General features: G+C 50.2%; 1 protein-coding gene across 1 annotated transcript; it reads left to right on the forward strand.

The window, feature by feature from the left end:
* Window positions 1-22,413: 22,413 nt before the first annotated feature.
* Ltbp2 (latent transforming growth factor beta binding protein 2) lies at window positions 22,414-107,716 on the forward strand. The gene is made up of 36 exons (XM_038336584.1): window positions 22,414-23,042; window positions 29,669-29,739; window positions 44,741-44,987; window positions 62,655-62,845; window positions 63,774-63,944; window positions 64,385-64,591; window positions 65,265-65,551; window positions 66,084-66,186; window positions 77,700-77,774; window positions 78,610-78,732; window positions 81,605-81,769; window positions 82,022-82,237; window positions 82,981-83,000; window positions 84,164-84,203; window positions 84,922-85,035; window positions 87,134-87,262; window positions 87,917-88,045; window positions 92,205-92,324; window positions 95,448-95,567; window positions 96,516-96,638; window positions 96,858-96,983; window positions 97,527-97,652; window positions 98,782-98,904; window positions 99,004-99,129; window positions 99,563-99,685; window positions 100,294-100,425; window positions 100,777-100,902; window positions 101,450-101,593; window positions 102,397-102,588; window positions 102,849-102,932; window positions 103,706-103,834; window positions 104,077-104,214; window positions 104,294-104,461; window positions 104,709-104,990; window positions 105,819-105,968; window positions 106,308-107,716. Exons 1-36 carry the CDS (start codon window positions 22,561-22,563, stop codon window positions 106,457-106,459), a joined length of 5,454 nt encoding a protein of 1,817 aa, XP_038192512.1. The 5' UTR covers window positions 22,414-22,560; the 3' UTR covers window positions 106,460-107,716.
* Window positions 107,717-111,352: the final 3,636 nt, after the last annotated feature.

Raw genomic sequence — 111,352 nt, forward strand, 5'->3', positions numbered from 1 at the left:
GCTGGGCTCTTGAACATCTGCAGGCTGGGAAGGGGTCCGCAATGCCTATTCCAGCTGTCTCCAGTCTGGGGCTCCGTACCTTGCTTTCTCCAGGCTCCTGCCCCAGGAGCTGCAGACAAGCCAGTTAGGGGTCTCCAGAGAGGCCAGACCCTAGGCTAGTTACAAGAGGACCGCCTGGGCTTGGGTCCGAAGATTCCAGTCTCTTCTGAAAGCTGACAGAGCTTTAGCTCAGCCTCCTGCCTTGATCGCTCCTTCTCGCCAGTAGATTTCTACTTCCTGGGACTGAAGTTGTTGATATATCCCAGGCCCTCCTCCAGGCCCCTTTCCCTTGCACCCTGGCTTTGAGGTCCAGCTGACTACTCTGTTCTCCAGCCTGGCTGTCCTGATAGCCAAGTAGTAGCTGCCGTTATCAGGAGGCGCCTCAGTTCCTTGAAGCTTGGGAAAATACCCTGCTCTTGACCTTGACCCCTGGGTGAAGAAGAACGCCGAGGCTCGAGCTTGAATAGGGTCTGCGGTCCTGGCAGGCTGCCTGTCTATGCCTTGGGGTGAGTGGCTGGGACAGGCGGGGTGGAGGAGGTCAGCGATTCTCCCAGCATAGGACTTCAGGGGGTAACATCTCATCCTGGTGTCTCCCCGCCCCTTCCCTGCTCGGTGCCACAGCTTTGGGGTTGTTGAGACTGTTCCTGTCATTCACGAACTGCTAAGATGTGCCGTGTCCTGGGAACTTGTCCTGATATCACATTATCTCTGACGAGGCTGGTGAGCTGCCCAGAGTTAACGGAGCAGCCCTGGGGGTGGACCGCTGGTGAAGTCCAGGCATCTTGTCTTGGAAATGGCAAGCGTGGACTGGAAAGACAGTGCCGACAGTTAAAAGCGGTTGTTATTCTTGCAGAGAATCCAGATTCCATTTCCAGCGTCTACATGGTGGCTCACAACCACCTGTGACTCCAGTTTCAGGGATCCAGCCCCCATTTCTGACCTCCTTGGGCACCAGGCACATAGCACAGGCATGTGTGCAGACAAAACAATTATAAGCATAAAATAAAATAAATATCTGAAAATAAATTTAATGGCCAGCAGGGCTGGCTGGGACAGTGGTTTTCAGTTTTTCTTGGTTGGGTTATTCTTGAGACAGAGACTTGGTCTACAGCTCAGGTTGTCCTCAAATTTGTTACCTCCTGCCTTAGCATCCCAAGCATGTTCCTCACAAGGTCTAGCTTTGGAATAGGGATTTTTAAAGCTATATTCCATGAAGCCTATGGCTCCACCAAAGTGCCTCAAAAACTTCTGGGTGGTAAAGGGTGAGTAGGTCATGGTGGCTCCCTTTTCAACCTCAAGAGTTTCCACGTTTCCTGCTCACTTTCTTGATCTGGGCTCTAAGGCCCTGGTAGTCTGGTCCCTGTGTCCCCCTAGCCTCACCCCACACTGTCTGCTTGTTTTGGCCGGGGCAGCTGCTTACCACAGTGCCTTCCTACCAGAGATTTTCCTTAGTCTCTCTTGCCTGGCTCATTTAACTCCCTGTCTTTTTTCTTCTTTGGATTTTCGCTCAGATGTCTCTCTTAGCCTTTGCTAACCCTATATCTATTCTGAGTCACGTAGCTGCACAAGTCTCTTTCCTACCTCTACTTCCCTAGAAAGCTGAACTAGTTGTCTGAGTACTTCCCCCCATCTGTTACCTCTACTGGATTGTAAGTGAACTCCTGAGGGCAGGGGTTGGGTCTGGAATGTATGCTATTGTACCTTCCAACACAACCCCTGACATACGACAGGCACTTCATAAATATTGGTTGAGGAAGGTGGTGGTGGTGGTGGTGCACGCCTTTAATCCCAGCACTTTGGGGGCAGAGGCAGGCGAATCTATGAGTTCAAGGCCAGCCTGATCTACAGAATGAGCTCCAGGACAGCCAAGGCTACATAGAGAAACCCTGTCTCAAAAAACAAAAATAAGAAACAAAACAAAACAAAATGTTGGTTGACTGCTAGAACATTGAACAAAGTTTTTTTGCTGCCAAAGTAAAAGGACCTGAAATCAATGACTGAGAAACTCTCAGCTCTCAGGTCCATTCTGGTTCTGCATTCATTAAAAAACAAACAAACAAAAAACAAAACCAGCCAGACGGTGGTGGCGCACGCCTCTAATCCCAGCATTTGGGAGGCAGAGGCAGGCGGATCTCAGTGAGTTTGAGGCCAGCCTGGTCTACAGAGTGAGTTTCAGGACAGCCAGGAGTGTTACATAGAGAAATCCTTCTCGAAAACAAAACAAAATGAAACAAAACCCAAAAAAACAGTTGCTCCTACCACCAACAAATTGCTGGTGTGCACCCCCCAGGCCCCACTAAAATTACTCCAGGTCTTTTCTTGTTGTTTTGAGTTTTGAGACAGGGCCTCTTTATATAGTTCTGGCTGTCCTGGAACTAGCTCTTGTAGACCAGGCTGGCCTTGAACTCACAGAGATCCACCTGCCTCTGCCTCCCGAGTGCTGAGATTAAAGGCATATGCCATCACTGGTCTTCATTTCTGAGATGCTTAGAAGAGAATGACATGCACAGTAATAGGAAGAAAAACGTCAAAACATCTCCTAAAAGACCACCCAGCCCCCCTTCCACACCTGGAGAAAGGGTGTACTGGGGGAGCAGGGCAGGGCCCACCCCCACCCTTCAGACCTCCTCTGAGTCTCAGAGGTTTTTCTGGCCACAGGACACACCAATCCTACATCCACTGAGCTACCTTGCAGGCAATGGGTGGGCAATTGTCAGGCCCAGTGACCATGGCTCTCAGGCCAGCTGTTTCCCTGCTTTCGAATCAGTGGCTGACCCTGTGTTGTCCCCAGCCTGTTCCAAGCAGCCTGGGAGACTTCCAAGCGTGTCTTTTACAGGCCAGATGTGCATCCACTGGCTGTGAATTCTCGTCTGCAGAACAGGTGGGTGGTAATTATTCTAGCAGAAGCTGACCGTGACTGGAAGCTAACGGGACAATTCTATCAAGCTGTCAAGAATAAAAACAGTGTTCTTTTTTTCTGAGCTTGCTCTTTTAGAGGGAAAGAGCGACACAATCCAAGGCTAGAGCAAGAGTCTTGGCCCCTGTGGCAGATTCTGGAGAGTCCTGGAAATTCTCAGACCCCACCCCTCTCATCTCCCTCCTCGCTCAATTGACATCCCATGTGCAGTGAACATCTGCTGTGTGCATATGCCCAGGACTCCTTCTTCTTTGGGGAACAGAAAACCAGTTTTCCTTTGGGGAACTTCCCCTCCCCAATTCCATACATTCCTAGTGGTGTTGCAGGCCATGGGATGCTCCCGTCCCTCCATCCTCGAAGGGTGGACCCTGCACCCATCAGACTTCCCTGAGAACTTTGGATGTGGGTGGGAGTCACTCCGAACCATCAAGGCTCAGAACCATCCAAAGACAGATGGCCTATGGGCAGCTGCCACCAGAGTCCCGGAGCCGCCCTGGTGTCCGCGTTCCCAGGCCTTGAGGAGCGCCTCCTTCAGCCAATTCCTATCCCTCTATGTAGCCTGCTAGAGCCAAGTTCTGTAACTTGCAGCCAAAGCCACCAGGCACCGCACTCCCTTGTGTCCCAGCATCCGTGCCCTGCTCTTCTTTTTTCTCACAGTTTCTCTGTAAATCATTTGACTTTCTGGGCCTCTAAACACTCCAACTGTCTGCCCATTATCCTCCCTGCCTGACGCACTGTGCTTGTGTCCAGTGGGAATTGCGTGGTCCCAGAGCAGGGTCTGCAGAGCTGTTTGTGTCTTTCCTTCAGGTGGCATCCCCTGATACTTGTTAAGCTTTTCTCTCAGTGGAGTTGTTGGCTTCAACATTCTGATCCAGAGGGCTGAGGAGATTGCTCACTGGTTAAGATCACTGGTTCTGCTGGGCAGTCATGGTGCACACCTTTAATCCCAGCACTCGGGAGGCAGAGGCAGGAAGATCTCTGAGCTCAAGGTCAGCTTGCTCTATAGATAGAGTTCCAGGACAGCCAGGGCTACACAGAAAACCCTGTCTTGAAACAAAAAGACTTTTTAAGAGCACTGGTACCAGAGAACTTGGGTTTGATTTCTAGCACCCATATGATAGTTGGCAACCATCTATAACTTTAATTTCAGGGGTTCTGATGCCCTTCTTCTGACCACCAGGCATGCACCTGGTACACCAACATACATAGTCAAAATGCCCATACACATAAAATAAAAGTAAGTAAATAAATAAACAAAAGGGGGGGTGGATCTGATTTCATGCAATGGAATACCTACAATTTATAACGTCCTAAGCCAGGTGTCTGAGATAACTGATATGATTTGAATTCTAGTTCAGTCCTTTTTTTTTTTCCTTGGGAAAACTCAGGGCCTCATCATGGCTGAGCACACACCCTGCTATGGAGTTACCCCCTAGTCTTGTTGAATAAACAGATCCTCCCTGCCATGCCTCCTACTTCTACTGGTAGCTATGGGAAGACTAAGCCATCCTTCAGCCCTAAAGGAGGGAGGAAGGGCCTGCAGTCACATCTATGACCTGCAGAGGTAGGGTTCAAGAGAGCTAGGAATTTAGACAGCAGCTGTGCTCAGTCCCAGAGACTCCTTAGGTCATGTCTTTCTGGGGGAGCTGCAAATTGGATGGTGCCATGAAAATGTTTATCTGCCGCAGGGTCAGATCATGGGAGAGAATCTAATTGGGCCAGTTTAGGCTGTGTGCCTCGTGGCAAATACAGTAATTGGCCATTCATCAAAAGACCTAGAAAACAGTGGGGCAGTTTGCTGAAGGAAAAGGAAGGGTTGCGTGAGAATGAAAGGAGGGATGGTAAAGGGACTAACACAGTCTAAGAGAGTCATGGGATAAGAGGAACACCCAAGCCTCCTGAGTACTTTAGTGCCTGTACGGGACTATTCTCATAGCAATCACAGGCTGAGCCAAGGGCTGTAATCAATGAAATCTGTGATTGCCAGAGAGCTAAATCCCCTCGTGTTACAGCTGGGTGAACTGAGGCCCCAGGTAGGGAGGCAGTCCTATCCTAGGTCCTTTGTATCTCTGGTCACAGTCTCTATTCTAACCCACATCTGGTCGGAATACCTCACTATCCTAGTGCTGGACAGAAGGGGAGACTGTATCCATAGACTCTGCTTCTGGCAGGAATTTTCCATACAGGAAAGGAGAGTGGAGGGGTGAAAGTCCATATGGAAGCCATTGGGAGGGTCACCCCACATGTGAGAGGGTAATGGGCATGCACCATAAATAGTTATTGAACTGCCCTAGCTGAACCCTGGTGCTGGGAGGTAAAGCCAGCTCCCCTATATGTCTCTAGAACCCTGTCCATCCAAACAGAAACACCGTCTGAGTCTTTGAGCTCCAAAGGGAGAAAATACTTGTAGGTGACCAACTCCTATATAAACATAAGCTGGTCCCAGATCTTTATTTGGGGTGGTGTCCAGCTCTTGGCACTGTGAGGTTTTCTGGATGATCCATGGGTCTCCCAGAGTTTCTCCCATGGTCTGGAGCGGTCATCATAAAGGATGCCAGGCTCTGGCTTCCTCCCTACCCTGGGCTCTTTTCCATCAGTCCTAGCCAGAGCCCTGTAGATCCAGACAAGCCTTGTCCCTCTTAGTGTTTACAGTCTGCAAATACTTGTGGCCATTTGTGCTGCCCTGGTGGGGCAGGGAGGACCAGCCCCTTCTGCCTGTCACTAAGCCCAGCCTTTGCCTCTGTTCAGCATCTCTCCTCATGGCCTGTCCAGGGCTGCAGCTGACAGCTTCCCTGGGGGCTTCTCCTCTCCCTAAGTGTGCCCAGTGTCATTGCAACTCCTGGGCCCTTAGGACTGCAACAGAATCTCTTGACATCTAAATCCTACTCCCAGGGGGTCTATCTCTGCTGCCTCTGAGCAACCCTCACCTCCTGAATTCCAGCTTCTGCTGATATGGGGAGGAGGATGAGCCCTGTTGACACTCTGCTCAGTTTTCTCCTGTCCTGCTGGAACAGGGAATAGCTTTGCTGGCTTTCACATGCCGGGAAGTTTCCTCCTGCTTTCAGCACATCACTGCAGAGGTGACAGGGGCTAGACCTGCCTCTTTCCTGACGCTAAGCTCATAACTCTGCTCTACTTGGGTAGTCACTTACCATGGCTTGCCCACCTCAGCACACAGATGCCGCCTCCTAACCTCACTAGCCCCGCTTTACTGAAATCTCTCTTTTCCCCAGCCTTGGACCCTCTGTCTCTCTGTCTGGGAGTCTTTCTGCTTGGGCGCTCTTCGCTAACATGAGCCAGGATGAAGGTCTCCAGGCAGGCTACGGGTGGGGTAAGCTGAAAGCGCTCATGAACCCCCAAACTCTGGACAAGTTCTGCTCAAGCCATCACACCTGTCTTTTGTCTCTTGGAAAAACATTAAAATCATCCCCGATTAGCAAGAGTTCACCCAGGGCTTTTACCTACATCTGCCTTTACCTTGCGGTGAACAAGGGGAATGTTCCTGAACCTTTTTATCATGAACACTCTGACTGCCCCTACTCCCCTCACACACTCAGCTGCCAGTCCCCTATGAACTGAAATCTCTTCTGCTGAGTTTCAGTCAACCCCCTTAGCACTACCCTCAGTGAACACAGGAAAACCACAGAGAGACAACGTCTTGGTAAAAATGGAAATCTGGTAAGGTGCCCGGGTGCCTCCTTTTTCTCTGGGTTGAGGGACTTCCGGGGCCTTTCTTCTTGGGTCCTATGCATTGTCCATGCTGGCTGCTGCTTCACACCTTGCCTTTGGGCTTGTTCCAAGTTTCCTGACTCCTGTCTGGAACTCCGGGGCTGAGCCGAGCCTTGCAGTCCATCTGTGGGCTGTGAAATCACTGAAGTGAGTCATGACCAGCATTAAAATGCAAAACAGAAGAGAGGCAACCGAAACCATGAGAACGCCTCCTAGTGAACAGGGATGTCTCATTTCAGTGATTATATGTCCCTGGGTAGCCAGTCATGTTGTAAGATGGGCTTCCTGCTGTGAGTTATGGTTAGAAGTTTGAAAAACACTCTTCCAGCTGGCCTGGGCCACTGGTGATGTTTGCGTTTAGGAGGGTTAATGCAGACTTGTCAATCTGACAAGGTCTGGAATCAACCTCGGAGGGAAGACTGCAGGCACACCACTTCAGGATTAGTTAGATTAGCTTTGGTTTGGAGAACCCCTGCTGCGGATTATCTCAATTAGGTTGCTGGAGGTGGGAGGAACTGCCTTAAAGGAGGTCAGCATTATTCCATTGGCTTGGTTTTTGGACCGCACAGAATGGATGATGAACACAGGCATTCTTCGGCCCTTGCTCCCTGACTTCAGATGCACAAGTGACGCAAGTTCCTGTCACCAGGACTCTTCCACCTTCAAGCCATGAGCCAAAAGCAATCCTTTCTTCAAGTTGCCTTTGTCTAAATCTGTGGTCACAGCAGGGGAAGAATAGCTAGGACGTGTGGCAGTGGCGATGCTGTCATCTCTGGCTTGTTGGGCCTCAGAGGAGAAAGCAGAGAAGGCAGAATGGAATACCCCATCCACTGGTAGCATTGGTGGAAAGGCTGCTGCTTCCACGACTCCTGAAGTCATTCTTCATTATAAGAATGCTGAGGCTCCACCTTTACGCTGATGGAGGAAGAATCTATAAAATACTAGAACACCGTAAATGGGAGGAGCCAGGTCCCTGAAGCTTGTATGGAACACAAGCAAGAACAAACTTGTAAGTTCTGGGGATTGAACCCTGGCCTCAAGCGTGCTAGACAAGGGTTCTGCCACTAAGCTGCACACCTAGTCCTGGTTTGTTTTTTTGTTGTGTTTTATTTTATTTTATTGTTTTTGTTTGTTTTTACATGGGTCTCACTATAGCACTGGCTGGCTTGGAATTCACTATGTCAACCAGGCTAGCTTCAAACTCTCAAAGATGAACCTTCCCTTTCCTCCTGCGTGCTGGAAGTAAAGGTATGTGACACCACACTTGGCCTTAGAGGTTGTCAAACTGCTCTGACTAATGTAAACACAGACCAGCGGAGTCCCAAGCCCCTCTCTTGCCCTGTAGTCCTACAAACACTTGTGTATAGTCAAAATCTGCTAACAGTTTTCTTCTCTGGCCTCTCACTCCTTCCGCTGGGTTGCATTTATCTCCATTTGGCCACCTCCCCTTAGACATGTCTCGGGGTTATAATATGACATTATCATTGTCTAGTAGTGTAAAGCTTCCATTGCATCCAAATAGTTTGGAGAACACCATTACTCTCTGGGTTCTTAGGCCTGACGGCAATAAAAGAAGGTACTAGATCCATTAGAAAGTGTCACTGTTATTTTTTTTTTTCAAGAGACAAGATCTCACTATATTAGACCAGATCTGCCTGCTACTGCCTCTGGAGTCCTGAAGATGAGAGGCATGTGCCACCATGCCCAGCTGCTAGTTTACTTTTTAACCACTGGTTAACTAGGCTGTTCCTTTTCAACAGTCTCTGTAACCCCTGCCATGACCCCCCTGTCCACTCCACCAATTTCAGGTCATTTTAGATGACTGACTGTCAGAGTCAGCATCTCCCATTCTTCACTTAATTACTGACCTCTCTGGACCAAGATGCAAGGCTTTTTCCCTTATCTCTATTGACTCTCCATTTATCTAGTTCAATTCAGATCTTATTTCTAGCATCCAATTTTATCATTTATTGTTTCAGTTCTATGGCATGTGAAAATCTGAGAAAAATGTTTTTCCCGCTCCCCAATTGTGAGAAGCCTTCTGCTGGTCCCTGCCCCATCTCACAGTTCACGGTGACCTCTGCCCACCCATTACTGTGGGGGAAGGGCATAGGACAGCGATGCATCTTCTGACTGCATTACCAAGGGCCTCGCATTTCTTCAGACTGCCCATGTCACGTAGCATCCGAATATCAATTTGCTGACCAGGAACCCTGCTGAAAAAGGAAATGATGGCTCTGGGAAGATGGCTCAGTGGATAAAAATGCTTGCTTCACAGCGTAAGTCCCTAAGTTTGATCCCCAGCAGTCACGTTAAGAAGCTAGGTGTGGCCGGGCGGTGGTGGCGCACGCCTTTAATCCCAGCACTTGGGAGGCAGAGGCAGGCGGATCTCTGTGAGTTCGAGACCAGCCTGGTCTACAAGAGCTAGTTCCAGGACAGGCTCCAAAGCCACAGAGAAACCCTGTCTCGAAAAACCAAAAAAAAATTTGAAAAAAAAAAAAAAAGAAGCTAGGTGTGGAGGTATGAGCTGGTGCTCCCAGAGTGGAGGAGGAGACAGGAGGACCCTCAGGCTTGCTGCCAGCCAGTCTAGCCAAGTGAAAATAAAAGAAACAGGATAGGGTGTGGTGTCGATTTCCACAAGCCTGGCTCTGGTGGTCATTGGATGCTTCTTCCTCACCCTCGTCCATCTTCTCCTGGCCAAGACCTCCCGACCCATCTTAGAGACTTCACCAGAGTCCAGTCATCCCATCGTTCCAGCCACAAATGAGCGCTTTATCCTTGAACTCATGTACTAAGCAGTTGCTGCCTTTCTTCTTCCTGCAAGCATGGCGGGGGGAGAGGGGATTGGGACACACGGGACATGGCAGGTATCCTCAACCTGATTCTTCAACATGCCCACTGAAAGGGTGCTCAAGAAATGAGGGCTTGGGGTATATCTGTGCTGCCCATGGGCTGTCAAGCTTATCTATCTATGGAGTGAGGCAGTGACGAAAGCTGCACTGTGGATGTTGCCAAAGGCCTGACACAATGGCGAGATCGTGAGATTGCAGAGGGACCTGCAGCCAAACCAGGGTCCCATTGTGAGATTGCAGAGGGACCTGCAGCCAAACCAGGGTCCCATTGTGAGATTGCAGAGGGACCTGCAGCCAAACCAGGGTGAGGCTTGCTTGGGCATAAGAGTCTGAGGCTGAGCCCCCAGATGGGTCAAGTGCGGAAGTAAAGCATTCAGACTGGGTTTAGAAGGGAGAGGTATCTGGGAACAGGCTGAAGAAGAAAGGGATACTCTGGGTGTTGGGTCACCATTGTAAGAGCCAGAGGCCAGGCCACCCCACAGCATTGGCAGCTCTCCCCATTTCTGTAAAACTGGGAAGTTCTCTGTAAGGCAGGCTGGTCAGAAACAGTGTTGGGGGATTTCCTTAAGCCTAGCAAGCTCCCTGGCTTTGTGTTCACTGATGTTTATTTGGGTAACTCTGAGCTGATGGAGATTCCCTCTAGTCCTGACTCTACTATTGACTGGAGACATCAAGAGACTAAGAATCCAGATTGATAGTCCGTACACTCCATCACTAATTATCAGTTATGAATGCTTGGCCTTATCTTATGCTCTTACAACTTAACCTGTTTCTCTTCATCTACATTTTGCCTGGGACTTTTAACTTTTCTTTCTTTTTGTATATCTTACTTTCACTGCTTTTGGTGTCTGGCTGCCAGCTGCCTGGCTTCTGGCCCCAGGCATGTCCCTCTTTCTCCCTTGTTCCCTCCTTCTTCTTCTCTTTCCTTTCCCTGAGCCTAGATTTCTCCTCCTACTTACTCTGTCTGCCCATCAGCCTTGTTTATCCCTCTCCTGCCTAGCTATTGGCCATTCAGCTTTTTATTAGACCAACCAGGCACCTTAGGCAGGCAAGGTGAAACAAATGGGATACATCTTTACATAGTTAAACAAATGCAGGACAAACAAATGTCACACATCTTTACCTTGTTAACAAAGGCAGCAGAAACAAATGTAACACACCTTTACACAGTTAAAGTAATATTCTCTAACATAAACAAATGTAACACACCTTTACACAGTTAAAGTAATATTCTCTAACATAAACAAATGTAACACACCTTTACACAGTTAAAGTAATATTCTCTAACATAAACAAATGTAACACACCTTTACACAGTTAAAGTAATATTCTCTAACATAAACAAATGTAACACACCTTTACACAGTTAAAGTAATATTCTCTAACATAAACAAATGTAACACACCTTTACACAGTTAAAATAATATTCTCTAACATAAACAAATGTAACACACCTTTACACAGTTAAAGTAATATTCTCTAACATAAACAAATGTAACACACCTTTACACAGTTAAAGTAATATTCTCTAACATAAACAAATGTAACACACCTTTACACAGTTAAAGTAATATTCTCTAACATAAACAAATGTAACACACCTTTACACAGTTAAAATAATATTCTTTAACATAAACAAATGTAACACACCTTTACACAGTTAAAGTAATATTCTATAACATAAACACATGTAACACATCATTACATAGTTAAACATTTCACAAAGGAGATCATTAGAGTTAAGACCTCTATTCATTGACCCAAGCTTACCAGAAACACTCTCATTAACCCCAGTTAAAAATGTTTTAAGAGCTTAAGACTTTTTATGGCAATGAGACATAGCTGCTCCTGGCAGCACCAATAACTTCAAGAGGAAGATGGGCATTGAAGAGGCTCCGTATGGAGTTTGCTAGCTACTTGGGCAAGAAACTGCTCTTGACTGGACTGCTTGATGTTATGCTGTATGAACTGGACATGCAGGACTCACAGAAAAATGACTGCTGAATTTATGTAAAGGTGAGACTGTCCTTCAGGGTTCCTGCTTCATCAAAGAGCCTGCCAGACATTCTACAGGACACAGAAGAAAGCAACTGATGGACTTTGCCAATACAAGGCAGAACAGGTCTTCAAATTTCCTGCTTTGTGGTAAAGTCTGTTGGATGCTATGGGCCTGTAGGCTGAATATGGATGCTCCAGCGGTATAGAAGAACTTTGGGTGACTGTCCAGGCAGCAAGATGTCTCTGTCAATTCTTGCCAGCAAGCCACAGCCACAGCCACAGCCACATGGCAACATACAGATTAATAGAAATGGGTTAAATTAAGATGTAAGAGCTAGCCAATAAGAAGCTAGAGCTAATAGTCCAAGTGTTGATTTAATTAATACAGTTTCTGTGTGGTGATTTCGAGTCCGGGCAGCTGAGAACAAACAATCGGTCTCTCACAACAATCGTGGTGGCTGGAACATATGACAGAAGAGGTTCATCACCTCATGGTGGGTCAGAAGCCAAAAGAAAAGGGTGGAATTGGAAGGGACCAGGAGTAATAGGTATACTCTTCAAAGGCCTGCTTCTAGGAACCTACTTCCAGCTAACGAACTCCTAAAGTTTCCAGGACCTTCCCAAATAGTACCACCTGGGGACCAGGTGCCCAGCACATGCGCCTATGGGGAAAATTCATATTCAAACTGTAACACTTACCGTTGCACAGGGAGTGAGGATGCCCTAGCTGTCTATCCCCGGTGCCTAGCCTGTGGAGTGAGAGGGAGAGTATTGTGAGCTTCGTCGAATGAGTGGACCTCCAGATAGAAGCAGGTGTGCAGGGACATCTCAGCGTGCCGGAGGGAACTTCTATACTTTAAGAGATGAGGCTGTAGACAGTTTTCAGCAGCGAGACAGTGGGCGCTGCCAGTGGGGAAGCTCTCCATGGAGAGCCAGGAAGGGGGCTGTTGTTCCTCTGTCACCATGGACGCTTGACGACGAGAAGAATGGGATACTGACAACTTATCTCTTTGGTATCCCCCTGCCCTTCACCCCTCTTCTCCTCCAGCAGCTTTGGCACATGCACTCTCCCTCAGAGAGATTCCCAGGCCCCAAGGCCCCGCTCTGACGTGCTCAGCGACTCCTGGCCTCGCGTGCCCAGACGGTCAAATCGCTCCCAGCTTTCCATGGGAGTTGAAAGAGAAAGAGCTGAAAGGCTTGGGAGTCAGGAGACCCTAATTCAAGGGCTGGGTGATGCCAAAATCAATCATGGGACCTTGGACAAGCTTGTTTCCCTCTTTGGGGCCTCAGTTTCCTGAACTGTTAAGTTAACAGCATTGACTGCTTGGTCCCCTAAGGAAGTTCCCTCCTGCAGGCACGTTCGCTGGACCCTACAGCTCTTGGCTCCATAGCCCTTGTCTGTCTGCTCCCTAAATATAAATTTTAGTGTTGACAGTTATTTGAATTTGTATATCCATAAAAAGCTGAGTCCCGGGGAAGAGGGAGGGCAGGTCAGTGAGTCCCATTAGAGGCAGATGCAGACCAAGGATGTTTGCTTCCTGTCGCCATCTGACTTTGGCCTGAACTACATGGAAGAGCCCTATGCTCCCAAGCGGCCTAAGTGCTCTTCGTGGTTGGCACGGGGTGTGGTGGCCTTTAGTCTTCTACAGAGCATCAGTTCAGGGCTGTGTACTTCATTGGCTACAGCAAGGGCCAACTAGTCAAGACCAAACCCAAGCCTGGAGACCCACACTCCAGACTTCTCTGTGCCACTGACTACCCAGTCTGGCTTCGTCATTCTCTGGTTCTATGACCGTGGCTAGAATGTGACCTCTAGAGAGCAGAGACTTGCCCGCTGTGTTTGAATTCCAGGTCTGGATTTTCAAAGCCTGGACTGCTAACTGCTAATTCAGAGAGAATATATGATTCATCCCATGATGTCTGTATTTGAATCAGACCATAGAAGTCTTAGGTCACCAATCAATAAAGCGGCTGCTTTCAGAGTCCTGCCTTAGACCTGGTCCAGGCACGTGTGCCCTGGGCTGTGGTATCACTGGCAATATATAGTTGATTTTTCTAGAAGCTATGTATAGAAAGACATCCAATTAGTTCACTGGCGAGGAATCTGACTCAGAGTCCCTTAGCTCATGCTGTGGAGCTGGTAAAGGACTGTGTTGAGGTTAGCTCCGTGTTCTTCCTCTCTGCCAGTGCCACCAGCTGTGGCCTGGAACACACAGGGTGTCGTGGAGAACACTGAGAGCCCCAGAGGTCTGATGGAGGCAGCAAGCTTTCTAGACGGAAGGAGTAATCTAGGAATTTCCTGGAAGAGGTGGCCTTTGAAATTGAGAGCAGGGATGGTGAAGAACGTTCAAGGTGAAGGAAATTACGTGTGCGAAGGTATCTGGGTTAGAGCAAGCCGCGGGAAAGAGAAAGGGGATGGGGAGGAGATGTTGAGTGAGCGAATGTGCTGAGCATCAGCAGAAATAGCGAAGGGTCTGACGTGAGGCAAGCTTAGGGGCCAGCCCCAGAGAAAGGTTTGGCTTGATTAATGAAGTAGTGGGGAGCCACGGAAGGTTGTTGAGCAAGGGGAGTGACAGAGTCGGAACTGTGCCTCAAGAAATGGATGGAGAGCTAATTACAAGTCTGTTTCTCTTGGAAGACATGGAGTGTTGTCTTCAGGGAGAGGTGGGAAGGGTCAAGGAGGAGGAACCTGAGGAAACACTGGTTGGCACTGCCACCTGCAGACTGGGACCAGAGGGGGAGCGAGAGGGGAGCGAACAGGGCCTTGGGTTTCAGGGCTGGACTCTTGGGGTGCAGAGGAGGGGGTGGAGCCAAAGACTTTTCCCTCCTCCTTGGCAACCAGCATCAGCTGGCCTGAAGTCTGGTCTCTGAGGCAGCCCTGCACCGAGCATGTCTTTGCTGTCTGTGTGAGTTCCTGAGGGGTGAGATCTTTAATTTTTGTCTGCTGAGCCCAGATGGGCAAGAGGCCAGCCTGTGTTACAACCTCCTCAAGGCCCCTCGGCCAAGACGCTCAGACCAGAGTGGACAGAAACAGGGGATGAGTCATGGGGACTGGCTGGGCTGGTGGACTCTGGCTGCACCTCGCCCCTCCCCCCTCAGCTTGGTGTCTGTGGTCTTTCCTGGGGACTTTTGGGATCCAGGTCTGGTCCTAAGGGCTTGAGGCTCTAGAGACAGAGCCAACTTCATGAATGTCCCCACTCTTGACCTGTGTCTCACCTCATGGGAGCAGGCAGCATCCTCTTCCCTAGGCTAGGAGAATAGAATAAATGGTGAGCCTCCTGGCAGCCTCCACAGAGAAAGAGCCATAGCTGTCTCTTTGCTTGTTCCAACAAGCCAGCCTCACCCCTCAGGGTGTGTGAGTGTCGCTGTCCCAGCAGGAGGCCAAGATGTGAATAGGCTGGGAGAACTTACTGACAGCCAAGGACAGCTGCTCCCTCCCAGTCTTGCCCTCAGATTCCTCCACAGCCACCTCAGAATTCTGCATAGGTTTGTCCCTCTCCCCAAAGGCCTTAGAATTTCTTCCTGGAGATTTAGCATCTTTTATTCTCGCTCTCACCTCACCCTAGGGGAGCACACAAGTCCCCCGGATAAAAAAGGCCTCCTGATGCCCATGTGATTCAGGTCTTTGGAGCCTCTGCCGAAGAAATAGTACTTCAGCAGGGTATGGTGGTGTGTGAGGTTAATCATAGCCCTTGAGAGGCAGAGGCAACTAGAGCTCTCTAAGTTTGAGGCCAGCCTGGTCTATAATGGTAAGTTCCAGGCCAGTCAGGGGTAGGGACACAGTGAAACCCTGTCTCAAACTAACTAACAAACAACAACAAAAACACCAAGAAGGAGGAGACATTGTTGTGCTCCAGATTCCAGGAGTTCTAGAAGATTCTACTCTAGTTAGAGACTGGAAGAAATGTGCAAGTAAGTTGGAAATGACATCTTGGCTTTAAATGCAGAGACTTCAGACCAGTTCACCCCTATGCCAGAGCCTGGGAACAAAGGGAACAGAGTGGAGTCAGTTATGTTGAAGAGCGGCCCATCTCACATCTTTGCAGGGTACCCTGGAGCAAGCACAGTGTGCTATAAGGGAAAAATTCTGGACTTTGGAGCCGGTCAGACTTCCTAGATGAATCCTGGCTGGACTCCTAGCCCGTGTGACCTTGAACAAGATACTGTACCCTTCTGGGTTTGTGAGCTGCAGATTGCAATGCCTGCCTCGTGGCTGCACAGGGGTTCATGTTTGTATCTCTCCTGTCCCGTCCTCAAAGAGAAAAGCTGAGGGCAAGATGAGCCTCAGCCAGTAATGGCAAGCCGCTCAACGGAAGCTGAATGTGACCCCCTTCCTTCTCCTTAGTGGGTGGAGTCAGGGTTTCTGAAACTCACCATGGTGGTTTTGGTCTGCTTGGACACAAGGTGTCCTAGCTGACCAACAGGCCTGACAGGGGACCTTGCTTGACAGGGATTAACAGAAGTTCTGGGGCCATCAGTATCTTTACTGTAGCCCAAATGCTGAGGGTTTCTATCTCCCAGAGAGTGTGGCTGGAGATAGTCTCCCTGCCCTTGGAAGCTGGTGTGGATTTAGTGTCTGTAGCTAGATAAACCAGGAGAGCGAAGCTTTGTAGCTGCTCATAGCTGGATAAGTCATTTCGCCTCCCTGCGTCTTCACTCCCTCACCCGCGACACGGGGAAACGCAACACGTCCTTCACAGAATTATTGTGAGAACTGGATGAGAAAATGAACGTGGGGGGCTGGAGAGATGGCTCAGCGGTTAAGAGCATTGCCTGCTCTCCCAAAGGTCCTGAGTTCAATTCCCAGCAACCACATGGTGGCTCACAACCATCTGTAATGGGGTCTGGTGTCCTCTTCTGGCCTGCAGGCATACACACAGACAGAATATTGTATACATAATAAATAAGTAAATAAATTTAAAAAAAAAAGAGAAAATGAACGTGGGGGGCTGAGCCCAGAGCCAGGTAGTTTTTCAGTGCTAGTGCAGGTCCCGGCAGTAATCAGTCCCCTCCCAATGACAGAGCATGGTTTGCCCTGGAGGAGGGAACCAGGAAAGGGCATCATTAGCTCCCTTTTTAGATGAGAAAATAGAGGCCAGGGGGAGCTCTGAACTGAGCTCCAGTCGCAGAAGGCCCCTCATCCAGAACATTTGACAGTGTTAGGCCAGACTGCTTGACCTCTGCGTGGATATTTACTCTGTGGCTGCCACCACTAAGCCAGCATCCATACTCACTGGGAGGGACAGACATCAGCAGATCAGACCCAGTGGTTGTGGATTTGTGGGGATAACAGGCTATGACGTATGAGTCAGAGTTATCCTGGCAACCTACCGCTATGGGCATAGAAGTCATGAGAGAGAGGGGGGTCATCCTGTACCACCTCTGTACCATCTTCAGAACTTGAGATGGAGGCTGTACCACGCTGTAGTCCCAGCTGCCCGGTGTCTGTAGGACACTGAGCCCACGAGCTGACTTCTCTGGAAGACTGGGGCCCCAATCACCCTTCTTCAAGCTCTCCTGACTTCCAATTAACCAGGAAATATGTTATTTGTTCTGAGTAGGGGAACAGGCTCTCCTGGGGAGAGGAATTCAGGGCTGGAGGTCCAGTGACTTCCAAAGAAGAAAAATCTCTGGAATTCTGTGGGGAGTCTGGGTCTCAGCAAAGGAAGCAGAAATGCGGTCGTTGTTTTTGGTCCTTATTTACCGAATTAGTTCAGGTTCTGGTAGCTCTCTAGCTGCCAGCACCACTCCAGCAAGACATGGGAAAGCAATTAGGTTGCCCGTGTGTCCAGCAGACTGCTCTCCCCTTGGTGGGGCAGGGTCCTGACCAATGTTGACCCTTTAAAAGTAACTCTTCAGGGCTTTCCAGAAATGCTCTCCCTCCAGACTCCACGAATGTGTGAGGGGGCTTAATAGCATTCTCCTGCCTCATCAGTGACAGGGAAGTGACACATGGTGAGTCAGGGGCCATGCTGGGAACAGTTAACCCCTTCTCGAACTGTGCAGATGGGGCTCAGGGGAGCAGAATGTTCTGATCACCCCAGTCATTTAGGGAATTAAATTGTGAACTGGCAGGCACGGGTGAGACATTTGAGACTATTCATGGTCACAACAGTGGGGGTCCTGCTTGGTTGTGATGGGAGTTCTGGATGATATGGCCTTAAAAGCTTGGGCTTCAGTGAGCCAGGTTCAAATCTTGTATCTGCTGCTTATCAACAAGTTGTGTGGTCTCAGACAAGCCAGTAGCTGTCCCCAGCCTCACGCTCTTCTTTATGGAAATTGCAGTCACGATGCTCTATAGGCTGGCTGCATGAGCCATCTGCATGGCATGATTAACACAGTGCCTGGGCCACACTAAGGGTCACAAATTTCGACAGCTTAAGACAGCAAAATGAAGTAAAACTCTACCAGAACTCGAGTGCTAATGGGAGAAGGGATTTTGAAAAGCTATGTCATGAGGTGCCAATAATTATGGGGGTGGGGGTAGGCGTGTGGAAGACAAAAGAGGTGAGACAGGAGGATGGAGCTCAGACAGGCAGCAGATGCCAAGCTTTGGAGTAGATTATTGGGGCTCTGGGCCCCAGGAGTACAGGGTGGGGATTTCCAAGGACCACTTGTACTCACTGAGGAGTGGGAGGGGCGCCGGGTGGTGAGGGAAGCATGTCTGCTGAGGCTTTTGGCTGAGGCCGGCAGCAAGAGGCTGAATGGGCGGCAGACTTCCAGAAATTCAGGCTGGGGAGACGGAGCAGTAATAATGACTTGGACACACAGGAGGAAAAAATAGCTCAGGGAGAAGATGACGCCAAGGTTTCTGGCCTTGAGGAGCCCTTGGGGTTGTGAGGTGAGCACTGGTGGCTGGGGAAGAGGGCCCCTGAAGGCACTGGACAAGTAGAAGGGGGAGGCCTGGACTGCAGAGATGGACACCCACTCCAAGCAGGAAGAGTCAGCATGGCTGAGGCTTGCGTCAGTGTGAAGGGATAGGATGGAGCATCCTGGGGATGGAGGTAGCATTCGTCCCCAAGGACAGCAAGCATGAGAGTTTGGACAGGAATTGCTACCCAGGGCTCAAGTTTTTCCTCTCTTCAAACAGGCTTAGCGATACCAGTCCTTCCTGGTCGGTGGAGCATTCTGTCATTCATTCCTGAGCCACAGCTGAGGTGTATTCCAGATTCTAGCCCTGTTCTACGTTCTGGGGAGACAGTGAGCAACACATCGGCTCATTTAGAGATCCAGTAGCTAGGGAGTTAAGACGACAATTAATTGTATAGTTTGTTGGACAGGACTCCTCCTGTGGCTTTAGCAGGTCGGCTGAAGCTGGGCTGGGGAGATGGCTCAGCTGGTAAAGTGCTTGCCTGCAAGCAGAGCCCCAAGTTTGATCCTTACAAGCCAGGTTAAAATAAAAAACCAAAAAACCAGGCCTGGTAGCATGTGCTTGTTAATCCCAGTGCTGGGAAGGCCAAGACTGATGACTGTGTGGGGCTTCTTAGATAGCCAGCCCAGCCAATCAGCAAGCAAGCCGAGGCCAGTGAGAGTTTTTTTTTTTTTTTAAATCACAAAACAAAACAAAACAACCCAAGATGGATGACACCCGAGGTTGATGACACCTCTAGCCACTATGCATATGTGTACCCCTGCACGTACATGTACACACACACACACAGAGAGAGAGAGAGAGAGAGAGAGAGAGAGAGAGAGAGAGAGAGAGAGAGAGAGAGAGAGAGAGAGAGAAAGGGAGGGAGGGAGGGAGGGAGAGAGAGAGAGAATGCCCGCTGAAATGGCAGAGCATAGAACAGGGCATTCTAAAGAGAAGTACAGGATACCTTTAAGTAGAACAGGTTTGTACAAACTACCTGGACTCTTGTCTATAGAGCAAAGGATACAGTTAGTTCCTGGGGAGAGAACACACTGGCTACCTTTGTAGACAGGGTTGAGGTTTCCCTGAGGACACCTTAATGGAAACTGAGTGGAGGGAGGCATCACCTGCCAGAAGAGGAGACCACTGTGACTCCTCCCAGGTGTCCTTCCTCTGGGACCTGGACAATCGCTGGCGGTTACAGATACTCCCATGTGTCAAGGCACAGCACAGAGTTCTTGGAGACCCCAGCATCCATCTTTAGGAACTGAGCAAGTACATATATGACGAGACTCTCGTGCAGTTGCTGATGAAGGATCGTGGCTGTGAGGCTAGGGTGGTCTCCATGGTGGGGAAGTAAGTGGCCTTCTTACCACTGCTTGGCCTGGCAGGCACTGGAGTGTCTCTTGGGCAAGGGATACAGGATCTTCAGGAGGTTGGTTAGAGACTATTGGGCTATGACAGCACAGAGTGGAAGCCCCACCCACTGCCACATGTAAATAGAGCTGACCAATGCTTGGGCACCTACTGAACATGACTCTTGCTCTTTCTCTGACGCTTCCTGTGGAAACTTGACCCAGCAGAACCACAGTGGGAAAGGAGAGTCTGAAACAGACCCCATCCCGTCTCCCTACCCCTCTCTCCCCGCTATAGGGCCTGCAGGTGGGAGAAGCAGAGGAGAGAGGAAGAGGATTAAATTGAATATGATATTGATTAAATCAAATGAGCCTTTGACCTGAACAAGAGTAGGCTCTTTAGTGTCTAAAAGTTGATCTCAGTTACAGACTGTTCCTGTATCCAGTAGGAATGGGCAAAGCCAAGGACCATGTGTCAGAGGTGTGTCAGGAGTAGAGAAGAATGGGCTGAAGAGGTGACTCAGAGATGAAGAGCACTTGCTGCTCTTCCAGAGGACCAGAGTTCAGTTCCCAGAGCCACATCAGGTGGCTCTAGCTCCAGGGAACCCCATACCCCAGGCCTCCAATGGCCCCTGCACACATGTGCACACACTCATATGTAGACACACACAGCTACACATCTTACATGGTGGGAGGCAGAGAAGTATAGCTGACCGTCCTCCAAAGAACCAGCTGCACAAGTCACCAGAGAGTAAGATAATTTCAGCTCACTAGAGCCATGCCGATCGAGCAGGGTGATGTGTGAGGCAGTGGTGACTTGGGGGTGCAAGGGCTGTTCTAGACTAGGGGTTCAGGGATGTTACAGTTTGGTGCTCAAGTTTCTCCCCAGAGGAGATGTGTCGACAGCTTGATGACTAGTTTGTAACACTGTTGGGAGGTGAGGGACCTTGGAGAGGTGGAGAGCAGGGGAAGGAACTTAGATATTGGGGACATGTTCTCCAAGGGACAGTGGGGACTTCGGCCCCCTGTTTCTCTCTTTGCTTCCAGGCTGCCATGAGGTTCCCCTCTTCCTTTGCCTTCCTTCAGTACAGAACCCAAAGCAAGGGAGCCAATGAGCTGAGGGCGCAAAACATGAGCCGAAAGAAACAATTTTTCTTTATAAGGGGCTAACCTTGGGGGAAGCTGAGTGGCACACAGGGCCACTCTAGCGGGTGATGTTTGCACTGTGAGGTGAAATGAAGGTTCTGTCCTGAAGACCTCTTGGAGGTGCACACTCCAGGGGAGGGAAGTGGGCACCGTGGTGGACTATGGAGAGAGCCAGTGCAGAGGCTGTGGACCGTATAGTGAGCAAGAATAAGCTCATCTAGGCCAGAGAGCCTGCCGGGCATGGACAATTCTGTAGGCCGATGTCAAGTACTGAGGCTTTCTTCTCCAACGAAGTATACCTCGGCTTCTGGAAGGGAGAGGCTGGTACGGGAAGTTGTCAGGGGTGTCCTCCACCCGCGCTTTTTTTTTTTTTTTTTTACTCTGCCTCCCTAAGAGATAGTAAGCTGTGAAAACATTTCCAGGAAAGCCTTATTTGCCCCTGCCAAAGGCCTTCAGGCTTTGGGGCAGGAGACATGGGTGAGAAAGATGGCAGATTTGAAAAGGTGCTCAGATGGGAGGCAACCGACATCCCTGTACCCTTCAATATAAGATGTAAGAACCAGGCCTGTCAGGGACCAATCAGAGGTTCATCTAGTCTCCCTAGGGGGAATCCCCCCGCCCCCAGGAATGAGGGGCTGTGACAGGAGTCCAGGGAGTGGGCCATGAGCCCACAGGCCATAGGCCTGCTTCTTATTTCCCTCTTTGGCAATGCCCTTCTTTGGTCACCGTATTCAAGAGGCTCCATGTCTAAATACCTCTTCCAGGGGCAGCCATTCTCACCACAGGTCCAGGCCAAGCTTTGACGCTCCAGGAAGCTGATTAAGATCGAGGAGCTGAGGCCGCTGGCAGAGAGCATGCCCGACTGCCAAGCGTGCGGCTAGCTCCACTAGGGGGCGCGCGCCCCCAGTTAACCTTCCCCATAGGTGTCCGGCTCCTAGCTGCTGCCCCAGGGACACCTGCATTCTCGCCTAGCGCCCCCAGCGGCCAGGGGCGGAAGCGACGGGATCAGGCGCGCATGCCTCAGACTCTGTCCCCATTACTCCATTCTGGGTACCTTCTCAGCCTCCTTCAGGCCTGAAAAGTAGCCTTGTTCCAAATCTGAGTCCGTGAGGTCAGGATCAGGAAATACATTCAGGACAGGTGGACAATTTGAGCTTGCTCAAGACCGGAGATCAGCGGCTCAGGTGCACTTGTCCAGGCAGACGTCATGGTCCTTCCAGTTCCCGGGTCTGCCCTGAGTCACCCGCAGCTCCTCACGGGTTAATCCCCTCGCCGCCCGCTGGCTTCTCGGTGCCAAAGTGGGTGTTGCTGGAATTCCTGTCTCCCGTAATAAGGGGGCCGAGCTGTCCCTCCAAGGAGGGGGCATGGCGTGGATAAAAGAGACGAAAAAGCAGGGGGCGGTTTCCAAAAATAAAACCCTCCGGTTTCCCTTCAGACGGCTGCAGTGCGGGGAGCCGGCGTGGAGGTGCAGTGGACTCAGGTTCGGTGCGCAGCCCAGGCAACTCACGCCATACAGTCCTTGTCGGGGAACTCCCTGGCCCCCCAGTCGGCTCCTTCAGAGCCCCCCTAGACGGGTGGGGCAAGCCGCCAGGCAAGTTCACGGAGCGAACGATAGAGAGCATCTCCCCGCGAGGTCTCCGGTGCCCGCAGCTCCGCAGCCTCTCTGGCGCCATGAGGGCTCCGATCACCGCCCGCTGCTCCGGACGCATCCTCAGGATGCGTTGGAGGAGTTTTCTGCCATTTGTTCTGGCTCTCTTGATGGGGACAGGTCATGCCCAAAGGGACTCCGTGGGGAGATACGAACCAGCTAGCAGGGATGCGAATCGGTTGTGGCGCCCCGTGGGCAGCCACCCCGTAGCGGCTGCAGCCAAGGTGTACAGTCTATTTCGGGAGCCTGATGCTCCGGTGTCTGGCTTGTCGCCCTCGGAGTGGAACCAGCCGGGCCAGCGGGGCCCCAGGAGGCCCGCTGAGGCGGAGGCCGAGGCCAGGAGGCCATCCCGTGCCCAACAGCTGCGTCGAGTCCAGCCACCTGTCCAGACCCGAAGAAGCAGTCCCCGGGGCCAGCCGCATCCAGCAGCCCGGGCTGCGCCTTCTGTCGCGCGCCCGGTGACCCCGCAGCGACCTGCGGCTGCACGGCAAGGGCGGCTCACCGGGTGAGCACTGGAGAGGGAATGGGGAGGGGGCGAATAAGGGATGCGCGCGGCGGGAGGGGGGGGGGGTGTCGGACGGTCATGCCTTCACTGGCGTTAGGGACCAGAGGAAACTGTGCCCCTTTGTCCTCAGTACTGTAGAGAAACCGCTCCGAGGTTCCAAAGCCGGGGCTCGGAACCAGCTTTCAAAAAGTTTTGGGGAAAAAAAAATAAATCTACTATCCTTTCCCTTGGACACCAGCTCGTCCGGAGCCCCGACGTTAAATTCTTGTGCGTTTCTAGCTCATTCTGTGCTGGGCTAATCCAGCTCCGTGACAGGCAACATTGCCAAGAGCGGCCGTTGGGGAGCAGGCAGCTGGGTGGGCGCTCTGGGTTCTGGAGGCCCAGAGAAGGTTAAACTGGCTCAGGGAGCCAGTAGGTGGAGGATCTGGGCGGGGAAATGGGGACACCAGGGCGCGAAGACAGATGCTTCTCCAGGAAGGGATTGACAGAGAGCCGGCGCGCCAAGACAAGTGTATGGTCCGGGCTCAGGGGCTGCTGGGACTCGCAGAGGGCTTAGGCATGGGCTTAGGAGTTCTTTGGAGGGAAAGGCTGCCCCGACGCTGTGTGAGGGACTGGGTTTGTGTGCCAGTGAGTCTCTGTGTCAGCACTATTTGTACACTTTTTAATGTACAAGTCTCTCTCCAACTCTTCAAATAATTATTTTTCCACCACCCACTCGCCGGGGACCTTGGACTCTATTACCACAGAAGGAGGCTCCCCCTCCTCCGCCCCAACAACACCCTGCCCAGAATTACAATGGTCGGGGATCTTACCTGAGGATCCAGGTGTCTCTGGAATGAAGGCACTGTAGCCTGGCAGTGCCGGACTGGGCAGGGTGCCATTGGTAAGGCTAAGAGGGGCTTTGGCAGCCATTGGCTTGAGCCTCATTTACCTGTTGGTTTTAGTCCCAGGTAGTGGTCCGGATGCTTCGGCCCCTAGTTCCACTCTGGGGAGTTTCTGCTTTCTGGACCTTGCACACACTGTTCTCCTTGGATGCAGCGCTCTTCCTCTATACTTCCTCAGAATTCACTGGGTCTCGTCCCTTCTCTGCCCTCACCGTACGCTTCCTTAGAGCCCCCATTTATACATTTCTATTTCTGCCTATGTGCTCACTTCTACGGGTTCTATGAAAGCAGGGTTGTGTTCCCAGCAGATCAGCGCCTGCACATAGTTGGCCTTCCCTGAGTGTAAATGGACTGACTCCCTTGCTGCCCTTCGGAGGCCTAGCCCAAAGTCTGCAGGGCACAGATCTGCATGCTGCCAAGTGGCTCCGGCATAGGACCCTTCAAGGAGAGTTAATGGGACATCTGCCCTGTTTCTGCTTTCTCCACTTTCCTGACTTGTGCCAACAACTGCCTGATTACATATTGCTGAACCTGGGAAAGGAGGCGGGGACCCACAGAATCCAATGCCGTTCCTCAGATACTTAAAATCATGAACAGTATGTGCCGGTGAGCACATCTCTAAAAGCACTGGAAGGGTTTGCTAAGAGCAATGGAGCAGTACAATGTAGTGGAGAGGCTCAGAGAAGAGACACTGTGACCGGGGACCCCTGGGAGTCAGTAGAAAACACGAGGAAGGAGTTGGCCAGAGTGACACCTGTAGATGGCATGTCAGACTGACTTAACACTGCCTTAGAACAAGACTTTTCACCGTTGGCATTTGCCCAGGGGTATAGGGATGAAGTTTGGGTTGTCATAGGGGAGTTTATACTGCAAGCGTTATGTGTGTGTGTGTGTGTGTGTGTGTGTGTTGGAAAGTTGCTGTTAGAAGTCATAAAGTTAAGCAAAGCAGACTGTCACCAAGACAAAGCTGGTGGATGGGCACAGGTATGTAAGCAGCTAGGTGCCACCTACAGGCACCTGCTGTATCCACAGACACACACCTGTGCTGGAGTTGGCTCCTCAGTTTTGTCTCCTGCACATTTAGTAGATAATGAGTTCTTTTGGAATACCATTAAACCCCTGGGGAGGGGCTGAATGACAAAATTATTCCTTAACTTCCTCAATCCATGTCTGTTCTGGCCATTGTGTAAAAGTCAGAGCTAGGGACCAAGTGCCATCTGCTGGTGGAATGTAGAACTGCATACCATCGCTACTTGAGACTTTTTTTTTTTTTAACTCCTTCAATATGCTCTATGTTGGACCCTGGGGGTATAACAATGGACAAGACAGATAAACCCTGTCCTTATGGAATTTTTGATGTAGTGGGTATTTTCTAAAAAAAATATGTGCTATAATCCAATAAAAAATGGAGTACAGACCTAAATAGAGAATGCTCAACAGAGGAATCTAAAATGGCTGAAAGACACTTAAGGAAATGTTCAACATCCTTAGTCATCAGAGAAATGCAAATCAAAACAACTCTGAGATTCCATCTTACACTTGTAAGAATGGCCAAGATCAAAAACACTGATGACAACTTATGCTAGAGAGGTTGTGGGGAAAAGGGAACACTTCTGCATTGCTGGTGGGAATGCAAGCTGGTATAGGCCCTTTGGATGTCAGTGTGGCAATTTCTCAGAAAATTAGGAAACAACCTTCCTCAAGACCCAGTAATACCATTTTTGGGTATATATCCAATGCTCAATCGTGCCACAAGGACATGTGCTCAACTATGTTCATAGCAGCTTTGTTTGTCATAGCCAGAACCTGGAAACAACCTAAATGCCCCTCAACTGAAGAATGTATAAGAAAAATGTGGTACATTTACACAATGGAGTACTACACAGCAGAAAAAATAAAGACCGCTTGAATTTTGCAGGAAAATGGATGGAACTAGAAAACATTATTTTGAGTGAGGTAACCCAGACACAGAAAGACAATTATCACATGTACTCACTCATAGGTGGTTTTTAAACATAAAGCAAAGAAAGTCAGCCTACAAACCACAATCCCAGAGAACTTAGACAACAATGAGGACACTAAGAGAGACTTACATAGATCTAATCTACATGGGAAGTAGAAAGTAGAAAAAGACAAGATCTCCTGAGTAAACTGGGAGCATGGGACCTTGGGGAAGGATTGAAGGGGGAAAAATGTAGAGCTCAATAAATATCAATAAAAATATGTGCTAGACACTGTGCTAAATGTCTGAGGTACAGTGGTGAGCAGTATGGCTATGCCATACAGTCTACAGGAGACTCACTAAGCCATTATTTCCCAGTGCTCAGTGCTTTTTGGACCAGCCTCATAGTAGATCATCTTTGTATTTCCTCCGTATTCTTTTATTTTATCTCCTTCCACCAAGTGGGTTCCAGGGCTTGAACTCAGGATGTCAGGCTTGACAGCAAGTGCTTTGACCCAGTGAACCATCTCACCAGCTTTTTATTCCTCAATATATTATTAAAGTAACAGAATTCCATGTTATATATTTTGAAGTAAATTATGAAGTTTTAGATGAATACTAAAAGACATTAAAAATAACAGAACTCACAAGTTATTTTATTTTTAGTTTTTTAAATTAAATTTCCTCTATAAATTTGCCTCCCTCTTTCTGCAGTTAAATTTGGATTTAAATATTTCCAGTGTGTGCTTCATACTATTATAGCAGATGTAACTATCCATAAAATACACAGTATTGCATATTTTAAACTTAGATAAATGATAGCATATTGTATTCTCCTACAATGTTTTTCCTTCCTCATTAGCCTTTCGAGACTTAACTATGATAATATACAGCTCAAGTTTATTCATTTTAACTGTTGTATATTGTTCCTTTGTCTAAATATACCACAGTTTATTTATTCATCCTCCTGTTTCTGGATGTTTAGATGAATTACATTTTTTTGCCATTACAAACAGAGCCTGACTCATTTTTCTGCATAAATAAATCCATAATTAAAAGAAAACTTTGTATCATTATTGCAAGTTAAAAGCAGTACTATTTGCAAAAAGAGAAAAGAAATGTAGGAAAATTTGAAATAAAAAAAGAAGCTTTCCAGTTTTTGGTCAGGCACCAGCTGTTGTTCTGGAAGCTGAATCCCAAGGCTTCTACTCTCTATGGAGAAGTGGACTGGCTGTGCCCAGGGACAGGATCCAGCTTGAGGACCTAGATGGAGACCTGCTCCCTGCCTAAGTAGGTTAGAAAAATCATGGAACAGGAAATCACTTCCTTGCCGTGGGAGTCAGTACTGCTAAGTTTCCTGGTCATAGAAACCTAACATCCTCTTTCCTACCCTTGGCATTGCTCAGCCCACTTCTGAGGGAGCCCGGGACCCAGTGACTAAAAGAAGTATTTAATGTATACCATGTGTTAGGCACTGTGTCAGCCTGCAGAGGCAAAGAGAAAAAGGAAAGAACCTTTGAGGATAGAGGTGTACACTAGTGCCATGAGCCACCGCTACTAAATGATGGCAGTGAGAACAGGGAAACCAGACACTGGTCAGAGGAGCCTTGTACAGGAGGATAATCACCTCCAAGCTGCTCTCCTGGTTGGACCTGTGAGATCCTCGCAGATGTCCATTGAGATTCTGAATCTCCTTTCAGTACCCTCCCAGGGCCACCCTGACCCTGCTGCTGACGGCCTTTGATTCCGGCCAGTCTCTGCTCTGCTCCTGACATCCCTTAGGACTCCTCCGTAGGCTGGCAAGGCAGACCTGACTGCTGACTTCCTACTCTTAGCTGTGAAGCCATCCTGAGAGCATCTGGGGTGATGCGTGGCTCAGGGGGCCTCTTGGCAGGATTTATTCCCAGCCAAGTAGACTCCTTGGTTTGTGCTGGGTTCCCACAGGCGCTGGTTTTTAGAAAACTCCCAGGGCACGCAGCCTGTTTTCTCTCAAAGACCTCCCAAGCCGCAAAGATGCTTGTCACTACTTCCAAATAAGTGGACTGTTTTTCCGCTTCTACCTGGGTATATACCGGAAAGCACTAGGTCTGGGGGCGGGGCTGGGGACTGGGCAGCTCTCTCCTTGGGGCCCAGAGGCTTGGGCCTTGATTGGGAGGAGAGCCTTGTGGAACCAGGACCGTGCCGGAAGAGGTAGCCAGCACGACAAAGCTCTTGGCCAGCGGGACATTCTGAAAGCTCCCTGGGAGGCCGTGCCCCACAAGATTGGGCCCAAGGGCCAGGAATGGGCCTCAGCCTTTGCAGTCTTTAGGAATTTATTTTGAATTCTTTGTATTACTCTCACAACCGCACAAGCTTTGGGGTCCACTCAAATGTCAAACAATTTCCTAAGCGGCACCAGATGCTCGTCATCTTGGCCCCAAGGATCCCAGGAATGACCACCCACTCCAGCCTTTGGCCCCCCAGCCTCTCCCTCCCACTCAGCCCTGGTTCATTTCTGCTTCTTATGACTGGGCCCCGGGAGTCAGAGTCAGCTTCGCCTGTCCTGTCCAAAGAAGTCTTCCCTGGGGCACTCCCTCTTGGGGGCGTTTCCCTTGTCTGGGGGCACTCCCTCTTGGGGGCGTTTCCCTTGTCTGGTTATGGCAGATCTACAGATGGAGATCTCAGGCTGGAGAATCTTCTGCTACTGGTGGCTCTCACCAGACTCCTGAGGCCAACGTTTGCACAACTAGAGTGAGTGTCCCACCAGGACCCAAAGTTAAGGTCTCATGAAGGTGTCAGGGCCATTGTCGTTCCCAAGTGAAAACTGTTCTGGTTGGACAGAGGTGGCTTCGTTACGTCCCTTCTCCTACCAGCTAGCACGCTGGAAGCCTTTCTTAAACAGTGACCCAAGAGCCCTGTTTCTTTAGTCTCCCTTTTTAGCCCTCAGTCTGATCGCATCTGGGCCTGCCCAGGTCTCTACTCCTCCTGGTTTGGATTCGCGGGACGGTGATACGCATCCATATCCTTAAGACTGTTGATACATGACTTCCTTGTCAGCACTGGCAGGCACAGAGCACAGAGTGTGGCTTTTGGTGAGAGGCATTGTTGACTTGGAGCCTGGTTTAGAGTTCGACCAACTCAGAGGTTTTGGTTTTGGTGTTCTGGATAGAACCCAGGGCCTCCAACCTAGCTAGGCAGGCTCTCTCTCACCGAGTTACCCACTAGCCTGCAAGGCTAGATTTGAACTGGGCTCTGGTACTCGACGATCACATGGCTTTGGCAAATGACTGAATCTCTCTGGACTTGTTTACCATCTTGTCCTTGTTACTGTGTGCGTGTGTGCATGCATGTGTGTGCATGTGCATGTGCGCGCACACGCGTGTGTGTGCATGTTTGTGTGTGTGCACACGTGTGCGCTTGTGTGTGTGTTGATTGTTTGAGATGAGGTCTTGCCCAGTCCCAGGCTGGCCTAGAACTCCTGTCAGGGTACCACCATGCTCTGCTCTGTGTTGACTTCTGGGTACTGGGTGCTAGACACTTCTTCTCACTCCTCATAGTCACTCAGCGAGGCAGGTATTGTCTCCATTGCGCAGATGGAGAGACTGAGGCTTCCCAGAGGTACACAGGGAATGGCAGGGCAAGACGCGACTTTGGTCTTTGTCACGCCATAGTGGTTGTTCCTGGACCAGGTGGCCTCCCCGTGGAATGGGGACAGTCTTCCCAGCCTCTAACTACTCCCCCAAGTCCTGCCTAAAGGGGGCTGTGTGAAAAGTCCCAACTCTGAGCATCCTTGTGTTAACTTTGCTCTGGCGACTCCACAGGAGACATGTCTGCGGGGGACAGTGCTGCCCAGGATGGACGACATCAAACAGCACCAACCACTGCATCAAACGTGAGTATCTCCCGTCCCATCCACCTGTCTTGCTCTTGAGGTGGAAGTGGATGAGAACTCCAGGACCTGGACCAGACGGGTCTTCCTTGGCTTCCTTCTGAGGGTGCAGCGGGTCTTCAGAGTGGAGGCGGTGCTCCGGAGACTTAGAGTTTCCAGACAGAAACTTCCTTGAAGCAGATTCTCGCTCATGTTTTAAACTTCCTACATTTCCTTCTTCTGCCCCACTGTGTTGCTACCCGTGTTTGTGGTCTGCAGAAAATACCTCTGTCGGGGGAGGGGCTTCATTCTCACTGTGGGCTGTGGGAAGCCACCTCTGCCCTGACCCCTGGCCCACAATCCTGGCCTATATCAGGCAGACCTGGTACTAGGATGATCAAATTAGGTTGAGTCAGTTTTTGGAACAGCCTTCTCTCAGATTACTCTGAAACCTGCCAAGCTGTCTTAAATGTTGAGAAAGAAAAAAAAAATCCTCTTAGCTGTGTGGAGACCAAGGATGGAGGCAGGAGGAGTCAGCACTTCTAGGCCGACCCTTCACTTAAGGGTGGGAGAGCCATGACCCATGCCGCCATTAATGTCAGAGGCAGTGGCAAGAGCCAATACTTTTACAGTATCCATTTTACACAGACTGTGCTGAACCTTCCCCCTTGGTGGATGAGGAAAGTCGGGCGGTGGCAGAAGTAGAACGGAGCTCAGGTAACTCCTGACTCAAGGCAGCGACTTACGCCCTGCTACCAGGTACCTGCCCTGGGCCTCCCTCTACATCGGAGTGCTGGGGAGGGTAGCGTAGTCCCTGGGGACTCTGGCGATGTCTGAAGTTCAAGGTTGGAGGAGGAGATTGGTATGTTCCAGAGGGCTCAATCTATGCAGGCAGCCTTTGGCTGGTAGAGTGAGGCTTGGGTTGACTGGAACAGGCAGCCTCACAGGGAGTGGGCTTCTGCCCAGATGCCTGAGGGGTCTGGGCCTGGTCGTTTTCAACCCTGCAGGCCTACAGGCTGTTTCTAACTCACTTGTGATTTTCCAGTATTTTTCTTTGCCAAACTGTAGTTTCAACATTGGAAACTTGAGGTTGGGTGAGTGCAAAGTGTCTAGGACCAAGCGTGTGTGCACCCTCATGTCTCAGAGGGTGCTGCTGGAGGACGTGTAGGTACCTATACCCCCATTATTTCTCCGTCCAGCTTGGTTAGGCCACACACACTCCCAAACCTGTCCTCTAATTCTCAGACCAGGCTATAGGCTGGCAGCTCTTCCCTACTTGAAGAGGGCTTCCCACTGAAGAGCGGTATGGTAATTAGTTGGTCCCTATGCTATTTGCTTGTTGCTATTTTGCTGCTAATGAGCCTAATAAAAACCACGTGAGCAACAGGGTGTTGGCCCTGGATAACCGGGCCCAGGGCTGTGTAGAATACAGCGCTCTTAGCTCTAAACTCTGACAGCTGGCTCTGTACTTCCCCAGTGGCTTCTTATTGCTCCCTCCCCTCTAAGCAGCTGCCCTTAGGGATGGGGAGAGGCCATGCCAGAGAATGTTCAGGATTCTGTACTAGCAATTTCGTCCACATGGGGTGCCCTTCAGGCAGGTGGGAGATGAGAGAAGAAAAGGAGGAGTGTTTGACATAACCCCATTTCAGTGTTGGACCCCAAACCATGTGGAGAACTTGGATTCTCTTCTGGCTCCCCAGATATATTATATCTGGCTCCTCGATATAATGTATCAAGAGAACTCAATTTATTCTGTTTTTAGAAGTGTTGGTTCTGGCTCAGCTGCCACCTCTTCCTGGCCCCTCTCTTCACTCACGGAAGCAACGCTAAGTCCTAACACACTATGCCACCACCCTGGCTAGTCTGTTCCCTTCTCCCAGAGTCATTGGAACCTGGGGGCTGCTGTGTCTCTGGCTACCACATTGTTGCGTCCCAAGTTCCTCTCTCTACCTTGGTGGGGTCTGGAATTGGGCCACCGTTTCCTCCCTTGGTTTTGGTATCTGCCTTTTTTCTGTGGCCTTGCCAGTTCTTCTGCATGATTCATGTGTTTACGTGTCTGTGGAAGCAGCTGACTGAGGGCAAGGGCAGCAGGATGTGAGGTGACTGTCCTGTTTACAGCCGCTGGTTTGAGGAGAGTCTTCGGTTTTCTCACACTAGCTCACCTGTCTCCACACAACTGGGGAAGGGGCTCAGAGCCTGCCCCAGCCTTCCTATCTTGACTTGAATACACAGTGTCTGGGGCCGCTCTGGGGAGGACCCTACAGTGACTGAGGAGTGGCCTGCCCATCTCTAGACACCATCTCTAGACCCCAACTCTTGTAATAAGGTTCAGAGTTAAGGTTAAGAGTCTATGCTTTAGATTCCGGTATCAGGTCTAAGGAGATGGATGTTCAAACCCTAGTGTTAGATCCTTGGGCAAGTCACCAGGTCCCTTTTTAGTTGAGTCTTAGTCATACAGTGTATAACAACTTACACAGGTTTGTCTTTGGTATTAACAGCAATACAATCTATAATTCTCACAGTGCGCCAGGTCACCATAAGTCCTTTATATTTCTGTTTTTTTGTGTGTTTTTTAAATTTTATTTATTTATTATGTACACAGTGCTCTGCCTACATTTATCCCTGCAGCCAGAAGAGGGTACCAAATCTCATTGCAGATGGTTGCTGGGAATTGAACTCAGGACCTTTGGAAGAGCAGGCAGAGCTCTTAACCACTGAGCCATCTTATTCCTGGTTTTTTGTTTGTTTGTTGAGATAGAGTTTCTCTGTGTAGCCTTAGCTGTCCTTGGCTGTCCTGGAACTCTCTCTATAGACCAGGCTGGTTTCAAACTCACAGAGATTTGTATATGACTGCATTTTAATACAATGACTCATGAGGCTGGGTTTGATTCCCACCCCCGCGTATGCAGATGAATGTGGATAGTTGTCCAAGCAAGGGAGTGGGGGTTCAGCAGTCTCCAGCTCTTACCCCCATTCTTTCTGCTAAATGAGCAGCTGTGCAGACAGCCCGGCACATGGCTAGACATATGGTGTTTGGAACACAGTCAGCAGAGCCTATGCTAGAGACCCACTCGGTGGGTGTATGGCTCTGGACCAGCTGCTCAGACTGTGTCTCGGTGTCCTCTTCTGCGCTCCGCAACCAACAATAACTGCTCCCTTCCGGAGTTGTAAGGACAAACGAAGTAACTTAGGTCAAACATTTCATTCATGGTCTGTTGTGTTCTCTGGGTTCTATACACAGAGCTGTCATTTTGACTTTGATTTCTAAGGACAGGGCTTATCTCACTGTCCCCAGCATGGTGTACCTCTGTGTGGCACAATGCCTTTCCTGGGCTAAGCTGAGAAATCCCTTTCTGTTGTCAAACTTCTGTCCCCTCTCCCAGACACCCTCCCTGCTGCTCAGGGGACCTGGTGCTGGAGGCCTGGTGTGCATTTGCTCCCGACTTCTTGGTCTGGAGCCTCTGCATTGTGTGGTAGGCACTGGGACACTATTCCTTCTGGTTCTTATCCCAGTCCTACAAGGACCCTCTTTCTCTTTTTCTGGGTTCCCCTTGGCTTCCCTCAGGGTGCTCGTCTGATTCCACCCATCTCCCACCTGCAGAAAACTTACACATGGGAAGGACAGCTACACAGAAGTTGTTAGGGAATGGTGGAGAGGAAGATAGGAGGAGACAAAAGATATCATGGGAGCTCAATGGAGACCCAAGTAGGAAGAAATGCATATCCCCACATGATGTCATATAGGGTACTGTGTACTCTTCGTGTCGAGTATGTATTTCCCATGAGGCTTTTTGCATTATGAGATGTCCTCAGCCAGGAGCTTCCTGAAGCCAGGCGCTGGCTCCCTCTGCACCCACAATCCTCTGCATGCATGCCGCTGACTGCAGCTTCTGCACCTGATACTAAACGACAGGTTTCCCAGGACTGTCCCAGCCCTCCTCTTTTCTTTCTGGCTGCACTGCCCCGGAGCAGTCTGCTTCCTCATAGATGTAGACACTGTCTTGGGGCCACTAGCCCATGTGTATAGACAGTCCCGGCCAGACTTCTCTCTTGGTCCCAGGCTCCTGACTCTGCTGCCTGCTCAGTGTCTGTCGTGGTTGCCTCCCTGACATCCCAACCTCTCTTTGTGCAAAGGAGCTCACGCGTTCTCTCCCCCGAGTCAGTTTTTGCTCCCCTTTGAAATGGCATCCCAGACAGCTAGGGGCACATGGGCCACCTTCTTGCTCATGCTCGTCATCATTCCTTGACACACACTGCTTGTCTTTGCTTCTCAAGTCCTATGTGGACTGTGCATGCCTCACTATGATGCCTCCCAGGTCCTGGGTGTCTGCGGTGATCCGCTCTGGATGTCTGCAGAAGTCCTCTGGCTGGTCTTTCCGTTACCCCTGAATGCATCAGCTGGCCTTCTGCTCTGGGGGTCCCTAAGCCAGAGTCCCTTCCAGCCTGGCTCTTAGCCCTTACTCTGTCTCGCTCACATCATCTAGCCTGGCTGCTGGGACCGTGCCTCCTCTACTCCAGAGCAAATGCCGCTCCCGGCTCTGCCTCCACCCACTGCCTGTGTGCTTGGCCTCGGGTCTCACCAGACTCTGCACCATGCTCTCCTACTCAGAGGGGCAGCCTCCAGCCACCCTGCTCAGACTCACTCCTCATCAGTCTTGCTTTTCCCTGGACCTTGGCCCCTTGAACTGTTGCCTCCATGTCTTCTTCACATCCTGGTTTCTGGTCTTCCATCCCTTTGTTATGTGTTTTCTGATACCCTTCTGATAAATGTGGGGGGTTCCATGAAGGAACGGACAGAGTTTATCTTCTTCATCCCTCTGTGCAGCCATAAATATTGGATGCACAGATGCACAGCCACACTCTAGATAAGGACACAGTCTGCCAGTGGGAGTGGCTCCTGCCTTCATGTGGTTAGTATTCAGACAGTCCATGATGGCAAGGTGGCACTTTCCTGTATGCTCTGCCCTGGGCCGGGGGTAGGAAGGGTAGACGGCTACATGTCAGCCATAGCGCTGTCTTCTATGCCCTTGATGCTGCTCTCCAGGAAGAGGCTCATCACAGGCTTGCCCCTGATAGTGCCTGTCCTGTTCCTCATTGCTGGGAGCCCCTGCTGGAACTAGAACCACCAAAACCCTGGCCTCTCACAACCAAGTCAAGGTTGCAGGGTGGATATGCCATGAAGTCTCCTTCCTTGTGCCTGCCGTGGCTGGTGGGAATTGGGGCTGCTTTTTGCCCCAATCCCTGGCCATCAGCCTCCAAGTGGCCTAGCATCTCAGCGTTTGTTAAAGCAATTAACAGGGCGGTCCAGGCCTAGAGGCTGGGGCCAAAGTCTGACTCACACCTTCCCTTCCTCCCCTCAGACCGCCAAACAGTAGAGGCCCACTTGGCCTGCCAGACAGCATCTGCAGAGAGTGTGCAAAGGGCCAAAAATGGCATCTTTCTCTCATTAGAGGCTTTTATGTGAATACAGCTGCTATTTTGGAGCTGGGCGCTTGGCGGGTCTGAGCCCCAGTGCTGTTTGCCACAGTCCGGAGAGCAGTGGCCCTGCACAGCTGTGGTGGGAGTGGGGCAAGGCCATGGAGCCTGGAGCCCTGACTTCTCCATAGCCTGGAGGCCCAGGCCCAAGATTCTGACAGAATGCCCTCCTCACAGGGCTTCGGTGGAAAGAATAAGTACACAGAGGGTTCTGAGGGTCTCTGCCTTTAGGGCCAAAGCATTGTCCTTATAAACAGATCCTAAAGGTGAGGTGCTCATGGAGGGCCTGGGACAAGTGTTGTGGGTGGTTGGAAATGGTCAGATCTGTAAAGGGTTAGGCTGAGAAAGAGAGTCACAGAGTAGGGGACAGGTTGTTAGGTCCCTGGAGGCAGAATATAGGGCAATCAGGGAGCTTGGTAGGGGTGGGATATCTTAAAGCCAACATCTTACCTCACAGACTGTAGAGAGAAAAGGATGATGTCTTTGGGTCCCAGAAGAAAGAAATGGTGGCACAAACGTATCTGGAGAGAAAGAAGGGGCCGTCTGTCTGTACTGTGGTACTTCCTTCTGCACACTCGCCTAGGCCTGGCTAAGGGGAACGGGGCATGGCTAAGAAATTCAAAAGCCATCCAGCCCCCACCCACTGCTGTTTTTTAGCTTTGTGGGTTGACTACTAGAATGTTGGGCGTGATGGAACTGTTCTATATTTTGCTGTCCAATATGGTCACCACAAGCCACATGTGACTAGTAAACACTTGAATGTGGCAAATGAGAATGAGGAATTGAGTTTTAAATTTTATGACATCTCAATCTAACCCATTTACACTTAAATAACCACAAACAACTTGTGGCTGCCGTGTTGGATGGGCAGTTCTAGAAAGCGCAGCTGGTGTCCTCTGCCAGGATCTGCAGAGAGCAGATCAGCAGTCTGCTTCCGGAACAAGCCTAAGTAGGGAGCGAAGCATCTCGGAGAGGCGAGAAGCACCATAGTCACACAGCCGGGGTGGTTGAGCTGGCTCAGACCATATCCTGCTAGCCCCGGCCCCCTACCTCCTGACCGGTCTATTAACAAGCAGACAATCTTCATGGATCTGAAGCAGGGAGGGTAGCATCTGTTTACACAGTGGGCGCTGTTTCTAGAACCTTCTCCCCCCAGGCCTTCCCATTCTGACCTTGGTCTCCTCCCAAAAGTATGTGTTTTTGTGTGGAAAGTCAGAGTATACCTTTGCTCGACTTTTGGAGCTGAGTGAAGGTAGTAGGGGCGCACCCAAAAAGGTGAGGGTGTCTGGGAATAATGTTTCCATCCATTGCCTGCTTTCAAAGCAGTTTCGGGAGTTTTTGTTTCTTCCTATCATTTGACATCCTGCTGACTCTGTAGAGCTGAACTCTCCACATACCTAATGTTCAGTGAAGAAGAGGAGGGTGGAGAAGGCAGGGTTCCAGAAAATCCAAATTATGAATGGACGGAAAACAGCACAGCCTCTGGCTACACAAGGGTGCTGTCCTCCAATAAGGAGAGGCTAGCTGTGCACCTTCTGGTGAACCAACCTCAGAGGACTGACAGAGGCTCTACAGTGCTATGCTGATAATTCTCCAGCAACAATCAACCGAAGATCCGTTAGAGCCTAAAACACCCACTGAGTTAATTTCTTAAATGCAAAGAGTAATCTCTCCTCAATAAGAAAAATAGGATGTTTGAGCTGGGTATAAAAGTTCACCTCTAGCCGGGCGGTGGTGGCGCACGCCTTTAATCCCAGCACTCAGGAGGCAGAGGCAGGCGGATTTCTGTGAGTTCGAGACCAGCCTGGTCTACAAGAGCTAGTTCCAGGACAGGCTCTAAAGCTGCAGAGAAACCCTGTCTTCAGAAACAAAAACAAAAACAAAACAAAATAAAAGTTCACCTCTAGACAGTGGTGGCACATGCCTTTAATCCCAGCACTCAGGAGGCAGAGTCAGGCAGATCTCTGTGAGTTCAAGGCCAGCCTGGTCTACAGGGTGAGTTCCAGGACAGCCAGAGCTACACAGAGAAACCCTGTCTGGGGAGAAAAAGTCCACCAAGCTTGGAGTTTCTCTCTTCAGATGGCACAGCCTGTTGGAGCTGCCTTTCCTTGGGTGCCTTGTTTTGGTGCCTTAGAAAGTCCCTGCTATGAGCAATTTTGAGATGGTCAGTTTGCTTTTGATACATTTTTAAAATTTGAGCTATATATTTTTCTTTGCTTCCTTCACTTCCTCTCCCTTCCCCTTCTCTATTTCGTGATCCACATGCTCCCAGTTTACTCAGGGATCTTGTTTTTTTCTACTTCCCATATAGATTAGATCCATGTATGTCTCTCTTAGGGTCCTCTTTGTTGTCTAGGTTCTCTGGGGTTGTGAATTGTAGGCTGGTTTTTCTTTGCTTTATGTCTAAAAGCCACTTATGAGTGAGTACATATGATATTTGTCTTTCTGGGTCTGGGTTACCTCACTCAATATGATGTTTTCTAGATCCATCCATTTGCCTGCAAATTTCAAGGTGTCATTATTTTCTTCTGTGGCGTAGTACTCCATTGTGTAAATGTACCACATTTTCCTTATCCATTCTTTGGTTGAGGGGCATTTAGGTTGTGTCCAGGTTCTGGCTATGACAAACAATGCTGCTATGAACATAGTTGAGCACATGTCCTCGTGACATGGTTGAGCATTCTTTAGATATATAACCAAAAGTGGTATTGCTGGGTCTTGAGGAAGGTTGTTTCCTAATTTTCTGAGAAAGCTTTTGATACATTTTGAGATCTGTGCTCATTTGTTTCCATGGGTCTCCTTTAAACACAGTCATTCTTGCTCCCTCTCACACTGTCACTAGATTTCCTGCATCAGTACAATTTCAAGAAACAAAACAAGGGGCTGGAGAGATGGCTCAGTGGTTAAGAGCATTGCCTGCTCTTCCAAAGGTCAATTCCGGGAAACCACATGGTGGCTCACAGCTATCTGTAATGAGGTCTGGTGCCCTCTTCTGGCCTGCAGACATACACACAGACAAAATATTGTATACATAATAAATAAATAAATAAATAAATAAATATTTTAAAGAAGAAACAAAAGAAACCACCTGCGCGATGACTCCGCTAGTAAAAGCACCTGCCACACAGGCCTAATAACCTGATTGACCCCAGAACCCAAGTAAAGGCAGAGGAGTAAACTGGCCCTGCAGAGTTGCCCTTTGACCTCCATGCTTGCACCCATTCTGTACCACAAAGCACACACATGAGCATAAATAAAAGCAAGAGGAGCCAGTGTACAGAGACTAGCTTTTCAGGGTTCCCAAGTGGAGGGAACTGAGTGAATTTAAACCAACTGCCATACACAGCCACCTTCAATTGCAAAACACCGTTTTCGGGGCTGGAGCAATGACTTGAGGACAATAAAATTCTTGATGTGTAACACGAGGACCAGTCCTCAGCACCCACACAAATGCAGGATGGCCGTGACAGCCTCTATGTAGTCCCGTGAGTCAGGCACATGGGATATCTGGAAGAAACTGGCTAGCTAGCCTAGCCAAATGGTGAAACTCTAGGTTTGAGTGGAAACCCTGCTTCAGTCTCAGACGCTTCCTAGCATCCAGCTTCACTCTAACCAGCCTGAGCTAAAGGCTCTGGTCAGCATAACAGTTGCCCCATGGACCTGTGTGACCTTTCTGGATAAGTGTACTCGAAGCTTTTTCTATCACATCCCAGACCTCGTGAGTGCTCTAAGAATACTAAGTGCAGAAGCATGAGCTGGCACACATCTCCCCTTATAATTTGAAATGGACCATGTGGCTTTAGAAGGGTCAGGGAAAACAGCCATTGCCCACCTCTGGCCTCCATGTACACACATGTACATAGTACCAGTACACACTTGTGCACCCGCCCACATGTTAACACATGTATACACGCCAAAAGAAAGTTTAAAAGGGCATTTAACACAAGGACATAAAGTGAAAAAACTTTCAGAATTTTCCTTTTCTTAGGCAATTGGAGCCACCATTGTGAGCCTTTTAGGGGTGCGTTTGTAGGGAAGAAAAGAGGAGCTCATGATCCAGTCCTATAATACATTATACGACTGGCTCAGAACAAACCAGTAATGGAAACCATACAAGCCAGACCTCTAGGAAGCCAGTGAGAGCTGGTTCAAACCTCAGACCCTCCCAACATGGAAGGTTGCCTCAGCAAACTGGGAAAGGTCACTTTCCCAGGAGGGTGTTTATCTCTCAACACAGCTGGCTGCTCTGGAAGTCTTAAGACTTTTATTTATGATGATACAAAGGACAGAGAAAAATGATAGATCCAGTTTTTCTCCTGAGCACTCATTCCCTGTGAGCTGTTCATTGGACCAACCGAAGTCCTCCCTGAGAACGGGATTCCTGGTTGAGCAAAGACTTTCTGGAAGTGTCAGGACCCCACTTTGGAGGGGTGGAGAGATGTGAGGCCACTTTTGGGGGGCTAGAGAGATGGCTCAGCTCTTAAGAGCACTGACTGCTCTTATAGAGGATTCAGGCTCAATTCCCAGCATCCACATGGCAGCTCACCACTGTCTGTAACTCCAGTTCCAAGGGATCCGATGCCCTTACCCAAACATAAAGACAAAACACCAATGCACATAAAATAAAAAAAAGAACAAAATATTTTTTTAAAAGCTGCCTTTGAGGCAAGTATCACTTGCTCAGAGGTGGGAGTTGCATGACCCACCTCTCATGCACGCCAGGTTTGGGGTCTCTGCTGGGTGAGAGGTGTGAGTCCATGTGATCTCTCCAATCCTAAAAGAAAACCAGGCTCTATATGTGCCCAGGGCACATCTGCATTCCTCAGTGTTTGCTTGCTAAGCTGTTCTCAGTAGACAGTGTCTACTGAGAGGTAGACTGGTACTGGCCGAGGTGGTGGTGACAGGGGCCTGGGCAGGTGGGCAGGTGGTAGCTAGTTATATTTGGGCAGACAAAATTATGTCTAGGCATTGGCTAAAATCTTGGGGTGGCAGTTTGTGTCTTGGAAAGGGTTTTACTTGCAAGTCTCTGGAATTATCTGCTCAATGGGGACCAGGGACCTGTTAGAGAGGGGCATGGAGGCACCAAGGAAGACATCATGGCCTTTGGGTCTAGCTCATGGTTAGACTCCTTCAGCTGTCTTCCTGCTCCTCCCCTTACCACCTACGGACTGGGTAGCCTGGCCCTTGAATATCCCTGCTGGCAGACTTGCCCATGTTCTCGTCTTTAGGATGGCTGGTCAGCATCTCTTACTCCAGGAAACTTTCCTGTTCTGGGACTTTTTACTCTTTTGGCTTTTTGAGGGGTATACCACTCAGCTCCCTAATAAATCCCACATGGAGGCTTATTCTTAATTATAAATGCCCAGTCTTAGCTTGACTTGTTTCTTGCCAGCTTTTCTTAAATTATCCCATCTACCTTTTGCCCCTGGGCTTTTCCTTTTCTTACTTCTGTACATCTGACTTTCACTCTTACTCCGTGACTGTCTGTGAGGCTGGGTGGCTGGGTGGCTGGGTGGCTGGGTGGCTGGGTGGCTGGGTGGCTGGGTGGCTGGGTGGCTGGCCCCTGACATCCTCCTCCTCTTTTTCTCTCTTTGTGCCTTTTGAGCCTTGTTTTGCCTTCTGTTTATACTTTATGCCTGTCAGCCCCGCCTATCCTTGCTCCTGCCTCGCTATTGGCCATTCAGCTCTTTCTTAGACCATCAGGTGTTTTAGACAGGCACAGTAACACAGCTTCACAGAGTTAAACAAAAGTCACACACCTGAAAATAACATCCCCAAACATTTTCCTTAACTATCACTCTAACCAGTCTGAGAGCTCTGGCCAACCCAACACTGGCCCCATGGACCTGCGTGTCCTTTCTCTATAATTGTCCTCGAGACTTTTTATATCACAGCTCAGACCCTGTGAGTGCCCTAAGAATATTCATCAAAACAGATGAATGAGCTGGCACTTTTCTTCCCTCATAATTAGAAATTTACCATGTGGCCTTCTTTAGAAGGGCAAATGGGCCTAAAGCCTCCATTGCGTATCAGGCCAACCTGGGATGGGGCAGCTTCCCCAGGACTGGACTTACAGTGTGGCCCCTTTGGTGCATAATTTAAAGCCAACACATCCTTTTTGTCTCACCATCAGCTCCAAGCCAGGGCTCAGAGGTTGTAGGAGAAAAAGATCCATGTGAGTCATGCTGGGAGTTGGCGGACAAGAGTAAGGATGGGCTATTTAGTCAAAGATGCGAATGGTGGCTCCATTATCTGCTAGGTGACCCTAGGCAAGTCTCTTAACCTCCTTGACTTTCATGGGTGTTATGGGTAAAATAGGACTCGTAATCATACCCGCTGCAGAGGGTTGTAGAGAGGATTAAATGAGATTCTATATCGCAAGGTATATTGTCAGCACCCACTGGGGAGTAACTGCCAGCGTGAAGAAGATGGCTGTGCTATTGTATGCTAGGAGCTGAAGATGACGGTACTCCTAGGGGCTAACTGTATAGACGGGGGCACTGAGACACAACACAAAAACCCATCCACTGGATGAGCTCAGTCAGGGCCATGCCGAGGAAGTGCTTTTGCTTTTTCTTCAAAAGAGGAGGCAGCCACTGGAAGATGTATCCTCAGGGATGGGGAGGTGACTTTGAGGGAATAGTAGCTCTTAGACAAGTGGCCAAGTTAGGAAGCCAGAGAGCAAGCTCAGCTGGAGTGGGTTGACTTAGAGTATTGTTAAAGGTGGGAGTTAGGAGGTCATCAACGCTAGTGTGTACCTGTATGCTAAAGAAACGGAAGGTTCCCAAAGGGGAGATGGCATGGGCTAGAATTTTGGAGAGTCTATTAGCCAGGGTTCTCTAGAAGAGCAGAACCAATAGAATGAATATGCATTAAAAGGGCTTGTTAAATTAGCTTGTATGATACTGTCTGGGTAGGCTAACAAGCTGCCTTCATACTGGAGAGACTGACAGCCCAGCAGCTGCTCAGTCCACGAGGCCAAGTGCCTCAGTGGTCCCCATTTAATGGTGATGGTCTGGAGAATTCCTGGAGAACCACTGATCTTCAGTCCACACCGGGCTCTGACTCTCTTGAAGAATGGAAGCAGCAGCTCAAGACACAGCTGAGTAGATGAACCTACAAGTAAGACAACGGGAAGGCAAGCAGGCAAAAGACAAAGCTATCTGCCTGCCACTGGACGATGCCACCCACATTTCAGGTCTCCTCACTTCAGATGACTCGAGCAAGAAAATGTCTTACAAATGTGCTCAGTAGCTTATCTCCCTCCGACCCAGGAGGAGACTTACGTAGCTGGTAGCAGCGGACCGCCTTATAATTGACCAGATCCAGTCAAGATAACACCCAAAACTTACCACCGCAGAGATTCCTCTAAACTGGTCTGTTTTGTTAGAATGCGGAATTCCTTTCAGAGTGATTTCTTGTGAACCCCTCCCCTGGGGCATGTGGTCTGAGTAGTGCATGGTACATCTGATGGTTCCCAAAAATGTACTTAAAATAACGGAGGCAACAAGGTCTCTGTTTCCTCCATGACCTTGAATGACCTTGCTTACTCGCTTCTCCCCACCACAGTGGCCTCCATGGATCCTTGGTGCCTTCCCCAACATGCTCCGTTCTTTCTAGCCACCAGGACTTTGTACTTGCTTCTGGAAGTCTGCTCAAATCCTTCCAGTCCACTCCCTACTGCTCCCTCTTCGGTGACGTGTGGGACGACCTCTCCCAGATGGCCTGGAACACTGTGTTACCCTTCTGTCTGCCCGACGCTGTCACGCTGTTCTTCTTTAGCTTCCTGCTTCTCCCTCACTTGATTGCAAACCCCACATGAAAGATGACTTTAGTCTTCACGATGGAGCCCTCAGCAGAGCTCAGCAACTGCTTCCTGAGTGAATGAAGGCAGGCAGAGGAGACGTTGCTTTAGAATACTCAGAATGACCTGGGCCATGGTGTCACACCTGTCCTCCAGGGAGGTAGTGGCAGAGAGAGGCCTGGCTTTCCATCCCAGTGTGGACCTCTGCAGGGGATTCCGGGTAGCTGCAGATCATTGGGTTTGTCTCTGGTCTTTATAAGGAGGGAAAGGCCAGGAAAGAGAGAAGTTATGTCCTAAAGGGCTAGTAGCTGCTCATAGTGAAGGCTTAGCACAGTGGCTCTTAACCTTCCTAACGCTGCAAGCCTTTATGCTGTGGTGACCCCCCTCCAACTATAAAATTGGTTTCTTTGCTACTTCATAACTATAATTTTGCTGCTGTTGTGAGTCATAATGTAAAGATCTGACATGCAGGGTGGTCTTAGGTAATTCTTGTGAAAGGGTCGTTTGACCCGCAGGTTGAGAACCAGTTTACAGAACAACACCCAGTTTCAGCCTCCACCCTATTTCTGGGCTGGATTAGGACTCACTGGGCCGAATCATCCCAGTGCCCAAAACAGGTTTCTATCTCACTGAGTCACAGATTGAGGGCAGGGCTTGCAGAGGATACAGACAGATTGGGAGTGGTGTCTTAGAGGCCCTTAGATTCTCCTGGCCTCCTCAGCCCACCCTCGTGATTCACCAGAAAACAGGCTCAGTGGGTCTAGGTTACATAGCTCATATGTGACAGCCAGGAGGCAAGCATCAGCAAACAACTGGCTCTTAAGCTAATGCCTGACCTTTCCCACAAAGACATTCATTCATTCATTCATAATATTTATTGATAATCTACTCAGTAACAAACTCCCAAGGTCCACTTGAAGAGCAGAAGGAGGGAGAATATATCCAAGGAAGTCAGGACCACGAGGGGTTGATCCACCCACTGAGACAGTGTGCCTGAACTAATGGGAGCTCACCAAAGCCAGCTGGACTGGGACTGAACGAGCATGGGATCAAACTGGACCCTCTGAATGTGGCTGACAATTGGGGCAGACTGAGAAGCCAATGATAAGGGCACTGGGATTTGTCTCTACTGCATGCACTGGCTTTTTGGGATCCTAGTCTATTTGGACACATACCTTCCTAAGCCTGGATGGAGGGGGGAGGGCCTTGGACTTCCCACAGGGCAGGGTACCCTGCCCTCTCTTAGGACTGGAGGGGGAGGGGAGAGGGTGAGTGGGGGAGTGGGAGGGAAGTGGGAGGAGGGGAGGAAGTGGAAATTTTGATTCCTATTATTTATAAAGTAATAATAATAAAAAAGAAAAAAAATCTACTCTGTAACAATATTTATTTTTAAGTTCTGAAGCTACCAGAAGACAGGAAATAAAATGTCTGTATTAGGTGTTTCTGTAGCCCAATAGAATTGGCTATCTAAGCATAAATAGGGTGTCAGGTGGTCCTTTTCCCTTCAGGGCATCCTTGCGGTGGGGTGAGAGCCCACCCCACAACTCTTGTCCAAAACTCAAAGCCATACTCATCTTGGAGACCTGTGGGTAGCAGGGTTAGAAATGGTTCCAGAAGCTTCCCCAAGGCTTCCCATGTCTGCAAGGGGCCCGGCGAGGTTCAGCCCCTAGAATGTAAGATTGGTGGCTGGCCCATGGCCTCACGGTACCTGGCCCTGCTGTCATCACCTCCTTCCTGTCTCCTCAGCTGTGTGCCAGCCTCCCTGTCAGAACCGGGGCTCCTGCAGCAGGCCCCAGCTCTGTGTCTGCCGCTCTGGCTTCCGTGGGGCACGCTGTGAGGAGGTCATCCCTGAGGAGGAATTTGACCCCCAGAATGCCAGGCCGGTGCCAAGACGCTCAGTGGAGGGGGCGCCCGGCCCTCACAGGAGCAGCGAGGCCAGAGGAAGTCTTGTGACCAGAATACAGCCGCTGGCACCACCACTCCTACCAGCCAGGTAAGTCTCTTTCTGGGGTTGGGGGTCGGGGCCAGTGGGACAGATGCTCATCAGTAAGGAGGCAACAACGCTAACAATTATGTCATAGGTTTGTGAGATTGAAGCAGTGTGCTCGGACAGCACTGAGTGCATGTGTTCTTTCCAAATCCCTCCCCGCTTTATCCTTACTGCATCACCTCCTCCATTTCCTCTTACTCCTCGCCCCGCACAGCGATATCTCAATGGTGATATGTTCCTTCATCTAAAATAAAGAGACCCCATTCTGCTCATTCCACCAAACTTCTCCCCTTGGAGGAGGAGGTGCATGTGGGGGAATGCGTAGACTAAAAGGAGGAGGGGAGTTGATGGGCCGCATCCCTGCCCTCCTTGCCCTCGGACTAGAAATCTGAACTTTGTAAACCGGTCCCTTTCTAGGATACTGTTTGCTTTGAGCTTTTTGGGTTGGTTTTTCCATTCACATCCACTTAGGGAGTTCTTTCTGAAATGCTGCAACCGACCTTGTCTTGCTGAACCAAGGGGAAAACAGATTTGCCGTCTCAGAGCCAAGAGAACCAAGGGGAGGGAAGATGGATGTTGAGGTCAGGTCCTTAGCAGCCAGGTTGAGAGAGATCTACTGAGTGGCAGGAAGAGGAGGAAGGACAGGCGGGAGCTATGAAATAACTCTGAGAGCAGGAGGCACAGGTTCTGAGGCAAGGTGCAGGGTAGGCGTGGGGAGCCTGAGTGCCCAGACATGTGCTTTCCAAGGGCCGTCAGAAACAGGGAGAAAGAGTAGGTGAGCTCAGGTTGAGGCTTAGGGAGCTCCAAGATCAAAACAGAAGCTTACGGCCATTGCCTGCAAATGTTAGGGCAGAACCAAGGGTCTCGGTGCTCAACACAAAGGGCCTGGGATAGGTTATGAGCTGGTGGGCGGGGCCTGGCCCTTGCACTGATGTTACAGGTTGTGAACCCACAGATGACCTGAGGTTAGCTATAAGCTGGTGGGCAGGGCCTAGGTCTTGCCCTGATTGTTATAGATATATAACATAGTATATGATATATATACATACACACACACGCACACACACACACACACACACACACAGTGAGCCCCAAGCAAACAGGCCTATGTCAAGGCACATGCCAGATGCCAGCTTGAGGCCATGTTTCCCTCTATAGTGCTTTCACACTCCTCCAGATAGGCCATTCGTTACACTTGTTCCTGCTTGTCCATGAACGTACTGTCCCTGACATCTAACACGGTGCCTGATCCGGTACAGGTGCTCAACCCATTTGTAAAAGAATGACTGCAAGGTGAGAAGTCTAGGTTGTGTGTGTTTTGTATCTTAGGGATATTGTCTAAGGTCTGAGAGAAGTCTTTGGCCCACAGTAGGGCCATGCTCGACTTCCAGAGGCTTTCAGGCCAGAGGCTACCGTGGTGTCCTTAAGGGACAGCAGCCTCCAGGTCAGTCCCATCCCTTTCTGCCCTGAGACCTCCAAGCATGAAATCCGGGCAAGTCTAAGTGCCCCACTGTCGGCTGCTGTCCACCCAGCTGTGTTTTGCTTTGTGAGGCCAAATCCCGCATGCCTGGTCGTGCTAAACATTTCCTGTGAGCCGAGCCAGGTTTCCCAAGCAGCTGCTGGCCTCTGTCCTGAGAGCAGTTTGGACAGGCCAGTCCTGTCCAGACAAAGGAGAGACGTGACACGGAGGACAGTCTAGGAGTGGGAAGGAGGGTGAGATGTCTGGGAGGAGCAACCCCGCAAGAAGTGTGATGGCCAAAGCCCTTTCAGAAGAGCGCTAGGTAGAGGCCAGGGCCTGTGCACCATTTCGAGGTACATTTAAAGGGAGATGAGAGAGGGAGTCCTGGCAAGTCACAGCAGCAGGCAGGATGCCCATGGAGGCCAAGGTACCCTGCTGTCCCTGGATGGGCAGAGGGCCTGCCCACCTATGAAACAACTGAGCAATGGCTTTGGGAGATGGGGCTGGTTCCAGGAGACAAGGGGGCCATGGGAAACTGCTTTAGACCAGGGTCTAACCTCGAAGCTGATTTCTGGGAACTTGTCAACACACAGCTTTTGATTCCACGGTCTGGAGTAAGCAAGCATCTCTGATGTGGTCCCAGGGATGTTAGCCAAGGCGCTGCTGGTCTGTGGACCACATTTCAGGTTAGCGCGTGGGTCTGGGGTTCAGATAAGCCTTGGCCCTTGTTCAGAGTTTGCACTCACCATCTGTGTGACATTAGGCACACACCCTAATCTCTCAGGGCCAACAGTCTCCATCTGATAGGATTGCGGGGAGGGTGAAATGACACCAGCTGAGTAGGGCGCTTTGCATGGTATCTGACTCTAGTGTTTTCGTATGGTAGCCATCGGTGGGCAGGTTCTTTTTGCCACGAAGACTTGAGAACAGAAAAACGTGTGTGTGTGTGTGTGTGTGTGTGTGTGTGTGAGAGAGAGAGAGAGAGAGAGAGAGAGAGAGAGAGAGAGAGAGAGAGCTTGTATAGACTTGTTCTGGAACAAAGGAGGGGCTCAGATTCATCTCACGGGGAGGTACGACAAACATATCCACTAGGGGTAGCTTTAGCTGACTTGGGGTATGATGATTACACCAGGATCATTGTTACCACCTGCATGAGAGAACGCAAATCAGTGGAAAGGTTCTAAACCAGGCACAAGTACTTACTGCTCTGGAGAAGGTCTCTCTCTCTCTCTCTCTCTCTCTCTCTCTTTCTCTTTCTCTTTCTCTTTCCTTCCCTCTCTCCCTCCATCTCTCCCTCCCTCCCCAACCCCATCCCTTTTTTCTCTCTCTTAAATCTCAACTGAGAACTTCCTTTACCTCCTACGTCCGCTTCCTTGCTGTTAGCAGAGGCAGTTGTACAGTGTGGAGAGGACACCTGGAGGTTTACCTGGCAGGCGTCCTTTGACTCCCCACTGCTGCCCAACAGAGGAGCCCAGAGTGACTGGGTGGTTGCAAACACTGTTCTCGCCCAGAGAGTCATACAGCCTGTGGCCCAGTGAAACTAATGAGTGATTTCAGTCTTGGCTTCCTCCCAGGAGAGGTGAGAGGGGGGCTGTTATCTCCCACTTCCCTCACAAAGCTGCTTCAAGCTAGTCTTCTCCAGCTGGGCTTGACCACTGAGTTTCTCTTTACACTCCCTGAAAGGTGGAAGGATCTCTGGGCCTTTGTAATGTTAGCATCTACCCAACCAACAGAGATATCTGAGACTTATAGAGTCGGGCCCTGGTTAAGACAGGGCTGGCCCTGGGGTGCATTTGCGTAAATCTAAAAAGACTGGGCTTGTCAGGTGTGGCACACCCTTGATCACTGTGCTCGGGAGGTAGAGGCAGGTGGGTCTCTGTGAATTTCAGGCCAGCTCGGTCTACAGAACGAGTTCCAGATCATCAATTACATAGTGAAGCCCAGATGTAGCCCAGGGCGCGTAATCCAGCTTTGACCCTGGGGATAGGGATTCAGGGAGCAGTGTTGAGGAGGGTAGAGGCCTTCTCAAATGTGGCATGGCCAGGGAATCTCCTCCTGCTATGCTTGGCTCAAAGCAGGCATGTCTAGGTTGCTGAGGCAAGCCTCAGCTTGCTCAGGGGAACAGCAACCAGGAGTCTTTCGGAATCCATCTGCTACCGTCAGGGATCAGACAGTCCCCAAATCCCCAAATCCCCAAATCCCCTCTTCCTTTCCCCCACCTGTAAGTCTGAATGAGGCCATCTGGTCCAAAGAGCCCCCCACCAAACTCTGGTGAAATCTGAGTATTTCTCCTTTCTAAAAACCTCTTGGAGCTGAGGACTATCAGGCTGCTGCCATGGCTTTGGTTTTAGAACAGAACCGCATTAGCATTCCATCCGTGGAACAAAGTACCCGAGTGTTTGACTTATAAGAAGAAATGGTTTGTTTTTGACTCAGTTTTGTAAGTTCTAGTACAAGATTGAGCAGACCCATTGCTTCAGACCTCTGGTGGCCAAGCCAGAGAGAGGGTGTGGTAAAACAAGACGCTCATTTCATGGCTAGAAAGCAAGAGATGACGAGGAAGATGCTGGGGTCCCAAGTCCCCCTTGATGCTATGTTCCTCCTCACCAGTGGCTGAAGGACCTCCCGCTAGTCCTTCACTCCACCCACATCTCCCTAAAAATCCTACCAACTTCAAATAACATCACTCTGGGGATCAAGCCTCTCACACACAGTCTAGTTGCAAACTATTACAAGGATTCTTCAAGGCTCGGCCCCAGCTCTTTACAAACGCTGAGAGTTAAGCTACTGGTCTTCTACTGGCCCACAACCTGCAGGTCAGTGATGACGGCCACAGATTACCGCTGCCACGGCCACGATTCCCCACGTCCCTACTGTTGACCCTCCTTGAGATGAGCCTGCGTGAAAGTCTCCACCTTAGTGTTAGGTAGGAAGTGGATGCTGTTAATCATTGTCCTTGAAGTATAAATGGGGACAGGGCAGGCGGCTCCTCAGAGCGGAGTAGAGGGGGTCCCTAGAGTTCCTTGCTCTTTAATAGTGGGTCTAGATTTCCAGCTATCGTGGTGGATCGTTCAGGCTGAGATTGGGGGAACTGGTGCTGTGGTTAAGGTGATGTTATTTCAGTTGAACCGTGGCGTGGTGGTTACAGTGAGATTGGCAATGCGCCTTTAGTGCGGCGTGAGGAGAAGGCTGAACCTTAGGGCTGCGGTAACGCAGAGCTTAGACTGTCGGTCTTTTGAATGGAGTATGGTTGTTGTTTTAATCTAACCTCCGTCGGAGTCTTAATGAGGAAGCTGGGGTGTTTTATGGGTTCCTCCTAACCCCAAACTGGGGACGAGAAGGCGCAGGGGTTGAGAGGGTGGCTCCTAAGTCACACAGACCACAGTTTCATATGATTCTGCTCGCCAGCTGTGGGATGTGGTGGGTCCTTTTTCACTTCTGGGAGGCTCAGTGTATAGGGCGCCTGCTAATGCTTGACCACACACGGCACGCTTGACCGCTCACGGCTATGGGTTGAATGATGACAGACCTAGGAGAAAGTGCTGAGTCACCCAGTTCAGCGTGCAGTACCCCACAGTGAGGAGTGTTTCTTGTTTGGATCTGAGTTCCAGCAGGAAAGCAGAGGGACTCTGGGGGGACAATTTAATAAAAGGTCTGTTTAACAGGGTGCGGGCAGGAGAGGAGAAAACGAGGGCCCATGGAGCTTGCTAGCAACATCAAATCTCCTTTTAAGGAACAAGAGGCAGTTTGCTAGGATCCAGAGCAACACAGCCACAGGACCAGGCTGCTTGTCTAGAGGCTAAGGATGGGACCTCCGTTCATTTTCTTCCTCCCTCTGATCTCTTCCTGGAATTCCCCACTGGGGTAATATCCAGGGTGAAGAAGCCTCCCAGGGCCTAGTGTGACCTGAGATGGATGTCAGGGGGCCGCCAGGCAGGTAGAAGGGCCTCCAGCTCCTGAGCATCCTCACAGTGTCCTGTGAGCAGGCTTTTCTGTCACGGTCACTCTGCGATGAGGACACCGAGGACACCCTGTGTCAACCCGAAACACACTTGTACTTGGTGGACTTAGGCCTCTAGGATTTTCATTTGGAAGGAAGAGGTTAAGGATCAAAGACGCAAGAGGAGAGAAAAGGCGAGCAAAGCCCTAGGGGTGTGAACAAGGCCTGGACGAAGAGAAACAGGGAGCTGGTGCCCCCATAGTCCCGGTGGAGGTTTCCCAGGCTCCAAGAACCTTTCGAGCTGAAGGCTTTCACATCTATATCAGGTTTCACCCCTTGCCAGGCATGTGGAGGAAGTTTCTGATTTATGGGCCCAGTAGTTTTTCCAGTTACTCAATCTGTAAATCTGCCATCAGTTAGTTCACTGGGCACTGCCAGAAAAGCCAATGAGTGCTTCCCAGGTGAAAACTGCTTCAGCAAAGTCCAGTAGTGTTAGGATAACAGAGAGAGAGAGAGAGAGAGAGAGAGAGAGAGAGAGAGAGAGAGAGAGAGAGAGAGAGAGAGAGAGAGAGAGAGAGAGAGAGAGAGAAGAGATTTTAAAATATATACTCATCTCTATGTGTGGCATTCATGGGGTCAGCACACACACAGACACACACTCCCTTAGGGGGTGTCTAAGGGAGAGAGGGAGAGACTTAAGTTGAGCTGGGCAATTTTCTAGAAACAGGTTAGGAAGAGAGAATGGGAGATATGCAAACCCAGGACTCCCTGCCTTCCAGACCCAGAGGGATGTCTGTGTCTGCGTGTCCACCTGTCTGTCTGCAGATGACACTGACAGTTGCTAAATGCTTCCTGGTAACGCACTGTGAAAACGCCTAGTTCCCCTGTGAGCCCCAGAACTGTGGTTTTGGGCTTCTGATTCATGGTGGAAGTGAGTAGCCGCGGCAGGCATTTGGGGGCGGCTTTTCTTCTTCTCATTTCTCCTAAAACAATATTTGTGGAAGGTCTAAAATTCAAGGAAGCTGAGTACTTCTTGAAGGGAAAAATCCCCGACTCTTGCAAAACAAAGATTATAAATCAAAACCTCTAACGCTCCCAGCCGATTGCCCACACAGCGCTTTCCTCCTGGCGCCTCAGCTCTGACCACGGCCTCGCTTGTCCACCCATGTGTGCTGGGTTACATCAGAGCTACTTGTCGGAATCTGGATCCAAGTCGCCAGTGAGACGGTACCCTTCCAGGGCTCCTTCTTTGGAGAAAGAAGGCTATGCCCTTTGCAGTCTGAGAGGTGACGGCAAAAAATGGGGCAAATACTTATTTCCCTCTTTGTAATCCTGTGGATAGATGCCTTGTAGATCCTAGCAACTTCAGCAAAAACCTCTTTATTCTCATTAAACCAAGAGTGTTCACGGTTCACTCAGTGGCACCTATGGCTTCCCCCTGTTATATTTTTCTGTATGTGTGTGCCTAGGGGTATGTGTACACTTATGTGCTTGGGTTTGTGGATGCCAGAAGTCAACCTTGAGTGCCGCATCTCAGGAGCCATCCTCCTTGTGTTTTGAGACAGTCTTTTGCTAGCACACAGAGCTCACCCATGTGACCTTTGACCATTGGGTTCAGCATTCCCACGAGTCTGCTTTACAACAACCCATCTTAAGAGAGAGTTGCTGTGTAATTAGCTTCCACAGCCTCATCTCCCTAAAGAGAGTCCAAACTAAATAAGCCCTGGCGTGAGGGTTCAGTCTCTATTCACCCCTCTGCCACGCGTTCTGTGTGTCCCAAGTGAATTTTCAGGCCAGTTGGAGGAAATGTTTGAAAGGGGATGAGCTTTGAGCAGACACTGGCAGGGTTTTGTCCAGGCACAGCCTACTTGCATGTCTGCCTTCTGTGAACTAGGCAGAAGATCTGTGTCCTAACTTTAATGGTTACTAAAGGAATGAATGGGAAATGCTCAGCACAGCCTAGCAGAGCCCAGAGGAAGCCAGTTTTTTTTTTTTTTCTAGGAGAGGACATGATCCCTCCTGTTTCCCCTTGACTGTGTAGTCCTTGTTCCTCACTGGGCATCACCACCTGCACATTCTGCATCTGTCTCTTTGTGATCAGTGTTTTCTCTGTCCTTCCCACTCCCTATTCCAGCTCACATTCCACATCTCTAAAAGCTCCAGCCTCAGGACCACACATGCTTAGGAGGCCTGGAGTACTTGGGTTGGACAACTTACTTGGCCATGACTTTCCTGACCCCTGTAACATCCTTCTTCTCTTCTTTTGGGCTCTTCTGACATGCTCACATGCAGGACCTAGTTCCTGGGCTTCTGGGTGTGGACGTTTGTGTTGGTCACTGCACCAAACGTAACAGGATAAACAGGGCTAAAATCTAGCCTGTATTCTGGTCATCCTACCTTGGTACTGTGCTGCAGCTTCCTGAAGGAAGTAGAGTGTAAACAGAGGTAGAGCTTTTTTTGTCCTGACCACTTAGTACCAAATAATCACTCAGAGGCTTATATTAATTGTAAATTCTTGGCCAATATCTCAGGCTCATTACTAACTAGCTCTTACATTTTAAGTTAACCCATATTCCTTATTTATGCTCTGCCACATGGCAGTACCTTTATTAACATGGCACATTCCTCTCCTTCTCCCTCTATGTCCACCTGAAAACTCCTGACTCCACCCTTCTCCTTCCCATCATCCTTAATTTGGTCACCCCACCTATACATCCTGCCTTGCTACTAGTCAGTGTTTTATTAAACCAATTCGAGTAACAAATCTTCACAGTGGACAAGAGGATTAGTCCACAGTAGTGAGACGACTTCAGTTATGGCTATGGGTTTACTAGGTCTGCTGCCTCCCCGTCTCAGAGGGCAAGGTGCCCTTCCCATAGTGCCCAGTGGGATTGCACACCTTCCAAGGGCATCAAAAGCACACCTTAGCCAGATTGAACTACGAATTCATGAAATCAAGATTCCCTATGAGCTGAGAAGTCTTCCAGGTGACACTGGCCCAGTCTTGGAAACAAGGCCTTTCCAGGGATGGGTACATGACTCCAACAGAGAGAGAGAGAGAGAGCTAGAGAAATCATGAAGAAGTTTAAAGTGCAATGTAATCAATATTTGGGGCAGCAACTGGGTTCCCAGTAATGTTCTAAGTCTATGTAGGATATAGAGGGTAAGACTCAGTCCCTTCTCTTCTGGAGAGTCAGTGTCCCTGGCTCAGTTCCAGGATGGTCCTGCTGGGCCCAGAGGAGGCTGGCTGAAAGCTCTTGGAGGAGAATGGAATGCCCATCGCCTGAAAAGTTTGTCACCTGGGCATGCTGGGTAGAAAGTGAAGAGCTTTTCCTGGGTACTGGACAGCCCCCTCCAGCTACCTTTTTTTCCTACCTCTGTGCTGAGGCACCCGGGGTAAGCCTGGTTTCCAGGCAGCAGAAGAGAGTAAAGGTGATCCACATGCTGAGGGCCTGGCCTACAACATAGACCTGCTTTGGGATTGTCCTGGGGGTAGGGATGTGGCCTCAGTGAGGAGTTGGGCGTCCCCTTCCCCAGCATTCCCTAGGACACACAGAACTGCTACCTCCCTTTGGCACTGGTGGACCTTTCTGGAAATGTGTTCTCCGCCAACTGCCGGGGAAGCCAAGCAGGAGTGGTTCTGGCTAGGAAAGACTGCCCTGCTTGGTGCACCTCTAACCCGAGTCTTGGCAGGGGCATCCCATGGGGTCTGTGAGCCAGACCTGTAGTCCTCTCAGACCCGGGTGTGGCCGTGGAAAGAACTAGAGGCCCAGAGCCTCAGAGCAGGGAGTGTGACTCACTGGCAGCCAAGTTCCGCTGAGTAGGGTTGACCAGAGGGGCTGAAGGCTTGGGTGAATGGGCACACACCGTGCAGCCACGGAAGCGATCTTGAGACACCCAGGAAGACACATCTGGGGGAGGGGCTCTTGGCCTCTCAGGATCAGGGATAGCAATGACAGCGCCAGTGTACGCCATGCAGCAACAGGTGCTGGTCCCCACCTAAGAGCTGCCCACTGAGAAAACCGCCCCTGAGTGTCTACCATAGGTCCCTGGAGGCATGGCAAGGGGCCATCTGATCTTGGTGCAGGTGTGAGGCCTGCCTGGCCATCCAGTAGGGGACTGGATAACAATCTGCCAGATTTGCCCTTTGGGACTTTTGAGGTTCCAGATGCTCTGGAAGCAGGAGCCAATGGGGAGGAGCCAGGGATGCTGACCTGCAAGGAACTGTGCCTGCAGTCACGAAGCAGAATATTGTGACCGCCTCCTCTCTGTTGCTTTCTCCTTGACCCCTCCTCTGGCATCACCAGCGGCATAGCCTCTTCTCCTGCTTCGCCTTTAAGCTAGGCCATGTTCCCTGCACCCCACCCCCAACCTTTCTATATTCTCTCCTCACTCTTACGTTTCTCAACATGTTTAGGTGTCAGAGCAAGCGGAAGTCTCAAGGAATACCACGAGCTACCAGGGCAGTTAATCCCATGATGGTAATTAGCTAGAAGCAGTTTTATTAGCAGAAGCTAAGACGATTGCCTGTGTGTCTATGAAAAAGAAAAAGCCCACACACCAAAAAAAAAAAAAAAAACAAAAAACAAAAAACAAAAAGCCCGAACCCACCCAGCTTTAGGCACACACACACACACACACACACACACGCCCATGGAAAGAGTGAACGGGACTACTGAGTGAAGCGTGACGATCTGTTGCTGCATTTTTCCGTTGATATTAATTTATTGCTTGATCATTTGTTCAACCGTGTACTAGCGGACAAGTGGCAGCAGGCGCCGGAGGCTGGAGGATTTATGGAATGCAACTTAAAACTGAGGCCATGCTCATTAGCAGATTTTCCCCCTTCAGTCAGGAGGTGTTTGCAGAGTTGGGCCTGAGCTTAGCAGGGGTCCCTGAGAGATCAGCTCCCCTCCCCGCCCCCCCAGCACCCCGCCCTCCTCCCCAACCCCCCAACTGTGGCTGCAGCACTGACTGGCCTCTTGGGTTTCTGCCAACTTGAGGCATTAACCACACATCACGCTACAAAGCAGAGCCCTGCTACCCATTTCTCTTGGGTTGCAACCTGAGCTCCTAATCTGCAACGCTAGCGTTTGAGAACTGGAGACTGGAGAGTCAGAAGTTCAAGATCATCCTCAGCAGCATAACAAGTTCAAGGTCAGCCTAGACACGCGAGTCTCTGCTTCCAAAAACAGGGCACGTTCCCATCCCAGACGCGCATGTGCAAGCCTCTGCTAGGGATTTTCTCCATCTCTGCTTCTGAAATAGCTCTAGAACCCATACCTTCTTCTTGGTTCCATCCTTGGTCACTCGCTGCCCAGACCACAGCCAAAGCCTTCTATTTGGCCTCTAGCCCTCCCCTCTCTACCACTACCCTTAGTGCCTTGAGAATAATCTTGGCTCTCCTCATCTTTGCTGGGTGCTAGTCACTTGGCCCAGTGTCCAGTAGATCCGAGAGGGAAGAAAGTGTTTGCTGGAGTTACATGTGGTCGTGAGTCACCTGGTATGAACGTTAGGACAGAAGAGCAGCCAGCATGCTCTTTTGACCACTGAGCCATCTCTCCAGCCCCGTAAGTGCTTCCTGAATGCCTAAAGGAGGTATAAGAGGCCCCCAAAATATGGATCCAAGCCTGTTCTATATCTCTCAAAGCCTCAGTGTCCTCATCTGTAAAATAGAAATAATCAGCAAAGGAGAGGGGATTCAGGATAAAGTGAGCCTGGTTTAGTAACCTGGCTTCTATGCGTCATGAACTCTGCAACCTTCCGCAGTCGTGAACCTTTCATACATCCCCGTGTGTTTGTCTTGTTTGTTTGTAGGGATTGTGTGTATACACTGGGGACCAGGTTATAGAGAGGCCTACATGAGAGGGTGCGTATGACGGATATCACTGGTACAGAACCCTGCACAGAGTAAAGTGTTCTTTAAACCTTCATATCAGGAGGCTGGAGGGATGGCTCAGGAGTTAAGAGCACTGGCTCCTCTTCCAGAGAACCCAGGTTCATTCCCAGCACCCATACGGCAGCTCACAAGTGTCTGTAACTCTAGTTCCAGAGGATTTGACACCCTCACACCAACGCTCATAACATAAATTAAAAGAAAACAAAACAAAAGGTCTTCATACCAGGTGACCTGAGTTTCCACTTCCTGCTCCTCCCACATAAGCAGCCACTATTATCAATTTCCCAGGTTTCCCTCTGAGATTACTTTATGTATATGCACAACATGCATCCGTATTTTCAGTATTTTTTTTTACAACTTTACATGTCCCTTACACCAGAAGTCAGCAAACTTCTTCCATAAAAGGCCACGTGGTAAATATTTTCAGCTTCCTGTGACATATGGCTTCTGCAGCTACCCAGTCGGGTGGCTGAGGAGCAAGAGCAGCCATAGACGGTGCGTGGCCGCGCTCCAGGGACGCTTTATTTATGGAAACTTACATTTGAATTTTATATCACTTTCTCATGTCAAGAAACAGTCTTTTAACTGTTTTTCCAGCTGTTTGAAAATGTAAAGACCATTGTTAGGTCACAGCCTGTACAAAACAGCCAGGAGGTTGGATCTGGGCTGTTTTGTTTCCACACTTCAGTGTGTCTTGGAGAGTGTTCCTTCCTGATACGAAAGAGCTGTTAAGACACCTGGCTCCGTCCTGCGGCCGTCTCTGCTTTAACCGCTCCTCTGCTGGAGGCCACTCGGTTGCTTCTATTCCGTACAAAACATACTTATTGCTAATTCAAAACAAGGCTGCTCTGGAAGGCGGGTGTTTGCGTCATTCTAGACATGAACACATGTTTTGGGACTGGTCCTTTAGAGTGAGGAAGTGGTCCAAGGACAGTAAAGACAGCCAAGCAGGGACAGGAGTCCCCAGGACATCAAGCTTTGTTTGAGGATGGAGTGTTCGAAATTGTTCTACCTTGAGAGAAAGGGGCTGTGGCCGTCATCAGCTGTGTACTCACAGTGAGGAGACCCTCTCAGGTAGTTCCCACTGGCCAGAAACGGGACTGGGAAATCACGGATAAGTGATTGGCCACCACCCTTACAGTTCAGGGGAAGCAGCAGCCTCCATAGGGGCAGGAAAACAGCAGCACCGCGAAGCAGGTTCATCCGCACTCCAGCCTCGAAGGTGGACCATAGGACTCAAAGTCTTCCCGCATTGTGCCAAAAGAGCCAGCACCATCAGGCCGCTCTCTGAGAGCTCTCTCAGCTCAGTTCCTGCCAGCGACAGCTGAGAGTGCCTGTTTCTCAGTCTCAACAACACGTATGTTATTAAACTTTGGGAGTTTGGCTAGTCTGGTAGATTAAAACATGCTGTGGTGGGGTCGTTTTTCATTTGTCCATCTCCTAAGCAGAAAGGCTGAGCGCTTTCACATCACTGAAGCCTTAGTGTGGGGAGCAGGGTCTGAAGACACCCTGCACATTTCACTGAATGGCCTCATTATATGCCTGCAGGTCCCAACTATCTGATGTGGGAACACTTTTCTCATTAAGCTTGTTGAAAGATTTCCAGCATTAGAAGTCAGAAGGTTCTCCTGGCAGATCCAGGGGCACCCCTGGTGCCAGCCTGTGGCAGACTTTCCATTGTCTGTGAAATGATAAAGAAAATAAAGTATTAGTAGTGAGATTTTCATAAAGTTAAGCCTATGAAAATATTGATGTTTAGAACTGAAAGTCTTTTCCTTATGAAGTTGTGGTGGTAATGACCAGTATGCATTCCTGCGTGTGTTAGCATCATATCCATCCATGCTGGTTGATTTTGTTGTTGTTGTTCAAAATACCTGACAGAGGCAACACATAGGGGGAATTGTTTATTTTGGCTCACGGTTTCAGAAAACTCATCCTCAGTCACTGGTCTTTGTGTTTCGTTGGTTGTTGGGCAGAATGCTCCTGCGCCCTGGTTCACGCGCTTTGAAAATCCCAATCCCGTCATGCTTTCCCTCTTATGAGCGCTCACTTGGCTTAGTAAAGCAATTGCATGGCCTCCCTAGTCTCTCAGCCCTCTCCCACAGCTTGGTGAGGTAGCTATTCTAACCCTGCTGCTGCTGAGGACGATGGGCTCAGAGGAGCTAAGCAATGTGCTAAGGTTACCCTGCCGCGAGAGGCCATATTCGTCCTTCTGTTCAAACCCCTTCCTCTCTCCTCTGAGCATCCAGGTTCTCTCTATGACTAAGGGAGTCAGGCTTGCTTGCCCAGTGTTCTTCTCTGAGAAGTAATTCAGCTGGCCCTGAAGATCTTTGATAGAGATCTCTTGGGCAGTCTCTCGGAAGCACTGGAAGGACTTTGCTTTTGATGTAGCAGGTGGTGCTGATCTTCTCCTGAGAGGAGTGGGCCTGAGGTTTAGATCTCAATTCCGGGCCACTATCACCCTTAGAACTTCCGCATGGCTAACAGGATCTCACCTACTCCAACCCCTGATCTCTGGAAACAGGAAGAGGATTTGCTGCGGAGGTTTCTAGAGGAAGCAGCAGTGAGGTTCCCAGGAGCCAAGGCCTGCGCCATGAGGCCTGGGGTAGATGAAGTAACCAGCTCTGTTATTGTCCAAGTCTAGCTTCTGTCCGCAGAGTGCCCATGGTTTGAGCACATGGAAGCAACCATTCTGGAGTAGGAGGGGGCAAGGGCCCCAGACTGTATCCTGTTAGGACACAGAATGCAGCGGGGAGAAAGAGGGAGGGATCTGACAGGTGCAGAGAGCCCTAAGTCCAGGCTGGCTTCCACTGGCGTCTGGGCTGACACAGAACACGGGCCCTGGAGTCAGGGTGGCCCATCTGGAATCCCAGTGTCTTGGTTTAGTAATGATATAATGTTGGGTGAGTCTTTGGCCCCTCTCAGCTTCCCTGTTCACATGGCCTCACACCCACCATGGTCCAGATGTTGTATATACAGTGGCTCATGCCACTGTCAGAATGCTAGAGTATTTACAATAGAGGCCGTCCAATAACAAACATGCAGAAGAGCCGCTCGAGTGTATAAGACAAACAACTCAGACGGTTGTCAAAGAACAAGCAACAAACACATCCATGAGCAACAGTTCAACGTCAGAAGTATTTGTTTTTTTGTTTTTTGGAAGGGAGGGCTGGAGAAATGGCTCAGCTGTTAAGAGCACAGACTGTTCTTACAGAGGGCACAAGTTCAGTTTCCAGCACCACAGCTGCCAGTCACCTGTAACTTCAGCCCCAGGGGATATGATGGCTCGTCTCAGCAGGTAGCTGTACCCACCTGGATATACCCATACAGAGCCACACACTTATGCACACAAAAATCATCTTTTGTTGTTGGTTTTCGAGACAGGGTTTCTTTGTGAAGCCCTGGCTTTCCTGGAAATAGCTTTGTAGACCAGGCTGGCCTTGTGCTCACAGAGATCCACCTGCCTCTGCCTCCCGAGTGATGGAATTAAAGGCGTGTGCCACCACCACCTGACACAGAATAATTTTTTTAATTAAAATTTTAAAAGGAGAGAAAAGCAACATTGAAGTGCCATTATTATGCTTATTTAGTTAATGTATTGCGGGTTGGGCGGTGGTGGCGCACGCCTTTAATCCCAGCACTCGGGAGGCAGAGGCAGGCGGATCTCTGTGAGTTCAAGACCAGCCTGGTCTACAAGAGCTAGCTCCAGGACAGGCTCTAAAGCTGCAGAGAATCCCTGTCTCGAAAAACCAAAAAAAAAAAAAATAGTTAATGTATGCTATAAAGTCCCAAATGGTGGTAGCAGGCCATGTGGCGGCAGACAGCGGGCCCTGCGAGCAGCCAGTCCCAAGCAGAGAAGGCTGCCGGTCTTAGAGCGGTGGCCTGAGCAGTGGTGGTGGGTCATGTGGCGGCAGACAGTGGGCTCTGGGAGCAGCCAGTCCCAGGCAGAGATGGGTGCCGGTCCCGAGCAGTGGCTGGTCCCAGGCAGGGAGACACATGGCGGGCGGGCAGAAGACAGAGACATGCGTTGACATGACTTACAGAGTGAGGTTGAATATTTATTCAGGGGGTTATGAAGGGGGAAGGGAGAAGAGGGGAAGAAAGAGAGAGAGAGAGACAGAGAGACAGACAGAGAAGGGGAAGCAGAGAAGTGGGGAGAGAGGCAGAAGCGAAGCTGCCTTTCTGAGAGGAAGATGGAAAAGAGAGCAAGCTCAGGCCAGAAGCTGAAGATCAGCCTGCCTCAGCAGATGGGGAGGGAATGGGCGTGGCTTGTCTCTTAAAGGGACAGGGACCAAAACCATAACAATGTATTGCAAAATTTAACAATAAAGCTGGGAGTAATAGGCAGTACATGCCTGTAAAACCAGTTCTCAAAAGGAAAAATATAAGTATGAGGCTAGCCTGAGCTACACAACAAACTCTCAATAATGATGATCATGACAACAATAATTACTGTTATAGGCTATGCTAGCGAGTGTGTGCTCTGTGTGGTACACTTATGTGCTTTATTAAGTTTTAAATCCACTTTTAAATCTTTGCTGATACATAAAACTCATAAAATTATGTATATTAGTGGGGTTCTATGTAATGTTTGATACATGTATACACTGTGACACTTACGTGTTTTGATGGGACCCCTTCAGAAAACAAGGCACCGAAATATATTAAAGCTGAAGATGTTTGTAATCTTTGATAGTCTTGGTAGCCTGAGGAATTGAGTCAATCCTAACGTCATAACTGTTCTCAAAATGTTTATTATTAAAAGCTTTTCAAACACATAAATTACAATGGCTAAATAGAAGTTGTTATTAAAAACTTCAAGGGCTGGGGAAATGGTTCAGTGGCTGAAGGGCTTACTAACACAAGCGAGAGAAGCTGAGCTCAATCCCAAGCATCGTGCTGGGATAGAGGGGGACATGGCCAGGTATGGGCTCGCACACCTGCAGTTCCAGCCCTAGGGAGGCGGAGACGGAGCTCCCGGTCCAGAGCATCATCGTCATCACCATCTGCACGTGTGCGTTTGCTCTGCATGGTACACTGGGCTCCCTGGACCCACGCCAGCCCGGCTGGTGAGTTCTAGGTTCAGGGAGAGAAGCTACCTCAAAAGAGTGAGGTGTAAAGTAATTGAGGAAGCCGCCCGGTGTCAAACTCCGACAGCCGCACACATTCGCACACGTGTGCATATGCACCTGCACACAATTTATTTATTCACTTGTGTGGGGGTGTGGTGTGCACGTGGAGACCAGAGGACAACTTGCAGCGGTCTGTTCTCCCACCACGTGTGTTGCAGGGATTGAACTTAGGTGGTCAGGTTTGGTGGCAGGTGCCTTTGCCCACGGAGCCATCTCCTGGCCCTAGAGGACTATTTTAACAGGAGAAAATATATCACACGTGGAAGATTTTCCACAGTGAAGACCAGCCATCTGAAAATGCAATAGGAGTATGTCTCTCAAGCTGTGAATCAAATCAACTGCCACAGGCCAGGGAAAATGATAAATAAGGGGGAGATGTGTGATTGTATAAAATAGGGTATAATGGTAAGTAAAAATATTGTATCTACAGCTGATGATAATCTTATAAAATCATATATGTGAACAAAGGTTGGAAAAATAGGCAAAAGTATCTGCTGTGTTAGGATGGAAGATGATGAATTATTTTTTCTCTTTCAATATGGTTGTTCCATTGTTTTTATATTAATTAATTAATTGGGAGATTATCCTAGGCTCTGCCCCTGAATGACCTATGCATGTGTATTTGATATTCACCAATTCCACATAGTAATTTACATAGAGGGTTATCAGGGAAAGTGGCCGGGCTGGGTGTGGGGAGGCACCTGTCATCCCAGGACTGGGGAGGCAAGAGGACAGTGAACTTGAGGCTGACCCTGGACAAGCTTCAAAGGAAAACTTTTTAAATAGGGCTAGACACATAACAGTGATAGAGTGCTTGCCTAGCATGCGCATGTTCCTGGGATTTATCTTCCGCACTGTGGATAAAAATAGCAGGGTTTTGGCACACACCATGGTTTCAGTACTGGGCTGACCCTTGAGTGGCCAAAGACTCCCAGAATGCCAGAGCTACACAGGGAAGTCTGATGCTTCATGTTGTAGACAAGGTCCCGAGGCGCAGAGAGGCTGGGTTTCCTAAATATTCCAATAGGAGTAGGTCCTCCCTCTTAGAAGCCTGGCCACCCTTAGGTTTTTATCTGGGCACTTATACATCCAGGAGTCAGCCGTGTATGCGTCGGGGGAAGGCATCTTAATGGAGAGCATTCTTCTCGCGTAAGTGCTGGGCTGAGGGCGGTCAGACGACAGAGGGCCGAGACATGCTGTTCCTGGAATGCAAACCCCCAGGTCATGGTCCTCTCCACAGGACCCTGAATGGCCTCAGCCAGACCCGGCCCTTGCAGCAGCACACGGGGCTGTCCAGGACTGTCCGGCGTTATCCAGCCACCGGGGCCAACGGCCAGCTGACTTCCAACGCCTTGCCTTCGGGACCAGGACTGGAGCTGAGAGATGGCATCCAACCGGGATCCCATGTGAACCACCTCTCACCCTCTTGGGGTAAGGTCACCCTGCGTCTGGACCTAGGAGAACAGAGCATCTAAATCTGACCCATTCTTCCCCCACCGCTGCTCGCTCTCAAAGGACAATGCTGTCATTTTGTCCTTCGCTTTTTTCAGCCGACCGACAGACAGTGTTGATGCACTTGCTTTGTGCCAAGTTCCAGAGCGTCAAACTAATCCATCTGAACCCTAGGACTTTGACAGCAGTCTGCCATCTCCTGCTCTGTCACCTCTGCCTGCCTTTGCTTCCTCCATATCCGGCTGGGGGCCTCAATTCCCTGACTCAGGCATTTCCACATTATCCTTTCTGCAAACGCCAGTCCTGGACCAGTGCAGCCAGCTGCTTCTTCCAGGAAACCCCCAGCGTTTCTGACACAAACCACCACACACACAGCCATCGTCTGCAGCCCTCACTTCCTCCTTGATGTTTTGCTGACATCCTCAACCCCTGCTAATGAAGCTCGTAACCGAATCTCCCAAACCTGATTCTAGCCATGCCTCGGGCCTTCTCTGCCTCTATGTCCCCTAGGGACCCCTTCTCTGTCCGGAGCTATGTTCCCCTCCCTGTCGTTGTGCTCAAGGCTTGGGGCTGCATTTTTCGGCTGTGTAATGAGGGTGCCCTGAATATCACTCCACCTAGGTCCAACCGTGAAATGAAATATTCGGTAGACATGTGAGAACTGCCCTGCAGTTTTGAGTGGCTCCTCTGGTTGCAGTACATCACACCGTGCACACAGCACGAGCTTACGGGGGCATCTCTGGGCACTTCCCGACACGCTCACCCTACTGTGACTGCAGGCCTGTTGTCCGGGTCTTAGCAGGTGCTGCATGCAGGATGCGCTCTCACTTGAAGGGTCTTTTGCGCCAGGCTTGGAGATCAGGGTTATGCTCTGGCTCTGTCCAGGACCCAAGCCCTCTCTCTGCAGGGCTGAACCTCACCGAGAAAATCAAGAAGATCAAAGTCGTCTTCACTCCCACCATCTGCAAGCAGACCTGTGCCCGCGGGCGCTGTGCCAACAGCTGCGAGAAGGGCGACACCACCACCCTGTACAGCCAGGGTGGCCACGGGCATGACCCCAAGTCTGGCTTCCGTATCTGTGAGTCCCCTTCCCGCAGGTGGTCTTGGCGTGGTGGGGGTGGTGGGGGCGGGGCTGCCTCTCGGGGACTCCTTGGTGTGGAACCTCTTGTCCTGTAGCTCTGATGGTTATTATATATATCATGGCAGTGAGTGAATGTTATCCCAGCTCTGTCCCAGCCTGGCTGTGTGACTCCAGGCAAGTCACACAACCTCTCTGAGTCCAAGTTGCTTTGATAGGGAAGAACCAAGCCCCTGCCAGTGCTCTAGGTTACTTTAACGGGCAGGAGAGACATGAGGAGGCTTCTCTGAAAGGCTAGTTATTAATTGTTTATTTTTACTCCAGGGCTTCAAGGAAAGGCCCCGCATTTTAAGGGGTTCTACACCCTGCAAGCCCCCACCTCCCTGCTTACTTGTCACCAACTGGAGGTCAGCTGTCAATCACCTAGAGTGTCATTGTAGATTTCTGCCAGATCCCCTGCCTGAATGGAGGACGCTGCATTGGCCGGGACGAGTGCTGGTGTCCAGCCAACTCCACGGGGAAGTTCTGCCATCTGCCTGCCCCACAGCCTGACAGGGAGCGTCCAGGGAGAGGCTCCCACCACAGAGCCCTGCTGGAAGGACCCTTGAAGCAATCCACCTTCATGCTGCCTCTCTCTAACCAGCTCGGTGAGTGCCAGCAGTGTGGGGCAGCCAGCCTGTGAGGCGCACCAGGTAGAGCGTGTGCTGTCACTGTCGCTACGCTGGGTGGGTACAAGTCTCCACGGCATCCCCTACACATCTGCCTTCCATTGCAGTTCCTCTGTGTGTGTGCCCTGTGCTGGGGAAGACAGCGCAGCTTATGACCCCCACCCCCCAGCCTGGGCAATAGAGGGGGAAGGGGTCGGGGTAGAATTCTACATGTATTTCATTTCCCTGCCTTCGGTTAATAGGTGAAAAATTCAAAGTACAAACATACAGGATTCTATAGGATTTGGGAAGGGCCATGACCCCAGAGTGCCTATGAAGGTTGTGTGTTGGGATGACCTTCAGGAATTCACTGACGTGGCTTGTCTGTGGTCCGATGGTACTCAGGGCTGCACACAGCCACAGAGGAGGTATCAAAAAGAACTGTGTAGCTTTCATTGCAGAGCCTTCCACGGAGGAGTTACCACTTCCTCCCGTCTGGGGCGGGGCATTGTTCCCTGTTCCACAAGACAGGCAAAGAAATGGAAGGGGGCTTTTGGAGACTCACACGGTCTGGAGGGTGACTGCCCGACCTAGGGTGGTGAGCGCTCTTTATAGGGCAGAAAAATGAGGTAGTGGCCTGCTTCTTGGCTCTGACCCCAGCCCTTCTGCCTAGCCTCTGTGAACCCCTCGTTGGTGAAGGTGCATATTCAACACCCGCCTGAGGCCTCTGTGCAGATCCACCAGGTGGCACGGGTCCGGGGTGAGGTGGATCCTGTGCTGAGGGAGAACAGTGTGGAGACCAGAGCCTCTCATCAGCCCCTTGCCAGCCCAAGCCACAGCCACTGGGCCAGCAACAGTATACCTGCTCAGGCTGGAGAGGCCCCTCGGCCACCGCCCCCAGTGCTGTCCAGGCATCAGGGACTTCTAGGCCGGTGTTACCTGAGCACTGTGAATGAACAGGTGAGGACAAAGCTTTCATCTCAGCTCTTCAGGTGTCCAGGACAGCTATGGCTCCCCAGTCTGTAGTTCTCTCTTTCTTCTTCGTTCCATTTCCCATGTGGGTGAATGCACAGCACAAAAGTACCTGAGTGGGTTGGGGGATGCAGTTCAGTGGGTAGAGTGCTGGTCTCATATGCTGAAGGCCCACAGTTTGATCCCTAGCAGCACATAAACCAGGCCTGGTGGTGCATGCTTGTAATCCCAGCACTTAGGAGTCAGAGGCAGAAGGATCAAAAGCTTAAGGTAATCCTTGGCTACTAGTGAATTCAAGGCCAGCCTAGAGTCTCCGTCTAAAAGGGGGAGGGTGCTGAATGTGGAGAGGCGGGGTCTCCTCCCTGAGCCACCACGGAAGGGGGCCACAGGAGTCCCTTGTAGAGGAGCTGTCACCTAGAGTTTGGACTCAGAAAAATGCTGGCTTTCTGTGAGCTGGGGCTAGGACCATTGGCTCATGGACAGCAGCTGTCCTAGGAGGCGTCTGTGGTCTCTTTTCCAGTGTGCTAACCCCCTGGTGGAGCTGACTTCTCAGGAAGACTGCTGTGGCAGTGTGGGGGCCTTCTGGGGGGTGACCTCATGTACTCCATGCCCACCCAGACCAGGTAAGAATGGGTGCCAAGGTGGAGGGCTATGGGGAAGCGCTCTGTCCCCACACCTCAGCAAGGCCAGGCAATATTTCCAGATATACCTCAAGGGGCCACTCAGCCCTTCTGCCCAGCAGCTGGGTCTGTGCTCAACCGGACAGTCTCTGTGGGGATCCCACTTTTACAGTAGATTATATAGGGATCGAGACAGTGATGGACCCCTTCCATCCTCTCACATACACCCATGCCTAGGCCCCAGGAACCTAGAATGTCTCCCTCCTTTCTCTGAGAGCCTTAGGCCTCCTCTTCCCCTCATAGACCAAGGTTAAGTGCCTGTCTGAAAATGCCTTTACCTTAGGGTGTGAGAGCCCAGTTCCTTGTCCCCTTTTATGATTGATTAAAACTCGACACATACTCATTCATTCATTTGTTCATTCAGCACATATGGGCAGGATGCCTGTTTGTTTGTTTGTTTCTTCAAGACAGGCTTTCTCTGTGTAGCCCTGGCTGTCCGGGAACTCACTCTGTAGACCAGGATGGCCTCAAACTCAGAGATTCACCTACCTCTGCTTCCCCAGAGCTGGGATTAAAGATGTGTGCCACCATGCCAGGCTTAGCTGGATATCTCTTATGTGCCAGGCACTGAGGATTCAATCAGCAAAAAGTCACTGACACTGCTCCTAGAGGTCTTATTCTGTCGTCTGGAGGGGTGATCAGGTGCCTGACCTAAGTATGGCTTCTGCCTACTCAACCTGTCTCCCCACCGCCCCCCCCCCCCCAGGCCTCATTCCTGGGCCTGGGCGTGGCTTGTGTTCTTCTTACCTGTCAGCAGTCAGCTCTGTGAGCTGGTTTTGTGGGGGGCCTGGAGCACAGCCCAAAGGTGGGAGGAGCAGGGCTGTCCCCAGCTTCAGACTCAACAGTGCCACGGTGACTACATCTTCCACACTAAACGTGAGTGCAGATGGTTTCACAGTACGGTGTGTTTCTGGGAAACCGCAAAGGGTGGTATTCAGCTCAGACTTTAGCATTCAACACACGTCAGGAGCCAGTCTCTGACCTGTTTGCTCGTCTCTCTCTGCCTTGGTCCCCTCCCTTGTGAAGTCTGGCACTGAAGGGTAATAGTGTCAGCCTTACAGGGTTGCTTTGGTTATTACATGAGAGGGACCACATGGTATATGTTATAGATGGTGCCCCATAGCTACAATTCTGTAACTGCAGACTCAACCAGTTTCAGGTGGTCAAAATTTTCAGGGCGGTGAGATGGCTTAGCAGGCAAAGGCACCTGCCACTAAGCCTGACAACTTGTATTCAATCCTTCACGGTGGAGCCCACATGGTGGAAGAGCCAACTTCACGCCTTGTCCTGTGACCTCCACACAGCCAGTGTGATGCTCACACACTCACGCGTATACGCATGCCCATACGCAAAAATAAATGAAAATGTAATGAATTTAAAAAATACTTAAAGGACCATCCAAGTTCCTGGAAGTAAAACTTAAATTTGCCTCTCGCGGCATCCGATGCTGAACCCACATGAAATGAAGCACTTGCTATGTGATCATGTGCTTTCGTAGCCTCCCCTACTCTGTAATCCTGTGTCCACCGCAGTCATGTGACCTCTGTTCACCTCACACCTCGTTTGCTGTATAGTCGGGTCTCTACTGAACACACAAGGCTTTTTCTTGTCACAGCCCCTAAAAACTACACAATGCTAATTTTCACATAATTTACATTGCATAAAATATTATAATCAATCTAGAAGTGACTTAAAGTTATGTGAGAGGATTCCCATAGGTTCTATACTAGGTCTTTTGTTGTTGTTGTTGTTGTTTTGCTTTGTTTTTCGAGACAGGGTTTCTCTGTAGTTTTGGAGCCTGTCCTGGAACTAGCTCTTGTAGACCAGGCTGGCCTCGAACTCACAGAGATCTGCCTGCTTCTGCCTCCTGAGTGCTGGGATTAAAGCTGTGTGCCACCACCGCCTGGCTCAGCCTGCCTCTTCTCTTCAATGTCCTATCTACTGGTCATGGGATTTAAGCAGGAGCAGAGGGCAGGATGCAGAAGTGCAGGCTGTAAGGATTGCTGTCATCAGTGAGAAATCCTTGGCCTGATCCTCTTAGTAGGGGCTGGAGGGCACAGTGACCATAATACCAGTTCTGAAAGACATCCTCACTTGGAAGGTGGGAATGAATGAGAAGGCCAATGTTTGTGCTTCAGGGACTGTTTGCTTGCCGGTCTGCCCCACTCATGGTCTGGACTGTATGCCAGTCTTGTGAGTTTAGCCCACTGGTTGACCAAGGACCCTGATCCTAGCAGAGCTGGCCGTCTTTGACCAGTGAGAGTCTGGACTTCAGCCCCAATGGCGATGGGAGAAGATCTCTGGATCAGTTACACTACATGTATGTGGCAGTGCAAAGCACAGGCTGAACCTCCATATGCACAGTTAAAGCTCAGATCTTTCCCTCCATCTCTCAGGTGGTGCCCCAACCTTCTCCCACCCTCCCCAGTGTTTGGCACAGCTCAGCAAGCTGGGCAGCAGGGTACAGACCCTGGAATGGCAAGCATTCCAGCATACTGAGCAAGAAATAACAAAGACCAGGGCAACGTAAACATTTCCAACACATGAAACTGCAGCAGCGCCCTGCTTGGGGAAGGGGCAGGACATTAAGGAACCTTGTTCGTGCTGACAGTTTGCCAAGACCTCTAGCGCCACACCTTGCCCCCAGAGCTGGCAGGGCTGTCCCTTTAAGTGGCACGCCAAGCAAGCTACTGCGCAAGCAAGCACCGGAGAACAAAAGACGCTGCTGAAGGAGTTTGGGGCGATGTTTGGCCAGAAAAGAACATTCTCATCGTTCGCACCTTTACTTTTATTTCTCCTCTGATAAAATGGGACTCTGTCTCTGAGGGGAAACTTTGTCTTCCCCAGCAGAGTCAAGTCATGATGGCAGCAACAGAATGGGAAGCCTGGGACCCACATGACTCCATGACTTCCCCCAGGTCATTGCCGTCTTTCAAAGCTCCAGGCCCGACTGTGGAAGATAGTCGCTATAGAATGCTACTATTTCTTTTTCTTTAAGATTTATTTTATTTATTATGTATACAGTGTTCTGTCTGAGCATATGCCAGCAGGCCAGAAAGGGGCACCAGATCTCATTATAGACGGTAGAGAGCCATCATGTGGTTGCTGGGAATTGAACTCAGGACTTCTGGAAGAGCAGCCAATGCTCTTAACAACTGAGCTATCTCTCCAGCCCCCAATGCTACTATTTCTAACATACAAAGGACTGCCTTGAAGTCACAATTCCAACAGCGCAGACAATTCCTTTTTCTTCCGAAGGAATTTCAGAGCCCTATTCCTCAGGGAGATGGCTCCAGGAGTCAGCCTAGACCCACTGTGAGCCCCTCCTTTTGCCTCCTTCTGAGTGACTGATACAGCATGTCCCCCTGCGACCTCTGGGATTTAGCTCCAACCCTGCCTTCCTGACCCCTTGGGAGTTAGTACAAGGTCCCAGCCCAGAGTCTCTTCAGTGTCCTGCCAAAGTCTGGGAACACACGGCTCTCAAGAGGCACTCTGATTGAGGCCATATTTTTGACTTTCCATATAAGACAGACATCTGGGTTAACTGGAAAGTTGGCAGCTGCCTCATCAGGCTTGGCACTGGCTATGTCAACCCCAAGGCCCCTTTGCTGGAACAGGCGGGGCTGGCACTACTTGCAGTGGTGGGCTCCAGCTGTTTGCCACGAAAATGTCTTTCCATCTGCCTGGCCTGGGATGCATTTACCTCAGAACCCAGGCCCCCTCTCTGGTTCTCGAGGGACCGAGGACTCTGTCCCTCTGTCCTCCAGGAAAGACAGCATCTTGTGAACATTAATGCTGGCCACTTGCTGAACTGTCATCTTACCTGATTGTCTCATTTAATTGGCACAAGCACTAGCACAAGCTGGGGATCTTAAAGCCTGCATAACAGATGGAGCAATGCAGCCCCGAGAAGGCTGAAGAACTCATCTACGATTGCAGAGAGTGAGGGCCCTTAAAGCACGGTGTGTCTGGTCCTTATCGTCCTGGGAAGACCTGGACCTGCTTGCAGGAAACACAACCTAGGGGACTAGACTGGGAAGGAGTATGCGCGCCAGCCTCATAGCCTATGAGTGACTTGTGCGTGAAGGATCTTGCCCATCAAGATTGGCAGGCAGGCCAGTTGGCAGCGTGTAACCCAGGCCTAAGTGTTAATGGAGGTATGCTCAAATAATTGCCCTAGACAGAAGGAGGGAGGCCATTTCCGAGGGGTTCCAAGGTGAAAAAAGTAAAAAGGTAGATGTTTCTGGGAAGCAGAGCTCAGCTGGAAACTGAGAAAGGGTGCGTCTTACTAGAAACTGCAAATGCCCGGCAATAAAACGCCCTGTGCCTGGAGGTACCAAGATCCTTCCTGCAAGTGGTACACCTATCAAGAACAGGTGTTTCAGAGGGGGGAAGTAGCTTGCCTTGAGAGGACAGGGGTCTATGTGTGTGACTGAAGGTTTATCGCCAACTCATTGAACAAAAGCTTTGTCCCATAAGGAGTGTGATGGGGTAGTTCTGTGATGTCATTCCTGGGGAAAGTTGTGTCTGTGAGGAATTGTGGAGGTTTGGGCAGAGAGCCTTAGGGCAAGTTACAGCAGCAATGACAGTATTGTCGGTGTCACCTTTAGCAGCTGTTTTACTTAGAGCATTTTGAAGAACTTCGTATTGCAGTGAATCCTAATGATGCTTGCAGGTGTCATGGAATACCATATCCATCGTTCAGAAGGACATGACGCCTAAGTCCATCTTTTCCTGCTTCTAGCGCTCTGTAATTCACTGTACATGGATTTCTGGAGCTCTGGCTTGGTATTTAAAAGTTGGAGGACCTCAGCTTGGAGAATAGCTGTAATGGGGTAGGGTTTTTCTGTTCTCCGGGACCTGGGTTGAGACACTAGTCCCCTGTCCTAGAGAAATGGGATGTAAATTCCAGTTAAGCTGAGGAATTATTATCTCTGGCTGGGTGCTGTTCTGAGAGCTTCTTCCAAAGGATTGGAAGCTGCCTGGGCATTGTGTCCCAGGCTTAGCTAGCTCCCACCCTGCTTTGCAGGGGCGGGAATGTGATATGTGGCATCTCTGACCTACTCTAGGAAGGGCTGGAGCCTGGATGACTGGGTAGACTGGGTGGCACTCTCCACCTTGGTATTTGTAGTGACGATGGCCCTTGGGCCTCTCCGAGGAAACAGATGGGGGCCATCTTTGAGGGAAATGTCCATTCTCATTGAGGGGGTCATGGCACTGGACCAAAGAGAAAGTCCGCATCGTGTTCAGTGTGATCATTGCTAGGATGTAGTGGCTGCTGTGCTCAGGGACTCACAGGCTTAGTTAGAGTTTGCTTTAATTCCACAAGAAAGAGCTTGGTATCTTCCGTATCGGCTGCTTCCTGTTGTTGTAATAAAGCACCATGATCAAGAGCAACTTAAGGGGAAAGGAAGGAAGAAGGGAAGGGAGGGAGAGAAGTTGGGAAGGATGGAGGGAGGGAAAGAAGAAAGGAGGAAAGAAAGAAGGGCATGGCAGGGGAAGGAAGGGGGAACTGACTCCTGGGATTGAGCCAGTTTTGAAGATCTTTTCGACAGCCATTGTTTCAGCAAAGCGAGTTGTCACAGCATCCCTGCAAACTAATTTCCACCCCCTCTTCTACAGCTGAACTACAGGCCAAAAGAGAGGAGGAACAGTGCTCCGAATTGGAGCCGATCCAGGAATTCACTGTGTGTCTGGCTGTCCTGGCTGCCATGTACTCTCATACCGTTTCTCCCAGAGGAGTGGAGTTGCCCTCCAGCATACCCAGGTGCCTGAGGTGTGCAAACCCGGGGCAAGCCTCCAGCCAGCTCAGAAACCCACGCTTGGCCTTCCAGGCTAAATATGAGTCTATTCTTTGGGGGAAGCAATGCACCAGGCACCCTCCATAGTTCCCTGCTGTGGGCACCTGTCATCACAGGCCAACACCGGCATGGTGTAAATAGCCCTGTGGCAGACATGTCTTCACTGTCTCCTCCCGGCTCTGCTTGGGGAATCAGGGCCAAAACTGTCCCAGCAATTAGTTTGTCTTTGTTGAGGACTCCTTGGGGGGGTGGGGTGGTCCCAGAAGCTGAGGGATGGAATGAGCAGGACAAGACAGACTACAGTCATGGGTGGTCTGTTCTTCTGCCCCATCTGTGAGTAGCAGGAAGAGCAAGAGATGAGCAAACGTAAGGGCAGTGACCAGAAATGCCACATGGCCATTCCTCTCTATCTGAGCAATTACCCACACCTGCCCTACATGGTTCAGATGTTTAGAGTTTGAGTTGATCCTGACTGGGCCCCTTCAGAGAGATTTCAGTTTTGTCTGGTGTCAGACTACCGACTGTGAGAACACTGAAGGCCCCGTGTCCTTGGCATGTTCACCAGAGTCACATCATAGCCACCTTCTGTGTTTATTTATTTTTATACGTCTGTGTGTTTTATCCGCTTGTATGTCTGTGCACGTCTATGCATCACCTGCATGCAGTGAGTACCTGGGGAGGCCAGAGGAAGGTGTTGAATCCCTAGGGCTGGAGTTACAAACACTTGTAAGGCCTCCCTGTCAGTGCTGGGAATCGAAGCTGGGTCTTCTGCAAGAGCAGCAGATGCTCTTAACCTCTGAGCCACCTCTCCAGCCACACATAGCTACCTTCTCTTTCCAGATCTCCCGATCACAAAGCCTCTCCTCCTCTGACCTGGTGTGGTTCTTCACATTTCCCTCGGATGGCTCTGAGTGGTGATTCAATATGTCGTACACTTGTCAAACATCTGATGAGATCTTCTGGCCTCCTGACCATCCTGACACTTCGTTTCCCTTTCTTTTCCTGTTCCCCTGCCCCCCCCCAAGTGGGGGAAGGTCCCCAGGAATGGTGATAGCCTTCCTGCCAGGATGATACAGGCTGGTATCTTCCTATAGCCTCCATTACACCTCAGAGTTCTCTGTGTGCACAGTCCCTGAGGCTTGCCATGGACTCATGGGTCCATGCATGTATTTATCTGAAGTGGTAGATGGCTCAAAATTTCAACTCTGTAGCCAGTCCTCCAGCATTCATAACGCCAGCTCCATCCACCCACTGGCTGACCTTAAGCCTGCTTCCAGTTTCTGTTCGCTTCCACTCACTCATCTGTGAGACGGGAGTAAGGATACTAAGTACCTGCAAGGGCTGTTATGGGGAGTAAATGCATTGCTATGTAAAGCCTTAACAATAGGGCCTTGCCTGCAGCAAGTCTGTCCTGGGCTTGGTTACCGTTATTTGTTTACATTTGGTCTGGGGCTCTAGACTACAATGGGTCCTGGTCACTAGAGATGGGGTCCCTGTCCTCACAGACCTTAGACAAGGCCACAGCACATGTTAAATGCTATGAGCAGGGGAGACTGGTACCCTGGGAACGTGCAGAAGGGACCCCTGCCTCCCTCGCCGCTGGGAGTCACACAGTGCAGTGACTGCTGCATTCTCACCCCAGACCACGTGGCCATCTGAATTTCTGCTTCTTCTCCCAAGGAGATTTAAGCAGGGTTTCCAGGAGTGGTGCTAGTCTTGGCATCACAGAAGCTGGGAACTAGCCCTAGGGGTTATTCTGGAAGGTTGAGGAAAGATATAGAAATATATGAAAATACCTAGTTTGACACGGAGTCTGTTGGCCAAAACTGGGAGATCCCATAGAGATAGTAGCTGGGCAGTTATTTCTTCCTAGAAACCTGCCTTCAGGAAGCACTACCAATCCACTGTTTTCTCTTCACCCCGGCGAGAGGAGAGTCTCCTTCCAGGACAGGGACATTTTAGAAGGAGCCCACGCTTCTGTGACTGTAGCCAGGTCCTCTCAGCTTACATGGCGTGGGTCCCAGCAGCTGGTTCACACCTCTAACCTAGCTCTCTCCCTTCCATCCCAGTTGCCCAGAAAGCATAGATCTGCCTGACTTCTCTTTTGATGTCTAGGAGGTGATGCTGTCCTGGCCTCTGCCATATTGAAACCTGCTTGAGAAGGTGCTCCTCTCCTCGCAGCCTCCATCCCTCCTTCCTTTCCTCTTCTTTCTCTCTCTGTCTCTCTGTGTGTCTCTGTCTCTGTCTCCCTCTGGCCTTTGTGGCAGAAGTCTGCTTTCGACCCTGACTCAGCTCTTGCCAGTCTCCTTACCTCCCTGAGCTGTGCTTTCCTGCTCTGAAAAGTGGGGGTAAAACCCCTTCTTGACTGTTGGGATAGACAGAGAGGACGGCATGGCCCAGTGTCCTCGCTGCTCAGGCATCCATCACACAAACGCTAACTTGGCGTTACTCCTCAGCCCTGGCAGCCGCTCTGCAATATTCTTTCCCAGCTTCTGCTCTTCGCAATGTCTGCCGCCCGCATCCAACCCGCCAGTCTTCTGACTTCTCCTGACAATGACCTTTCACTTGCCCTTCCCTTCTGTCCTCAGCACATACCATCAGGCCCCAGGCCGGGGACATGTATGTCCCCAGCTTCAGTCCCATCCTTCTGTCTCACTCTGTGTGTCAGAATCCACACTTAGTCTGAGTGGTGTCCTAGTCCAGACCTTCAGCCTCACGTGAAACTTCAGAGAAAATGGGTCAAGTCATTGAAAAATTAGAACGTCAACTTATATTTTTTTAGTAGTAAAGAAAGCATTAAGCTTTACTGGTTTGTGTGTATCTGCATTTTATCTGTCTACATGTCACATTGACACGTGTCTTGCTTGGCATGCAACATGTCCTGGGGTGGGGTTTCCAGGCAACTGGCACTTCATGTGTCTGAGTTTATCATGTTACAATTACTGTGGTTCCGATTGCTCTGCTTCCTGGACTTGCATATTGCCTGGCATTAACTTCATCAGTCTTGCCTGCAAGTATGTCTGTATGCAGGAGTCAGATCCCCTGGAACTGGAGTTAAAGACAGCTGTGAGCCATCATGTGGGGTGCTGGGAATTGAACTCAGGTCCTCTGGAAGGGCAGTCAGTGCTTTTAACCTCTGAGCCATCTCTCCAGCCCCCTAAATCGGTCTTGACAGAGCAGAGGAATGATTCTAGAAAACGCCTGCTAAGAACCTGTGGCCCCAAGAAACTACTAGTGACACAATCACATGCAGTCCTGAGAATCACAGCACTGACACTGCGTAATGACATGTTATCAGTCATTCATGGCCTATCATATATGATGACGTGGATAGCGAAAGCTAACTGACTAAGAAGTCTATGTGAGATGCAAAACTGTTTCTGCTCCCATTGATAACAAACCTCGCCCTAAGTACCATGAGAAGTGGCTAATAAGTAAAAGCTGTGCACTCAGAAAAACATTTGCAGAACAGGCATGCACGGTAGCACACACCTAGATTCCTAGAACAGGCACGCACGGTAGCACACACCTAGATTCCTAGAACAGGCACGCACGGTAGCACACACCTAGATTCCTAGAACAGGCACGCACGGTAGCACACACCTAGATTCCTAGAACAGGCAAGCACGGTAGCACACACCTAGATTCCTAGCGCTGGGAGACTGAAGCCGGTGGGGAGAGAGAGTTTGAATCTGCACTACACGGTGAGACCCTGTTTTAAAAAAATCAAAAGAACGGGGCAAGAGGAGTTGGGAATTTAGTGGTAAGTACAAGGCCCTGAGTTCTGTCTCCTCAAACTTGGCTGTACAATTGAATGAAGGCGTCAATCCTGCTTCCTCTTCTTCTTGAGAAAGAAAGAGAGGATCTTGCTGTGTAGACTAGAGTGGCCTTGAACTCACAGAGATCTGCCTGCCTCTGCCTCCTAATTAAGGTGTGAACCACCGTGCCCAACAAAATTACATTATTTTTAAAAAATTATGTTTAGTTACGTCTTCGTGTGTCTATGTGCTGGTATATGCACCCGAGGGACTGGAGAGGCCGTAGAGGGCGCTGGATCCCCTGGAGCCAGAGAATCAGTTCTCTGCTTCCTGTGGCTCCTTGGGACTGAACTCAGGTTGCAGGTTAGGTGGCAAGTGTGTTGAGCCACTGAGCCATCTCCTTGTCTCTCTTCTTAGCTCAGGAATTATCAGCTCAAGTTCTCCCTCCCTCCACCTCCCTCTCTCATCAGTGCTGGGGATCAAAGGCAAAAGGTGGCCACACTCACTGGGCTGTCACTTTAAAACAATGTTTTCCTTTTGTTATTTAGTATCAAGAGGGGCTTTTCGTCTCTGTGAAGTAAGGGGGATGTTGTGAAATCAAAGCAGGATGTGTGTTAGCATCAAAATACTGATATCATTTCCTTGTTGGTCAATCTGCATTCAGATGCCTCCTGTGTATCTATAATCGTTTCCAAATAAAAAGTTAATAACACAGACAAAGCATGTTTGACCATATGTTGTATTGCAAAATGTGAATGTGGTAGAGTGTATGCTACATATAATATTATAGCTATATATGTGGTATAAACTCATGAGAATTTTTTTAGTATTTAAAAAAACAAATTTGTTTTTGTTATGTGAGATGGGGTCTTGTGCTCTGTTTCAGACTGGCTTTGAACTTGAACTTCAGTCTCCTGGGTGCTGAAATTATGGGTATAAAGCATCACTCAGTTTCTAAAAATATTTTCTTACTAAAATATATATGTATATACTGTACACAATATGATATTTTAAAACGAGAATACATTGTACATTAGCCTCAAAAAACAAGGTGGAAAGCAATCAAAGAAGACAGTCAACACTGACTTCCATCCTGTGCATGTGCCTACACAAACATACACCCCCATGCATCACGCCCACATGAACATGTACATATGCCACACACACATATGCACAGACATAAAATATGTGTATTGCTTTGTACTGATATGCGTGCTAATAGGCTCAACTGTTTTTGTGTTTATTTTGGGGAAGGTTGAGACTGCTTAAAATCTAGTGACTCTCAAATATGTAATGCCTCATTATTAGATAGTATTTCTCCCTTCTGAAATTCATAACTCTAATTCCTTTATTTGTTTGTTTCGTATGTGTTCATACTCATGCATGATGTGTATGTGTGGTGTGTACCTATCATGGCATGCAGATGTGGAAGTCAGAGGACCACTGCGGGAGTTGCTTCTCTTGGTCCAACATGTGGGTTCCGGGACTTGAACTCAGGTTGTCAGACTTGGCAGCAAGCACTTTTACCTGCTGAGTCATCTTACCTGTCCTGGAATTTACACCCTTAGACTTCCAGCTCCCAAACCACCTCGTGGTTTCCTCCCACCATCCCCAGCTCCCAATACCTGTCATTTCCCTCTTTGAGTCTGTAAGTTTGCCTTTTTCAGATTCCACACAAATAATGTGATCAGGCTGGGCTTGTCTTTATGTGCCTGGTACATTTCACTCAATATTGTCTTAAAAAAAAAAAAATCAAGATGGGCCAGGAGGATCAAGCAAGGTGGAACAGCTTCCCAGGGAGATGTTTGGAGAGACCCTGAGACATCCAGACTGTGGCCACTGTGTAGATGAGTTCCAAGGCCCTCCCATGAGACCTGTCTCTATCTTCATTCCTCAGCCTTCCCAGTGATAGAAAATGGTCAGCTGGAGTGTCCCCAAGGGTACAAGAGACTGAACCTCAGCCACTGCCAAGGTAAGGATGACCCCAGGGCTGGGTGAAGCGGAAGGGTGGGGGTGCGATTCGGCCTGCTAATGCTGGGGCAGTATGCACCCCAGGAAGGATGAGAACCTGCCACTGCCTAGGAGGCCTCTATTGTTCAGGGAACTGTGGAAGTGACTGGCCCTCAGGTCTATTGAGGGTGCTGAGAGATCCAGGGTGCTGGGGTCACCCCTAGCCGGAAACCCTGCACATACACTCTCAGTTTCCCGGGACATTTCCACTACCAGGAAACCACAATGAATTGGTGGGGACCTCTGTAGGCTCCTCCTGTCAGAACACAGCTAGGTGGTTGGGCCTCCTTCCCAGCTGCCTCACAGTCCATAGCCAGGGACTGGGACAGGAAGGGGGCACAGGTGGCAGAGTAAGTGGACCATGAAGACTAATCCTGCCCCCATCTTGATGGCCTCACTGATGTACCTATGGGCCAACTGAGGCAGGCATCGCCAGCATTAGAACCCACAGAGGGATCAGACCTTGGTACATAAGAACCAGTCAAAACGGTCTATAAGGTTAAATGGGGGTGTCATATTCAAATATCAAAAAGAGTCTGACGCATGCAGTAGTCACTCCACAAATGTTAGCTTTCCAACTAAGGTGGCTGCTATGTGCCAGTTAGTGAAGCAGCTCGCAGTTTTCCCATTGAATTATTGTATCAGCATGGTCGGGTGGTTACTATTAGGGTCTATGATTGGCGAGTGAGAAAACCAAGGCACACAGAGAGATCCCACCCTGGCTATGGGATGGCAGCTCCCTCCCTGCTACCCGGCTTCGGCTGAATGGGCATTCCGGCATTCCTCCACCCCTGCAGATATCAATGAGTGCCTGACCTTGGGGCTGTGCAAGGACTCAGAATGTGTGAACACCAGGGGCAGCTACCTGTGCACCTGCAGGCCCGGCCTCATGTTGGACCCATCGAGGAGCCGCTGTGTATGTGAGTGATAGTGGGGCCGAGGGCGAGAGACACCCTCCCGGGGAACAGTCCAGACCCAGAGTGGCGAATTTCCCAAGACCTCATGGCCTCGTGCCCAGAGCTCATATGGGGCTTTTCTTGGGAAGGAAGGCCTGAGCAGAGCACAACAAAAGCTGTCCCTAAAGGCCACCTCTAGCTCACAGAGCTCTCTGGCTGGCAGCAAAGTGCCCACTATGGGGTCTGGGAAGGCCATAGGAGGAACAAAACTCTGCTGCCACCCAGAGGTAGTGGCCTGTAGAAAGGGTGGCGGGACCTGACATCTCTAGGGACAGGAGACAGTGAGAGTCCTGAGAGGAAGAGAACCAGGATGGGAGAACTGGTCAGTCAGCTTGTGGTGCAGTAATAGCTAATAAGGCCCCAAGGACCTTATAGTCTTTCCTTTTCCAGGTCCCTTAAAGTTTCCTTATCAAGCTGGGCATGGTGGTGTATGCCTTAACCCCAGAATTCTGGAGGCAGGCGCCAACCTGGTCTATGAAGTGATATCCAGGCTAGGCAAGGTTCCATAGCAAAACCCTGTCTCAAGACAACACCAACAACAAACAAAACAAAACAAAGCCTTCTTTATCAGGTACTTAACACCCAACATGTCTGAATGCCAGGAAGACACCCCAATACAACAATATGGAGAAGCAGGGGACTGCTGTCTTTATTTTCTCTCCCTCCCCAAGGCTCCTCCCTCCAGCTTCCTCCAAGGATTCACTGTGCCTCCGCCCCCCAGTGGAGAAGGCAAGCTGGTGGCTACCTGACTAGGGCAGTAAAGCCATCTCTGGAGGCTGATCCGGCTTCCTTATATCCCACCTTGGGAATCAAAGGGATAGAGCGTGTCCCCACAGTAACCCAAGGGAAGCGACCACTGAAGGCAGAGATTGCCCCTGAGGATGAGGGACTCAGGAGCTGATGGATATGCATGTGGTCCTGACCTTTGCCAGGGTGTGCATGTGTGCCTTGCTGTGTTTCATCTCTGTGACCCTGTGAAGACAGCTTCTTCAGCCAGGAGTCACAGAAACCCAACTCCCACTGCTTTAATTGATGAGCACAACTAGGAAGTGAGAGGGGGCAAATGTGACCTTGTTGGTTGGATTCAACTCCCCACAATGACCAGGAGTTTTGCCTTGCTGTTTCCTGGGTTGGTTTCCCAGCTCCTTCAGATGTGGCCTCTGTAACTGGAGGTTTGTCTTTTGCCCACCGGTTCCCGGATAACCATTTTGAGGCTTAATAGTAATTACATACTGCTTGGTCTATTAGCTTAGGCTTATTATTATCTTATCTCTTACAACTTAAATTAACCCATTTCTATTATTCTGTATTTCACCATGAGTCTCATGGCTTGTTACCTAACATCTTGCTTCTCAGGCAACTGCTGGCGTCTCCCCGACTCTGCCCTTTTTCTCCTTGTATCTCTGTTTGGATTTCCTGCCTGGCTCTATTCTACCTGGGTATTAGCCAAGTTAGCTTCTTTACTAACCAATGGTAATAAGACATATTCTCAGGACAGGCGGTGGTGGTGCATGCCTTTAATCCCAGCACTCGGGAGGCAGAGGCAGGCAGATCTCTGTGAGTTCAAGGCCAGCCTGGTCTATTGAACTAGTGCCAGGACAAGCCCTAACACTACACAGAGAAACCCTGTCTCAAAAAACCAAAATGAATAAAGAAAAGAAAAAGACATATTTGCAGCATACAGAGAGACATCCCACATTAGCCTCCATGTACCCTAGGCTCTCAGTCTGAACACGGTCACCTGTTTTCTAATATAATCCAAGAAAAGTCCCCAAGCTGAGCTGTAGAGGGCTTACTTTCTCAAGTGCCTCTCCCTGTCCCAATCACTGTGACCAGGGATATGAGCTTCAGTCTTGCAATCAGGAAGTGGTCCAAGGGGGTGGAGTGAGTCCTTTTCTGCAGCATTGGCACACATGCCTGGTCAGCCCAAGTGCCCGCAGTCCTTGGCATCATTACTCCACACATAAAGAAGCTGCAGCCCGGGGCATTGTGTAGCCCAGCGGGTAGCAGATATTCAAACTGACCAGGGCTCCTTAGAATCTTTAATTCTCAACTGTGGCTGTTGCTCTTGTCACCCCTCTGTCCTCTGACAGTCTGGTCTGTCCTCTGAAGATTTAAGTCTCTTTCCAACCTGTTGGTCATACATTTTCCTACTGAGAGAATAAGTAAGAGACTATTTTTTAACATTCACTTGCTTTTAGCTCCAAAGGATTTATGGTTTCAGTGATTTTTTAAAAATTATTTTTGTCTTATGTTTATGTGTGCATGTGTAGGGCTTAGCCGTGCTTGGCAAGGGCTCCACCACTGAGCTACACACCTGGATTCAGTCCTAGTTGTTTGGTTAAGTGAGCCATCCATGCATCGATTCAACATGCATTATTAAGCAACCATATACCCCAGACACGTGGATGGCCCTGAGTGACAAGGATGACCCAGACAAGATCCCTGTCCTCTCAGCTCTCTGGCAATCCTCCGGTTCTCACCTTGTCTCACCTTCCCAGAGAGGTTTTCTGTGGCCCTCAGGGCACACTGCTCCCTGCTCATCTTGAAGCACATATGGAGCCTTTAGTAAACACTCAAGGGCAGCAGGTGGAGGCAACAACTCTATTCCCAGGTCCTGCCCTCACATGAGGGTGGCAAGGCCTCATCAGGTGGACACTATGAGGAGATGCAGGGCATTCCACCATAGCCATTCTTCCCAAAGCTCTCGTGAGCATCCGAACTTCCAGAGTGGGACATGAGCCGGGCTAGTCTCGGTGCCCATGACTGACCCCACCTCTGTCCACTGCCTATCGTGCTTTCTCCTCCCACCAACTCCCTGCTCTGTCTGTTGCAGCGGACAAGGCTGTCTCCATGCAACAGGGACTATGCTACCGGTCGCTGGGAGCTGGCACCTGCACCCTGCCTTTGATACACCGGATCACCAAGCAGATCTGCTGCTGCAGTCGTGTGGGCAAAGCCTGGGGCAGCAAGTGTGAAAAGTGCCCCTTGCCTGGCACAGGTAAACCCATCCTCACCCCACCTCTGGCCACCAGGATACTTGCTCAAAGCCATTAGCCACTTCCCCAGCCTGGGTAGGACCCCCCCACACACGCTTCAAGCCAGAAGGCTCAGTATACACTTCCATGTTCCAGACCTGGGACTCCGCTTGCAGCCACAATCGTCTTGTCCCCGAGAGGGAAGGAAGGTGGGGACTAAGGCCCTGGGTTCTTGCAGAAATGGCATGGCTCTGTTCATTCTCTGTCATTTTAAGAGGCCTTCAGGGAGATCTGCCCTGCCGGTCATGGTTACACCTACTCGAGCTCAGACATCCGCCTGTCCATGAGGAAAGCGGAGGAGGAGGAACTGGCTAGCCCCTTCAAGGAACAGATTCAGAGGGTCAGTGGACCTTTGCCTGGGGCAGCCGAAAGGCAACCACTCCGGGCAGTCACCGACACCTGGATTGAGGCTGAAACCCTCCCTGACAAAGGTATCTGAGCTGGGGGAGACACCTAAGGACCCTCCTTTTCTGTATAGTTCCCTGCCCAGGTCTTGGGTTTAGGACGGTAACTTCGCACAGTTTCCTGGGGCTCAGGACGTGTGGGCTGGGAAGTGCTTATGCTTGAGTCCTCCAGCTGGTGCTCTGGAAAACAGACGGGTCATGCCAGAGTCACCCAGTCCAGGAGGCCGGGAAGCTCTTAGGACCAAGTAAACTAGGAGATTGCCAGAATTACTCCAAGAATCTGGGACAGAGACGCGAGGACAGAACTCAGTGGCCATAGATGTGGGCACTAGCCCAGTCAGAGGTGATGCATTTCCTTCCTGGAAGTCCTCCCTTAGTCCATTGCCAGAGCAGGGAGGATGGAGGGCAACCCATTTGATCAGGGCCCCAGGAGAGAGGAGATCTGTTGTGGGTCTAATGAGGCTGGCTGATGAAAACTTCTGTTGAAGTCCTGGAGACTTGGAAGGAATGCAGGGGACTTCCTTTCTCCAACTGACAGGTGAACTGGGCTACCTGTATGCTCTGTTAGAGCCTTGGATTTCTGGGGTGGTGGGTCCCCAAAGGGAGCTGACAGGCTGAGGTGACTAAAAAGAGTGGCACTCTCTGTGTTGCTCATCTTGCTGGGAATGTAGGGGGAGTGTAGACTGTGAGGCAGCCAGGCTGCCAGCGAAGAGCAGAAGAAGGTCACTGCCTCCCCTCCTGGAGCTCATGATGTCATCTTCCTTCCCCAGGTGACTCCCAGGCTATTCAGGTGAGTGGGGCTTCCTGCCAGGGAGCCTGATTAGGGTGAGACAGAGGATGGCATAGACCCCAGGCATAGTCTCAGGAGAGCAGGAAAAAGGATGGAGCATATGCCGGATTTTACTTGGAGAAATCACAAAGTGGAGTCAAGGACCCATGTGACTGTGTGCTTAGTCCTGGCTGCCATTAAGCTTGATCGCTGTGCATGAAGCCTAGAGCTGGTCATGAATCTGGCATGTTTTCTGAGCTTGTTTAACACATACCCTCTGTGAGGAGCTCGTGGGAAAGCAGAAGCATGGCTGTGAACACCTCCAACCATTTCACTGAGGAGAGGGCGTCTGGCCTCCTTCCCTGGGCCCAGATCCTCTTGTGCAGCCAGGACTGAGCATCTCTGAGCATCTCCTCCAGAGGAGTGAATCTGCTTTATCCTCCTCTAGGCCTTGACCAGTCTGCTGGCTCCTGCTCATCTCCCAATGGTGATGAGCTAACCTGTCTCCATGTGCTGCTTCTCCAGCAGCCTTGATTTCCTGCTTAAGAACCATGTGAAGCCAGGCAGGGTGGTGCACACTTTTAACCCCACCACTTGGGAGGCAGAGGCCAGCCTGGGCTAAAGGTGGAATTCCAGGACATCCAGGGCTACACAGAGAAACTCCGTCTAAAAAAACAAAACAAAATAAAACAACCACGTGCTGTCCTCTCAGATCAAAACTTTCCCTCCATGTCCTCGTAGTCCCGACAATGCCCCCGTGCCTTTCTGTCCTCTGCTGGTCTTCTTTGCTTCCCTGTCCCCAGCTGTCTCTGTCCATGTGGTGAGGGGCACCGAGTATGGCTGTGACTCCTGGCTTTGCCACACTGGCCTTGTGGCCCTGGATGGTCTACTCACTTTCTGTTACGTCATCAATGACATGAAGATCGCAGCTTTGATAAGTGCTAATATTCTGCTCTGCATCCCAGCATCCCACACTGAGCTGGTAGCAGGCACACGTTTAACTGCTACAACTTAGAAGGAAGCAGAGCTGGTCAGTTAAGGATCAAAAATGCCTAGAGAATACATGCCAGCAGTAAAAACTCACTACCAGAGAGAGCTGGACAGGAAGGAGGTGGGGTAAGAAACGTGTCCCAGGAATAACAGATGAGCCCCCCCCCCCCCAAATAACCTTCATTTCTGTGCAGATCACAACCAGAGTTCCCCACCTACCTGCCTGGGTACCAGGTGAGTTCCTCTTCCTAGAAGCTCCCAGAAGAAGAAACCTAGTTTTAGTTATGGAATGAGTACCTGTGAACTGACCCGTGGGTTCCCATCAGAGGTGGTGTGTGATGCAGCGTGTCAGCACTCTTTCCGGGAACCCTGAGTCCCTAAGGGACTGTCCAGTTAGCAAGTGATCCCATGATGCTTTGCAAATGTTTTCCTACCTACTCAACACAGAAGACAATCAGGTCAAAGAGGAGGTGCTGGCTGAAGGAACAGCTTGATGGGGCTCCAGAACCCTCTCCTCCAGCGGCCTCATCTTACCTCCTGACCCTGAGCTGACCTCTCCCCAGAGCTGGGCTCAGAGTCAAGGATGTTGAGTTTTCCCTGCTGTGATGTGGACATGACACCTGCTGCCTCCCATGGCAACTGGGTGCTTGTGCTTGCAGCACCGTTTTGTGAGCTGCAAGATGCATTACAAGTGAAAGCAGAATGTTAAACTGGGCATTGGGAGGTGGGGCAGCAGTTCTTCCTCCAGCAAGCTGGCAGGCCTTAGACAAGTAGCCATTTCTACAGTCCCTGGTTTTACTACAAGGGGAGGAGACCAGATATGCCAAAAGATGGTGGGAGCCCTAGGTGCCGCTTTTGGTTCTTAGGATTCTGAACATCAGAGAACACAGAAGGTCCACAGAAGGGCCACTGCCAGCCCATGGCCCTACTTCCTCCCCTCTGTCCTCTCCAGGGGATGCCACCGGAAGACCGACACCACCATTGCCTGGACAGGGCATTCCAGAAAGCCCAGAGGAAGAGAAAGTGATTCCCTCCAGTAATGTCCTGGCGACACAGAGTCCCCCAGGTAGCTGCAGAAGTTCTTGGAGGCTCTTTGTCCCCACCTTTGGGAGATGTGGTTGCCCAGAAGCAAACTCCAGGGCAAGGCTGTGAATGGAGCTTCTCTCTCTTGCTTCTTCAATCACGTGAATATTCTCCAGCTCTGACCTAGTGGTCCAGGTCTGATCCTCCAAAGGTCACAAAGCCTAACTAGAAAATGCAGGAACCGTGCCTGGGCACTAACGCTCTTTGGAGGGACTTCAGGGACTTCTCAGAGGACTTCAGGGAAGTCATGGATCTTTCTGGAGCATGGGGTGGGGGCCTCTTGAAGAATAGGAACTCATAGAGTAGGAGGCAAGGTGAGAGGGGGCTGAGTCAGTGAGGGCCGTGGCAGTGGCTGTCACCTGCCCACAGAAGGTTTTGGAGAAGGGACAGAGTTATATTGCACAGGGTTGTTAAACTGTCCAGAACTGGCTCCCTATGGTCTACCATAGTGATGAGGGGTGGTGTGAGGGAGGTCCCAGGAAAGCCCATCTGGCTGTGGAATGTACCTTTCACAGAGGCTCTTTGTCTGGGGACTTTGTTCAGGAGAAGAAGCAAGGTTACCATTGTAGTAGTGTAGTGTAGAAGTTACAAGCTTACCATTGTAGTAGTGTAGTGTAGAAGTTACAAGCTTACCATTGTAGTAGTGTAGTGTAGAAGTTACAAGCTTACCATTGTAGTAGTGTAGTGTAGAAGTTACAAGCTTACCATTGTAGTAGTGTAGTGTAGAAGTTACAAGCTTACCATTGTAGTAGTGTAGTGTAGAAGTTACAAGCTTACCATTGTAGTAGTGTAGTGTAGAAGTTACAAGCTTACCATTGTAGTAGTGTAGTGTAGAAGTTACAAGCTTACCACTGTAGTAGTGTCGCCTGTGTTCTCTGCACACGTGAGCCCTCTTGCCTGCCCTCCCTAGGGACTAACTGTGCTCTTAGCTAGAGGGTCACCTGGAGCAGGAGTCGAGGGTGGCTAGAGTTCTGGATTTCCTGCGTTGAGAGAAGAATGTCTGCAGCTTGGTGCAGAGAAAGTCGCAGGTGGGATGGGGCTTGGCTTTCCTGAGCGTTCTCAGCAGACCTCTCCCAGGATTCAGAGGAAGTCTCCTGGGACTCCAGGAAGCATCTCCTTCCAAGGAGGCAGGAAGGGCTGCCTGTGTGTGGGGCTCCACTGGGGAGTACTGAGACTGACAACTGAAATACTCCTGGAGAAAAGACCATGGTGCAGTGAATCCAGGCTGGGCCCAGCAGTGGCCTTCGTCCATGCAGGTGGCAGTTTCAATCTATGTCTGATCCAGCTGCTGCCCTGCTGTCTTCCAGCCTCACCTTCTGGGTGGACATTTGGATTGTGGCTGGGGACGGCTAATAGAAACTTGGAACCAGTCTAGAGAGAAGATGACCTTGCGCCCTAGGCCACTGTAGGCATTCCGTTCAGAGCACATTAGCAATGCCATGAAGCCCCTCTGCATTCCAACTTGGGCCACTTCTTACCCACTCTGCTGAGGCTTCTGGCTTCTCTCAGAGTGGTGGGGCCGGGAAGGGACCCCTAGGTATGTGGGATATAGGATAAGACAACAGGGTGAACACAGGTGAAAGCAGTGCCCCCTTATTGTTTACTGGTTCATCATTCATTCATTCATTCATTCATTCATCATAAGTGTCAGGTACTTCTCTAATATTAAAGATACAAGAAAAAATAAGCTAGTTTCTTCCGTCTCTGTAACCTATTCACTAGACCTGTGAGTCTATGCGAAGATAGGTAAGAATTTCTGGGGGTGGCTAGCACTGGTTCTTTGGGTAAGAGCTATGCCCACATTTAGGATGAGGGTGAGAGTTAGGAGGTTATTTGTAGGGAATATGGGGGCTACCAGAAGCCATTAGGTCTCTGTCAAGTGACTCAGAGCCCAGGCACAGGTCCCATTACTCCCTCTGAGACCATGTGACACAGCGGTGTGAGAGGGTGTGCTAAAGGAAAGTAGACTTCCGGTGGTCTTCTGAGGACCCTGGACCTGCCCCTGCTCTCCCCCCACCCTGCTCGAGTGCCTTCATGTGTCCTTTACTCAGCCGTCATCTCTGCTTGCTCCATGTCTGCAGGCTTTGATCCATGTTTTGCTGGGGCCTCCAACATCTGTGGCCCTGGAACCTGCGTGACCCTTCCGGATGGATACAGATGTCTCTGCAACCCTGGCTACCGGCTCCACCCCAGCCAGGCCTACTGCACCGGTATTTACAGGGTGTCCTGTGGCTGCTGAGTGGTGGGGGCAAATAGGAATAGGGTGTGGGGTCTGAGTCAAGAAGTCAGGCTGTGTAATATCTAAGTCAAGTGCCATGATTGATGAGCTTAGGAGAGCAGTTCCTGTGGACACATCTAACTAGACCTTCAGTTAGGCTATGACCAGACTCTAGGAGAAAGGGTCCCAAGCCAGAACTAGCATTCCCTCCACCTCAAAGTGGCCATGTTTCTGCCTACAGAGCAGATTAAGGCCTCATCCATCAGGGCTGCCCCTTGGGGACATGTTTGAAGCCAACAAAAATCAGATGTGCCATTCCCCCTGACCAGTACGTTGTGTGTAGGAGAAACATTCACTGTGGGCTTGAAGGAGAAAGGAAATGATTGTGGGGTCACTGAAGGAAGGGGACAATGGGCAGGGAGGAGGCACTGATCATCACTCAAGGATTCCTAGGGCCTAAGAGGCCCCAGCAGGCTGACCTGTGACTTTGTCCTTGGAGACTTTCATCTCCGCCTCTGCCTCCTCTGCTTCCTTACCCCTTCCATGTCACATAGCGTCATCCTCTAGTGTGGGCAAGTTGCTGGCAGATGCCCAGAGAAAGGCACACCGGCCTCCATGACCTTCTTCCCTGCCTCCTTCTGGCCAGATGACAACGAGTGTTTGAGGAACCCCTGTGCGGGAAGAGGGCGCTGTATCAACAGTGTGGGCTCCTTCTCCTGCCTCTGCTATCCCGGCTACTCACTAGCCACCCTGGGAGACACACAGGAGTGCCAAGGTAAGTCAGACGCGCATTAGGACTGGGATGGCACAGGAGAACACCTCTTGGCTAGGCCCTACAGTGGGGGTGGAAGAAGAGACAGACATGCAGAGTTTTACCACTGGGGAGTACCAGAGCCGTGGGAAAGGAGACAGCACTCTGACCTTGATCTGAGAGGAAGCTGAGCTTATGCTGGGATCACAGGGGAGAAGAGAAGCCCAGAAAATGGCAATGTTTGCAAAGACCTCAAGGAATTGTGTGGTTAGAACCAAGAGGAAGCCAGAGACTTGGCTGGTGATGGGGACCAAAAGCCAGGACTCAAGTGACAAAAAAAACTTTTTTGGGGGGGAACGAGGGTGACCCATGAGGATAGGAGCTTGGACTCTCGAAAGACCAGGGGACATTTGTACATTTGGGAGAGGAGTTCTGGTCCCCAGAAGTGGGGATAGCTGCAGGCTTTGACCTTCTTCCAAGAAGGCCTGACCGCAGTTAGGCAACTCTTGGTAAGCAGGCTTAGTTATGGTTACCATTGCTGTGACACCGTGACCAAAAACAACGTGGGGAGGGAAATGCTTATTTGGTTTCCATAACCTGAATCACAGTCCATTGAGGGAAGCCAAGGCAGGGACTCACACAGGACAGGAACCTGGAGGCAGGAGATAATGCGGAGGCCAAGGGGGGTTTCTCACTGGCTTTCTCAGGGCTTGCATAGCTACCTTTCTTAGAGATCCCAGAACCACCAGTCCAGGGCAGCCCCAGCCATGATGGGTTGTGCACTCCTACATCAATCACTAGTTAAGAAAATGCCTTTACAAGCTTGCCTATAGTCTGATCTAAGGGAGGCATTTTCTCAACTATGGCTCCCTCCTCTCTGATGATTCTAGCTTATGTCAAGTTGACATAAAACAAGCCAGCACCCCGTGCAAACCCTTTTATAACATAGAACGCTCCTGTACAATTTTTTAATGAATAAGTTCACAAAGAAATAAGGACGTCTCTTCCACACAGTGCTTGGAGACCCAGAAGAAATTGGGAAACTTGCACCTTGAGAACAGCCCTACCTGTTCTGGGGACTCACATTTCTGGCACTAGTCAGGGCTTTGGCCGTGATCACTTGTTCCCCGGCGTCGCCCTGGAGCAATGAATCCTTCCATTGGCAGAGTCTCCTCGGCGTCTGATTCCAAGGATCTGGCCCTCAGAATCCAGAGCCATCCAAGTCCTCTCACTTCATTATGTGAGGAAGGGAGGCAGAGAAGCCCCACTTCATAGGAGCATGAGGGAGCCAGGTCAGAGAGAGAGGCCAGGTACCAGGCCCTTAGAGGTCTGAAGACAACCAAATGCATGAGCAGGGATAATGGCGCTATTGAGTTAGATGAGCAAGCGACTGGCTAGAGCAGAGAATCTGGGAAGGTTTCCCTGAGGGGGTCCTTGAACTGGGGTAGAGTAATAACAGGTCCCATTAACGAGCACGTATACCCAGAGCCACCCTGGGCACTTTATATATAAAGCCCGCCATTCCAAACCTTGCAGTCCTCAGTTCCACACTTCATGCTTTAGCAGAGGAAGCACTGAGAGGTGAGCTGAAACACCCACGGACACTGCACCTTGTTATAGCAGCACTGGACATAGATTCAAAATCACGCCGTCTCCAAAGCATGGTTTGCATCCCATGATCCCCTCCTTTATATGCGCAGGACCAGGTACCCGAGGAGCAGTAGCAGGAGTGGACGGGGTCACTAGTCCTGCGAAAGCCAACCGTGTCTGCACAGGCGAGCGTGTGGGCATGCCCTGGGAATTAGGATTAAGTCAGGGTGACTGGAGTGTGGGCTTGTTAGCAGAAGTGCCGGGGCTGAGGCCAATCCATGATGTGACTCTGGGGCCAAGCTGCAGTTCTTGGCCATTGTCCTGTGGGCAGTGGCTGCCAGGAGGGCTTGTTAAGGGTAGATGGTTCTGTCGTCTGGCTGTTAGGAAGGAGGTGACACATATGGCAGTGTGCAGAGCCAGGGGAAAGGCAGGGGACAGGGGATTTCCAAGCTTCAAGCAGCCTGGGTGGGTGCTGTGGTGAGGGGCTTTGCTCTCTGAAGGTCCAGACTGGGAGCTGGCCATAGGCAAGTTATAGCTACAGGGATTAGTATTGCAAGGACCGACCCAGACAAGAGGCTCTGTCCTGTGCCAGTCTGGTGTCTAGATGTCTCTGCCAGCCCCGACAGCTGTAGGAATGGGAGGAACCTGAGGTCAGCTGAAGAGCTTCCACTACTGGGGCTTGGCTGCCACTTTGAAGGCCCTAATCCAATTTAGCATCTACTTTCTAAATTTTGCCAGTCTCACAAAACAGTGTTTCATTATTTTAATCTAACATTGATTCGTATGTATAAATTAATCATTCTAAACCATTACAAGTTTCACGGTCATTTAAATAGAAATAAATGTAAATTATTTAAACATTAAGGATTTATCTAAGAGCTTGCATATAACCTTCCTTGGAATAAGTGCATGTCTGCACTCTGGCCTTTGGACTTCCTCATTTGTGAGCTGCTTTCCTCATCCTGTAAACAGGATCTGTGATCCTGTCTTTTGCTTGTTTTCCAAGTGTGGTTGTTGCTTTTCCTCATAACTTTTTGGGTGTAGTCTGTGCACTCTGCTACATCTTATGTGTTTTATGCGTGTGGAGGTCAGAGGACAGCTTTGAGGAGTTGGTTCTGTCCTCCATCTTTGTGTGGGTTCTGGGGTTGAACTCAGGTTGCCAGGCTTGGGTGACAAACTCTCGCCCACTGAGCCATGACTGGCCCCTTTTTGCATTATTTTTAATGCGTGGTGGTTTTGATATGCCACAAAGACATTGTGCACTTTATTTACCCTTTTCAGGATGCTTTCTCCAACTGGGGTCCGCCTTTACATGGCTCTTAGGAACCCCCTTCTCCACTTCCATTTTTCTCTACGACCAGTTTCCCCAGCACCATCTGTTTATTAGGGAGTGGTTCTGGCTTCACCCGTTTTTTTCCATCAGGGTCCCACTGTTCACTCTGCCTTCGAGAGCCTTCCCTTTCCTTTTGCGTTGGCAGTAGAGCTTCTGAGAGTTCAGACAGCTGTTTCTGAATTCCCTGGAGAGTTGTTGCCAGGAAGGTTCTTGGGTCTGCCCTACACTGAAGGCCAGGATCTCCCTGGGGACTGAGTGGGGTGTGTGTGACGGCTCTGCAGGAGGCTCCACCGTGAACCGGATGATAGGAAGGATGCCTGCGGTGGAAGCATGCTGGGTTTATGCCTGATCGGGGCTAGCAAGCGTTCCTCCATGTTTACTGCCAGCCAGGCACTCCCCTAAGGGGGCAAAGATGAGGCCTGGATGGGTTTGCCGGTGGAGTCAGGGAGTGGTCACCGGACAGAGTTGGTACACTGAGCCACTGTCTGAAATGGGACTAGGAATCTGCTGGTCACCAGGAGGGGAGAGACACTCCCAGCAGAGGCATGTGTGTGAACAGAGAGTTGGAGGCTGAACTCATGGGGATCTGCCATAGCTAGGATTATACCAGCGAGGGCGGGCAGATGAGCAAATACAGCAGGACTGGGGCCGGGTTTGGGAGCCAAACTGCAAGTAGGGCTGGAGTAGCAAGGAGCTGGGGAAATGAATCAGGGGAGCGGCCTGACCAAGTTTGGTCTTTAGGGTCAATCAGGTTTTCCCATCAGACTTCCACTTTTTTCTCTGCCTATGAGATCCTTCCCTTTTCTCCTCTGTTGGCAGTAGAGAGTCTCAGAAGGGGGGTGTCGGTGTACCTTACAGACCCTCGACTGCCTGCAGTGTTCTCTGTCCTTCTGAGCAGGTCCATCCTTAAGGAGAATCTTAGTGGTAGACTTCGTGTCTACTGTACTAACGCTGGGGCAGGGAGAACTTTGTTGGCCCCCTTGGCTCACACTCTACAGACTGATACCTGACCTCAAGCCCAGGCCTTTCATCAGGAGGAAACAAGGGCTCCCAAGGGCCCTAGAAGCAGCTACACCTGGGAGAAAAGAACTTAAGGGACCACAATCTCAGAACTGACCTAAGAATCCATTCAAAGAATCTTACTGCAGCAAAAGTGCCTCCCTTAGCTGGCAGCCTTGTTCACGGCCTCTGGGAAGGATGCCTCAGGACCCCTCCCCTCCAGGGCTGGCTTTGACTCGGGACCACCCTGTGTGTTTGCAGATATAGATGAGTGTGAGCAGCCGGGGGTGTGCAACGGTGGGCGATGCAGCAACACTGAAGGCTCATACCACTGTGAGTGCAACCAGGGTTACATCATGGTCAGCAAAGGACACTGCCAAGGTACGGAGCGAGGACAATGGACCGGCCTGCTGCCCCACACACTAAGACCACCAGCTCCCCTTCCAGCTGTCCTCTGCTGAGTCCCCTTGTCACTAAGCCAATTCCCACTGGCAGAGACATGTCTACGAATCCCTGAGCCCTCCTGCCTTTTGGGTGGTACATCGGCCTCCTGTCGTCCCAAGTAGCAGGGAAATACAAATCTATGTGACACCACAGGAATGCGCATCTTTGCACGCCTTTGTCCCCATCACCTTGGAAAATGTATTCTCTCTGTAGACAGCAGAGGAAGAGCAAATCTCTCTGGCACCTTTAGTCTTCTTAGTGAAGTGTGTTAATATATAAACTCCCAGAGGGTGGACCATGTCTCTAGTTAGCATGTGCGTGGGCACCCAGAAAATGCTGGTTGATAAACAAATGAATTAACAAATAGATCTCCCCTTCCCCACAGGCAGCTAAAAGATGGGCTAGGATATTGCTAACCCGTCTCCTTGTAGACAGGTTTGGAACTGCCACTAACCTATCTGGAACCAGGTAAGACAGGATAATGTCTGATCTGTCCTACCTGGTTCCAGAGAGTCCTGGAAGTAAAGGTGAACTCGTGGACCTTGTAAAGGGGAGACCTTTCCCCAGTCCACTGCCAGGAAAGCAACGCCCCAGGAGATCTAAGCAGAGGGGGAACATCTGCAGGTGTAGAACAAACTGTCTTCACCCCAGGGCATCGCCTTCTCTCAGGGACCCCCTTAGTGCCCCTCCACCTAAAACTCAGGCCTAGGCATGATCCAAGCTGGAACCCATCCTCTTGTCCTGATTAGATCAATAGAAACAAGACAGCCTGGCAGAGTGAACACAGCTCTGATAGGTACCCTGCTAAGTGCCAGCTGGTCTCACTAAGCGCTTGTAAGAGAGCCTCATTGGGCATCACAGCACTATGCATTTAACCTCAGGACGACTTACAAAAAAGAAAAGGAAATGAACCAGGGGATGCCAAAACACTGAAAAGATCAGGTTTATACTAACCGTCTGCATTAAGGGCACAGGCTCCAGAGCAGACAGGTCTGGTATTAATGTTTCATGTTTGGAAATGGAAACTGGCACACTCCTCTCAGAGGACTGATCAGCTACCATACACAAGATGTGCAGAGCCACCTCAAGCACACTGTGAGGCCCCCTCTCTTTCATGTCCCAACTCCCCCACATCCACATCCTACTCTGGATGGCTCTGACCCATCAGGAGGAAAGCTTCTAGACAGACACCTCATCTGGGAGGTCGGGCTGAGTTCTTGGCTCTGGGCAGACACTCTGGGGCTGTTGAAAGAATGATGTAGTTTGTACGCTTCTCCGGGTTTCCATCAGTAACCACAGACCCTGCCCATCACCCCGGGAGCCAGTCAGTTTCCTCTCCCTTTCTTCTGTCTCCAACGAAGAAACTACTCTCTCCACGGAAACCCGAGGTCTCTGGTGAGAGACTGTGAGATTTGGACAGTGGCCCGTGCAACAGTCTCAATGACATTTCCATCATACCCAGGACTCTGGGTTCCCAGGGATGGAGAGTATGATTCTCCTTTACACTGTCAGGGCCTTGGCTGTCCCCCACTCTCACCCAAGGTCCCCTGAACTCTGGCTCCTGCCCATCACTCCCACTTTGTACTCTCACCAGGAACACAGGTGGGTCCCCCCACAGTGACTGGTCTCTGAAATCATGCCATGGTATCTTCCCAGAGTAAGAGTGGCAGACTCACACATCAGTCCTGCGTGACCTGTCCTTGAATGCCTCTAGTAGTCTCTTTAGAGCCTTACACTAAGAGGATAATGTGTATTATTTTAGGCACATTGTTTCTTCTTCTGGTCTGCAAACACATGTTGGGTGCCAGCTGTGTGTTAGCCATGGGCTGGGAATACAGCAATAATTAGTTCCCAAAACAAACCAGAATATTGGAATCTACCAAGGCATTCCATAACTTTAGGTTAAAGTTCAAACCCTTGACTAAGCAGAAGAATCTCTACCGGGTGACAAGCTCCACTTTAGCTACTGTGAGTTCCATGGAATAGCCTCAGGTTGTCTGGGGATGGAGTCCACTCCATCCAGAATCTTCCTCAGCCTCCTTTGATGAGCTTGTCAAATGGCGCAGTTCTAGCCACTCCCCATTCAGGAGAGGCTTCCCTGGCTCCGGGGACGGGGGAGGCTAAGGGGTGTTCTGGTCTTCTGACCTGTCTCTTTCTCTCCCTGACAGACTTCTCACATATTAACATCACTGTTATTCCCTGGGGCTCTGCTCTAAGAAGAAAGCTGGGCGAAGCATTGTAGTTCGCGTTAGGTTATGCTTCACTAACAACCAACCCCAAAATCAGCTATAGAGCACACAGTCAACCTTATAGCTCATCAGTGTCTTGTGTCTATCAAGAATCAGTTGAGAACTCTGACCCAGGCTTCCTTACTCTGGTACTAGACAAAAAGAATAGCCGAAGTCTGGACTATGCCCAGTCCCCAGGAAAGAAAGAAGACACTCAAGGGTTGCTTGTGATGAAATGCTTTGGTTCCTAAGTTACCTACGTCATATCCATGCATACCTCATTGGCTATCACTAATCTTTTGATGTCACCCAACCACAAGGGACCCAGAAACAAAAACATACAGTAACCCGAAAATGAAGATGTAAAGCTATTTTCTGAAGATGAGTGAGTTTCACATTTCCTAAATGCCCAACACGTCTTCCACAAATGCACCCCACACACGGCAGGTAGGGCAGACTCAGGGTCCTTTCCTCTCGGCAAATGCAATCTTCCTACCTTGCCTGATGTCACCAAGGGTGATATGAGGGACCATCCCAAAAGATCCTGTCTGAAACATGCAGTTCTCTGACTTCCTACAGCTAACAGTACCCACAGCCTACTGCAGCAACCTGGGCCCTCTTTCTGTTTTTAAGTCCTTTCGTTTATCTTTGTTCTAGGACTGTGTGTGGGAGGTGGATTGGGAGCACAGGGAAACTCATTTTTTCCTGGTGTTCAGATACGGAAATTGACATCCATTTCGCCATACAGGGCAGGGCCAAAGATTTGCAGACATGAAATACCCATGGGTTGTGGTTCTCGGAGATGACCAAGGGAGGGGCTCTTGTTTTCTAGATATTGATGAATGCCGTCACCCTGGTAGCTGCCCTGATGGGAGATGCGTCAACTCCCCTGGTTCCTACACGTGTGTAGCCTGTGAGGAGGGCTACATAGGCCAGAGCGGGAGCTGTGTAGGTAAGGACTGGTTGCCAAGGCACTGAGGGGGCTGTTTTGCCTTGAGATGGCTGGCTGAGCCCACAGACAGGGAGGGGAAGAGGTGGGCAGACAGCAGTGGCCTAGAGGACATTGTCCCCCATCATCCGCTTGGGTTCTCAGACAACACTGAGCATGACGTGGGTGTGCTTTGGTTATGGGACTCTGCCCTCTGAATCAGCTAGGGTGGGCCCCTCTGCTGGGGCTTAGCCACATCCGTTCTGAAGCTCTATCCCAAAGTTCCAGAAGCTTCTGTTGTTGGCTTCTGTGGACCGGGGTGTGAGAAGCTGAGTGGTGACAAGAGCCAGCCACCAGGCCCTCTGCTTTCCGACACTGAAGTTCTACAAAAGGACACTGAATAGCAGTGGCGCTTCTTGTTCCCAAACAGGAGTGCTCTTTCCCCTCAGCCCCCGCAGGGAACAAGGCCCAAGGCTCTGAAGCCAGGAGGGGCCATGCTTTGAATAGACGCTTTGAAGCTCATGAGAGGGCAGCTGGTTCCCAGGCCCTCAGGACAGCCACAGCCACCCAGGCATGGTCTGGCTTCTCTCCACACTGCCCACCCATGTACTGAAACTGTTTGTTGGGTGTAAAACATTAGGGTTTTTTTGGTGGCAGGTGAGAGACTAATGAGGAGCAGACTCACGATGGAGTGAATCTTGGATGCCTTATGTCTAGCATTCTAGGTGGCTTCATTTTCCAGGGCTAAGCAGGGTGTTCTATATGACTAAGGGGGGCTGAGGAGCACTAAGGAGGGTATGCTCTGCCTAGATGAAATCAAGGGGCAGAGCTGGGCAGTTTCCCAAGGCTGGCCTGCATTCCCTCTGAAGGCTGCGTCCATGGACTCATACTTGAGATGATCTAGACTTGCTAGGGCGGCAGGCAGTGCAAGGAAGAGAGGAGGCAGTGCCCCATCTTGGACTTTATCCACAGATGTGAACGAGTGTCTGACCTCTGGGATCTGTGCCCATGGAAGCTGTATCAACGTGGAAGGCTCCTTTAGATGCTCCTGTGAGCCGGGCTATGAGGTCACCCCGGACAAGAAGGGCTGCCAAGGTACAAAGATGTAGCACCAATTCTTCCTCAGACAAATGGAACCCGCAACATCTTCCCTCTGCCTGCCAGCCCCTGAAGCCACCCCTGAACTAGCCCTCCAGGCCTGAGGCCTCTCCTGCCCTTGCCACAATCTGACCTTTTAACCCTTCCTGCCCACCTATGAGTCTCTGGCGTGTCTGCTCTGCAGAATCCCATACAGAACTCAATGGCCTGTTTCAGATGTGGATGAGTGTGTCAGCCGAGCCTCATGCCCCACGGGCCTCTGCCTCAACACCGAAGGCTCTTACACCTGTTCAGTCTGTCAGAGTGGGTACTGGGTGAACGAAGCCGGCACTGCCTGTGAAGGTAACACAAGACAGATGGTGACAGGAGGGACAGAATACAGGCTTTCCTCCCTTTTAAAGAACATCGGTTTGTCCTCCAACCTCGGGCTGATCCTGGGGGTTAATCCTCCAGGTTAGGTTAGAGAGAACTCTGGGAGACATAGCCCCAAGAGAGCTTCTATTGCTATAACTTCCAAATTCAGAGAGGAGACAAATGGTCCCAGAGACAGGAGGGAATCTAAAGTGAGGTACAATAGTGCCTGCCTATGATCCCAGCCCTTGGGGTGGAAACAGAAGGATCCGGAGTTCAAGGCCAGCCTTAGCTCTACAGAGGGCAGCCTGAGCTACGTGACACTTTGTCTCAAAAGAGATAAGCTGGGGGTGGGGTTACCCATGGAGCTTTCTAGGAAGGAAGTGGGGAAGTGTATTATAGAATATGGCCAGGGTTTGTCCTTGTCTAGAGGTCCAGAGTGTTCTTCAAACCCAGAGGTAGGCAAGAGGTGTGAGGGAAGCTGTGGTAGGACTGCGCTCCTGGTTCCACGGCCACGGTTGTCTGTCTGCCTAGACCTGGACGAATGTGCCTTCCCCGGAGTCTGCCCCGCAGGAGTCTGCACCAACACTGTGGGCTCCTTCTCCTGCAGTGACTGTGAGCCGGGCTACCGGCCCAGTGCCCTGGGCAACACTTGTGAAGGTAAGAGACCCTCCCCCGCGAGGAGAGCACAAACGGAAGACAGTAGACCAACCTAGCCTTTACGAAAAGGAACAAGAGCTCCCCATTAAACCTAGGATGGGGGCTAGGGACACATATTCCTACCCCCTCCCCGAAAGCAGTCAGGAAAGTGGCTAGATACCCGGGTCTCACCGCCATGAAGGCACTGGTGCACGGGCTGTGGGGTCTCAGCAGCACCAAGGGTCAAGAGACACATGGCGTTTCTTGGGCCTTGGCCTAGACTCTTGAGACTCTGTTATGACAAGACTCTATAGCAGTGGTGCTCAAATTGGGGGTCAAACAACCCTTTCACAAGGGTTGCCTAAGAACGGCAGAAAACACATATATTTACATTACGATTCATACCAGTAGCAAAATTATAGTTATGAAGTAGCAATGAAAATAATTTTAAGGTTGGGGGTCACCACAACATGGGGAACTGTATTAAAGAGTCGCAGCATTAGGAAGGGTGAGAACCACTGCTCTAGGGTGGCTGTTGGTGCTTTGTAATGCCTATAATCCCAAAACTTGGGAAACCTTGTCAGGAAAACGAAAAGTCTAAGGCCAACAAAGCTACAGAGGGAGAGAGGGGTAGGGTGGGTGGAGGGCAGGTCAGATGTGATGACCCGGGCTTACAATCCTAGCACTCAGGAGGCAGAAAGAGGAGAGTCGGGAGCTAAGTTCATCTTTGGCTCCTTCTAGCCAGTGAGAGGCAAGGCCAGAGTTAGCTACACGAGATCCTATCTCAAATCAAATTCACGAACAAGCAGAAGGGAGTTTCTGTTACCTTCTCGGTTTCCCTGCATCTGTTTCCTTGGTTTCTTGCCCATTGCCGCTCAGCCAAGCCAGAGCAGGGAGGCTTTGGTTTCCCTAGGCCTGGACTACGGGGCATGAAGGAGCTCAACCAGATCTGGGCCAAATGGGAAGATCTGCTGCATCCTTCTCCCCATGGCTCTCTCATTAGCTTCTCCCAGGTACCTGGGAGAAGAGAGATAAACATAGCAGGTTCTGTCCCCCCAGGCAGGTGATAGGGCCTCTAGAGATGTTTCCCTTGGAACCTGTCCTTGGAAGGTGCCACCATCAGCTGCCTCCTCCCTGTGTGACCCTACAGATGTGGATGAGTGTGAAAGTCCCCAGCACAGCTGCCTCGGAGGCCAGTGCAAGAACACGGAAGGTTCCTACCAATGCCTCTGTCCCCAGGGCTTCCAGCTGGTCAATGGCACCATGTGTGAAGGTGAGCACCCCAAGTCTCCCCACCAGGAGCTGGGGACAGTGTGGATCTGCAAAGGTGAGGGCACCCTGGAGTCACTCCCATCTCATCTTGCCTCTGCAGACATGGACGAGTGTGCTGAGGAGGAGCACTGTGCTCCTCATGGCGAGTGCCTCAACAGCCAGGGGTCCTTCTTTTGCCTCTGTGCACCCGGTTTTGTCAGCGCTGAGGGGGGAACCAGATGCCAGGGTAAGACATCAGTGTGGTCGTGTCTAAGGTCCACCAGCACAGGAGTTAGAGGCTGTGTCCAGAGTCTTATCTGAACACCATTGCTGAAGTGAATCGTTTGCTCACGGCCTACCAAAGGAAGAGAAAATGGGAAGGCTGGGGAGATGGGAAAGATCCAGGTTTGTAAGGAAGGACTTGAGTCCGCAGGGTCCTCTCTGTGGTGCCTGTGGCCGCTGTGCATGCTCTCCAGAGTCTCAGTGTTACCCTTCTGCCAACGGAGCCCAGCACTAAAGCCTCCCCACAGCATGGCCTGGGCTGTCCCTTGATCTTCCTGCCTGGAGCTTCTCCTTGGATCTCCAATGGGCTTCTTGAGGTCCAAAGGAAGCGGCTTGGGGCTCAAACAAGCTCTAAAGAAACCCACGCTTGCATCTGCTGACTGGTGTCTCTCTCCTAGATGTTGACGAGTGTGCAGCCACAGACCCATGTCTGGGAGGGCATTGTGTCAACACAGAGGGCTCCTTCAACTGTCTGTGTGAGACCGGCTTCCAGCCCTCCCCAGACAGCGGAGAGTGCGTGGGTAAGGACTCTAAGGATTGGATGGGACCCTGCCTCACTTCTGCCCACCTCTGTCCCTCTGTGGTCCTTAGCTCCCTAGAACAAGGAACATAGCTTCCCAGGAAATACAGCATTTTCTACAGGATCCAAAGGATAATGCATTTATTGAGCTTCTGATGACGCAAGGACTGGCTTAACAAAGACAGAATCTTTGTGCCAGCAGAGAACACAAAGTAGTTTTAAAAGCCAAAAACATTCAGCAGATATTAAACACCTGCTATGTTCGATGTCTTTTGGTAAGACAGATGATTACAGATGATCTTGAAATTGAAAAAGGGAGACAAATATTGAAGGAAACTCCCTGAACTCCACTGTGGTGAAAATGGCAGAGTGCTCTGTTGGGGATCAGAGGGGAGGAGGCTTCCCAAATGGTGTCTAGTTCTCTTCCTAAATGCTCAGCCCTGCTGGGTCAGGGGGAACCCCCCTGAGTTAATCTCCTGGGGTGTGCTGAGCATGCTGATCTGAAGCTGACCTCAGAAGCTGTGGGCTCTGAGATGGTCAGGTCAGCAAGGTGGGGCCAGAATGGTGACCTCGCCACACATCTGCCCCCTCTCATGGTTCTGGGGACAGATATTGATGAGTGTGAGGACGAGGAAGACCCAGTGTGTGGAGCCTGGAGGTGTGAGAACAGCCCTGGTTCCTACCGCTGTGTTCTGGGCTGCCAGCCTGGCTTCTACATGGCCCCAACTGGAGACTGCATCGGTGAGTAGAACCGGGCGGTGGGGTGGGGTGAGGGGTGGGGGTGGTAAAGGAAGGAGGAAGGCTGAGGACATCTGGTTTTCCATGCATCCAACTAGAAACAGTTTCTCCCGCAGGTACCGTTTGAGCAGTTGTTTGTATATTTTTCATACAGCGAAGCTGACCCAAAAGTTGAAAAAGAATGTAGTCAAAGCTTTCTTGTGCTGGGCCCGGGGCGGGGTGGGGGGTTGTTTGTTTTGTTTTGTTTTGTTTTGTTTGTAAACCTTAGTGTTAATAGACCAGATACGTAAGTATTCCCAGCACACGAGCAAGCGAGCATGCATGCCCTCTACCCTAGTCTCCATCATCCCACAGACATAGATGAATGTGCCAATGACACTGTGTGTGGGAACCATGGCTACTGTGACAACACGGACGGTTCCTTCCGCTGCCTGTGTGACCAGGGCTTTGAGACCTCACCCTCAGGCTGGGAATGTGTTGGTGAGAAGCCTGCGGGCTACCCAAGGTCTGGGCTAGGAAAGGCCCTTGGGCCCTTCTCATTTCTACCAATTTCTTTCTTTCTTGAAAGGAAGTGACAGGGTCCTCTTCCAAACCACTCATGTTTACACGGCTCCATGACAGGACCCCAAAGGGTGGGCAAGGCAAGCTCAAGGGAGGGAGAATCCCCTCCAGCTGGCGCTGCTGCTGGGCTGGTAGGAGAACGGCCAATCCGGCCACATAAGGAGCAAGCACAAGAAGGAAGAGACCTCTGGCTCACTCAGTTCCCTGGAGAACTTGGGGGCTCAAGAGGTGCCCAGAGGAGGGCACTCTCTTCGTTCACGGTTAAAGCCACTTTCAGCAACTCTGTCCCGCTTTCCTTCCCATGCTCTCCGCCCACTGGTGCCCTCCCTGCTAATTCATACCCACCTTTGCTTCTTCCAAGCGAGTGTGGTTCTCCTGGGGGGCAGGATGAGAACCTGCTGGAATTGGGGGCAGGGTGCATTAGCTACCTCTTCTCTGTACACGAGGCTGTCCTTGTGCCTGGCAGACGTGAATGAGTGTGAACTCATGCTGGCGGTGTGTGGGGCTGCACTCTGTGAGAACGTGGAAGGCTCCTTCCTGTGCCTTTGCGCCAGCGACCTTGAGGAATACGACGCACAAGAAGGACGCTGTCGTCCTCGGGTGGCTGGAGGTGAGACCCTGGAGACTCAGGCCCCTTCACTTCCTGCCATTTTCCATGAGGACTCAGGCTTCCAAAAGTTCAACACTGATGTAGTGCCTGCCACTTAGTAGAGTTCTTTGGGCCCGTGCTGGGGGCATGGTTAGAAATGGATTGTGCAGGGGACATGAGTCTGAGTGCCACACATGCCAGCGCCTGCCAGACAACATTCCCCCTGAAGGTCTAGGATGACCTAGGGAAATTCGGAGTGCTTTGGCACTTACAGTAGCCCCCAAGGACCTCAGGTTGAGTTTAGTAGAGAGCCAGATTCCACCCAATCCTTGGATGAGTCTTTTGGATTAAGGAGACCTTGAAACTGAGCTAAGATGGACCCTACCCTCCCTTTTGCCACTCTACCTCAGGCTGGACCAGGACTCGGCTGGCTTCAATGACTTGGAAGAAAATCAAGGGGAACTTTGAAAGGGAAAATGGGGATAGGGGAGAAAGGTTTGGGGTCCCTGAGGAATAGAAGGTATGCTATGCCAGAGATGGATATTGCCCATGGGGGTTGTGGGCAAATAGTACGCTAGAAACATCAGGTGTTTGGGCATCAGAGCCCCATTTCACTCCATAATAACTTCTTAGATGTAACTTCTTAGGTGCGGTGTCTTTGTAGCAGGGGATGGTAACACTTAGCAAGTCCCAGGGATGCTAGGGTACTACATGAGATCATGTACCCCACAAGGCTCTATACAGACATTATATTTCACAGACCCACTTGACGGCAGGGATAGTGTCATGAACAGACACTAATAAGGGGCTTCTGTTACACACAGCTCAGAGAATCCCAGAGGTCCCAACAGGGGACCCAACTCCAGGCCTCATCCGCATGGAATGCTACTCTGAGAGTAATGGTGGCCCTTCCTGCTCTAGCATCCTGGGCTGGAACTCCACAAAGGCCGAGTGCTGCTGTACTCAGGGTGCCAGGTGGGGAAAAGCCTGTGACCCTTGCCCATCTGAGGGCTCAGGTAAGGCTTCAAGGGCTCCAAAGACCCTTTGGGTTGGTTTGCAGGGTGACACCTAACAGGGTAAAGGAGCCAGGGGTGATGACACATGCCTGTAACTCCGGCACTCGGGTGGCTGGAACAGAAAGGTCATGAGTCTGAGGCAGGTCTGAGCTACATAGCAAAGTTCCAGGCCAGCCTCTATCATATAATTAGACCCGTGAAAAAGTGGGGGTGGGGAGACATACCATTCCCTCTCTGAGCTTGGACGCCTTCCTACACAGTTGAATTCAGTGAACTCTGCCCCAGTGGTCAAGGCTACATCCCTGTGGAAGGAACCTGGACATTTGGACACACCATGTACACAGGTAATCAGTCTCCACACCCTCCCAGACTCCACTTGCCCCAGTAAACCCTGGCCTGGTTCTCAGTAAGGTCCCAGGAAATCTACACCCAGCCCTGGCTTCCACGTAGTTTCTTTCTTTTGGGCTCTGGGACATTTCTATCCCTGATATGTTTGGCTGGAAAGTTTTAACTAAGCTTCTTCACATGACCCTAAGCTCAGTTTCCCTGTGCCCTCAAATCTAGAGGGTGCACTGTGGTGTCTAACCTCACCTCTCCCATACCTGGACAGAGGGACAGAGCGAGGGTACTGCACTGCCACACAGGTTCCCCCCACCAAAACAGACACTTTGGGGAGCTCACTCTCATTGGACAGTTTCAGGTACTGGGCCCCTTGGTGCCTTATTCAGAAAGCTAGTCCCGAGAAGGAGATAATGGAAACAGAATGTGTGTATGTGTGCGTGTGCGTGTATGCGTGCGTGTGTGCGTGCGTGTGTGCATGTGTGTGTGTGTTGGTGGGAATAAAACCAATGACTTCATGTATGCAAGGCAGACACTGAACACCCCAGTCAAAAAAGCAGCTTTCCTCGAGTGCTTGCTATATACCAAGAACTACTGAAAGTACTTTATGGGTATTAGCATTTCTTAATCCTCATTACAAGAGGTTAAACAGTATTTTAGAGAAGCTAAGTCAAGAAGAACACAACTTACCCAACTCACTCCAAAAGCTGGATGTAGGCTCTAAGCTTCCCTTCCTGCCATGTCTTCCCTTCTCCTGCCTCACCCCGCCCTCCGTCAGATGCCGACGAGTGTGTCCTGTTCGGGTCTGCCCTCTGCCAGAATGGCCGATGCCTCAACACAGTGCCTGGCTACATCTGCCTGTGTAACCCTGGCTACCACTACGATGCCTCCAGCAGGAAGTGCCAGGGTGAGGACTCACAAGGGCCTGCTAATCCCCAGTCCCACTCTTGCTGGGAGTTCCCCCTCCTGGGAAAGATGCCCACTGCAGCAGGCGGGTCTGAGGTGAGGGGAGCTCTATGCTGTCAGATATTGTCTCTAGAGCGAGCCCTTCCGGGATGGGCATCTTCATGGGCCTCCCGAGGCAAATCCTTCCCTGAGCATTGCCTATCAAAGGTCACTGACCCACTGCACCTTTCCCTGACGCCACAGATCACAACGAATGCCAGGACGTGGTCTGTGAGAACGGGGAGTGCGTGAACACAGAAGGCTCCTTCCATTGTTTCTGCAGTCCCCCCCTCATCCTGGACCTTAGTGGCCAACGCTGTGTCAACAGTACCAGCAGCACAGGTGACTGGATGGGGGCGTGGGCACCGGGTGGCACAGGCCTGATCTGGGACTCACTTGCTTCTGGGGTCTGTGCCACCAGAGGACTTCCCTGACCATGACATCCACATGGACATCTGCTGGAAGAAAGTCACCAATGATGTGTGCAGCCACCCCTTGCGTGGGCACCGCACTACCTACACAGAATGCTGCTGCCAGGATGGCGAGGCCTGGAGCCAGCAGTGTGCCCTGTGCCCCCCCAGGAGCTCTGGTAAGAAGATGCTTGCCGGTCTGGGCGTAGCTCTGGGAAGGGGTGCTATCACCTTGGAAGGAGGAGGAGAGCAATTTGAACAGTGGCTTCGTCCTCCATCCCAATTGTTCAGGACAAAGAGAGGTACAAGTGTGGTCAGGAATCCCCACATGTTCTCGTCTTGGGCAAAGAGCCCAATGAACCAGTTCGCCAAGCTTTAGCTAGTGGGAGCTAAAGTCCGGCTCCCTTTCTCCTTCCTCCCCAACAGAAGTCTATGCTCAACTGTGCAATGTGGCTCGGATTGAGGCAGAGCGGGAAGCAGGGATCCACTTCCGGCCAGGCTATGAGTATGGCCCTGGCCCGGACGATCTGCCCTACAATCTCTATGGCCCAGATGGAGCCCCTTTCTACAATTACCTGGGCCCGGAGGACACCGTTCCCGAGCCTCCCTTCTCCAACATGGCCAGTGAGCTAGGAGACAACACACCCGTCCTGGAGCCTCCTTTGCAGCCCTCTGAACTCCAGCCTCACTATGTGGCCAGTCATCCGGGTACGTGTAGCAAAACTGGAGAAGAGATGGGCACTACCATTCCTTCATCCCCTCCATCTGCCTGTCAGTCATATTGCTGCTGGGGTGAAGATGGGGAAGGGGAAGGACACTGGTCATGGTCAGTCAAGACTTCACATTAAAAGGCTTGGGTCCAACACTGCCACAAGTGGCTATCACTCTAAACCTTCAGGAGAGTATGGCTTTCAGTTTCAGTGTCTTTCTTTTAGGATCCATCAACATGAGGACTAGAAAAATGGCTCAGTGATTAAGAGCACTGGCTGCTCTTCCAGAGGTCCTGAGTTCAATTCTCAGCAACCACAAGGTGGCTCACAGCCATCTAGAGTGGGATCTGATGCCCTCTATTGGCATAAAGTTGTACATGCGGTAGAACACTTGTATACATAAAATAAATAAGTAAATCTTTAAATCTTTATAAAGAAAGAAAAGACTAACTTTAAAAATGGGGAGTTGGTGGAGAGACGACTCAGAGGTTAAGAACATAGGCTGCTCTTCCAGAGGTCCTGAGTTCAATTCCCAGCAACCATATGATGGCTCGCAATCATCTATAATGAGATCTTGTGCCCTCTTCTGGTGTGCAGGCATATGTACAGGCAGAACATGAGTAAATTTGAGAGAGAGAGAGAGAGAGAGAGAGAGAGAGAGAGAGAGAGAGAGAGAGAGAGAGAGAGGAGAGAGAGAGAGATCCACCAACACAACCCACCCTTGGCACTCGACAGTGAAAACCTTTGTTCTAGAGGGTGCAGGTCCTAGTGAGAGACTGGGGTCTAAGCACAGGCCTCAGCATTATTCTTTCTGACCCTCTCTCAGAACCACTGGCCTCCTTCGAAGGACTTCAGGCTGAGGAATGTGGCATCCTGAATGGCTGTGAGAATGGCCGCTGTGTGCGCGTGCGGGAGGGCTACACTTGTGACTGCTTTGAAGGATTCCAGCTGGATGCAGCCCATATGGCCTGTGTGGGTAAGTTTGGAGCTGTGAGAATGACCCCTGCTGTAAGGCTGAACTTAGGAAAGCTTGGAAATACGCTGCTGCCCCCTAGTGGGCATGTGTCAAGGTAGTGATTGCAAAAACACCAAGGAGGGTTTAATGCTTCCTGGGAAAATCATTGGATGGATGGTCCCCAACAGAAAAGAAGCAGGGGCAAGAACTCATGGTCCTGGGTATGCTAAGAGGTGACTGCTTCTTGGTTTTTGTCCCTGAGCTGTCTGGTTTGGGTGTCACATCCAGGGTAGGGAGTAGGGGCTGGTGGTGGCTGGAAGGCCAGAGAGCCCCCTACAGCTTTCTTTGTTGCTTCCATAGATGTGAATGAGTGTGAAGACTTGAACGGACCTGCAGCACTCTGTGCACATGGCCACTGTGAGAACACAGAGGGTTCCTATCGCTGCCACTGCTCCCCAGGTTATGTGGCAGAGCCAGGCCCCCCACACTGTGCGGTCAAGGAGGAGAAGTGAGGGATTGCTGGTGGCAGCTATCTGGAAATGGCTTCAGTTGTAGGCTGGGAACTTAAGATGGCTTCCCTAGCTGGGAAAACATCGTGGCTGGGAAGACAAGGTGATGTCATCAGGCCAGGGCTCTGTAGTCAAGTTCTGCCAGCCTTGCCTGCTTTTTTTCAAAATCTCTTCCAGCTTAGTTCTGGTTGAGAGCTTCCGTCACTGCCTCTACGCCATTGCTTGGCTCAGACACCACAAATATTTTAATGCTTCAGCCACTGGCCATGAGACACAGCCTACCACCTGTCCTTGGGGCCTCGCTGGAGGACGTGCATCAGAAGAGTCCTCACCCACTCCCCCAGGCTGTGCAAAAGCTGCAGGCACCTCTTTCCAGCTGTGATCCACACATCATCCTGATGGTTCCATAACTGGAGCAGCGGCTATATCTGCCCTGGGAGGGCCCTTCACAATCTGTGGAGCCAGACAGGGTTTGGAAAAGTTTGGGGGACAGCTCCAACCCACCTCTCTGAACTACAACCACCAGTCAAGCTGGTGTGACCTCTTTTTGCCACATCTCCACCCTGTAGACAGTCTGTGGCCCCAGAAAAGGACCCGTTTCCCTCGTCTCAGAGGATGGAGACTAATTCTAACTTGCTGAGTTCAAGAAACACCAACGAAGAGGAATGAGCTGAGAAAGCAGCAAGAGAGAGCTTAAAACATGGGGAGCTGCTATGAAAGGAGGAGCCAGGATTTATACAAATCTACAAACACTGAGTAGCTTTGGGGAAATAAGTACTCAGAGCCACCTTAGAGCCACTATGCACCAGCAGTGAGGGCTGCCACAGGATACAGTGCCCATCTCCAAAGACCTTTATTAGATACATGCTCCCTTCAGGAACGAAATCTCTTCTGGGCTTTTGTGATTGATGGACTAACAACACAAGGTCTCTCTTTTAGTTGGTCTTGACTGAGGAAGCCAGATTTTCAATGTTGCTTATCCCCTCTACTCAGAAAGCCTTGCCTTTGTTCCCTTCAGGAAAAAATGAATATCTGGAATCCCTCTAAGAGATGCACTTCCATACAAGCTAGCTGGGAGTTCAGGAGCATGGTGGAATAAAGGAATGATCATCTGGACTTTCCTGTGCCTGTGTTTATTTCCTATTATACCAGCTTTACCGTGTTGGTTAGGTCTGAAGATTAGATTAGAAATGAGCCTGCAAGTGCTCCATGTCCAGTTCCCCCAGCCCCCAGGGACTGGGCTCCAGTGTAGGAGGCTCAATACTGTCCTAAGACAAGGCAGACTTGCTGCATTTCCCTGATTGGCAGTGATGTAACAAGGATGCATGTGACAGAAGACATGGAGAAGATTGCTACTTCTTAAATCTGCCCTGTCCTGCCTGCTGCTCTGGTCATCAGCTGCCATGTAACTTCAAACTGAATGCCTGCTGTATTTGAGTGTTGTAATGAGGGTTACACATAAATTTCATCTAATCATACAGCAACCTCATTCACTACTTTATTCCTATTTACAGGCAAGAAAACTGAGACACAGGAAGCTTAAATAATTTCCTTTAGGCCATCATCCCAGTTGAAGTGTCCTCAGCAGACAAAAATCAATGAAAATATTCTTTTGTTCCTAACAGAAATGCTGCTTAGTTGGGGATTTAGCTCAGTTGATAGAGTGTTCACCTGGGGTGCATAAGATCCTGGGGTTCTCTTCCTAATGCATCAGGAGATGGGGAAGAATAGTGAAGACACTTTTTAGAGATCGACTAAGGTGGAAGTTTGCTCAGACTGCTGGTGGCAAGGCTCTGGTGAAACAGGCACACTTGCGGCAACTGGGGGAGGCAGATGCTGCACAGCATCTGAAGAACACGTTATGGCTGGCTTTCTCAGGCACAAAGCTAGCTCTCTGACCCAGCAATTCCACTCCCAGGACTGTAACCTCAGATATACTCTCACTAAAGATGCCATCACGCACTGTTTGTAATAGCAGAAGATTCGAAACGATTGCTACGGTGTGCTCAAAAACAGATGGCGGGCTAAACACCCTGTCAAGAGAGAGGTCCTGACCGGATGGGGAGCAGGCTGTAGAACAGGGTGGAAGGTGAGCTGCTGTCTGTCTGAAGAGGGGAGTGGACCTCTCATGACCTCATCCTCACCACTCCACCTTACACCCACCCTTTGCCCTGCTGGCACTGTGCACTTGCTCTCAGAGCCCCCACCCCTTATGTCCCTGTTCAGCCTTCAGCCATGCTGCATGCACATACACATAGTGTCTTTTATTAAAAACAGAAATAATATAGTGTGCATGCTGTTCTGCTCTGCACAGTGCCCCCCCTTTTTTTGAGACAGGACTTTACCAAGTAGGCCGGGCTAGCCTAAAACCAACGACCCTCTTCTTCCTCCTTTGTGCTGGAACTCCAGGTATGGCCCACCACATCCAGCTACATTCTTGTTCTTCTATACTTGCTCCTAAAGAATTATCTCATGTGGCCTGGTGTTGGAGCACTCACCCCCACACCTACATTCGAAAAGTTGAGGCAAGAAGATTGGTAGAGCAAGGGCAGCCTGAACTACAAAACAAGACAAAATAATAAACAATAGTTGTATTCTATTTTATAGCTGTATACTATTCTATGGAACGGATAAACCAGAACTTTCTCAACTAGTCCCTCCTGGTGGACAATTCCATTGCCTACCTTTGTTCCTGATGCTATAGCAAGTACTCCTATACATGTGTTATTAAATGTTATATTTATGAGATTAAACTCCTGAAAACAATATGGCTTATGAGGAGAGTGACAGAGGGATAAATAAAATACTGAGTTTCTTTTTTTACTGTATTGCCCGCCTTTAAATTAGTAGATGTATTACCTCCTCAAGAAAAATAAAATATTTTTTTAAATACAGCTGCTGGCTAACCATTGCTTCAATGCCCTCTCCCTTTATATATTTATCTTTTGTTTTAATTAATCATTTTGAAATCTCTTTAGCAAATTTCCATCAAACAGCTCTATAGTGCTTTTATAGGGTGTGGGAGCCCACAGAAGTGGATCCATTCCACCCTGACCAAATGTCAGAGAATTCAAGCCTATTTCTGCTCATTCAAGGATATGACAGGATGTTTGACCCAGGGATTGACTGCCTACAGGATGCTCCATCTAAGGTATTGTTGTTGCATGTCCTGCCTAAACAACAGAATGCTTAATTCAGGATATAGTGGCTTGATGTTTCAGGTATTGAAGTGATGTGGGAGAGTCTTCTGTTTGAGTTGATTTCATTGGCTAATAAAGAAACTGCCTGGCCCATTTGATAGACCGCCCCTTAGGTGGGTGGAGTAGACAGAACAGGAAGAGGAAGTGAGGTAGAAGGATCAGTCAGATGCTACGCCTCTCCTAAGTTAGACAGACTGCTGTGCCTCTCCTCAGAGAGAGAAGCCAGACGAGATGAAGCTCCAGCCCAAGATGGACGTATGCTAGAATCTACCTGGTAAGGCACCACTTTGTGGTGCTACACAGATTATTAGATATGGGTTAATCAAGATGTGAGTAAGAGGCTGAAAATAATGGGCCAGGCAGTATTTAAAAGAATACAGTTTGTGTGTTGTTATTTCGGGTTTTAAGCTAGCCGTGCAGGAGCCAGGGCTGCAGGAACGCAGCCCGTCTGCTCCTCATTTGCATGTAAAGCTAAGCGTGAGGGAGCAGGGCGGCGGGAATCCGGCCCACAGCCCAACACTACAGAATGGCACCCAACGTGGATAACTGAATCCAAAGAAAACCTGAGAAAGCTTGGGAAAGAATAGAGTAAAGCATGTTTTCTTGGTAGCAGCAATTTCTCGGATCTGAGCAAGCGCTCTCATCTAAGAGAGGCTTCCTGACTCAGCTTTAGCTGCAAAACCCTGCAGCTCTTTTAAGAGGTCCTGCTACGAAACACTTAAATGGCGTTGATAAAAGCTGACTGCATGCTTGTTTGTTTTCAGCCATAGCAGGAAAAAAGTTGTGCTGTTTTAAAATGCTGGTGTTCTGGTCTGTACTGTCAGGACAAACTCTGACTCTTTCAAGCAGGCGGTCCTGACTGTTGTTTGACACTGTTGCAGCTTGCTTGCTGGCAGGGACCTTGAAATGCCATAGAGTTGTGGCGATAAACATGGCTCCTGCGGGTACCTCCGCCACGAGGCTAGAAAGCTAAGGCATGGGCTGGATCCAGCCGCCAAAGTTACAGCTTTAGTTCTACCGATTTTGGTGGGTAAATTAAAGACTTATGTGGTCACAAAAAGAGAGATATACAGTAAAAGAAAGATTCAAAGTTGAAGAAAATGTCTAAATGGTTTACAATGTATTAAAAGTATATGCAGGCTAGTTAAAGTTCTTAAAAGTAAAAAAGAAAAAGAAAAAAGGAAGTAGTTTGTTATGGTGGTACACACCTTTAATCCCAACACTTGGGAGGCAAGGTAGATTGACCTCTGTTACTTCAAGGTGTGGTAGCACACACCTTTAATCCGAATGCCTGGGAGGCAGAGACAGACAGATCTCTGTGAGTTCAAGGTGTGGTAGTACACACCTTTAATCCCAGAACTTGGAAGGCAGAGGCTGACGGATCTCTGAGAGTTCAAGGACAGCCTGGTCTGCAGAGTTATTCCAGGACAAAGATATACAAAGAACTTATCAAAAAATAAAAAAAATAAAAGTAAAAATAAACGAAATAGAGGTTAAAAAAAGCCGTACAAAGATGGAAAATATACGGAGAATCTTGATACTGTATACTATTATACTCTCTTTGAATTGTTTGAATGCTGAGGAAGAAGCAATAGCTGCTAAAAGATATTTGTTTACAAATGCTGCTGAACTAATCCAAGATAGATATTTTGAAAATACCTTGACTTCAGAATTTAGATCTAAGGATATGATGCTT

The sequence above is a fragment of the Arvicola amphibius genome, chromosome 7, assembly GCF_903992535.2.
Source record: "Arvicola amphibius chromosome 7, mArvAmp1.2, whole genome shotgun sequence".
NCBI lineage: Eukaryota > Metazoa > Chordata > Mammalia > Rodentia > Cricetidae > Arvicola > Arvicola amphibius.

What these genes read in the sequence shown, in the direction of transcription:
- Ltbp2 (XM_038336584.1), top strand. Translation starts at nt 22,561, where the DNA reads ATGAGGGCTCCGATCACCGCCCGCTGCTCCGGACGCATCCTCAGGATG. An exon ending in CGGCAAGGGCGGCTCACCGG is followed by an intron (nt 23,043 to 29,668) that starts GTGAGCACTGGA and finishes GCGACTCCACAG; the next exon opens with GAGACATGTCTGCGGGGGAC. An exon ending in TCCATGCCCACCCAGACCAG is followed by an intron (nt 66,187 to 77,699) that starts GTAAGAATGGGT and finishes TTCATTCCTCAG; the next exon opens with CCTTCCCAGTGATAGAAAAT.